We start from the raw sequence: 144179 nt of genomic DNA, 5'->3' as shown, positions 1-144179 counted from the left end.
TCCAAGATCACATTCTCTTTTGTAAAATGTTTTCATGGCTTAAAATAGAAGGCCACGAAGACCAATAAATAAAGGGTGAGCAGATCAGCACACTACCCGCAGTGTTTTTTACATGAACCTCTCAGTTCTCAGAGCCCTGGGACAGTGACAGCCTTTGAGCCTGATGAACACTGTGAACTCAGTCCAGAAAGGCTGTGGTTGTTAAGCTTTGTGATTTTTTCCAAGTTCAGCAACATTTTTGGAGTGTTCTACTTCTTGCTTGTTTCCAGCAATAGTCAACATCTTTTATTTCCCTTTCTATATAAAGGAGTAGAGAAATGGTAGAAGTAAATGTCTTCAATGCACTGTAGACCTATCTGGAGATTTATTGCTACATTAGCTGGAAGAGTAAAGCAGTGCTGAGCCAGTACCTTACCCACAAGGCCTGGGAAGCTACAAGCTACTGTTCTTCTGAAATAGTCTTCAAAGCCACATTAGTATCTATTCTTTTATTCAATATTAAACAAATATTCCTGAGTGCCTATCACATACTGAAGAGCATGTTAAACATAATAGAACATGAAAACAAATTTGATAAGGTCTTTGCACTAAGAGTTTCACCTCTGGGGTGTCAGTAATTACAACGTAATAGTTGTTTAGAGGCATTTGAACCTGCTCATCTATTGAAATTCTGAGAATCCCAGTAGATGGAGGCACCTAGTGGCTTGTTGAACTACTTGGTCTTTCTCCATCTACTCTGTCTTCTGCTTCTGTGGTTTTTCCAAGCAGAAACTTTCAAGATTTTAGAACAGAAGTTGATGTATATGGTTATTTCTTGTTGTGTTATTGGGAACTTTCTCATGTTTAGGTAAACTGACCATACATAGAGAAGGATATGAGAGTTGAACTTGACTGCCAAATATAGGTTGACAAAGGTTGTGAAGGGCAGGTTGGGCAAAAAACAAGTCAACTCAGATCTCAGGACATCTCTATGCATAGTGTGTTTTTGCAAGCTTCCAGTATGGGAGTGTCTTTGCTAGACTAGTATTATCAGTTTGAATGTTGGTCTATATCGCTCAAGTTATTCAATGTGCAGAAATATCTTTTTTAATTTCTGTGTTTTTCAGTAACTTGGCACCTGGTAGATATAGTAAATGCCTGAGAATAAAGAAATATACATATCAAGGTATATATGATGAGTAGGAAGTGAGGTAGATTAACAAATACAAAGATGAGGCCTGATGCCAGAATGCTAGATTATGACAGGTTATAAAACTTATGTGCTAAGGAGTTACATAGACTTGGGGGCATTTCATTACAAAACTGGAGGTTCTGGAACAAGAGTGCAGATCAAAATGTCATTAGGAAGATAAATGTGGTAGCAATGAGCAGTAAAGATGAGTGGGTGGAAAGGTATTCAGGGCTATGGGGTCCAGCAGTAGGGGTATGAAATAGCATACATGCGGTCAAAAGAACATTCAAACATGTTAACAGCTAAGTATTCTAAACAACTTGCTTGAACCTGCTCCACCCCCTCCCCAGAATTATCAATATTCTTATTTCTTAGGAACCAAATAACCTTTCATAAGTCACCTACACCAAATAAATTTCTTTCCAAATGTAACTATTGTGAAGATTGATGAGAGAGTGGGGAGAGAGAGAGAGAGAGAGAGAGAGAGAGAGAGAGAGAGAGAGAGAGAGAGAGAGCGAGAAAGAGAGAATTGTGTTTGGCATGGCTCCCAGGGAGTGGAAAACATTCTATGCATGATAATAATTATAAGCATGATTCCTGTTAGTAACTCTGGAAGACTGCTAGTAACAGTTTGCTGCTAGAGAATGGAATGAAGCCTCTGTCTCTCAATCTTTTCAGTACTCTACCTTAAGCAGTGAGACCCCGATTCATTTAATCGACCTGACTGGAATGCTCTTTCACTTATAAAAAAGGACAAACTTTGAAGCTAGTATCCTGTATAAAAAAAACCATAACTGGTAGGGTACCATGATCAAGGTCATTCCAAATGTGTCACAAAAGAGTGGTATGACCTTAGGGAAGTCACGTCCTCAGTCTGAATCTTCATTTCCTCAGCAATAAAGTGGCAGGATTAAATTCTCTTTAGATTCCCTCCCCACCAGATATTATGTGATTTTTCATGTCCCTCATTACATTTCCAAGCTCCATCAAACAGTTCAGAATGGAGCTTGCCTGCTCATTTGATGTCTCTGTGTGTTCTTCACCCACTTCTCCCTCTAGCCTCCCATTGGGTCCATTTTCCAGAGTACTGCAGTGTTTTGCACATGTTTCTGGGGATATAGCTCTCTGTGTGTGAAGGGAGGAGGGGTGAGGGAGAGGGAGTCATTTTAGCTTGGCCTAGGGCTCAGACTTTGTTGGTGGAGATAATTACTTTAATAGTTTTCTTAAATATCTATTAACTCTTGTAGCTTGGATGCCACAGGGTAATGTGGCACCACTCTTGCTTGACTTTGATTGTGTCTGCTGATTTACATGGAAAGAAGAGTTACATAGATAAAGGAGACAAGAACTGACTCTGCTTTATCTAAGTTTCAAAACTATAGAGATAAAACCGAGGATGAGATCGGCCTTGAGGAAGGAAATAACAGTGAAATGATTAAAAAAGAAGGTTCCAGAAATCTGAGACACTTTTCTATCATTAGGATACTTTCTTTTTTTTCTTTTTCTTTTTCAATTCTAAGTGAATGTGTCAAGAGCAGGTGAAGTTCTGAGTATATGTGTACTATTGACATGGGCACGACCATGTCAAGGACCAATGCACCATGGGAAATTGCTAAATCATGCCCAGTATGGGTAAAGCTTGGAATTGACTCAGTTTTTCTCTGTTTGGAGTGTGAATATTGTCAGTGTGTGCAAACACTAGCAGCCCAGCTTCCTCTCTCTGGACATTTACAGCCTGAGACAGCTCATCTACAGAGACCTCATATGACACTAGCTAACTCCTCCCCCAGAGCTTCACATATTAAAGTGCTGAGGTTTCTGGTTGTTGTTTGGTACTTGCTGCCACTTTATTGTAGTGTATACACGTTTCCTGACCCCAGATTTTCTGTACACGTTTCTGTTCTTCATTTCCTCCCTATCCAAGTCATATTTTCAGATGCATACATCTGTAGTGATTGACTCTCTGTAACAATTATGTCAGTAGTACACCAACACCTTGTATTTATCTTTCACAAAAATCATGTGTTTGAATTTAAAGAACTTCTACATGAAGCATAGGGATACTGAGGCTTGTGGGACTGCTGAGTATAGCTGAAAGCTAACATCAGTGCTCCTTTTCCACATATCCCAATACCACCACCCCAGCCCGCAGAGCTATCTTTAGCTATGGTACCCTTGGGAAAAGATAGAAAGTAGCTAGCTGAGTTGGGGATGGAACCACAACTCCATCACTGACCACTCAGTCACAAGGATATTACTAGAAAGCAAATATTTGGGGGACTATCAAGCATAAAGGTTAACTTAGTTGGTTAAAAACTTCAACCTTAAGGGCCTTGTCCCCATCTGGTGGGAAGAAGAAGATAACTTGTGTCTTTTGGTGATGATCACTTTGCAGTTTTTAAAATGTATTTGGAGAAAATGTATGGAATTGGAATTGTTGGTCTAGAGTGTATGCAAGACTATAATAATTGTGAATTATTAATGTAAATATAAGTATATTTGAATGCAAACTCATTAGGTTAGTACAGGTGCACCTAAGTATGAAGAAAGTAAATCTCTCTGAGACTCAGTTACATTTTAATATTTATGTTAAATAGTGTTGAAGCATTTTGGTTTTATAAAGAAGTCTCATAACTCAGTTAACATGAACTACTCCTGGCAGATAAATCTTCTCTTAGTGTACTGATGGCTCACGTTTTTCCAGTCCATTCTACAAAACAGAGGACAATGCATAGCAGATTTGCCTGAGTGGCTGGCTCATTTCATTCATCAGATGGCATGTAGCTACTTTCAGCACCTTTAATTTTGTCAGAGCCAATATTCATCTAAAAACCTCCATGAATGGAAGAATAAGTAAGGCTTTTAATAGAATTGAACAATGGACTTAAAGCACCAATCATTTTCCAAAATCACATTGGAACTGGTAGTAGAAGATGAATCAGAAAATCACTTTCTGATGCCAAGTATCATGTTCTTTGATATGTTTTCTGTGGTTAGGATAACCTGAAGTCCAGAGATAGAGGAAGAAGTAGAAAAGTTAGATTTTCTGTTCATTGAAAGGAGGAAATAATTCTAGATAGATTGTTAAAGCTAGAAATACCCTTTAAGAAGTCCTTTCTTTATAAAATATCCATCTAAAGTTTAGCTTTCCCTATAACGCCATGTGTTTGTTTGTGTGTGTGTGTGTGTGTGTGTGTGTGTGTGTGTGTGTGTGTGAGAGAGAGAGAGAGAGAGAGAGAGAGAGAGAGAGAGAGAGAGAGAGAGCACACAGACAATGGATTCTGGGATTATTTCTGTAGTTTGATTAGTTTGATTAACTATATTTTGCAAATAGCTATGATAAATATAGTAAGACAATAATTTGTCCCACATTAATTCAAGAAACAAAAGAGAATTTTATGGTTGGAGTTACTATGTTCCCCTCTGAAGCTTGTACATTTAATTATCCTGTCTTTCTTTTTGTTATATTTCAAGTGGCATCTATTAATTTTCTTGTGTATTTATAATGTTTTTCTCTTTCTAATTTTTTTGTGTCACATACAAGCTATCAGACAGAAACCAAGTAACTCTGATTTTGGATCATCTACAGCATATCTGACAAAAAATTGAAACGGTATCAGAAAATATAAAATATAGAATAATTATATATGTATAAATATGAAATTTGACTTCTTAAAGCTTATTTATTTAAAGCAGTGGTTTTCAATAATTCTGTGATCCCTTAACACAGTTCCTCATGTTTTGGTGATCCAAACAATGAAATTATTTTCATTGCTGGTCCTTAACTGTAATTTTGCTACTGTTATGAATCAGAATGTAAACATCTGATATGCAGCTGGTCTTAGTTACCTCTGTAAAAGGATTGTTCAACCCCCAGAGGCACAGTAACCCACAGGTTGAGAACCACTTATTTAGAGAGATATCTTTTAGTTTTTTTAAATATAAATCTTTGAGAATTTCATGACTTGATTTTGATCATATTAGCAACCATCCCCCATCTCTTCCCAGATATACCACCATTCCATACTCACCCAATTTTGCATTCTCACTTTTGCTTAAGACTTTAAAACATCGAATACTGTTAGTGTTGCTTATATCCTCTTTGGCATGTTGCCAACCACAAGGAGTATGTTAGACTTACCTAGGGCCATACTCTTAAATAAAGTGAACTCTTCCAGAAGCTACAGATTGCCATTAGTTTCTCAGCTAGAAGTGGGACTTTGTGCTCATTTTCCTTCTCCATGCTCAGATTAGTCTGGCTGAAGCTTGTTCATGTAGGTCCTCTGCATGCATTCACAACACTGTGAGTTCATGTGTGCAACAATTCTATTGTGTCAGGAAAGCACTCTTACCATGTAGTCATCCTGCTTCAAGCTCTTACAGTCTTTCTGCTCTCTCTTCCATTATGATATTTGAGACTTGGGAGGAGGTGGTGTTATACAGATGTAGTGTTCAGGGCTGAGCATTCTGAAGTCTTTTATTCTGTGTATGTTGGCCAATTGTGGATCTTTGTTTTAATTGCCATGTACTGCAAAAAGATGTTTTTCTGATGAGGTATTAGAGATGCACTAATCTACAGGTATTGAAAGATGTCATTAGGAGTTACTTTAATACTATAGTATATTAGCAGAGTAGTAGTAGGTTCTTCACTAGGGCCTTTGACCTTTCTAGTCACATGTTCTTGGCACTGATAACTGTGCCAAATATGGGTTTAATCTTGTGGAGTAGTCCTTAAATCTAATCATAAAGTGGCTGGTTATTCACATGATATTCATTGGATAATGGCAACAGTGGGCAAATCTTGCCAGGCTAATTATTATTGTAGCTTGATGAATTTGTAGCTGGTGATTGGTGATTATTCTTGTCTCCTCTGGTAACATTCACAGAACCCTTCAGCACCATGAAAGCTAGTTATGAGGGATGAAGCTTCCAGATCAATACTAGCTTAACTTCCCCATGTTCTGTGACTCAAATCTGTGAGATCTTCAGCAATAGGGTATTACTGCTAAGTTCTCAAGGGTAACAAAGAGCAAGAGCAATAGCCTATAATATTTCCAGTGTATGGGACCTCATTGGCCAACAACTTTAACAGAGATAACCTGTTCTAGGTATTGATATTGGGCATTTATTGGTGCCCTGTAAAGTCAAGTAAGGGCATTGACACTTGTTTATAGGCTACCTTCATTTAAGGTATTTTTATATATGCATGTTTATATCTTAGGAAGGTTCTAAAATAGGAATTTTTCATATGATATTTTTCAAAAGGTCTTTATTGTTAGTTACCCCTCCATATTTTCCTTCTTTTTCTTCACCCTCCCATCCTACATATAAGGTAACCATTATTTTTACATTATTTCCATATTCTCCTTTGCATCACTGACCAGAGAAGTATTTTGTAGGTAGCATTCCTACTGAAGTTAACTTTAAATGCTTTTGAGATGGAAACCACACATATTTTCTGCCAGTCTCTATGTGTTCTTGGAAGTGACTTTGGCCCTTTGAAAGAGTGGAATATTCCCTTAACCCATGAGCTATCTTTTCAGCTGTGGAACTTGAGTTTTGAATCACTTAGAGGAGATTTTTGGAATCTCTGAGGGAATTAAACATTTAAAAAGCACATTTATCCCAATGCTAAATATCATGGACTTAAGAGTTCATGCTAGGGTACAATACCTGAGTTTGAATGATGATGACTCACTATAAGGTGAACATATAACATTAAACATTACAATTAATTACAAGATTCCAATTTTTTTCCTGTAAAATGATTCTGATGGTACATCTTTATTCAATTTTAATAGGGTTTTCTAGGGTTAAAGCAATACCTACATTATAAAAAACTCATTTGGGTTTCTTTGAAAATGAGTACAAAAAACATGGTAACCATAGCTTCTGGAACTAACCCAATTGGCAGTCATGTCAGGAGATCTTCACTGGGACAGATAGGACAAGGTCAATTACCCTTTTTGAGATCTTGCAATCAAGATTGTGAATTCTTAGAATGAGAGTGAGATCTGATGAAGCATGGGCCTTTTACTTGGGCTAGCTAGAGTAGGGCACCTGGGTTTTCCTTCAAGACTACCAACCTGAAGAAGAGGAGGTGACTTTAGGAAGAAAAGGAATGGAGACCATCTCCAAACAACAACAGCCACAAAACAAAACCATATTCATTGATGGCCCAAAAATTGAATAAATGTCACAAGAGGAGTCTGGGGTAGTGTGGAGAAGAGGAGGTGACCTTAGGAAGAAAAGGAATGGAGACCATCTCCAAACAACAACAGCCACAAAACAAAACCATATTCATTGATGGCCCAAAAATTGAATAAATGTCACAAGAGGAGTCTGGAGTAGTGTGGAGAAGAGAGTGGTGACGAATATGGAGGTGGGGGAGTATTCAAAAGGTAAATTCTGACAACTTTACAGAACTTTTGGTGTCTACATAGATGCCATACAAAGTTTCAAGATAAATAGATATTATCAGTCATAGTTTTTTGAGTTTGTTGGCCTAGTTCTTTCAAAGCAGGGCTTCCAGGGTATCTTTCTTACAACTTAGGATCACAGTAAAATATGCCTGAGGGGACTCAGATGACAGATTTGGAATGAAGGGGTCCCTGATTGCAGATATGGATTCTTTAAATTGAGGGTTTTTATATGAATTACAAAGGTTGAAAAAATTACTCCTAAAAATAGCACTAGCATATCATCCTGAGCGCAATGAAAACACACAGAAAGTTTTTTTAAATAGCATATTTAGGCTCTTCAAATTACACCAGTCTCTATCAACAACTGGGCAGCTGGGTACACATGCACAAAATTGCTTTATTGTTTGATTCTTATCAATATTATCTCAGCATGGTTCAAACAATTCAGTTTTCAATTGCCAGAAAAAGCCTCAGTCTGCAAAAAAATGTTTACTTGCCAAGATGGTTTGTTGAAACAATATTGAATTGAATTTGATCTCCTTGGTACACAGGGGAATGAATAGGCTCAGGCAAATGGGACTTCTTTGCTGCAAAATATCTCCTCCTTCAGTGAGGGTTCTGTGAATCCAGTGCAGTGACTTTCTGCCTGAATTCTACTTAACAGAAGAAAAGTCTCTTGGCTAATGTGTTACCCCATCAACAATTTCATGCACTTCATAGAGAAAGTGAAACTATATTTGGTCAAGTGCATTGTGGTTTTAGAGAAGGTTTTGGAGGGAGGATGGGAGTCTTTGGAAAGCACATCATTTTAGCTTCACTCCAAGCAAAATAAACTACATTCCCATTTTTGAGACTGTGCAAAATAATCTGACAAACAGTTTAATGCAAGGTGAATCCTGTGGTTGAAAAAATAATAGCACACATACACACCAGTGTAGTGGCATTTAAACCCGCCTTCACACCAGCCCATCATATGGCCTTCAGGAATCTTTCATACTTCAATGTCATCCTTATTCTGATGAAGCTGTATCTTCATTCAGAGTGAAGGAAGTAATATCTGTATCTACATTGTTATTGCTTTTTTCAGAATGGACTATTAACCTATTTGAGTCTACATATTTTTCCTTCCTAAAATCCTTTGTAAGACAAATAAACAAATATATGTAACCATATATTTGTGTTATTTGTGTATGAGTGTGTGTGTGTGTGTGTGTGTGTGTGTGCGCGCGCGCACACGTGTGTATGTGGCTGTCACTAGTATGATGCAAGAGAGGTTTGTGTGTGAATATTTATACCTACTTGATAGATGTTGTCTGAGGAAGGAGAAAACAAACAAATTATTTAATATATTTTAGTGAAAAGAGTGGATATGTATTGTTTAAATCTGTTTTTGTCGTAGCAGACCCCCACTGTTAAACACTGAACTGAACTCTGGAATCCAGTTGCAGAGAGGGAGCAATAATGAATTTCCAGGAAGGTCCCACAATTTCCATTTCTATTTTGTGGTCCACTTTACACTCTTATTTACACTTTATAAGGCTCTCAATAGGAAGTCAAATCCCATTGTGCCAGGTAATTGATATTCATCATCACATAATTTATTATTCTTATTGAAACTATGAATTTAATAATCAGAAAGTTATCCTTTTTTATATTCTCTAGTGGTTAGAGGTAATATTTTCTATGTTTGTTGGCTGTAGGATTTATTTTTGTGATTATCCATTTATCTTTATATATGTTTTCTATTTATTGAATTATTTATTCCTAGCTTTGTATTTTCATTTGAATTTGCATATTTTATATTTTTCATGCATAAATTACTAACAATTTTAACACATAGTTAAGTGGTTTTTGTAGCATGAATAATGAAAACACAGAGACAGATATTGGGGTTCAAGCTGAAGATCAGAAAAGTAAAGCATCCAGTCAGAAGCTCTTACATCTACCAAGGCTGAAATGGAGATCCTGTCTTACCTGTGTTTGGAAACTAATTCTCATTCAAGACCCTTTATTTCTTCCATATATACCTCTATTGCTGGGAACCAAGGCATGAGCTCTGTTTCTCTTTTAGATTGATCCACTCTCATGTAGCCCAGAGTAGTCTTGAACTCACAGAGATCCATCTTCCTCTGTTCCATGAGTCCTGAGATTAAAGGTGTATGCTACCACTGCCCAGCTTCTATAGCTAATTAGTGTGGCTGGCTTTGCATTCTGATCTTCAGTGGCTTTATTAGATCATAAACAATTTATCACCATAGGTTTCTTTTTTTTTTAGCAGTTATGTCCTTTGTTAAATGTGTACTTCCTTTGGTTTATTGTATTTTTAGTGTTTTAGAGTGTCAACAGTTTTAACATATACCTATCTGGTACATTTAATTTCTGCTTTTAGTTTTATGCTTATAAAACTTTCCATTATTTCAAAATCAGATAATTGCTTACACTTTTCTCTAGTGTTTTTCTTGTTTTATGTTTAATCCTTTGCTGCTCTGGAACTAATTTTGGCATATGGTTTAATATAGGGATTTACTTAGCTATTTTTCCTTGAATTCCATGTCTTGGGCCTTAGGGTTCGCCAGGACCAGTTTTTAGTTTGTTTGTTTGTTTGTTTTGTTTTTAACCTATTTGTTTACTCTTTGCTGCTCTTGTTTCCCCAGTTAGTCTCTGCCATTGCTTTATACTTTATGTTAATTTTCTAAATGAAGATTTAACATCTGTTTTCCAATCGTTGAAAGATGCTATTCCTCAACATGCTCATCTATAGTGAAGAAGGCCTTCCCTGATGCTTCAGAGACTGCTAGCTAAAGACAGATCTCTTATTACAGAGATCTCTTGCTTTTCTAATAGTTTCCTTAAAAATTATCAGTTTCCAAAAGACTTTTCCATTTCTAGCATGCTTTCATCCTTAACATCAGAGCCTGTCTTCAGTGCAAAATATGAGCCTCATTTCCCTACTTAAATCTCGACATCAAAAATTGGTCTTTGGGCCATTGTGATGGGTCAGAAGATGAAAGTACTTCCTGTGCAAACCTAGTGACCTGAGTTAGATTCCTGGATTCCACTGTGTAAACAAAAAAACTAGAGAACAGACTCCTGAAAGTTTTCCACTGACCACCACATGTGTACACCGTATGTAAACACGTATGCTAACACTCATCATGTTCTCTCTCTCTTTCTCATTCTCTGTAATAAGCGTGGTAATAATAGTAATAGATAAAATAATATTATTTTTAAATTGATCTGCATTGTAGTATTGCTCAATTAATATGTTACTGGGCAAATGGATGAATTTTCATGATAAAAGTAATGATATTAGTCAGTAAATTTTTATATATGTTTGCTCTGTAACAGCCTGTCTACTTTGCAATTGTTTTGGAGGCATTATTTCTTATAATTCACCAAATAAAACCAGTTTATTGTGGTCACAATAGACTTTACTAATTTAAATACTTTGAGAACATTGGTGCTATTATGTCCCTCAAATTCAAGGAAGTATGCAGACACATTCAATGTTCCCCTAAATGGCTAAGGTCAAATAACTAGGCAAGGAGTATAGATTTCTCTGCTTAATTCCCCAGGGAAATATTTTAAATTCATTTTAATTAGTTTATCCTGATAGGTGAACTCATGGATATTTTTTTTGCTCCTTTCTAAATAGTTTCGTTGGAGTTTTGATTAGAAATGCATTAAACTTCTTCATTAATTTGGAAAGAGCTTAATCTTTTCAAGTTAAAGTCATTCTGCTCCAGGAAGAAGGCATTTATCTCTATCATTTTAAAAAGATTTATTTTTTACTATTTTGAATTACCTATATGCATGTCTATATGTGTGTATATGCATGAGAGTGAGGACGCCTGAGAGGGCCGCAGTGTTGGATGTTAATTCCCTAAAGCCTGAATTACAGGCAGTTGTGAGCTGTTCAGTTGTGGGTGCTTGGGACTAGACTCTGGTTCACTGCAAGAGCAGTAGATTCTCTTAAATGTTGAGCTATCTCTTTAGACCCTCTAGTACATTTGAACCCTGAAAAAATTTGTAGATTTTATAGGTCTGAAATATTTTCTTAAAATGAAGATGATAGTTTTTATAGTTTTGCTTGATGTTATAATTTTGTTTTTGAATCATTTGCTAGAAGCTCTTGTCCTCAAATGCTGGGGAGATGGCCCAGTGGGTAAAGTTTATGCAATGCAGGCATGAGGACCAGAATTTGTATTCTAAAAATGCATGTAAATGCTTGCAGGGTTTAGTGACCCACTACCACACAGCAGTGTGTTATGAGATCAAGACAGGGGATCCCCGGGATAAGTTCACTTGCTAGGCTCGCCAATCAGTGAGCTCAAGTGAGAGAACTGCGTCAATATATAAGGTGGAGAAGTGATTAAGGCACACTCCTGGTGCATTAATACTGGGCCTCCACATACAAAACCACACCCACAAGCATATATGCTCCAGTGCACATGGGAACACACACACACCAGGTGATGAATGAATGAATGTATAAATAAAATATAAAAAGCAATTCTTATCCTTCAATGGTGTCCAAAATGAATGAATGAACCTACAAATAAAATATAAAAACCAATTCTTACCCTTCAATGGTGTCTGAAGCCATATTTTAAAGGGTAGATGTTTGTTTGGAGTTATTGTATGTAATTTTAACTAACATCTTCATGAAAGTACTCTCTACCCCAGGAAAGAGGTAAAAGAAACTATTAAAATTAGAAAGCTATCAAGTGAATGGTTGGAGTGTGATTTTGTGGGATTACAGGAACTTCAATAGAAAGACATAGCTGAGTGTAAACAGTGCCAGAGTCATTTCACTGCCTTGGGCTCAGAGGTCAAATGGGATCTTGGGTCTCAATTGCATTTCCATCTTCTTCACATTTACTGATGGACAACATGCTATGTTGACGGGTTCTTCCCCAGTACATGTTCCTTTTGTCACACAGCCATATCCTAGAGATAGATTAGGTGATAAGACTGGAATATTCATGACAATGAGCCCTGAAAAGCACTGAAATGAGCTCCAGTGACTCTAGAGAAAAGAAAGTCATCAGTCTGGTTTTATGTCCCAGCACATAGTATGGAGTCACACAGCTCTGGGCATGAGCTTTTGCTCTAGTACTTACAACCTCTATTATACTAAGGGTTTTTTAAACTTTCTGAGTCTTGATTTCTGTATCTGTATTTGGAAGACAACAAATTCAACAGTGTGTGTGTGTGTGTGTGTGTGTGTGTGTGTGTGTGTGTGTGTGTGTGTGTGTGTGTGATAGTCAATTAGTAAGACCATGTATGCTATATGATAGAACAGTACCTAACGTGTATTGACAACAGTACTGTTATGACTACTACAATTCAAGTCAGCTGAGGAAAAGGGCCTGTCTCTGATAAGGCATAGTTTGGTTAGTTTAAAACTGACCCCAAAGTCAGTGTGTGAAGAAAGCAAGGTGACCTTCAGCCTTCCTGTTATCTGTTAGCTTTGCTTATGGAAGGTGGGTGGTAAATATTTTCCATTTTCTGTTGACATTTGATGGTTTTTTAATCATTTTCCATTTCTTCAATGTGTTAAATTCATTAAACCATAGCTATTTTGTTGGTCCATGGCAGGCCTATCTGTGATGTTGAGTAATTGCTTGGCACACAGAAAAGATTGCCTTCTATATTTAAACATGTTTATCAATCATGCCTTCCAGACACCATCTGCCCAAGAAGGGCCACAAATGGAGGTCCAGGGAAGGGTGACTTTGGAAGGAAGCTGATCCCAGGAGCATACAGCAGAACTAGTCTGGCTCCAATGGTTCTTCAAGGTGGATGAAGGGAGGTGGGGAACATCCAGAGATGAAACCATCACCTCCTTATTAATGGAACAAAGCAGGTACAATCCTCCTGAGTGCTGCTGTAGGCTTCAGAATGTACCATTTGCTCTGCTACTAAGTCATTCAGCCCTGAAGATATACCCAGCTTTCTTAGCAGCAAGAAACAAAGGAAAAATTCAATTAATATGAAGCATAAAGTTAACTTCAAAGAAATCTAGCCCCTTCTTCTCCAAAAAGTGAAGGGTTGAAAGTGGAGATAGCAAAAGAAGAGAATGACAAAGTAGGACGTAGGTCCCACTCAGTTCTGGAATTAAGTTACGAGCATTTTTGTTCCACTTGGTTCAAACACAGTGTGGCATTCAAGGTCACTTACATGTCCACATTCCATATCTGGGACCAGGCCTCTGAAGCTTGGTCCCACTCATGCCTAGGCCTCTTGAGAGAGTGTAGGGTTACTTGCTACTTCCCTTTAACATTTGCATTGATATTCTTATCTGTTTAACATATAATATAATATCACATGTATAGATATTCTCTTTTCTTTTTATTAGCCGAGTCTCAAAGAAAGTTTGGAGAACATGGCCAAGGAATACAGGTATCAAAATTGAATTCGACTTATATCATAACTATTAACTCCTTAAGGTTAAGATTTACTATTTATAGAGGATTTATAGTTACATTCTTATTATTAAAATTCATGTTAATATATGTGCTATGAAGAAAGTTTGAAAAAACAGAAGTCAAATAAAATAAACATGTTTTAATGAAGTATGTCATTTGGAAGCTTACATAATGGCTAAGAGTATGTCAACTTACTGATACTAAATGTTTTAGTGTTATGTGATAAACTTTGTCACCTTTCTGACTCTTAGATATCTCATCTTGGGAAATAATGTTCTTCGTAAATTTCCAGTTCTTTATTTATGAAATGAAAACACCACCATTTGTTTCATAAGTACTTTCTGAGAATTAACCCCTAGTCCCACGAAAAGCACTGGGCTTATCTGATTAGTTAGTGTTAAAAATGGCCACCATGACTATTGTGATGGTTGTAATTGTTTATAAGAATAATTTACTCTGTCAATATTTACTCTACATTTGCAGCTCTCAAGCCTTTGCTCATTAGTAGCATATAGAAGAACTTTTGAAATTCAGCATCTGGTGGAAATAGAAGCAGACACCCACAACTAATCACTGAACTGAACTGGAATCCAGATGCAGAAAAGGACGAGTGAAGAGCAAAGTGGTCCAGACCAGGCTGGTGAAACCCACAGAAACAGCTGACCTGAACACTGGGGAACTCTTGCTCCCCAGACTGATAGCTGGGATACCAGCATGGGACTGATCCAGACCCCAGGAACATGGGTTTCAGTGAGGAAACCTCACAAATCTACGGGACCTCCTAGTAGTTCAGTACTTATCCCTAGCATAGTTGTAGACTTTGGGAGCCCATTCCACATAGAGGAATACTCCCTGAGCCAAGACACACAGGGTTGGGCCTAGGCTCTGTCTCAAAGGATACAATAGACTCTGATGACACCCAATGGAATGCCTCACCATCCAGGTGGGGCAGAAAGGATATGTGATTGGTAGGGTTTTAGTTGCAGGGGAGGTAAAGGAGGACAGGAGGGATAAGGGAACTGGGATTTTCATGTAAAACAATCTTGTTTCTAATTCAAATAAAAAATCTGCAAAAAAAAGGACTTTTGAAGATAGTTTTTTTAAATTGTTCCCCATGTAAAAATGTAACATTATTAACATAATACATTTTTCTTTATGAGCTGTAGGTTTGTTTGGGATATTCATCCAGAAAGAGTGAAATGTTTGAATCCGTTTATATCATGAATATTGCACCCTATTTTGAATGGATATTTGAAAACATAATTTATAACAATATATTCTATAATGGAGATAAATTTTAATTTAGATGATGATAACTATTATTGATTGTTTGGGTTTTGAAACTAGTTTCATTATTTTAGTCTTATTGTTATTTAACAAATTTATACGAATCTTTGAACATACAAAAACAGGCTATCTTGATAAAAGGCTGTTTACTGAATTCATTTATTTTGTTAGAGAATATTAAATATTTTGATTCCAAATTGTCCTGTTATTAGCAGTATCTGAATGTGTCTGCTTCACTAAATCTTCTCTGAAGCACTATCAAAGTGTGTCATTTTAAAGTAAATCCTAGTAGTCTGAAGGAGGGCTTATGCTTACACCAGATGAAACTGTGTGTTAGCTGACACAGATATAACCCCACAAGGCTCAGCGACCTTCAGGATTTGGTTCCTGGCTGTCATAGCTCCCATGGTGTCCTCACAGCCCTCTGCTACCTCAGCATAGCAAATCCAGCCCAGCCCCCCACTAATCAACATTTTTCTTTCATGTTCCTGGTTCTTCTGATGATAGGCTGTCAAGGGTTTCACATCAAGAATCTCAACTGATTTATGACGTCAACAATATTTTTAGTGAGTGGTTTTGTCAGCTTTGGTTGGACTCCAGTAGAGAAGTGCTTGTTCTGAATATAGTGTGTGAAAGATATAACCCTTTGCATTGGCAGAGCCCTGGAACAAGACCCACTGGCATGCTACAAGGGAGGGTACTGAGAGAGAGAGAGAGAGAGAGAGAGAGAGAGAGAGAGTTTCTGTTGTGTTTAAGGTCCTTTGAAAGAGGTTTTGCATGTTTAAACATCAGGTATTTGTTGAGTACCTACTATGTTCAACATAGTTTCTGGTTTCTGCAGTTATAACAATGGACAAAACAAATGCTGTTGTGGTCATGAAGTTTAAATAAAAATATGTATTATTAATCCCAAAATAAGAAACATGAGATTAGGCTGGCAAATAAAAGAAACAGTGTGGATCATCACAGAAAAGAAATGAAAACAGCATTAAGGGCTGTCAGTAGTTCCTTAGATGGGAATGAAGTTAATTTTATTATTAGACTCATTAGGTGCTGCCTTCTGCCTAATTCAGCTCTCAAGTGAAATGTAGGTCAATCTCATTCTACTGCAGAATCAGCTGCTCTTAATAAGACCTGTGGACTCTGTAAATCTCTGAATTAAGTGACTTTTTTTTTAAAGAAAGACTTTTATCATATAGCTCAGACTGACTTTGAATTTACCAGGTAGCTCAGGCTGGCCTTGAACTCACTGTCTCCTCCTGAGCCTTTTGAGTGTTTAGAACAGACTTTTTATGAATTTTTATACTTAGCTATTGCATTTAGGAAGACTGCCTTACCTCTGAGAGTTAAGTTTCTGATCCTTGATGAGCCAGGTCAGGTACCTGTGGCTTTACAGACTGTATTTCAAGCTGTGTCTTATGTGTTTTAAGTTCTAGTTCTTTTGTCTTCATGTCCTACCTGAGCTCACTTGAACCATTACTGTTCTTTTTTTTTTAATCCTTTGGGATAGGGCCTGGGCCCACTCCCTTGTGTCTAGGCTCACGGAATATCCCTCCATGTGGGATGGGCTCCCAATGTCCATTCCTATGCTAGGGATAGTACTGATCTACTACAAGAGGCCCATTTCTGAGGTCTCCTTACTGACACGCACATTCATGGGGTCTGAAACAGTCCCATGCTGGTTTCCCAGATATCAGTATGGGGACCAAGTGCTCCCCCTTGTTCAAGTCATCTGTTTCTGTGGTTTTCACCAGCCTGGTCATGACCCCTTTGCTCATCACTCTTCTTTCTCTGCAACTGGATTCCAGTAGTTCAGTGTTTAGCTGTGGGTGTTGGCTCCTACTTCTACCAGCTGCTGGATGAAGGCTATAGGATAGCATATAAATTAGTCACCAATCTCATTATCAGGGGAGGGCATTTAAAGCAGCTTCTCCTCTGTTGCTTAGATTGTTAGTTGGTGTCATCTTTGTAGATCTCCAGACATTTCCCTAGTGCCTGATTTCTCTTTAAACCTATAATGGCTCCCTCTATTATGGTGTCTCTTATCTTGCTCTCCTCTGTTCTTCCCCCAACTCAACCTTCCTGCTCTCTCATGTCCTCCTCACCCCTCCTCTTCTCCCCTTCTCATTCTCCTAGCTACTTCCCTCCTCCCTGCATGCTCCCAATTTGCTCAGGAGATCTTGTCCCTTTCCCTTTCTCCAGAAGACCATGTATGTCTCTCTTAGAGTCCTCCTTGTTTCCTAGCTTCTCTGGTGGTGTAGATTATAGGCTGGCAATCCTTTGCTCTTTGTGTAAAATCCATATATGAGTGAGTACATACCATGTTTGTCTTTTTGTGAGTGGGTTACCTTGCTCAGAATGGTTTCTTCCAGTTCTATCCATTTGCCTGTGAATTTCAAGATTCCATTGTTTCCCATACCTTGCTACTTACTTATTTCTCCTCCCAGACTGAAGCTTAGGTAAAACTTGAGAATGCACCTGTCCTAACACTCAGTTTCCATGTGTAGCACAAATAACAAAAACTCAGAGACAGACAAACTGAAGATAAAAAAAAGCAAAGCACCCAGTCAGTAGCTCTTACATATACTAAGCTTGAAATGGAGATCCTGTCTTCCCTGTGTCTAATTTTCACATGAGACCATTTATTTCTTCCTTATATATCTCTCTAGTGCTGGGATTAAAAGAGTGAGCTCTGTTTTTTTTTTTTTTTTACACTGATTCACTCTTGTGTAGCCCTGGGTGGCCTTGCACTCACAGAGATCTATCTTCCTCTGTCTCCTGACTCCTGGGATTAAAGATGTGTGCCACCACTGCTTGGCCTCTATGACTAGCTACTATGGTTAGCTTTGCATTCTGATTTCCCAGGCAAGCTTTATTAAGTCATAAACTATATCATCACATCCATCGAATAGCAACTAGTCTTATTCTACCTCCAGATTGTGAGCTTCCCCATCTCCCAAGGTATCAACTCTATTTTTATTTATTTTTCACATGTAATGATTGATCAGTGTAGTTGTTTAGGAAAGAAGGGGAATGAGATAAGGGGTATGTCTGCTCTCTACTCAGGACCATCCTGGGGACATCCTCCTGGCCCCTGAATGAGTCAGCCCAAATGGCAGCACTGGAGACATCTTTCCCCCTTTTTTCTCAGCAGGATTTCCCTGTCCTCATCAGATTCCTTCTTTCTAATACCATAGATGTGAGGGTCATATATTTCAAGGCCTGTGTTCTACACAAAGCTTCTGTATTTTCTTTCATAGCCAGATTCCTTTGTGGATAGATTGATTTTTCTCCTGTACTTTTTAATGGAAATTCTGCAGGAAAATGTAATAGAATATATTTAGCTTGCCCTTGGTTGGTACCCAGTATCATTTTATCATTTATAAGAATGGTGAATTGACCTAATCTTTCTATTTACCCCAGAAGCTACTTTGGGTTTATAGCTCCTCCATGTCGGAACCTCACTCAATAAAGAAACACAATTCTAAAATATACTTTGACAGAGCCTCTGCTCAAACTCTATTTTTACATGCAGCTCTTTGTAGCCAGAGCTCATGCTCAGATCCGAATCTCTCACTACAACTTACACCGGGTCCTTCAATAGCAGCTGGTTATGTTTCCTTTTTAAACAATTTGTAATGATGATTTATTTAAAATGATACAGCAGCTAGACAAAAGTCAAATTTCTGTTTTGCAGTAGGTGGGGTCAAGTTTCCCCACCGTGAAATGACTGGTGCTTCTGGAACCATTCACATTTTCCTGAATTTGATGTTCTCTATGCTGTTTGTAGACTGTACTATGTGTTTGGAATGTGGAAGGGAAAATAATTGAAAATTAAGATCACTTAGCATCATGACAAGCACTGCATTTATTTTCCTTCAGTAGACAAAGGTGAAAGGTTTATGGAATCTGGCATTAGGTTTGTCGGCAAACATGGTAAGAAGCTTTTATGTTGCTGCCAGTGCAAGTCTTTGTGCTGGATACCGAGCCCAGAGCTATGTGCACCCTGCACATGTGCTATACCACTGAGCTACATAGCCAGGTCTCTCCATGGAAGTCTTGCTGGCTCCTTTCCTTGCAGGATACCTCTGGTCACAGGAAATGGTGATTATTAGGTTTATTATTATTATTTTCAATTTGACACAAACTAGAGTAACTTGGGAAGAAGGCACCTCAGTTAAAGAATTGCCTTCATCATATTGGTCTGTGGGCATATTTATGGGGAATTGTCTTGACTGCTAATGTATGTAGGAGGGCTGAACCTACTGTGGGTGGTACTACCCCTAGGCAGGTGGGCCTGGCTGTATAAAAAAAAATCTAGCTCAGCAGTAATCAGCTTTCCTCTCTTGAGTCCTTCCTCTGACTTCCCTTAACAATGGGTGATGGGTATAACCTAGAAGAGCAGACTAAAAAATAACCCTTTCCTCCTGCAAGTTGCTTTGGGTCATGGTGTTTATCACAGCATCAGAAAACAAACCAGAACAGAGGGATTATAAGATAGTGGTTAACAAGCTCAAAGCCCCAGCACAGAGTCAAGTAAACTGTTAAATCAGTTCACAAAAGTACATTCCCAGAGTCGTGGGAATACATCTCAGATAAGTAAGGTCTAGGGAGAGCCAAGTTTGGCACATTATCTTCTGCTAATCTGTAAATGCCAAAATCCCCAAGTATACCAGAGGGAATATTTCTGCCTGTCAATCACTTTCTGGGCTTGAGTGTATATGGCATAGAGTCAAATGATTAGGGCTGAATCCCTGTTCTTTCAAATGACCTATGGAACACTATCTTGGTGATTGTTTTAAGGCTCATTTTTTTTTAAGCATCTCTTTTATTGGTAGAAATGTGTGGCTCTTCTGTGCTGCTTGTGTCCTGCAACAGGCAAGTTTAGAGGCTTTCTTCTCTTTCTTTTTTTCTTTCTGTCTCTGTCTCTTTCTGTATATCTCTTCCCCCTCCCTCCCCTCTTCCTTCCTCCCTCTCCTGCTCCTTCTCATTTGGGACAGGGTTTCCCCTATGCAGCCCTCTCTAGTCTGAAACTATCTTTGTAAACCAGGCTGGGCTCAAATCTACTTCTGTCTTCTCCAGGCTGGGATTAGAAGTGCATATCTTCAAAATGCCAGTTCAAGAATTAAGGACAAATCCTGGTCCCACTGCTGGTGGCCCCACAGACTGCCCAAGCCACACAACTGTCACTCACATTCAGAGGGCCTAGTTTAGTCCTATGCAGGTTTCCTCATTGTCACTTCAGAGTTAGTGAGCTCCCACTAGCTCAGGTCATCTGTTTCTGTGGGTATCCCCAAAATGGTCTTGCCCCTTTTGCTCCTCCCTCTCTTTGACTGAACTCTGGAAACTCTGCCCAGTGCTTAGCTGTAGATCTCTGCATCTGCTTCCATCAGTTCCTGGATGAAGGTTCTATGATGATAATTCAGACAGTCATCAATTTGATTACAGGAAAGGCCAGTTCAGGCACCCTCTCCACTAATACTTGGGGTCTTAGCTGGGGTCATCCTTGTGGATTCCTGGAAATTTCCTTATGGCTAGGTTTTTCACTAGTCCCATAATGACTCCCTCATTCTATTTGGAGGGATACCTTGCTCATACTAGATATAGAGGGCAGGGCTTTGGTCCTGCCTCAAAATGTACCAGAATTCATTGACTCCCCATGGGAAGGTTTACCCTCTCTGATGAGTGGATGGGGGGTGAAGTGGGAGACGGTGGGGAGAACAGGAGGAGGGTAGTGAGTGGGAACTGGAATTAGTATGTAAAATGAGAAAAGATTGTTTTAAAATTAAAAAGAGACAAAAATGAAATAAAAAAGAAGTGTGTATCTTTTTGAAGTTTCAATTTCAGCTATGACTATAGAATAGTCATGGGCATTAGGAATTCCACCATCTAAAGCAATACACAACCCAGTTCACAAGCAATAACTTTGGAACAGCATAGAAAATACATATTGAAAATTAACTGTAGGCCATGAACTTTGTAACTTGAACTTGAACCACAAAATGCTCCCAAGGGGAGGACGATAGTATTGCTATTGGACAGGGAATAAATTGAGGTTTTATTTGTTCTTACAACAAAGGACTGTAACATTGTTTATGATCTAGATGAATGTAGAAGGGAAAGCAGAACAAATGGAGAATTTCCTCTATTGAAGAGCCACATGTCATTAAAGGGTGAGCTTCTGAAATGTTAACTTGGAGGACATCTGACTCCTTGTAAGATGTTTGCTTTTTTCACATGTAGAAATGTCACCACCCTCGGTAATCTGTGAAATACACAGTTTTCTTTGATATAAGTTCTCTCACTACATAGCCCAGGGTGCACTAAAACTTGCTATGTAAACCTCACAGAGATCTGCCCACCTTGCCTGCACCATTCTAGGATTCAAATTAATTTGAGAAAAAAAAATCTTATTGTAGACCAAGGAACAAAATTGAACTTCTTTGACTGAGGTTGCCTCGATTAATTGGAAGACAATGTAACTATTTTCTGTGCTTATCTAGAGGGTCTGCATTAGGCAGTGCTCTATTCCAAATTATGCCATGTAGCACACAAGTTTCATTTACTCATACATGTTGCTGTGATGAGAAACAAAGAACATACATAGAGTTTGGCAAAAGTCAACTGCCTTTGCTCAGTATCCACCGTTAATGTGAGGTGAGACACACTGAGGGGGTAAAGATGGGAGGCGGACTCATATTTGTCTTCATGAAATTTATAGTTACAGCAATGAAGGGACTTAAATGCCATGCAGCTGATCTGTAGTAGGCAGAAGACTTCCATGTTCTAAAGTCCAGAGTCTGGGAATGTGTTAATTACATGGTAAGAGTGACTCTGTAGATTTAACTAAGCTAATGAACTTGTATCTGGAATATTGAGAGGTGCTCAAAGTGATGCCAGGGCCTTGCTAGTGAAATAGGGAGACAGAAGTGTCACACAAGGAGATAGGACCAGTAAAGGCTGGATTAATATGGGGCCTAATCTAGCCAATGTACTCAAGTACAGAGAAACAGACCAAGACTGAAGTAACATGGGACCTACTCAAGCCAAGGTACTCAGGTGCAAGGAAGCAGACTGAGGTTAGAATAAAATGGTGGCTACTCAAGCCAAGGTACTCAGGCAGTTACCAGACAGGGAAGCAGACTATTTTCTAGAGTGTCCAGAATTAGAAAACTAAGGTTTTCTAAGTCCCTAGACCCAAGGTAATTCACTACAGCTGCACCAGCCAAGGAATGTGCTGTTACATTATACCATTTTATTCCTGTTAACTCCACTAAAATGATATTGGTCTTCCTCTGAGGAAATCAAACTGTGCTCATGCATGGCTATACAGTTTTTCAAGTCACCCACTTGGAAGACAGTAAAATAAAAGGATGGAAACATTATACTCCAGTTAGGGTACTTCCAAACTGTATCAAAATGGAGATCAGTTATTGGAATGTATCTTCATGTGCTGAGTTACTACACAGAAGTCAAAATGCTACTGTCTCATCAGGAAACCTCTCTTTCTTTTTTTTTTCTGAAAAATTGCACTACTAAAAGACTTTAACTTTTTCAGAGCCTCATCATCATTGGGAGAGTGGGATTCCAACTTGGCCTGGCTCTACAATTGACATATGAATCTCTAATATCTTTTCATTCTGTAATTATATAAAAAACCCTTTTAATGGTCTTTCTTTCTCTTAAGTATCCCAGAATTAACAGGATTCCTAAAGTTGCATGGTAGTTATTCATGTGGGACATTCTTATCATGTATTCATACTACTCAAGTAAAAAAATACAAAGCAACATGTTATGTATTTCTTTCTTAAGGGTTACATAGGCATCAATTAAAACTGGATTTATTTGAAACTGATCAATATAATTCCTGAAGGAGATTGAGTGGCAATGCAATCTTTCTACAAGAAATAATTTTAAAGGATTGTCTTCTACACGGTATATTTGCCTAGTATTTATCCCCAAATTGTTTACATGGTAAAAGAAATATAAATTAAAAGTGCAGGTGAATAAAACCCAAAAAGGAAGCAGACTTTGAATTAGTTGCCACAGGATCAGTGGAGCACCAATGCATGCTGTTACATACGGTGGCACCTGCTCTCATGAGATACGATTTCAAATACTCCTACAATCTTTCTGCAATGACAGTAAGATGGCAGGCGTCACACCTGGATAATATGTGTGCTAATGCTTAGTGAAAAAAGTGACATGCCCTCCCACCCTTCTGAATTTTGAGGAGTCAGCTGTGGAAAACGTTCCTACAAAGCAAAGTTTCTCATCTGCAAATCCTAATCCTGAGAGCTGGTTCTTCCTGACAGGGTCATCTCTTCTTCTGATACCTTAGGAAAATAGAGGATGAAACTGTGAAAATCCACAGAGGTGGATTTTCAAAACAGCTGTTACATGGGCCTGATTCAGAAACTTAAGAGAAAATTTGGTCTCGTTTGCAAATTAGCATCCCATTTCATCTTCTTTCTTTCTTTCTTTCTTTCTTTCTTTCTTTCTTTCTTTCTTTCTTTCTTTCTTTCTTTCTTTCTTTTGTTTTTTGAGACAGGGTTTCTCTGCATAGCTTTGGAGTCTATCCTGGCACTTGCTCTGGAGACCAGGCTGGCCTCGAACTCACAGAGATCTGCCTGCCTCTGCCTCCCGAGTGCTGGAATTAAAGGCGTGGGCCACCAAGGCCCGGCTCATGTCACTTTCTTTTCTTCTTACATTTTTAAAATTTCTTTTAGAACTCTTATTTACATATTAGTCCCCCCATTCCTCACCCTCCCATCTGCCCATGCTCCCCACCGACCCCCAACCCACGCCCCCACAACCCATGCCCCCACCCACTCCCCAGAGATAGTGAGGCCCTCCACAGGGGATCATCAAAGTCCTTCACATTATTTGGGGAAGGGCTCAGGCCCTCCTTTCCATACCTAGGCTGCAACAGTATCCCTCCATAGGGAATGGGCTCCCAAAGTCCATTTGTGCTCTAGGGATAAACACTGGCTCCACTGTTAGAAGCCCCATAGACTGCCCTGGTCTCCTAGCTGGCACCCACACTCAGAGGGCTTGGTTGGATCCAATGCTGGTTCTCTAGCTTTAAGACTAGGGTCTCTGTGCTCTCACTAGATCAAGTCAACTGTTTGTGCAGGTTTCTCCAGCACCGTCTTGGCTCCTTTGCTCATCCCTCATCCCTATCCACAACTGAATTCCAGGAGTATGGCTCAGTGCTTAGCTGTGGGTGCCTGTTTCTGCTTGAATTAGCTACCGGCTGGAGGCTCTAGGAATGGTAGCCAAAGTAGTCATCAATCTCATTATAGGGGAAGGGCATCAAAGGCAGCCTCTTCACCACTGCCTAGATTCTTAGTTGGGGGCATCCCTGTGGATCTTCTAACATTCTCCCTGTGCCAGACCTCTCTCCAAACCTGTACTGTCTCCCTCTATCAAGGCATCTCCTTTCTTGCCCTCCTCTATTCCTCCCCTGTCTCAGTCCTCCTGTTCTCCTCCGCTCCCCCTTCACCCCTTTCCTCCCCTCCCCTCGCTCCACCCCTGGGCTCCCAATTTGCTTAGGAGTTCTTGTCCCCTCCCCTTCTTTTGGGGACCATGTGTTCTTTTCTTGGGGTCCTCCTCATTTCCTAGCTTCTCTGACAGTGTGGATTATAGGCTGGTAATCCTTTGCTTTATGCCTAAAATCCATATATGGGTGAGTACATGCTGTGTTTGTCTTTTTGTGACTGGGTTACTTCACTCAGGATGGTTTCTTCTAGTTCCATCCATTTGTCTGTGGATTTCAGGATTTCATAATTTTTTTTTCTGCTGAGTAGTAGTCCATTGTGTAAATGCACACAATGCCCTTCAGTTGAGGGGCATCTAGGTTGCTTCCATGTTCTGGCTATTACAAACAATGCTGCTATGAACATAGTTGAACATATGTCCTTATTGTATGAATGTGCATTCTTTGGGTGTATACCCAAGAGAAGGACTGCTGAATCTTGAGGTAGGCTGATTCCCATTTTCCTGAGAAACCATACTGATTTCCAAAGTGGTTGTACAAGTTTTCATTCCCACCAGCAATGGAGGAGTGTTCCTCTTTCTCCATATCCTCTCCAGTATAGACTGCCATTGGTGTTTTTGATTTTAGCCATTTTGGCCAGTGTAAGATGGTATCTCAGAGTTGTTTTGAGTTGCATTTCCCTGATGGCTAAGGATATTAAGCACTTTCTTAAATGTCTTTCAGCCATTTTAGATTCCTCTATTGAGAATTCTCTATTTAGTTCTGTATCCCACTTTGTAATTGGATTATTTGGTGTTTTGGTGGCTAGCTTCTCGAGTTCATTGTATATTTTGGAAATCAGCCCTCTGTCAGATGTGGGATTGGTGAATATCTTCCCATTCTGTGGGCTTCCATTTTGTTTTGTTGACTGTGTCCTTTGCCTTACAGAAGCTTCTTAGTCACTTTCTTAGAAAAATAATTCTGAGAGACTTAGGTTTTGTAAATCATTTGTTTATTTATAATTCATTAATTTTGTGCATGTGTGGAGATCAGAGGACAGCTTGTAGGAGTTGGTTATCTCCTTCCACCATATGGGTTCCAGGGACTGAATGATAGCTGTCAGGTTTTGGGGCAAGCACTGTTACTCACTAAGCTACTTTAACAATCCAGATTTTACAGTTTTGAATTTTATTTTCTTCATTGTTTTTCAATATGCAGGAAATTAGATTCCCTTAGCATGTCCCATGTAATGTTAATGGTTCAACAACTAATAAAGTCTACAGATTAACTTCAGCGTGGGTGACCTCATTGTTCCCAAGAATTGTTATGCATTAGTATGAGCTGCTATTGAAATATTTGCCAAATGCTACACATTTTCTGTATGGTATGAGTTCAGTGTTTCTTATTTTCTCTGAATTAATTTGTAGTAAGATATTTTGTTTGAGTGTGTATGCCTAAAATTATCATTTTAAGCCTTTCTGTAAAAACACAAGTTTATGATTTGATTCTCAATATGACCATGTTTCTCTTCCATTTTGATTTTGTGCTCAGAGGCATTTACCATTTATTATATTTTACTTGGCCATATTTCTAACCTCCTGGTGATTAAATTGTCTGAAAGCTTAAGCACATTTACATCAGAATTATCTACTTCCCTATGGGTCGTGTTAAGTATCTCCACATTAAAAATGAAATATATTCCCCCATTATCTTGCTTAATTTTACTCTCTCACAACAGTGAATCTTTCTTGAATATTTTGTATATCTCAGTATTATAAAACATATTGTGAATATTATCTCATAAAGTAATGCATATAGATAAGGGATTTTATTTGTTATTACTGTCATTATCACAGTGTAGAAATTACATATGGCATTGTATTAGGTACCAGTTCTCCTTCTCTCAGAGTAAAATGTTCTCATACATCAGCATGGTGACCAAAGGATGCATCTCTGTGACCTTTGTGGAAATTCAGACAGTATGCAGTATTTAGAGCGCCATCCCTGTGATGGTGATGAATTTACTTCTCACTGTGTCTTGGGATTTTTCCAAATTATGGCCATCATTTCAATGCCTTTAACTGAGTTTTGAGATTGCTTATTCCTCTAATTTTACAATGAAAAAATGAAGTAACATACTCAAGTGTCACACAAACTGACATGATTTGAAGTGATGTCTCTTAACTTTCTTGAGTGATATTAAGAATGATGATAAATTTCTTCTGCCCCCAAATGTCCTGTGGGAACTGAGGAGCATAAGATAACTGGTTAGGATAAACTCACATACTTGGTCTTAGGACTTGGATTTACAAGATGATTATAAGGACAATTTGAATAGTCTATCAAATTGTACTGTCAACAAGATACTTTAGTGATACCGTGGAGCATTATGGTTGGAGGTTTTGAGAGGAACTTCATGTAATATCTTTCCTATTTTGTCTGTGATCTATCTCCTATGGGACCATGCCCATTTCCGTAAAAGGAAGTGGTAAACTACCAATTGTAATACCAGGTACCTAAGACCCTAAAAGATTCACTTTATTTGGGATCTCTTTTTATTTTTATGTTTTCTTGTGAAACAGGGTCTCACTAAGTTGCCAAGGTTAGGCTTACAATTAACTATAATCCAAACAGGCTTTAAATTTGTGGCCATTCTGTCTCAGCTTCTTGAATAGCTGGTATTATAGGCCTGAATCTCCAGACTGGCTTCCAGTTGGTATTGCATGTGAATCGTAATATGGAGGAAATCCCCATATTTATCAGGAAGAGGGATTTATTGCCATGAGATTCATGACTTTAATATCAGCTATGATAGGAGTCTTGAGCATGAGAATGAAGAAGAGCAAGAAGAGAATGTTATCTTGTAGGCTTGACATGGTCCAAAGTTTTACCAAGACCTAGATATGCACAGAAAAAAGACATGGAGTCAGCCTGAAGGTGGGTTGGAAAGAGTACTAATGTGCAAAGGTTTACTTGACAACTTCTTACTGAAGCCTAACATATGAAACCTAGGTATTGGAAGAATTTGGATACTAATAGTCAAGCTTATGAGTCAAGCAGAAACTGCTTTTAGATTTCTTATATCTGGATTATAATTACATACCGCCAGTATTCTTATGACTCCCCTGGCATACAGCTCTCATATCTCCTTTTTATGTTTGATATGCCTTATTCATCTTAATTCAATAGTTAAAACTTTTCTTCACTTTGATAGTTGATAGGTTGCCATTTGGTGGGTGGAATGCATTAATTTCTCCCATATCACTCCAAATTTTGCTTTTCAATTAACCAGGCTTATTCTGGAACAAAATAACCCAGAAATATTTGTTCTTTGTCTTTCTCTAATGCCCAGTGGACTGTCTTGTGACTGTTACTTGTTTATGACTGGAGTGTGAAGGCTCCTGTGTGGGCACTATCTCAGTATAGAAACTTTCATTGCATTTTTATCTGTCTTTATCAAATTATGTGTTCTGAAGTTGAGTGACTTGGGAACATGCTTCTGTTATGTTAAATTTTCCATTCTTTTATTTTTTTATAGACTTCAATCAACAGGAATCATGTTGTAGGTTTCCAGAAGACACTTACTGCTTTTGTCATTGCTTTTCTTAGTCCTTATATCCACTATTTGTGTATAAAATGGTGTTGTGAATAATTGTAAATGTTCAAATATCATTTTATTAATAATCTAGTAAACATTGTGTATGGAATTGTGAGTCCCTCTAATGGTAAAATCAAGTGTTTGAGATATGATTCTTCTGGTGTTTAGGTTTCAGTGATTTTCTTTTTGGATAAATGTTTCTTTAAGAAATAACCCAGGAAGGAAATGTCTGTGTTTGATTTCTGTAGTCCCATGGGACTGGCTTAAAAGAGATATTTCTAAACATGAGTGTGTCTGATTACATAAGGGGTAAATTCAGAGAGGAGAATTATCTTCATGATTTCAGCTGTTAGCATTTCAAAACTACACAACTTGGCTTAGTCAGATCAGGTACAAGAACAAAATACCATAGCAAGGGCAACTTATAAAACAGAAATTCAAATATTTTCAAGGGCTCTAATGGCTTAAGTTCAAGATCAGTATGTCCATATGGATGACTCTCTTTTCCTGTCTAATAGACATCTCACTTTGTCTTTACATGGTGGAGAAGAGGAGGCTTTCTAGTTTCATTTCTTGGAAACTCACTAGAGCATCAACAGAGCTCCCTTTTAGACTCTGGTCAACACAGTTATCTTTTGGGGGCTTCATCTTCAAATGCCATAAACTTTTCTGCCTGATTTCAATATATGAATTTGATACCAACACATTCCGTTCCTATCATTTCCCTGTATTTGTCATGGCTAAATACTCACAGAGTTACTAAATACTCACAGAGGGAGCTCTGTGAGTCCAGAACTATTCTGAGTACTTGTGGGTTATAAAGAATACAGATCTGGTTTTTGATTTATTCAGGATAATTAGTTCTCCTAGTAGTGAAAACAGACATGCAGAGATGAAAATTCCAAATGTAGGATTCTCAAGTTGCAGAAAAATTTTGAGTGTGGCCATTGAGAATAGAAAGTTTGAGTTTCAGGTGAATGGGAAGAACATGCCACTTATGTTACAATGGCTTGGAATTAACCCAACACAAACCAGGTTATATAGGTCTGCCAGGACTGCTTGTTCTCCATTGTCCTTACAGTATTTTCATACTAATTTTATTTTATACTGAATTAGAGTGTCTGTAACTGAAACTTATGTGTTCATGTTCAGCTAATCTAGTATCATTTTGTTATCAGAAACAAAATAAAGTTGCTCAAGTAAAAGAGTACATAAACAGAAGGGGAGAGTATTAGTCATTGGATATCTGCACTGTGGATGGCAATTTTACACATTATACTCCACTAAATTCCTATAGCCACTCCTACACAGTGCCTATGTTTATACCTGTTTTACACTCAAAGATGTTGAAGCTTGTGGAAATTAAATGCCTTATTTTAATCCATTTTTGAAAGAGCGTCCTCTGTTCATAAGTGATTCGACAACTTAATGTCTATCAAAGTCTGTGTGCCTTTTTAAAAATCCTAATTTGCATCTTCATAGCACTTGCTTTGTCTTTATTGTTTCTTACTCTCCAATAGTCAACAGCAGATATTCAAGTCAATTGCAAGGGGCAAACATAGCATCCCTCTATTGTTCTGCTTAATGACCTAATATAATTCCATGCAAATGGCAGAGAAAACTACTTGCTGTAATGCTGTGTTTGGAAAATTATACTTTGAAAGAGAGAAAGAAAGAGAGGTAACAGGAATTCTTTGGAGTTAAAGTCCTACAGACACAGATTTAGGGCACCCAGATTTAAGCATACTTATGCAGCTTATAGATTATTTTTGTATTTTTTAAAATGCTAATATGCAGTGTAAATTTCCAAGAGATTAAAACAACCTTCTGTGTTTCCTTAAATTATTTCACCATACTATCCTATCGTTACTGAACAACTGTTAACATCTTATGGAACCTGGAAGTCTCTGGAGTGTGGTTTGAAGCATTGGCTTCTGGTAATGGATGGCACCTGTTTCATCAGAGGGTTTTTTCCCCAGATCAATATGAAAATACATTTATCTTGTGAGTTAAAGCTTAGGACTCCAGAATGCATCCGTGGGTGAGCTAGTTCTTTAATTTTGATTGGTAAAGCAGTTTGGGGAAACTGGTAAACAAACCTCACAAATATGTGCCCACAATTCCATTTGCCAGTGCTGTTTAGAGCAAGGTGATTTAAGATTTAATTACTTTGATGGCATGTGAGCTCGGGTAGGGTGGGGGTGTAGGTGGGTGGTATTCATTTTAGGCCATCATTATGAAAGTAGAACTCGATTTTACTATTAGCACAATATGTGCTTTTGTAAACAGGACACAATCTGGAACCTGGTTCCTGTGTTAAACATACTTTTCTATGGTTCATTTTTAGAATTTTTAGCTTAACTTTCCCAGGCTTAATTTGCACCTACAGAAGGCAGTTCTCTTGGAATCCAAGGGCATTATGGGAAAGTAATACATGAACTGGCGTTGCTGGGGAGAGAGAAAACTGATTGCCACAGATCATTCTCTCGAGCTTCCAGCCATCTGGAGGATGCCATATGGAAGAGGGAGGAGTTCAGAAAGGACCAGAGCTGAATTCACCAGAAGCCATTTTAGTCTCCATTGGTCTAGATTTGACTGTGAAGAGCTGACTATAGTCTTCACTCTGGCCTTTGGGGTAACACTAGACTGAATTAAAATAACATGTCCACTCTTTACTAGCTGCATGGTTATTTTCAACTTATGTAACTTCCCTGAAGCTTGAATTATTCACCAATGAAATGAAAATAATGTTCACTTCACAGAACATTTGTGATTATTAGTCGGAACACTATAGTTAAAATACCTACACTCTGTTTAACCCCCAGCTGTGAGTGAGTGATGCTTTCTTTTTTGATCTCTAGGTTGACAGTAGGTTTGAGAGGACTTTGATAAGAATAGGGCAGGAAATTCACTAGCTAGTGCCTTCTGATATCTAGTTCTACTTTTATATTGAGGGGATTCCTTTACCTGTGAGATATAGACAGAAGATGCATTCATTTCTCAGGGTTTTCTCCATTTTTATTCTCCCTTTCCCTCCGTAGCCATACACAAAGCAAGTAGTTTCTACTACAGTTTCTTCCCTTGGATTCCACAATGCCTAATCACCTTAGACTATTGGACTGCATTACTTCCTCTAATATTTGAAAAGTCTGTATTCTGGTTATCCACTTCTGTGAAACAAAGCACCTCTAAACTTCGTAGCTTGAAACAATTACAGTCATTGAATTTTTTTTTTTTTTAATCCTTTGTGGTTTTGGAGGTTGCCTGGCTTTACAGGGTGGTTTCCATTTAATTGATCCTGCAGCCACAAGTAGGAAGGCTGCTGGTTGGGAGGAGATAGGGTGTCATCTGAGTGTTTATTTGCCCACATTAATATCCTGGGAAGAAGGTGGAAATGTGAGTGATTTAGAACTATGGAAGCTGAAGCAACTTTTTCTGACTGTATCCAGTTCCTTCATTGTCATTTTAGTGCATCAGCTAGATGATAGTCATGCTTCTTAGGTGATGACACAAGGCTTCAAAGGTGCATTTTTAGGCAAGGGGTGGGTTCAACCAATTTGTTGTCTAATAAGGCACTAGACTCATGCTCCAAGACCTAGAATTGTAGATAAGTGAGTGAAGTTCTGAAGAGGTTAGTCTTCTAAGTCTGTTTTCTTGAGCTTATTTCTCTAAGTAATCATTTCTTCTCTAAGGCGTTTTGATAAACTGACTTGTTTGCCTGACTTCCAGAGTTAGCAATACAATGAATGGTTTAGTCAGGTAAAGAAAAACCATGCTGGGTGTTCCCAATTGGAAAGAGGAAATTGGTCTGGGGGATGGTGGTGCACTGCACGCCTTTAGTCCCAGTACTGGAAGGCCAACCTGGGATACAGAGTGAATTTCAGGATAGTCAGAGCTACACAGAGAAACCCTGTCTCTAAAAACTGGAAAAACAAACAGAAAGAAAGAAAGAAAGAAAGAAAGAAAGAAAGAAAGAAAAGAGAAGAAAAAAAAGAAAAGGAAAGAGGAAATAGAAATTAGAAGTCCAGAAGGCATTTCTTGCAACAACTCTGAAAACACAAAAACCAAAATGAAACAAAATAAAACAAACCAGCTGAATACATGCCCTTGACTCCTTGATTCAGGTTCAGTTAACCTATTTGAGAGTGATCTTCTCACAAGATTCCGACCACCGTTCTACATAATGTTGCCTAAGAGTGCCTCTCAGTAATTTCACCTATTCCTGTTTGTAAACACTCACCAGCCCAAAGCCCCATTTACCCAACTGAGAAGTTACTTTCACATTTTTGAGCATTTGTTTATTTTTAATGTGTATGGGTATTTCCCCTGCTTGGATTCTGTACCATATGCACTGCTGGTGCCTACCAAGGTCAGAAGAGGGCATGGGATACACTGGGACTGGGGTGATAGTTGGTTGTGAATCCCCTGGCAGAAAAGCCAGTGGTCTTAATCACAGAGGCATCTCTCCAGCTCTGTGATTTTGTTTTTAACATGTCAATTTATAACACACACTATTCAACAAAAGCCAAAGCCACAGATTTCTTCAGGGCCATCTGTCCTTGTGCTGCTTTGGACTTGGTGTGTGATTGCTGTGCCACATGGAATTCAGGTTTCTTTCACCTCTGTGTGTAATAGAAAGGATCATGGTGGACACCTAAACTTTCTCAGGCAGCCTTTTGTGTGACTGAAGTATCATCTTCTTAATGGAAATGTCAAAGAACTGTCAAATGTTTGACTTTATTATACGCTGTATTCTTCTGATTATGTGCTAGATTCTTTCTTTATCCTGAAGTCATTTCTTAAGTTTAGGATCAGGAACATGTTTCTCTTTTTCAGAGCAGTTCATAAATTGAAAGTGAAAAATGCATATTTACCCAGAAATTCAGGATCCTTTAATATTTAACAATTTTCTCTTTGTATTTCTCTCTTCTTTTGTGCTTTACTGTAGACATCTAGAAGGAGATAGGCAAATTCAATATTATGCCTGGGAATCTATTTATGTAGATCATCTAGTACATCCAGTACATTTCCTGTTTTCCACATTATAGCTGCCAATGGTGCTTTGCTTTAGGCTAGCTAGACTGAGGTATATGAAGATACTGGTATCTCAAGAAGTAACTTATTCTTGGAAGCATCCAGCCTTATTCATTTTATTTAGTTATTTTTCCATTGGTGTGTATTGATTGAGCAAAACATTGGACTTCACTGTGAGGTTCATACATGTATATTATATACTTTTGGGTGATTTCACAAGTCCATTGAGATTAAAGAAGATAAATACACTACCTCTTAGGGAAGTGGTAAAAATCTAGGAATGCAAACTGCTTAAATGAAATTAAACAAAACAAACAAAACAAATCTAACCCATTCTGAATGTTAGTCATTCCAATGGTACTTCTTTATTCTCATCTAACTTTTCCAAAATTGTCCCTTGGAGATTTAATGTGATATCATGTGTACAAGACTCTCCAACATCTTTGTCATCACAGTCAACATCATTACTAAATAGCTAAGGCATTGTTAACACATACAGTCATCTTTACATTGTGACAAAAGTCTTATATGACATATCTCATAGAGTCCTATAAGTGCATCTGTGGTATTATTTTCTTTCCACAGAGATGGTTTAGAAGGTTACCATAACCACACAACCATTATATAGAATTGGTTTGGATTTCAGATATTTTATATAAAAAGTCTATACCCCCTTAATCAGTAACAGTTAATTTTACAATCACAATGTAGAAATATCTTAAAAATCATTCATTTGTAATTGGTGTTATTGATTTTAGCCATTCTGATAGGAGTAAGATGGTAACTCAGAGTGGTTTTGAGCTGCATTTCCCTGATGGCTAAGGATGTTGAGCACTTTCTCAAGTGTCTTTCAGCCATTTTAGATTCCTCTGTTGAGAATTGTCTATTTAGTTCTGCACTCCACTTTTTAATTGCATTGCTTGCTGTTTTGGTAGCTAGCTTCTTGAGTTCATTGTATATTTTGGTGATCAGTCCTTTGTTAGATGTGGGGTTGGTGAATATCTTTTCTTATTCTGTGGGCTGGCGTTGTCTTGCTGACCATGTCCTTTGCCTTTCAGAAGCTTCTTATTTTCAGGAGGTCCCATTTATTAATTGTTGCTCTCAACGTTTGTGCTACTGGTGTTATGTTCAGAAAGTGGTCTATGCTGGAGAAGATGTGGAGAAAGAGGAACACTCCTCCATTGCTGGTGGGAGTGCCAACTTTTACAACCACTTTGGAAATCAGTATGATGGTTGTCTCAGGAAACTGGGAATCAGCCTACCTCAAGATCCAGCAATTCCTCTCTTGGGTATATACCCAAAGAATGCACATTCATACAATAAGGACATATGTTCAACTATGTTCATAGCAGCATTATTTGTAATAGCCAGAACATGGAAGCAACCTAGATGCCCCTCAACTGAAGAATGGATACAGAAAATGTGGTACATTTACACAATGGACTACTACTCAGCAGAAAAAAATCAATAGAATCTTGAAATTCTTAGGCAAATGGATGGAACTAGAATAATCAAGTGGGTTATCTGAGTGAGGTAACCCAGTCACAAAAAGATAAACATGGTATGTACTCACTCATATATGGATTTTAGACATAGAGCAAAGGATTATCAGTCTACAACCCACACTTCCAGAGGAGCTAGGAAACAAGGAGGATCCCAAGAGAAGATTGCGTAGTCCCTCGAAGGAGGGGAGGGGGACAAGAACCCCTGAAAAAAGTGGGAACACAGGGTATGGGTGGAGAGGAAGAAGATGGGAAGGGAAGAAGGGGGGACAAGAACCCCTGAATAAAGTGGGAACACAGGGAATGGGTGGGGAGGAAGAAGGTGGGAAGGGAAGAAGGGGAGGAGGAAGGAGAACAAGAAGACTGAGACAGGGGAGGAATAGAGGAGGGCAAGAAAGGAGATGCTTTGATAGAGGGAGACAGTACAGGTATGGAGAGAGGTCTGGCACAGGGAGAATATTAGGGGATCCACAAGGATGACCCCAAGTAAGATTACAAGAAGTGGTGGAGAAAATGTCATTGATGCCCTTCCCCTATAGTGAGATTGGTGTCTACCTTGGTTACCATTCCTAGAGTCTTCATCCAGTAGCTGTTTGAAGCAGAAGCAGGCACCCACAGCTAAGCACTGAGTCATACTCCTGGAATCCAGTTGTGGAGAGCGAGTTAGGATGAGCAAAGGAGCCAAGATGGGGCTGGAGAGAACTGCAGAAACAGTGGACCTGACCTTGTGAGAGCATGGAGACCCTACTCATAAAGCTGTGGAAACAGCATTGGACCAAACAAAACCCTCTGAGTGTGGGTGCCAGCTAGGAGGCCAGGGAAGTCTATGGGACCTCTGATAGTGGAGCCAGTCTTCAACCCTAGAGCATAAATGGACTTTGGGAGCCGATTCCCTATGGAGGGATACTGTTGCAGCCCAGATATAGCAAGGAATTGCCTGGGCCCTCCCCCAAATGATATGACAGACTTTGAAGATTCCTGGTGGAGGGCCTCACTGTCCCTGGAGAGGAGTTGAAGGATGGGTTAGGGGTTAGTGGGGAACATGGGAGGATGGGAGGGTGAGGGAATGGGGGGATAGATATGTAAATAAGAGTGGTAATTAAAGAATTTAAATAAAAATCATTCATTTGAAAACAATTTAGATACTTTATTTTTCTATCACTTTATTGTGAACTGACAGGTGTCTTATAACTATATTTTTAGTGACCGGGGTTGCCTTAGAAGAGTCTGAATGAGGGAAGTGAGGGTTCCATGCTGTTTGAAGTATACACAACTTCTGCTAGAATCGTTACAGAACCATCACTGGGTCACTCTTTTGGTGTCATTGATGGGGGGGGGTCACAAAATCCAATGCAGGTCTTGGTGGTGAACTTCAAGGCATCACCAGGGCTGCACTTCATTGTCAGTGCTCTAGAGGGCACTGTCCTTACTTGTTCTGCTTATGGAGACTTGCTACCTTGCTTGGCTTGTGCTCTCTGCCATCTTCAATACAGCAGTGTTGGATTGACTTCTTCTCAAGTCTTTTCCAATTATTCAATTTAATGATTTATTGGTCTCATTGAATTAATTCAGAATTCGCTCTCTCTCTCTCTCTCTCTCTCTCTCTCTCTCTCTCTCTCTCTATATATATATATATATATATATATATATTGTGTGTGTGTGTGTGTGTGTGTGTGTAATTGTGGTCCGGGGCTATGTGTGGTATATGCTCATGTATACCAGGAAAAGGGTGTACAGATACTCCTGAATGATGCATGTGGACATCAAAGGATGAAGTTGAGAGATCTGATTTATCATTCTCTGCCTTTCTTTGAGACAGATCTATCTTGTCTTTTCATGTGGGTGCTTGGGATTTGAACTTGGGTCTTCATGCTTGTGCAATAGGAACTCTCTTACCCTCTGAACCATCACTCCCTGGCTCTACACGTGGGACCTCTAAAGGATGTATTCCATCCTGTTTCCACAGTGCCATTCCTCTTGGACTAGATAATATATCACCCACTGGTAATTTTTCTTTTCTTATTCTCTTCCTGGCTTTTCATGTGATATTAGCACCAATAAACCATTTCCTGTGGAATTTTTGTTTCAGGATATATTTCTGAGGAAACTCAAACATCCTCCTGTTCTGATTTATCATGAGGTGATTATTACTGAATGAGTGGATGGAACATAAACAAAAGTGAGTGAAGAATTAGGGAAAGGAGCAATGTGACAGAACTTCTCACAGAGTATAGGAAAGCAGCCCTGGCTTAGAGTCCTTCCAAGCTTTTCCAGTTGTTTCATACTCCTCAGCCAATATATGTCCTGCTCAGCATCTCCAGGGTTCTGTAACTTCCTTGGTCCTCATCTTGGGATCCCATCTTATTCCTGCATCCATATACACAATGATCGGCATAGGAGATTCACTGGGATGATAGAGCTGAGTAAATCACCTCCATGGTATATTAGTAAAAAGCCTTCAGAAGTTCATCTCACTGAAGAAATAAATGGAAAATAAAGAATCTGGCAGGGATCAGGGAGAATTTAGACTTCGAGTTGTAAGGGCTTATAAACCATAAAAGGTTGGTAAGTATAGAAGAGGCATTATAAAAGTGCTATTTAAGGAAGAAAATGCTGTGAAGCTGCTCTTAAAATAGATCAGATCAAGTGAGCTAACAGCCATCCAACAAGAGACCTCTCTGGTGATCAGGTATGAAGAGGTGGCGTGGTGGGAGGAGAAAGCCTATGCGTTGGAAAATAAATGGAGTGTTGGTAAAGAGGGAAATGGTAAGAAATTCCAGTAGGAACTGTGCCTGCTTGTGGGTTAAAATTAACAGATTAGATCAGCGTTGTTTTCTATTTTTTTCCTGTAGTAATTGACTCCAAAATTTGGCATTATTGGGTAGATCCTATTTTTTTGTCTGTTTGTTTTTATGGTACTGGGAATCAAATCCCAGACCCTAAGCAATCTAGCAAGTGTTCTACCAGTGACCTTATCCTACAGTCTTACAACTGCTATTAGTAAGACAAAGGTAGTGCTGTGAAGAGTGCAAATATCTTTCTTTGTTTTGTTTTTCGAGACAGAGTTTCTCTGTGTAGCCTTGGCTGTCCTGGAACTTGCTCTGTAGGTCAGGCTGGCCTTGGACTCACGGAGATCCACCTTGCCTCTGCCTCCTGAATGCTGGGATTAAAAGCATGTACCTGGCTAAGAGAGAAATTTTTTTTCTGGAGGAGGTTAGTGAGCTCAGCTCAGTTCCTTGGAGGAAACCCCAAATTCTAATATCGTGCTTAGTTCATAAGGCTTCAAGAGGCTTTGCAAGATTCACAAACTGTTGTTTGGAAAACATAGCAGTGTCGGCTAACCTTTACTGTAGAAAATTAAATATAAATGACTGCATTAAATATTTCTTGTAACTTTTTATACTATTCAATAAAAATTCAACAATATGAGCTTAACTAGAAGCTAAACTTTTGCATAAGATATTAGATTTTTACAACACATGGGAGGTAATTAAAATGATAGAAAGTCACTATGGGGCAGTATCAATTTTTACATATTAAAAAGATGGACATGTTTGAGACGTTCATGTCCCTTTACTGTGTTTTGAACATTCAGTGGGTATATCATACTTGAGAGGATATGGGATGAATAACGTAGCAATATTTCTCTTAACAGACTTAGGAACTTAAATAGTTTTGTCCGTACCAAGTCAGAAGAGTTTAAAATCAGCATGCCCGTGTTTTCTCAGCATTCTTATTCAGTGCTGGAATGACCCTTAGAATGACTCCTGGGTAAAGAGTGGGAGACTCTGGGAAGAGAGTCCTCAGCACTGATCAGGGTCATCAGGGAAAGTTTTGCTGAAGAGGAGACTTGAACTTGTGCTGGCAACAGGTGACTAGAGCATCAGGAGTGCAGGCAAAGGTGAGTGGTGACATAGGGATCAATGAGATTAAGTCCTCAGGTGTCCTCTAGATGAGGTATAGATATTTGAGTATGAAGTTATGAAGTCACTTGGCAACATCAGGGCTTGGAGGCTGTGGCACCTTGGTGACTCAGACCTGAGAGCTTTACAGCCCCTCCATGCACAGGCTTGTTATGTTTCAGAGCATCATCTGAGTCATCCCTGGGAACAGTTGGCCATGTTACCAGCACTCTCCAAAGTGATTACAGAATATTTATGCCTGTTGACAGAAGGGGATCAGATGAGGGTGCTCAAGGGTTCAGATCTGTGGAAGCAAGTGTGCCTGAAGTCTGATTTCCCCTGAGCCTCTATCACAAGGCAGGTAGGAAACTTTGAAGATAAGAATTGATTTAAGAATATTAATAGATCATTACTGTTTCCTTTTATAGGCATTCCTTTGCCTGCTCAAATCACAAAAGCACATTGGATACATCAATTCACTGTAGCAAGCCTATTCAACTACTTTGCTGTCAGTAGCCCTAGTTTACAGACCTGAGAACTAAGATTTAGGAAGCCGAATCTTGACACAGTCATACTGCTTCATCCTGAAGGTGTAATTTAATCCCAACTGATTCTGACTCAAAATTTTATTCTATTTTGATGTTATTGCCCTTATACATTGCCAAGTGTCAAAACTATTCTAGCTGATGGGCCATGGAAAAACCACTCATCCTGGCTCAGCAATTTGGAGGCTTTGATATGCCATATTTTTATAATTCATATCAACTGAAGTGCTTCTGTTGTCATTTGTACTTCATAATAACTCTGTAAAGTGCGTGCATGTGTGTGTGTGTGTGTGTGTGTGTGTGTGTGTGTGTGTGTGTATGTGTGCAAGAGAGAGAGAGAGAGAGACATAAACAGAGAAACAGAGGAGAAAGAGAGAGAGCTCAGTGAATCATGCTGAATTATTTAGGCTAGAATCTTTAAGCCTGTTAAATGCTTGAGCACAGGTAACATTCAGTGAGCAGTTATATGCTAGACACCATTGTAGGCCCTGTGCATGAAGTGCTAATTCATCAGAGAGTCCATGACTGTCCCTTTTTTTATGGATGAGATTACTAACACCAAGGGGCTCTTTCTAGCTTGGGAAGTGAAGGACCTGAGATGAGCCTCTAGAACCATAAATTTCTTTGGCAATAATAAAACAATCAAAATACCATGGGGCCGGAAAAACGTCTCAGTATGTGAGGACAGTTGTGGCACAAGCCTGGTGATCTGATTTCAATCCCAGAACTGGTATAAAGGTGAAGAGAACCTACACCACAAAATTGACCTCTTCCCTACACATGCCTTCCACAGCATGTACTCTTCCCAACACACACACACACACACACACACACACACACACACACACACACACACACACACACACTTGTTGAAAGGATAACTAAAATAGTGATTAACACTGTTTTGTTAGGAAAGAGAATGAATGCTTGCTCCCGATACAACACCCGGGTTGGTTCAACCACAACTGTGAACCTAAACCCCAAGGTTTAAATAACAAAATCAAAGGCAAGCTTCAAAGAACAAAGAACACAGCCCAAGTGCTTAAGGCCAGGCTCAGGTGAGATAGGAAAAGAAAAGCAAGTGTAGCTTAAGTCAAAGCAGATGGGTCTTGTTTAGATGCCAAACTCCAGATAAACTGACACCATTCACTACCCTTTTCTTTTCCAGACTGCTGTCTTCAGGGCTGTGAATGGAACCAGCTGTACAGCCCTGGGACCGATTCTGAGTGGGGGTGTATGGACTCCGGGAAGCTAATTACCTAGCGATGTTAAAGATGAGACAGGAACACCAGATCATCTCAGGAGAGCTCCCAGTGGATATTGAGAACCCACGGTTTATTGACGTATACCCTTAAGTAGTTTTCTAAAAGTGGGGGTAATAACAGAAGACATCTATTATCATGTATAAAGGGCTGACTAGGAAACACTTCCTTTAATCCTAGGAATGTTCCCAGGACACACACACAGAAGCAGTTCCTAGGTGCATCCTACCAGCTCCCATGATGGGTGTGAGTCCACCCAGGGGCCTAGGTCTATTGTTCCACAAACTAGAAGCCATTCTCCACTGTGGCCAAGCCATCCCGAGGTAACCAGCTGACATCTAAAAGACAATGGGAGATTTGAGCTCCTGAAATGGAGCTAAGGCCTGTACCTGAAATATCATAATTGATATTTGGGCCCTGACACTTCCCTTGGTAATGGTCAGCATTAGGTTTTGTGAGGTAACATTTCACATACAGGACATATAATAGTGTCTGATACATAGTAGCTGCTAATTAAATGCTGTATGTGCACATGCATTCAACAGGCTTAGAGGTTCTAGCCTGAGCCAATCAGTGTAACTAATTATAAGCACATGTATATACTCTCTCTCTCTATCCCTTCCTTTCCCTTCCCCCACCCTCTTTCCTCTTAATTTGAAACTCCACTAGTGATGATCATTATATTGAGAATGGATAAATCTCAACCTTTAGTTATTCAAGAATAGTCATGGTGTTATCAGAGATATGCTTTAGGGCATACTTTAGAATAGAAGAGAAACACTGGGATCTTGAACAGTGTTTGAAACTTTAGAGACAAAAATGTTTGAAAAACAGGATAACAGAAGTAGTGAGGACCCCATTTTGTGGGGGCATGATAGGCCTTCTGTGGAAATAGGGTCAAAAGGTGGAGCTAAGTGAAGAAAGGGTATATTTACTTAATACCTCTAATGCGTCAGTACACACATGCACATACATTTTCTTTAATTGCTGTAAGTATCTTACGAAATACTTATGTCCCCAGTAAGATTTGTTTTGTGGCTGTTTCATCTGTGTTGTACATGGTCACTGTTGCCTTAACTCAAAGCAGCCATGATCAGCTTCCTGAGGCCCTCCCAGGTTTGGGCCTATTGGGATAGAGAAAGCTCAAGGGGCCCTGAGCCTATATAAACTGTAAGCAGCCAGGGTGTGGTGGCACAAGCCTTTAATCCCAGCACTCAGGAGGCACTCAGGAAGCAGAGGCAGGCAAATTTCTGTGAGTTCAAGGCCAGCCCAGTCTACAGAGTGAGTTCCAGAACAGGCTCCAAAAGGTACACAGAGAACCCTGACTTGAATCCCCACCCCAAAACAACAACAAGAACAACAACAACAATAAAACCTCAACCAAACCAAACCAAACAAAACAAAACAAAAAAATAACAAAAAAAAACCTGTAAACAATTATTTGGAGGAGACTCTCTCAGTAGCAAAGAGTGTTATTTGCCCAGAGGACTCCAATAATTTAGCCTTTCTGAATAGCTACCCATGCTGGCTCAGAAAACATCACACAGCACATATCATAAGGTCCAACGAGCTCCAAGTTGTATGTTCTTTCCATGGCAACCTTTCATGTGTGTTAGAACTGACCAAAAAGTTGTAGGTTGCCTGGAAGTTTTGAGGAGCACACGGAACACGGTGAGTGTGTTTCTTACTGCGTTTGTAGTCTTAAGTCTAAGACACAAGGGAATTTTCAGTTCCAATTTTCTTTGAAGTTGTCTGACTTCTATATTGATTTCTTTGCTTCTTCTCCCCCCACCCCCTTCTAATTTAAAGACTTCACTTCCAGAAAATCTATTTTTTTCTTAGTAGAAATCCTTTAGGTCCACCAGAACTGAAAATAAAGAGTGAAAAAGCAAATCAGGTTAAATCATGTTTTTCAGATAGCCCCTGTTTAATTTGCTCGTATTACTGTGGTGATTTGGATAAGAATGGCCCTTATAGGCTCATATACTTGAATTCTTAGTCATCAGGGAATGCCAATACTTAGAAGGCTTAGGGGTTGTGGACTTGTTGGGGTAGGTGTGGCCTTCTTGGAGGAAATGTGTCAGTGGAGATGGGTTTTGAGGTTTCAGAAGCCCAAGGCAGGTCCAGTGGCCCTCTCTTCCTGCTGCCTGTCCATTTGGATGTAGAACTGTCAGCTTCTTTTGCACCACTCTAGTGCTGCTATGCTCCCTGCCATAATGAAAATGGACTAAATATCTACAACTGTAAGCAAGTCCGAATTAAATGCTTTATTTTATGAGTTGCCATAGTCGCTGTATCTCTTCACAGCAATAGAACATTTGCTAAGACAATTGCTTACTTGTAGAGAGAAATTTCTATCCCACCTGGTCCTGCAGCTGTTTTGTTCCAAATAAACACACTGAGGCTTATATTAATTATAAACTGCTTGACAGATGGCTCAGGCTTCTTATTGGATAGCTCTCTCTTAATTATTAACCCATTTCTTTTAAACTATGTATTGCCATGAGGCTGTGCCTTACCCATAATGCTCTAGCATGTTCCTCCTTCGGTGGCTACATAGCATCTCCCTGGTGGCTCCTCTCTGCCTCTCTCTTCCCAGCATTCTCCTAGTCTGGTCACCCCACCTATATTTCCTGCCTGGCTACTGGACAATCAGCATTTACTCATCAACCAATAAGAGAAACATATTCACAGCATACAGAAGGACCTCCCCTATCACTTACTTGAATGTATGCTTTGTCTGAACAAGAAGTACTTTTTCTTTTACATAGACTTTCAGTTTTCTCATCTACATAGTGAAGTTAACTAGTTTTAATGTTATTCTCCTGTTGATACTTTGCAATCTGAGGATTCAACCAAATTGTGCCCACCCCTTCCTTTCTTCAGTTGCTGGTACCTCTCTTCTTTTCTCTTCTTTTCTCTTCTTTTCTCTTCTTTTCTCTTCTTTTCTCTTCTCTTCTCTTCTCTTCTCTTCTCTTCTCTTCTCTTCTCTTCTCTTCTCTTCTCTTCTCTTCTCTTCTCTTCATTTTTCTTCTCTCCTCTCTCTCTCTCTCTCTCTCTCTTTCTGTCTTTCTATTTTATTTCCTTAATTCATTGGCATGGTAACCTTCTTGATAAATGAGATCTTAAATTCACAAACCCTGATTATTTAAAAAGATGACCTTGAAGTGTATTGTTTCTAAAAGAAGCCAGCACTCTACAAAGAAAAGGGATGATTCTCACTCAGCAAAGCAGCAACATTACAGATTGCAGCTATCATCACTAATTAGCTACCCCAGATGGAGAACTGCCCCACCCCAAACAGACGGCTGGCCAGATTCCTACAGATAAGTGAGACATAAATAACTCAATCCACTCTTTCCACAACAATATGCCATCCTGCCTAACTTGTAAGAGGCTGGTTCACTTTTGAATTGGGCCTCAGAGATATTTCAAAATTACATTTAATATAATTTTCTAGCTGTAACAATTATGAATGCTATTGTAGAATGTTTAGCTACTATAAAATAGGAACAAAGAAATATTCATAGCTTCATCATATACCTACAACTAGTTAACATACTAGTATAAATCTACATTTCTATTTTGATATATGTATATATCACATAAGTTAATTATCTCATGTTTTTGAGCTTTTTTACTTCATGTTATCACAGATATTTTTCTTTAAAGCATTTTGAGACATTAGCATATAAAAAGTTGCATGTACATGATATCTACAGCTTGTTGAGTTTGTAAAAAAATAACTGACATAAACACCATTCTTGCAATAGTTACTTTTCTGCTGCTGTGATAAAACATGATGACAAAGGCAACTTACAGAAGAAAGGATTTACTTGAGCTTATAGTTCTAAAGGTATAGGAGTCCATCATGCTGGGGAAACTTGGCAGCGGGCATCAGGCAGCTAGCATAATGGCAGGAATAGAATCTGAGATATCACATCTTTAACTGGAAGGACGAAACAGAGAGTAAACTAGAAGTAGGTAAGAACTTTTTCTCTTCAAGTTTCCTACAACGGCCAAGCTCTTAAGCCTTTCCTTATAGTACCCCAAACTGGAGACCATATAATTAAATACCTGAGACTATGGGGGCCATTTCATTCAAACCACCACTGTCTTCAATGCTATAAACGTATCTATCACATCAGAAAGTTTTCCTTATCTTCTTATTTACTACTAATTTTTATGACAAGAGTATTCAGTGTAATTAATGTCAGTATAGTTGTGCTTGTTTTGTCATCATTATGACCAAAATACCCAACATAAACTTGAGTGATTTATTTTAGTTCATGGTTTCAGAGGTCTCAACACATAGCCATTGGTTCCCTGGACTGAGAACTTGTTGATGGGTAAGAATGTCATGGTAGCAAGAGTGTGTGGTGGATAAGCCTGGTCCAGTCAAGGCATGCAGGAAGCAGAGAGCAAAGAAGGGACTTGAGACAGACATGATCTCCAAAGACATGCTGCCAGTGAATCACTTCCTTCAATGAGTCCTCACCTCTTAAGTGTTTACACTCTTCCTAAATAGCACCGCCCACAGAGGAAGCATGTGTTTTATCTCTCATGAATACTATTTTGTGCCCTTTGACTAATAGTTCTTGGTTTCTTAACCCCAAGTCCTTGGAATCTCCCAGTCCCTCTGCATCTAAGAATTTGACTACTTTAAATTTGTTACTGTAAGTGGCTCTTGTAATATTTGTCTTTTCTTATCTATACTGTTTCACTTAATATAAGGCCCCTGAGTCTACTCATAAGTTCTTATCACCAATACCAGTATTTCTTCTTTGCGGGCTTAAATTCTGTACATGTGCACACTACATACATTTCATCATCCACAGAGCTATTGCGCTGACTTTTGTTTGCTGAGTTTTATCCTTTCATGTGTTGAATAATATTGTGATGAACTTCAGTCATCATGGGCATCTAGTTATCTCTTAGAAATTGTGACTTAATTGTTTTAACAGACATATAGACGTGAAATTGTTGACTTATACAGTGATTTGAGTTTTGAATTTCCGAGGTACTACCATCCTGCTAATTTCTTTCCCACCAAATTACACAAGGATTTCCCTCTGTTCCACATTCACATAAACATCTGAAGCTTGACTTGTATTTTGATAACAAATATGAGATGATATTTCTTTCTTTTTTTTTTTTTTTGGTTTTTTGAGACAGGCTTTCTCTGTGTAGCTTTGGACCCTATCCTGGCACTCACTCTGGAGACCAGGCTGGCCTCAAACTCACAGAGATCCACCTGCCTCTGCCTCCCGAGTGCTGGGATTAAAGGTGTGTGCCACCAACGCCCGGCGAGATGATATTTCACTGTAGTTTGATTTACATTTCCCAGACAATTAATAATCTGGGGCACTTTTCACATGACAGTTGGTTTAGAGTCCTTTTTCTTTTCCATTTATAGTGTTTTCTTGCAGAAATAAATGTCTATTCTGTTCCTTTTCTTATATTTAAATTGGGCTGTTTGGGAGTATTATTCTTTATTTGTGTGGTTTGCTAACGAACTTTGCTAGGAATTCCTTTTCTGGTTTGGATATCAGCCTCATATCTTGGTGATGATGTGCTAATATTTTCTTCCATTCATAGGTCTACACTGGTGATTATGTTCTGTGATCAGAGGAAGCTCTTTAGCTTGATGTAGGTCCTATTTATGCCTTCTTCTCTGTGCTTGTTATCATATCCAAGAAATCCTTACCAAGACTCTTGTCAAGAAGTTTTTCATGATGTTTTCCTCCAGGCATTTTAGTTTCTAGTCTTATATTTTAGTTTTTCATTCACTTTCAGAATGTGTGTGACTTATTTAAATAAAAATTTAAAAATGGGAATTGTTCAGGGGGTCTGGATCTGTCCTATGCTGGCCTCTCAGCTATTGTTCTGGGGTCCATGAGCTTCCCCTTGTTCAGGTCAGCTGTTTTGGTGGGTTTCACCAGCCTGGTCTTGACCCCCTTGCTCATCACTCCTCCCTCTCTGCAACTGAGCTGGATCCAGGACATCAGCTCAGTGTATAGCTGTGGGTGTCTGCCTCTGCTTCCATCAGCCACTGGATAAAGGCTCTAGGATGGCATATAAGGTAGTCATCAATCTCATTATCGGAGAAGGGCATTTAAGGTAGCCTCTCCACTATTGCTTAGATTTCCAGTTGGTGCCATCCTTGTTGGCAATCTATGGGGTCTTGGGTAGTGGATTAGCATTTGTCCCTGGAGTACAAATGGACTGTGGGAGATCATTCCACGTGGAGGGATGCTCTCTCAGCCTGGACACACAGGTGAAGGCCTAGGCCCTGTCCCTGATGATATGACAGAATTTGGAGATTCCCCCATGGAGGGCCTCACCCTTCCTGGGGAGTGAAGGGAGGATGGAATGGGGGGCTGGGAGTGGTGGAGGGTGGGGGAGGAGAGGAGGGAGAGGGACCTGGGGTTGACATGTGAAGCAGGCTTGTTTCTAATTTAAATAAAAAATTTAAAAAATAAAAAATAGAGGAGACTTGTAAATTAAAATAAATTGAATCATTCCTTACTTGGGAATATTATTTTTCCAATTATAAACATAACTCACATTCCTTCACCACTTCAGTTATTAGCAATAATCAGCATCTAATTGGTTGAACAATTTTGACTTAGCTACCTTCAACTTTTGACAGTTGTCCATTTGTTATCATTTTTAAGTAGCACTATGGATCATCCCTATGTCAATCTTAGTGCACATCCCCAGATATTTCCCTGGGATAATACTCTCAGTTCTTAAGGTTCTTAGTTAAAGGACAGGCCACTTCTAAAAGTAAAACTATTTTAAAACTGAGGAATACTCTGCATTATCTTGGTCTGCTTATGTGAAAGTTTTATTTACCTCTTGGTCAATGCTATATATTTTTCCTTAAATTAATAGGGCTATTAGATGATTCAGTGGGTAAAGGTGTTTACCACATAATTCTAGAGCCCTGAATTTGAGTCCTAGAGCCTACCTAAATGTAGGAGAGATCAAAGTCTATAACTCTTCATCTGACCTCCATATATGTAATATAACATGCCACTCACTTACTGACATTCATCACTTACAAAATCATAGTACATGGTTTTTAACTTCCTAATAAACACCAGCCTTTGTACTCATCAGGTAGAACTTTATAATACACAAATTAGCTTTTATAGTCACACCATAGAATTTCTATCAGTTACTTAAAATGTGTCTATTATTATTATTTTGCCAGACAGTGTCTCATTATGTAGCTCTTTATGTAGCCTAGAATTCACTGTGTAAATCAGACTAGCCTCAAATTGCTAGAGATCCTCTTGTCTCTGCCTCAAAAGTGCAGGAATTAAGATATGCTCTACCATACCTCATACTTTCTGTTTTTCTCTATAAGAATGATGACTATGTTTTATGTATTTGAAATACTGGTTTATGGTTTATTACTGATTATTTAACTATTCTATATTTGTACATTATTTAAAAGGAAAATTTCTATAATGGGAGTGCCTGGGAACAACTATGGATTTTGAGTGATGGAATAACTTCATATTTTAATTCACTTGTACATGAAATTGTAGTTGTAAAATTATGTACTTCACATAATTTTAAGGACTAAGTGGGATGACACCTGAACATCATTTAACACAACTTCTAAACATCATGAGTACTCTGGGATGGGAATATGGTGTGGGGAGTCAGAGGATGGGAGGGAGAGGGAACTGGAATGGATATGTAAAATGAGATTGTTTTTAATTAAAATAAAACAGATCAGATAATCTGATTTTATAGTTAATCTATGCAGAACTAGATAGGCAAAAGTAGCAAGAAAAATTCTGGGAATAAAGGAAACAAGAGCCATGCTATAAGCTATGAATAAGAAACAGAAGAAGGGAAGTGACCCCAGCAGACTTAAAATACCCTACACCTCACTGTGAAAAACTGCATTCTACATGGGCAGTACTCACAGATTTCTCACAGTACAACTCATGCAGACTCATAAACATATGAAATAATATTTGATCTCATTTACTGGTTTGGAAATTAAAGTATAAAATATTTCCATTATATTATTTAAACATCCAAATATCCCAAGGATCTTCCCAAGAGAGATATAGGAAGACTTTCAAAGTGATTCAGAGCCAGGCCTGGTGGTACAACATTGTAATCCCAGCTACTCAAAAAGCTGAGGCAGGAGGATCACAATTTCAAGACCAGCCAGACCTACACAGCGAGGGCCTGTCTGAAAACAAAATGTAACAAGAGGGTTAGGTATTGCTCAGTGGTAGAATACTTGCCCAGCGTGGATGAGGATCTGGGTGATTTGTGATGTACTAAAGATGTGATCTTGGAAACAGGTAATAAGAGGAGGAGAAAGAGCGGTGGAAAGTCATTAAGGACTTAGCTCAGCTAAGGCTGATTGCGGCATGAACCCATAGACATCCCCAGAACCCAAAGCATGTATATCATGGATCTGGTCCCATTCCGGGTAAAGAGGTGGTCCTTCATGTTCCTATGTCAGTGGTGTCCTGTCCCTGTGCCCAGGGTAAGGAGAGAAGATGAAATCTCCTACAATCTCTTTCACTTTGAAGGACCAGCCCTAGAATAGGAGCTGATAGAAGCTACAAAGGCTGAAGATTGAAACCCAACTGACCCTTGAGATGTGATTGGATTAACTATATCCACTGCATGAATTACAGGTTTTTCTCATGGCATTATATGTAAAATTAATTTCAAGAACAAACAATGAAGAATTGTCTCACCAGAAAACAGGCAGACACTTAGTCACTCGTGGACCATTTGGATGGTCATTGTAATCAGGGATATAGAAGCACTGGAACATGGACAACTGTCTAATTTAAGCCTAATTTTCTTTGTTTGCAAAATAGATGAAAGCATATTTTAAAAGACCTATGTTATAGTAGGAAATGCTGAGAGCTCACATCTTGAACCATAAGTAGAAAGTAGAGAGAGATTATGATGGAGATAGTGCATGGCTTTTGAAACATTGAAACCCACCTCAAGGATTGTAATCCTTCCAACAAGTCTACACCTCCTAAGCCTCCTCAAACAGCACCACCAGTTGGGGACCAGACTTTCAAATGCCCCCCAAAATGTGAGAGATACATCATTCAAACCACCACACGCATTAAACCTACAAACCATCATTTCCCAACATCTACAGCTAGGACAAGGTAAAAGAGAATTTAGAAGTGTTTCTTCTTACTAAAGCTTCAAAGTGTATCAATGAACGTATATACTAATATTTCTTCTCAAATACAAAGCAGTAATATATAGCCAGCATTTCACAAAGTCAAGGTTCTCAAAAGAAAAAGAAAAAGAAAAAGGGAGCCTATCATGTGTATATGACCTTAATAGCATTGCTTTTGACTATCTTTCTGGACGTTATGTTCATAAGTATTAATCACTTGAGTTGTTTTAGTATGTACGTGTGTGTGTGTGTGTGTGTGTGTGTGTGTGTGTGTGTGTGTGCAAAAAAGATCGTGAGTGCTCAATAATCATGTGACGAGAAAAGATACACATATATACATATCTATATATCTATATTTATGTGTATATCTATATCTATATGTAGGTTCAACATCACGCTTCTATATGGCAGTGGTTCTCAGCTTCTCAACTTTCCTAATGCTGTACCCTTTGATTCAGATATTTATGCTGTGGTCACCCCCAACCATAAAATTATTCTATTGCTACTTTATTACTTTAATAATATTAATAAAATTACTTTATTAGTAATTTTGCTACTGTTAAGAATTGTATTATAAATATTTGATATGGAGGGGCTCTGATATGCAACCTCCAAAGGGTCGTGACCCACAGGTTGGTAACTACTGCTATATGGGCTACAGAAAATTCTTTACCTTCCAATGTTCTAAATGTTGAAAGTTCCTGTTCGGAGAGAAGTGGGGTGTGTAACTCTTTCATTATAATTTATAAAGCAGTGCCAAAGATAAAGTAAGTGTCTAATGAGACAAAAGGCCCTCTTGGAGAAGAGGGCAGATGGGCAGTGTAGCAAGGAGAAATATACAGTTCCTTAGACTTCCCTGGGCTATCATTCATTGAGGCTTAATCATTTAGCATGTTTTATTATGGAATATGTTGGCCCAGAGTGGAAAGGCAACCAGCCAAGATTTGGAAATTATTGTGACATTAAAAAGGAAAATTGATTAGAAATAATATAAAAAATAGTCTAAACATCAGGTCTGGCCAATCAGAGTCATTGATGCAGAGATACCCAGTCAACAGCAGGCCAATTCTGTAAATGAGGGAATTAGCCCAGCTCAGAACATGTTACCCAGAATGACATTTGTGTTTCATAAGCCTTTCAAATTACCCAGAGATGATAATGATGCATCAGTAGAAATGCTTTTAAAAAACCATAAAGTCTGAATTGCCTTAATCGGGGTCAGAAATGAGATCACAGAAATGGTCAGAACAGACAACTTGTTAGAAAGAATAAAGGCTAATTTATTCATGAGAATGCCTGTTGGTACTCGAAATTTGATTTAATAATACTGGCTCATTATATTTAGATAGCATCTGAATCTATGAAGCTCATAATATGGGTTTGTAGTCCTATTCCATAGGAGGAGATATATAAGGTAATGTTTCCTGGTTAAAGTGGTGAGACTATACAGAGGTGAGAAAGTTAGGGTCACTGAGATGTTAGAAGCATGATAATTCATGACAGTATTGCTTCTTAACTGCTGGACAGTTCAGCATTCAGCATAAATGCCAACTACCACACTAACTATCAATACAACCAACTAATTTAGCATTTCCGTTGACAACTCCATCTATTAGTAATGGTTTGTCAATAAAGACATTGATAGTTCCTCCATCATACAAGACACAGACATTGAAGAAATGTTGTTTTCCCAGTTGGTTAAGAGGTAAATACTATGTTAGGGCAAATGATCAACTCACTAATTTTACAATGTAAGAGATCCTCTTTTTTTTTGTTTTGGTTGTACAATACTTTAATTTCAATGTTCTATAGAAAAAAAAAACTGGCCAAAGTCTACATGATCTAGGCCAAAAGTTCCTACATAGAGTTCCAAGTCATCCAATGTCATATACTGAGACACTGTCATGGATTATTTTGTGAATGGAGAGAAGCCAAAAGGGTAAAGGGCAGACTGGTCTTTCTGAGGTCACAAGGCACAGCACCCATGCCATATGTCTTACAACCACTTATGTGTAACTTAAGATCCAGAGAGGTCCTAAGAAATCCAACTGCTCTGTCTGAGCACTTTCGTTTCTTTTTCTTTCTTTTTTTATTAGCAAGAAAATTATTTTACATGTCAATCCCAGGTCCCTCTGCCTCCCCTCCTCCCTGAGCACTTTCATTTCTTTTTTGGGAACCCAGTTAAAAAATAGCATGGCACAATATCTTTTCTCAGCTTGAGCCATTGCGTGAAGAAACTATTGTAGTCCTTGAGAGTGTGGAACATGAGGGGTATATTCATCTAGCGCCTTCAATGTCTGCTTCTTTCCTTCTGTTGTGTGATCTTTCTTTAATGGTTTCTTCTTCTGTTGAATGAAACCATTCTGTGTTCTAACACATCTTTCCCAGAAGCCACTCTCGATGTGGTAAAGATTGAGCACTCATAGTCTGCACCACCTGGGCCAAACAATCTGGATTATCAGCCAATCATTTCCATCCAGCACAGCCTTGAAGTTATCCACATGGACATATTGTATCCGGAACCCAAGAGGAAGGCAGGGTAAGGGCCAAGATATTACCATGGCCTTCACTACCTTTGTTTGTCCATTAATGAAGGCATGCTTGAACAGTGGTTTGAAGAATAAGGTGTAAAAGCTCTCCAGAGCAGAGATGGTTAAGTCTTCATCTCTCAACCGCCCTTGAATGGCCAGCTGCTGGAGAGTGGGTACAGCCTGGAAGCTCATCCTAGGGGATTCAGTTGAAGGGATCCAGATGCAGGTACTGGTGACAGGTCTTCTAGTCCCAGGAGGCTCAGGAGGTGACTCCAAGATCCCAAGTTGTAAGAGATCCTTAATGCCCTTAATATTAAAAGTCATCAGCTGAATGAAAACAAGAGTTATGCAATTTATAGACTGTGAGGGCTGCAGAGATGTCTCGGTGGTTCAGAGTACATATGTCTCTTCCAAAGGACCCAAGTTTTGTACCCATCACTCATGCTATGTAACTTACAATTGCTTGTAACTTCAGCACCAAAGAGATCTAATGCTCTATTCTGGACTATGTGGGCACCAGAACTCATGTGCACATACGCACCTACAGAAACAAACATATAACTAAAATTCAAATCTTAACATACAGGCCAGTAATGCAGTCAGAGAAGTCATACAAGAGAAAATATAAATGATAATTGTCACCTTAAAAATTAAATCATCTCATTATTAGCAAAACAAATTTAGTTAAATAAATTTTATTTTGCTGCCTTTACAAACATGAAATGCCTGTCTTTTGGCAAGATTATGTTAAAGTGTGTACATGATAGAACATAAAATATTTGAAGATGGGCGACAAATATCTAAATATGACAATGAGACTGGGAAGATGGATCAGTGTATAAAAGGACTTTTTGTGGAAGTATGGAGACTGAAGCTAGCCTCCCAGAATCCTATGTAAAGTCAGTCCAGTGCTCCTACAGAGAGATGGGAGATAGAGACAAGAGAATAGCCTGGCAAAACAGTAAGAGCATGTGTATCAAAGTAGAAGGCAAGAACAGATGTCCAAGGTTGTATTCTAGCCTTCACAGGCATGCTGTGGCATAACATCAGTGCACCAGTGCATGAACACACGGTTGTAAGCATTCATGCACACATCAATTATCACCTGTGTACACCTATAAGTTCAAAATGTATTGCCTTTCAAACCAAGAAGTTTCATTTCTGGGTAGTTTTATCCTGTCTAATATGGGCTCACCCAGATATGTTTTCAGAGATAAAAATTCAGATGCAATTAATTTATTTGTGAGATAGAACAGCAGGAGAGAGATGAAGATGTGTCACAGGAATACAAGCTTAATAAAGTGCAATTAGACACTGGTATAGTGGGTTGCTGTGCCTTGATCCCAAGGGAAACCCTTGGAGCTGGTGTAAGTAGGTACCTCAGAATTACCTCATCTATAGGAGAAGGAATAGAATATTCTTATGTCATTCTTAAGAGTTACTAATTGACAGCTGCTAGAGAGTGTAAAATATACTTGAACTTCCCCCGCCCTGCTGGGAGTTTGGGCTCAATGTGTTCCCTAATTGTAGAAAAAAAAACTGTGCTATAGGGAATGCAAATAGTGACAGAAATAAATACTTAAGTTGACAGACAATATGGTTTTTTAAAAAATAATAAACCAAACTACAACTCTCCCTCTCTCTCTCTCTGTCTCTCTGTGTCTCTCTGTCTCTCTCCCTCCCTCCCTTCCTCCCTCCCCCCCCTCTCTCTCTCTCTAATCATCATCTATCCAAATCCAAACATTATGGCATGTTATGTGTTAGAAACAGTAGATGTCAATGTTTTAAGACATCATAAATACCATAATTTTAATGGCAATATGTAATTTCTAAATAATATTGGTTATGAAAATATTGCTGACATGTCTATGCTTATTCAGGGAGATAATCAGATTATAAACTGGTAACTTAGAGTATGATCACAATTTACTTAAAAAAAGTGAGACTTTCCTTGAGAAAAATTACTAGAACACAGAAAGTGTTGCCAGTAACTCCATTTGGGTGGTGTGGTGATTAATGACCTTTTCTCTTTCTCATCCTCCTGTCTGCCTCACCTTACTTCCTTTCCCCCTCTGCCTCTTTTTGGTGCCCCTTTCCCAACCTTTTTTCCTTCTCTTTATTCTTCTAGTCACTCATTCTCTTTTTACTAAGTCTTTCTACTATAAACATGTTTTGCTTCTGCAACAGGAAGTTAGTGCTTTGTAAATGGCAACATGTGTCACAAGCAAGTTAAAGTTAAATAACTTCAAAACCTTCATTGAGTTGAGAAAATTAATTTTAAGTGAAGTTAATTACTGTTTACTTCTTTGAACTCAGTCCAGGCTATTTTTGTGAACATAATATGTTTTGTCCTCTTGCAATTCAAATGGTCATGCTTGTCACTTAACGGGGGTGATATGTAAAAATAGGCTGGCTTTCAGCAGGTGGTCTTCGTAAATCACTTTCATTTATTATATTGGCAATACATAAATTGAATTCTAATTATGAATGTTCAAGCCAAGCATAGAGAATGTATTTTTAAAAATAACTATCCAATATAACATGGAGCTTCTGAAACAAAATAACACTGAAAATTAAAAATGCCTTAATGTATCCAAAAGAGATATGCTGGAATATAAAATTCTCCCCTGAAAGGCTTAGAAATGTACAGTTTGAAATGTGAATGAGATTTATTTAGAACAATTATTAGCAAAGAAAACAATTTTAATAGCTGGTTATGCTCATGTAAGCTGATATAAGTAGTACCAAATGTTTGTAAATATATTGATTTCCTAGGCAAGTGCTTTATACACAGTAGGTCTACAAAGATAGTTATCCAATAAGTTAGCAGAGGCCTTGTGAAAAGGAAAGCCATAAATGTGATTATCTGACAAGAGAGATGGCTCCCGTGAGTTAAATTGTCGATTCTTTTCTGCATGCAGATTTTTCTCTTGGAAAGAGAGTGGGAGATCATTGTTCTCATCTCTTTTTAAAAGCTCATCAATAATGCACTAGATCAAAATTTAGAACAGGCTGCGTGTAACGATTGACATATGGGGGTGAGGAAAATTAATTTGGTAGAAGAGAACAACCAGACATCATCTCTTCAGTATTCTTCCTACTTCTGTGTAAGGGATGGTTTAGGAGACGGTGGTGAGGGGTGAGATGTATTATTTTCTTAACACCCCGCCAGTGTTCTATCTTACTGTCTCTAGCTCTGTCACCTTGCTCAAACCCATCACTCTTCCTCATTTTTGACTTCCTTTCTCAAGCAGGTTTCTATGACCTCTTTGTGGTCTCTTTTACTGGGCTCTACTTTTTCTGTTCCCCTATTGAAATCCATTTGTAGTAGCATCAGGTTGTTAGCCTTCAGAGCACAGTTCTCGTCATTATTCTGTAGCTGTGTTACATTTCTATACTTCATTCTGTTTTGAGATTGTGTGCATGCTCTGTGGTCCCTTTTCACAGACCAAGGCTGACTCTTAGCACACTAGCTCCACACAGGCTGGAGGCAGGATGCTGGAACTGTTAAAGCCCATGCTATACAAAATTTCAATACTCAATGATCACATAAGAGGTACATGAATTGAGGCCTCTAATGGAACACTCCCCTGTGTCGCAGACTTTCTGTACATGAAATTAAGCTTTGTTATATGACCTGATATCTGAGAGGATCTTTGTTACTAATAACACCTTGGGTATAAGAAGCTTTGATTTTATTACAAATCCACTTTCAATAACCACAAAAGTTGGGACAGTGAAGAGACTGATTCATTAATTCTACAAATATCTACTGCTCTTTTTTTTTTGTACTCCTCTTAGTAATTAACAGGCTGTTAGCCAAGGTTAAGCTGATTAAATTTTTAAAGCTTCTTTGTTCACATCCTTACTTTTAAAAATTGGAACTATTAAGTGGAGTGGTCAAGGTCATGTGAAAAAAACCTAAAATAACTTCTGTTTACTGAGAACATATGAAGTTCTTTTAGTGCCCTGACACTAGAGTATTAATACACATGTTCTTAAGTCCGCTGCAAAATCACCCTTCACTTTTTAACTTCTGTCCAACTCAAAGATATTGTTGAAATATAATTTTTACAGGGAAATATTCTCTTATTCTCTAATAAGTTTTAGTCATCACATTATGAATTTTATAGTACCTCACTGACCCTTTATAGCATGTATTAGAATGCTTAATTATATAACTGATTTATAATTCCACAGCTTAACTTGCAGTAAACCTGTTAGTTTATTCAATGCCTCATGCCTTGCCTAGAGTACGGATTTTTTTCCTGGATATTTGTAGATGATTGAATTATTTAGATACATATTATCTATAATAATATGTATTATCATAATAATATTACAACACATAACATTATATATTATTGCTAATTTCATTACTATGTTGTATCACAGAGCACCATTAATGATCCCTTCCATATCAATGATACAGGGCATCCTCTGACTACTTTTATCACCATCCATTCTTGCAGTCCTGATTATCTTACTGTGGTTTCCATCCTCTTTGTGTTTTATGGCATAAACTCAGGGACTCGTGATACTTTATGTCATGTGGGGGTGCCTTGTGAATATATGTTGAATAGAAGGAGGAAAGGAAAACAGAATATTCAATAAAAAAGGAAACGGGCCTTGCAAGGAAAGGCCTAGGGCAACATGAAATGGGTAGTCCTTTGAAGGAATTGTAGCTGAAGCTGAAGGAGATGGAGGAAAATACATGTCAGAGAAGTTGTCACAGGCAAAGCACATAAGACCTCATAGTATGCAGTAGTGACCAATTGAGGATATAGTTAAATTCATACAAATAACAAATAAACAAATTTTTATTCATTTTTGGTTCCAGTGAATATTAACATGAAGGATACAAATGATGACATTTTAGTTACTTTTCTCATTACTGTGATCAAATGCCTGTCAAAAGCAAATTAATTATGGTTCATTGTTCATAAAGAAATACAATACATCATGATGGGAAGACATGAGCCAGATGTTCACGTTGTATCTGCAGTCAAGAAGCATCTATGAATGTGGTGCTCAGCTGGCTTCCTCAATACTTTTCCCTCTTATCCAGAACCCCAAATCATGAGATGCTGCCACTCATATTCCTTCCGTTAAACCTCCAGGAAACACCTTAGCAGGTATTCCCAGAGTTTTGTATACCAGGTAATTCAAAATCCAATCAAATTAACAGTAAAGATTAGCCATCAAGGACTGCTCTGTGTTTTTATTTTATCTTAATTTTATTGGAAATAGATTTATCTTATATAATATATCCCCAACATTTTCCCTTTCTCCACTCTGTCCAGTTTGCACCAACTTCTCCTTTCCCCAAGACCCACTCCCCATGTTTCCCTTCAGAAGAGAGCACATATTCAAGAGACAATGACCAAACATAACAAAATAAAATACAGTAAGACAAGGCAAAAGCCCTCATTTCAAAGCAGGGCAAGACAACCCAGTAACAGGAAAAGAGTTCCAAGAGCAGAAAAAAGAGTCAGAGACACATTTGTTCCCACAGTTAGTCTTACCACAAACCCACCAAGCTAACAGCCATAGCATACACAAAGGACCCAGTTCAAACTCATGCAGGATCCTTGCTTGCCTCTTCTGTCTCTGTGAGCCCTGCTTAGCTGATTTGGTGAGCTACAGTTTTTCAGTGTTCTTCATTCCCTTTGACTCCTAAAATCTTTCCTTATTCTCTTTAATGGGGGTTTCTGACCTCTAAGGGGAGGGACCTGGTGGAGACCTCCAACTTAGACACTTTCTCTGCATAATTTTTGGTTGTGGAGTGCTACACCAGTTCCCATCTGCTGCTGGAGGAAGCCTCTCAGATGACAACTGGACCAGGCACCAATCTTTGAATATAGCAGAATATCATTAGGAATCATTTTATTGATTTGGTAGGAGCAGTCATGTTTTGTTCTATTTTAGGTCTATGGGCTATTCAATCTCTGGTTCCCAGCCATCTAGACAGTGTAGGACAAGGGCTCCTTCTTGTGGTGTGCCCTCAAGTTAAACCAAGCATTTGCTGGTCATTCCTACAAGTTCTGTACCAGAACTGTCCCAGCATATCTTGTAGGCAGGACAGTGTGCTTATGTTTTGGCTTTTCTCTGAGAAAGGATTTGTAAGGAATCCACCATCCCTTTGGTAACATATATGAGGTGCTCAAAGTCTACTTCCCTCAAAGTGTCTTATTACTGGCCTATTTTGAAAATACTTTTTAAATTTAATTTAGAAACAATCTTATTTTTACATATCAATACCAGTTCCCTCTTCCTCCCATCCTCCCATGCCCCCCACTGGCCCCCATCCCACTCCCATCCACTCCCCAGGGAGGGTGAGGCCTTCTATGGGGGATCATCAAAATCTGTCCCATAGACTGCCCAGGCCTTCTAACTGACACTCACATTAAGAAGTCTTGGTTCAGTCCAATGCTGATTCCCCAGTTTTATGGCTGGAGTCCATGAGCTCCCATTTTGTCAGGTCAGCTGATTCTGTGGGTTTCTCTGGCATGGTCTTGACCCCTTTATTCACAACTCTTCCCTCTCTACAACTGGATTCCAGAGTATGGCTCAGTCCTTAGCTGTGGGTGTCTGCTTCTGCTTCCATCAGCTACTGGATGAAGGCTCTAGGATGGCATATAAGGTAGCCATCAGTCTCATTATAGGGGAAGTGCATTTGAGGTAGCCTCTCTACTATTGTTTAGATTCTTAGTTGCGGTCATCCTTATGGATCTCTGGACATTTTCCTAGTGCCAGATTTCTCTTTAAACCTATAATGGTTCCCTCTATTAAAGTGTCTCTCTTTTGAAAATACTTTTTATTGATAGACATTTTATATACTTATAGTTCAGTATATTCTTGCATTGTCAAATAGCTAAAGGGATCTATTTGACATATATACTTCCCTGTATACTTTTTTGTGATGATAATAAGTAAAATTTAGTCAGTTGCCCTTTTGAAATGTACAACATATTGTTATTGTCTGTAATCCATGCTGGCAAATTGGTATTCTGATCATATCCCTCACATCTAATTAAAATGTTCCCTTTAACCAACATCTTTCAGTCTACTTACACCTTAACCTATGAAAACTACAATTTTTCTATGAGATAAATGTTGTTGTTTGTTTTTTGTTTTTGTTTATTTTGAGAGAGGGTTTCTCTATGTAGGTTTGTAGACTGTCCTGGAACTAGCTCTTGTAGATCAGGCTGGTCTCAAACTCAGAGAGATCCACCTGTGTCTGCCTCCCAAGTGCTGGGGTTAAAGGAGTGCGCCACCACCATCTGGTGAGCTCAAATGTTTTTTATCTTCCACATATTAGTGTGATCATGCTGTATTTGCCTTTCTGTGGAAGGCTTGTTCTACTTAATGTTTTTTAAGTTCATCTATTCAATACAAGGCAGAATTTAATTCTTCTAAAAGTAAGAATAGATCCTGTTCTCTTGGTCCATAAATAGATATCTAGTTGAGTCTACATTATAGTTTTGTGGCCAATGCTGTAAAGAATATGGGAATGCACAGTGACTCATCTTTGAAAAGTTTGTTAGTGATTTTAGTCAATTGTCCACTATTTTATAGATGCTAGTCCAAAGTTAGACAATAACACATCATCTTCCTACTACCTGTTATTCATCAGAGTTGGTGACATTTTCTTCTGAAGGAAAATAGAATAGATGTACTTTGAAGAGTTGTGTTCTCAGTGAAGGTAGAATAAGAAAGCCTAAATATGTGAATGCAAGGGAAAAATGAACATTTATTCTTCAAAGAATTTTCAAAGTGTAATTTTTAAAGTAGTTGTCATGTATTCTTCCATTGAAATGTTAAAAAAGAAACCTCATGCAACAACAAAGAAACTGAGAAGCAAGAAATAGAGAAAATGGGTTTAAGATCTTAAAACTTTCCTATAGAGTAATTAAATTAGAAAAAGTTTCCAGATTTAAGACTTTATCTTATTGCTCAGTCTTCTATTAAAATTACTACAAATTGGGAAACTTGAATTGTAAACCCCTGTGTTTCATGGAAGGAGAGGCTGGGAATTCCTAGATCCATCATCTCTCAGTTCATTACCTGACCAGCAAGCACTTCCTGTTTTACAAATGACCCTCTTTATCATTTCTCACAGGGTGAGGGAGGAACAGAAGCTAAAAGAGGCCACATCTCTTCCTACCAGTCATTAATACTATATAATACTGTATGCGTACTATATATACATTAATACTATATTAATAATACTATATCAATACTATATTATATAGTACTCTAGCTGAATAATCTAGTTCCTTCCCATGCCACTACAATCATGCTTAGGCAGAAGAGGTTATCAACATGTACTTTTGAAGGAAATACTATTGATTCTTAGACTTAGTAAATTCAAGTATTTTTCCTATACTATTAACCTGTGTTCTTACTATAAAGGTGCCAACTACAGTAATTGTCAAAGTACTGGATGAATCATCTGCAATTTTAGGTCTAGGTTCAATGTCTTAAATTATGTATCTGGATGTTTTAGTTAAAGCTTAGAAAGCTTTGTTCACATCTGACACACAGACGTGCATGCGTGCATGCTTCCACCCCACCCACCCACACCTATGGAGGAAGTTCTTTTTAACTTCTTTATTGAATCTTTGGGGAGTTTCACATAATGTAACCCAATTCTATTTATCTCCCATTTCTCCCATGTCCCCCCATTCCTGTTGCATTCTTCCCCCCACCCTTGTAGGAAAGCAAAACAAAGTAAACAAGCAAGCAAGCAAGCAAAAGCAAGGCAAAAAAGAATCCCAAAAAACCAAAACAGAACAAAACACACACACACAAAACAGAAAAATCTGCTTGCTTCCTTCTCTCCTACCTCTCCAACACCTCTTCATCTGTCCTGATGGCATTGGAGGCTTCGGTGTGTCATTTAGTATACCACTTTGTCCCATCAGCTTGAATGACAATGGTTCATTCCAATGCATTGTTGACCTGGTTCAAGGCTTCTGGATATTTGTACACCATCTTCACTGGATCTTTATCAGAGCTCTTCTGGGGTATCCTGTGTCTGGGTACCATTCCACAGGACTAGTCTTTTCATGAGCTTCAGCGGTACCTAGATGGGTAGATGCAAGGGTTGGTAAACCCAAAGCCCAGGTGTGGGCCTGGATGTTAGCCAGTCAGGTCAAACTGAGTCACTGGGGCCACATGCCTAGGTGTGGTGGCAGAGGTGGAGTCAGCTCTGCTACATGCTTGCCCTCACAGTAGGTTCATGCTAGCCTGTGGTGAAGCAATGGAGACCTCTCTCCCGAGTTCAGAGGTGAGCTCTCTTGCTGTAGTGGGCATTTCGAGTTAAGGTCAGAGTTTGCAGGGCAATGAAGGGCATGACTCATTCAGTACAGCCCTCTGATTTCATCTTGTATGATTCCTACGGCTTCCTGAGGCACCTCTGGTCACAGACATCAACACAGACCCCAGCTGTGGCTGGACCATGGACCCAGACATGGCCCTTGGCAGCAGCTTATGCCCAGAAGACATCCTGGCTCTGCGTGGAAGGAATGGCCACTCAGGTGGAAATGGTTCTGGCAGCCTCTGGTTGCCAGATACCACCAAGGCCTCAGGTTGCAGCCCCAACTCTGTGACCTTTGGTGGCAGTGCAGGACCCTGACTTATGAAAGAGAATCAAATGAGCTTTCTCTTCCCCAGACCTCCAGCAAGTCAGTTCATACTAATGTGAACTTGTTATGCTGCTTGTAAAGTGAACATCTCAAGGGCAAATTTGTGTGTTTGGAGTTTGGGTACTATTGTATCTGCTCATAAAAGTTAGTATTTAAATTATTTTATAGGATTTCAATTATGGACTACAGAAATTAGGCAAGAGCCTACATATTAAGTGGACATGGGCATTTGCTATTAAATAGCAATATTGGTTATTATTTTAAGATATTCCACTCAAGATGGAGATAAAAAGTAATGAGTTTAAGAAAGCTTTTTTTTAAGAGCCTGGTTCCTAAATGAGGACAGGCAAAGGTTATTCTATTTAATTTTTCTGTCATTTTCTATTAGTTCATTGAGAATTTTGAACAAGGAATTTTTTTTTTTTACATTTATGTCCCTCATACAGCTCCTCCCAGACCCATCATCATTTTTCCTAATTATGTGATTTTGTGTCATTTTTGAAACCTTGTCAAATCCAGTTTTTGTTGCATGTATTCTCTTGGATATGTGTCCTTACACTTAATCATGGTTGACTACCAGGGACCACACTTTTAACAAGACTGCTTCATTCTCCTTCCCTCGGCAGCTGTTAATTAGCAATAGCTTCTTAGTTAGTGGTAGAATATTTTGTGTCTACCTCTCGTTTCCATGCTTGGGTTTGCCTGGCTTGGAGGCTCACAGGTTTTATGCATGTTGTCACAACTGCTGTTTTGGTTGACATGAGCCACTGACCTACCTGCTGTGTCCTGAAAACAATATTTCTTTATAGTCCTTCATCACCTCTTTCTCTTAAAATCTTTCTACATCTTCTTCCACAACGATCCATGAGCCTAGTAAGGAGAGGGGGTATGATATAGATGTCCCATTTAGGGCTGAAAGTTGCTCAGTCTCTTATTCTCTTCCCATTAACCAGTTGTGGGACTGTATGTTAAACAACATATATTACAAATAGAAGCTTCTCTGATAATGGCTGAGAACTAATTTATGAGTGTAATGGTAAGTCTTTGGGAATTGGTTTAATACTATGTCCATTTTAGTAGAATAATAGTAATGGATACTTTCCTATGTCCCATGATATGCCTAGCTATGAATTCATTTTGTAAAACAGACCTTACATCCAATCAGAAGGTAGCTGGTTATTCCCATACCTTTCATGGTACTATTGCACCAGTGGGTATGTCATACCAAGCAGGTTGTTATTATAGCTCAGGGGGTTCACAGCTGGGTAAGCTGGGTATTCATGTTTCTCCTTTACTAGCACTATGAAAGGTATCCAGTAGGGATGAAGCTTCCAGCTTCATCTCTCCATGTTCTGTGACTTGAGTATGTGATATTTTTAGAAACAGGGTTTATCATAAAATTCTGGTAAGTTTTCAAGCACATTGTTAATAACCTGTAATCTTTGGGGGTTTGGAGGACCTCATTGGCCAACAACTCCAAAAGAGCTATCCTATTTCTGGTACTAGGGATTTTTACTTATTGGCCGGTGGTATGGAAAAGGCATTGTCACCCTTTTCTGGGGAATTCCATTTAAACTCTTTTCATATACCTGTATGAATTTATTTTAGGAAGTTTTACAGCAGTAGATTTCAGTATTACTTTTCATGAAGGTCTTTTGTGTTAGTTATCCCTCATTATATAACCTCTTCTACACTGTCCTTCTATCCTCTACGCCAATTTAACTCTTTCTGTCAATTATTTCCCTTTAACTCTTTACATTACTGTGTTCTCTCCCTGGTTTGAAATCCCTCCTCGTGACCCATCTGTCTAGTTTACCTCACCCAGAATGGCGGTTTTCAGTTGTATCCATTTACCTGTGACTTTAGCAATTTCATTTTTCTTAACATTTGAATAATCTGTTGTGTCAATATGCATTATTTTCATTATTCATTCATTTTTTTGGCAGATATCTAGGTTGTTTCTATCTCATGACTTTTCTGAATATAGCAGCAATGAACATGGATGGACAGGTATCTCTACAGTAGGATAGAGGATCTTTTCCGTACAAGCCTAAGAGTTGTATAGCTGGATAACTTGGAAGATTTAGTTTTAGATATTTGCATTATTTTAATTTTTTCATGTATATCATAATCTTTCATGTGTTTGCTAAATATATTTTAAATTTGTTTTACATACAATGCATTTTGATCATATTCTTTCTCTCCTCTAATTTCTTCCAGATCCTTCCCACTTCCCTACCCACTTAACTTCATCTTCTCTTTCTCTTTCAAAAATACCCCCCATAAAACCACAACAAAAGATAAAGGTCAAAACAAAGAACAGAAAACCAATAAGACAAAAATAGCAAAACAAAATAAAAAGTACTCTCCCCCTCTCTCTCTCCATGGACTTCATTTGTGTTAGTCAACTGCTCCTGGATAAGTGGCCTGCTTTTGAGTATGGTGGAAGTACAGTGGTACTTAATTGGAGAAAAATTGATTTTCTCTTTTCTAGCAGTTGCCAGTTGCAGACAGATTCTTAATTACTTGTGGGGTTTTTATGCACTTCCCCTTCACAATGCTGGGATTTTGTCTGGTATGAACTTATGTAGGTCTTGTGCTTATTGTCAAAGACTCTAAATTTATATATGTGTCATTGCTTTTGTGTCTGGAAGATGCTGTTTCCTTGGAGTCATCTAATACCTGTACCCCTTATGATATTTCTGTCTTCTCTTCTGCATAGCTAAGAGGGTGGGGGAATCTTTGATGAATACATCCCATTTAGGACTAAGTGGTTCAAAGTCTTTCACTCTCTGTACACTGTCCAGTGAGAGTCTCTGTGTTAATTCCCATATACTTCAGGAAGGATCTTCTCAGATAAGGGTTTAGTTGTATTCTGATCTATGTGTCATTAGGAGTCATTTTATTGTCATGTTCCTTTAGCAGAATAATAATAGTAATAATAATAGTATAGCCCATGTAGTCTTGATTTCTTGGTCTCCTTAGCAGTGTCAGGTATAGGTTTCAAGCCATGGAGTGGGCCTTAAATCAAATAGAAAAGTTCACACGATATATAAGGATCATCCTCTATCTCCTTCCCCAAATCTTCCCAGGTCCTCCTCACCTCTCTACTTAACTTTACATTCTCTTTCACTTTTTTTGTGGTAAGAAAGCTATTATTTAGTTTTTTACATATTAATTCAAATCTCCCCTCTCTCCCCTCCTTCTACTCCTCCCACTTTCTCCTCACCTCATACCCACCCCATTTTGCTCCTCAGGGAGGGTAAGGCCTCCAATGGGGAGTCAATGAAGTCTGTCCTATTACCACATTGAGGCAGGACCAAGACCCTGCCCCCTGTGTCTAGGCTGATCAAGGTATCTGTCCATAGGAAGTGGACTCTAAAAAGGCAGCTCATACACTAGGGATAAATCATGGTCCCATTGACAGTGGTCTCAAAAACTGCCCAAACCACCCACTGTCACCTGTATTCAGGCTACCTAGTTTGGTCCTATTCAGGTTCCCCAACTGTCAGTCCAGAGTCAGTGAGCTCCCATTATCTCCGGTCAGCTGTTTCTGTAGGTTTCCCCATCCTGATCTTGACCCCTTTGCTTGCATTATTGCTCCTGCCTTGCTTGGACTGGACTGGTTCTATGTCGACAATTATGGTAGTCCTCAATCTGACTACAGGGGAAAGCTAATTCAGGCACCCTCTCCACTATTGCTTAGAGTTTTACCTGGGGTCATCCTTGTGTATTCCTGAGAATTTCCCTAGTGCCATGTTTCTCAATAATCCCATAATGACTCCCTCTATCAAGACAATTCTTTCTTGCTCTCCCTCTTGAACTTCCCCCAACTTGGCCTTCCAGTCCCTCTTGTTTACCTCCCCACCTCCTTCATCCCAAACCTCTCCCCTATTACCATCCCCCTCCCTCTCATGTTCCTGATTTACTTAGGAAATCTTGTTCATTTCCCCTTCCTAGGTTGATCCATGTCTGTCTGTCTTAGGGTTTTCTTTGTTACCTAACTTATCTGAGGTTGTGAACTGTAGGCTGGTTATCCTTTGCTTTATGTGTAATATCCAGTTATGAGTGAGTACACACCGTATTTGTCTTTCTGGGTCTGGGTTATCTCACTCAGGTTTTTTTTTTTCTAGTTCTGTTCATTTGCCTGCAAATTTCAAACTGTCATTTTTTTTTTCACAATGAGTAGTACTTCACGGTGAAAATGTATCACATTTTCTTTATCCATTCTTTGGTTAAGGAGCATCTAGGTTGTTTCTAGGTTCTGGCTATTATGAATAATGCTGTTATGAACATAAACAACCAAATAAAAGATTCAAGAACATAAGACAAAACTCAAAAAGTAAAAAGCACTAAACTGTAACAAAAAAATGCACACAAAATTGTGGAATCTGTTTTGTATTAGCCAAGCAGTTCTGAGCATGAGGCTGGCCCTGAGTCATGGTTGTCACTTTGTTGGAGAAAACTGAATTTTATTTCCAATGCTTTGAGGAACCCCCACATTAAAAATCAAGAAGGATCCTTTTCTTCCTCAGATGTCCTGTGCAAGTCTTAGGATCAATTTACAATGGCATTTTGTTCTTTTTCTGTAAAGCAAGCAAACAAACAAACAAAACCTCAAACAACTCTCTTGTCTATTAGATTACATGAAGACTGTGTGCATTGACTCTTTGCAACTGAAATGTTCTCATTCACACATTCTTCTAACATATGACAGTATCATTTAAAATAAACACCAATCCAATTTTAGATATACCTCCTTGTGCCAACTGTTTGACAACGCCATTGTCTTGCCCTGGTGAGATGAGCAGTATACCTTTCATGCATGAGAGTGTATTGCCCCTCAGCACTGCCAAAATTAATGCATCCTTTGACATACTTGCCTTTGTTTTTGTATATTTTTAATTCCCTATTTGAGCAGACATGCACTTTAAGTTATTTTTAGCCATAGTATTTGAATTTACAATTCAGTAGACTTACTTTCTACTAATACAGTTGACAATCTCTGTTATATTTACAGCAAGCAGAGGGTGAATGCTCTATTTTTAGTTCCATTTGTTCATCAAAAAAAAAATTCAATCATTGGCTTAAGAACCCACCAGTGAAGCAAACAGTCTGGGAAAACATACTCCAAGGGAACACAAGCTGCCTTTATAAGAATCACCACAAATCATCACTTGCAATATCCCAGCTAGGTAAACCTACACATCATTGTCCAATCTTGGAGAGAGGGTGAAATAACTCCTTAGAAAACAAGGCTGTTATCAGGCTAATTTCTATTTCTGTGTATGATAAAGTCAACTGTTCATGTGAATGCCATCCTAAGTACTTGTCAGCTAGGTTTAGACAGTAGCAGGCTGTGGTTAAAGACTGTCACTCTGAAGGATATTTCTTAGTACTTCATTTATATAATTCTAGTTTATAAAAGAATAAGAAAATGGCTTGTCAGAGCAAATAGTCCCCACAGCCGGTTGCTCCAATTCAACATTAAACTCCAAAGATTCCACACATTTGTAGAACCAGGCATATCTGAAAGTCTTAGGAACCTGGAGATCATCATAGGCTAATATGTTTAAGTGGGTATACCATCACTGTGACACTGGCGGTAAATGTATTGACCACAGATCTCAATACATATGGAGCAAAAAGCAAAAGTTGAAGAATGTAAGTGTGATGGCAGAAGGAGCCCCTAGCACATACTTTCTCATCCATCTTCCATAACTGGTCGAGAATCATGTTTTAAAATGATCATTCATTCACTAAATATTTGCACAAATGGAAGAGCAGGTGAAACCACACTATGGTATACTTTGCTTGGCACAATCCCCAAGCTCAGCGTAGTGAAGGATTCAACGTGGCATTTTTACCATCAACCAGGTTTTCAAGTAAGAAAGGTTACATGTTGGGGAGGGCTGTCTGAAAAGACCAGTAATCACTTTATTCTCTCTGCTATTCAAGGACAGCAAACTAGCCCTGTCCTTAACTCTAGTGTGGCACAGTTACATTTTCTTAAGTGAAGACACAGGCCATAAAGATGACAAATTCCTTCTTAAAGGAGCATACATTATTTAAAACAAAAATTGAAAAAAATTATGCTGAGAGTCCACCAATCTCAGGAAAATAGTATCAAAGTCATCAAAGCTAGATGCTAGTGGTGGGAGATTGTAACGATAACTCTTTCTGCCAGCCACCTGAACTCTGCCCGCCACGTTAGGGCCCAAAAACAATACCCAGAGTCTTATATTAATTACAATACTTCTGGCCAATGACTAGGATTTCTCATTTGCTAGCTCAGTCTTAATTATCAACCATAATTAATCTATATATTTTATAAAGACTTATTGAGGATGCCGGTGGAATTCATCTTCTTCCTGGGATCACGTGGCAACTCTGACGTCACTACAACTTCCTCCTTGACTCCTTGTCCTGCCTATCTTGCTTCCCTATTGATCAACAGTGTTTTATTCATTAACCAAAAAGAGAGACATATACACAGAAGGACATCCCCATAATCTCTTCTTTTCTGTCTAAATAAAAAGAAGGGTTTTAACATTGACATAGTAAGATATATAACAAAACAGTTATCAAGTAAGAACCATAGTTATAATATTTAGTTCATTAATATTTAGCAAGATTTTAAAAATATTCTATCATCTATCCTATCTTTGTGAGTCTAAGGTCTTATATGTAGTTTATGATCTTATATGTAGTTTATCTCTTATAATAACTAAAGAAAACTATAACCATACTGTCTTCAACTACATCAAAGACCACAGAAGGAAAATATATAAACTCTATATCTGACAGAGACATCTCCCTGCCTGGATAGTCACCCAAAGTTCCTCTGTAACATTGGGGCATCGATCTTCAGCCTATAGGACACAGTGTGTCTGGCAGACTTCTTCATGCAGCAGGAACCCTTCAGGACTGTCTTGTTTTGCAAGTTCAGCAGTCACTTTCCTGTGGATCCTGCATGTCCAGTTTATCAAACAAATGGCTAATCTTGTCATGTTGAAGGAAAACTCCATATTGAGTTTCTTCCATGCCCAGACATAATTGGCAGGAACAGTTGTGTCTCACTGTCATGAAAAACCCTAAACCATTTAAATGCCATATATTCTGTAGGTCTTTGAAAGGTTTGAAGAATGTCTATCCATCTCAAATACATCTCTGTATATCGAGAAAACCTAACAAATCTAACTGTAAGTTTTGACTATTATATCTGACTATATACAATCTGCATTTAATTATGCCTTATATTTTAAAAGATCTGTATAAACACAATATCTAAGCAAGAGGAGAAATATACATATCACAAAATTGACCCTAAAGTTGTATCAATACATGAAAATCCATACCAATGCAAAGTATTCATTTCTATATCCTATTCCCCCTTTTTTCCTTTAAAAAGAGATTGGCTGTGATCATTAGCATTTATAACCAACCCCATTTAAATGAAAACATTTATATATAATATTTGGGAATTTTGGGCTTCGTTCATTCCAAACTGCTTCCTGCTGGTTGGGTGTGATACCCATACCATGGGGATCATGATAAAACACAGAAACCTGGCCAAGTCCTTGTTTTTGTAGTCTGTAAGGCTGTATCCTCCCAGCTGTTTTAGATGTTGGATCACCTGGGATACTGTTTCAGGGGGTATTGCTTCATCAAACCATATTAGTCTGGAAGGAATCCATTCCATTTTCTGTGGAAACACAAGCAAAATCTCTTTTCCCAAGTAACCTGTACTTATATTTAAATTTAGAAGTCAAAGCATTTTTAAAATACATAAGTTGGATTAATTTAGCAGCACTTATAATCAAATGTCTTTTAGTAGCTATTGCTCCTTCCCCAGCAATTAAACAATTCAAATACCACCCAATAGCATACAGTATCTGGACTCTGTGTATTTTCCATTTTTACGTGGCTTTTTTATTACTCTATTTCTTTTACTTTTATTTTTCCTTTTATGAGACAGGATTTCTCTGTGTAACATTGGCTTCCCTTGAACTCATTCTGCACACCAGGCTGGCCTTGAAGTCACAGAGATCTGTCTGCCTCTGCCTCCCGAGTGCTGGGATTAAAGGCGTGTGCCACCACACCCAGCTTCTCTATTCTGTCTATCTCTTCTTGTTCTTGTTCTTCTTGTTCTTCTTCTTGTTCTTCTTGTTCTTCTTCTTGTTCTTCTTGTTCTTCTTGTTCTTCTTCTTCTTCTTCCTTCTTCTTCTTCTTCTTCTTCTTCTTCTTCTTCTTCTTCTTCTTCTTCTTCTTCTTCTTCTTCTTCTTCTTCTTCTTCTTCTTCTCTCCTCCTCCTCCCCCTCCTCCTCTTCCTCCTCCTTTAAACACTATCCTGTTTCTTCTCTCACAAGCCTACGTATATTTTTAAACATACTGTAAACCTTTAGAGGTTTTTCTTCATCTGAATCTGTCTTTATTATAAATCTTTACCTTTTTCTGGCCATGCAGTCTTTTATCTGCTAAACAACACTGCTAAAATTAAAGTAGTGGATGTTTTAGCCACTGTCTTTCCAAGATAGCAGGGGTACTTTTACCACTAGGACTGAGAGCTGTGCTCACTACCTAGGTCTATGCTGCCATCAAGACGTGGGCTGCCAGCTTGGAGATGTGGTCACTGGCACTGCCAGTTGCTTGTAGACACCATTCAATTGAAAGCAGGGCCTTTTAAAGAGCCCTGTGTTTTTTTCTGCCTATGCAGATCCAGGAAATTCCCTTTAAGGGAGATGCTCGAGTCTCTGCTTGTCTCTAGCAGAACAGAGACCACCTGAAAAAATGCTGCTACCAAGAAGTCGTGCTTGTCTCTGTTCTTTTGCTTCTAAAATCCCCTTTTAAGCTTTTGTTAAGTTTTTATGTGGAAGTTCGTATTAGAATGGATATTTCTGCCACATAAACAGAAAAAAGGTAAAGACGCACATAGAGATTTCTGATTTGATTCTAAAGGGCAAATTAAGACTTCTTCAATTGACTGGAAAAGATCCAGAAGAAATTATAGTACCTTTAACTAATAAAGAACTTTCCTCCTTATGGAAGGACAATGAATACTGGCAGATAGCTCTTACTGACTTTTTGGGAACAATTAGCAACAATTATCCCAAAACTGACAGAATTAAATTCATAAAAAAGACAATCTGGATCCTTCCACATATTGTAAAATGAACTCCTATTTCTGGAGTTCTTTACTTCTATACTGATGCAAACAAATCAGGTAAGGCAGGATATAATTCAGGAGAGGTAAGTAAAGTAATTCAAAGTCCATATACCTTTGTACAGAAGACAGAATTATACACGATTCTTATGGTATTTATGGATTTTACAGGGCCTCTTAATATAGCTATCCATTCTCAATATGCAGAGAGAGTCGTTTTACACATTGAGACTGCAGAATTCATTCCTGACAATACAGAATGAACTCCACTTTTATACAATTACAGGACAGAATCAGGAACAGACATAATCCCATGTATATAACATATTATCAGATCCCATATGTGTCTGCCAGGCCCACTAGCACAAGGCAATGATGAGATTGATCATTTATTAATAGGAAGTATGCTAGAAGCCTCAGAATTTCATAACAAACACCATGTAAATAGCAAAGGCTTGAAAAAGGACTTCTCCATCACTTGGCAAAAAGCCAAGGAGATAGTGAGAAACTGTCCTACCTGTTCCTTTTATAATCAAGCTCCATTACCAGCAGGCTGTAATCCCAAGGGCACTCAAAGAAATGAGGTTTGGCAGATGGATATCTTTCACTTTGAAGAATTTGGAAATTTAAAATATGTGCATCATACTATCGACACATTTTTGTTATTACATATCTGTTAGAGGTGATGGTCGTTATGGGCATACCTGAAAAAATAAAAGCTGACAATGCTCCAATATATGTCTCTATTAAATTGGAACTGTTTTTCAAATATTATAACATAAAGCATGTAACCAGTATACTACACAATCCTACAGGACAGCGGTGGTAGAGAGATCTATTAGAACACTCAAAGAAATGCTCCATTTACAGGCTGAGGGAACAAAAATCCCCAAACATAGGTTGCACAGTGCTTTATTAACACTAAACTTTCTTAATGCAAACGAGAAAGGACAAACAGCTGCAGAAAGACACTGGACTATCAAAGAAACTGCTGAATTGAATCAGCCAGTGTACTTAAAAGATGTATTGACCTCTGTATGGAAACCAGGACACGTGTTACATTGGGGAAGGGGTTTTGCATTTGTTTCCATAGGAAAAGAAAACCTTTGGATACCATCAAAGTTAATCAAGATTTGAGTCGATAAAGAAAAACCTCTCAATGAGGAGAAATGACAGGTAATCTACAAAGGTATATCTCATGAAATGTATAGAAACCTCACAAAGGAAAGGGAAGTGTTTTGTTTTTATTTTCACAGGAAAATTCATCTTCAGAAGGCAAAAGACACTGCATGGGTATAAGAGAAGGTAGCTATAACCATCAAATGGTAAACTCCATAGAAGCATCTAAATCTATTTCTCTTTATTTCCTAGTCCCTATTCAATTATACCAATGCTGGCTTTAGAGTTGGATTTGGCTTTCCTCCCCTAAATCCAAGCATGTTATTAAAATGAAATTCAGAGTTTCTGTATTATATCAAGAAGCCAATTGATATAATACAGAATAAGAGAAATACTGTGGACTGTCATTTGTCTTTTCTTGGCACTTTCTCTCAAGGTATATATTCTCTCCTAATTGTTATTTTTCCCATTGTTGCCTTTCTTGGTATGCATACATATACAAGTAAAAATTTCTCTGCTAACATTTGTGTTTGAGTTCCACACAGCCAATGAAGAACTGCCTGACAGCAATCCTTGAACTCCAGAAAAAAAATGGGCCACACATTGTTGAGTCCACTAGATCGAACTTGCTTCATTTCAAGTGACACTCTGGCCAGAACTTTGGGTACTGACTCCAATTAACACAATAACTTCAATCAAGATAAGGAATTCAACCTAGACCTTCAAGCAAGCATCTCCCACCAAACTTGGACTGGATATAATCCACTTAAGACTGTCACTACTCTAACATTTTCTTCCCACAGGACACTACGAGGCTATCATCCCATTTCAGCAGGCAGTAGCTTGGAGAATACTATGCCCCTTTTCCCCACTGTTGATGCCTAGTTAAGGATAGTTTCCTATTGTTTATTGTTGAGTTTGGAAGGAGGTGTTCAAGTTTGGAATCTCTTTCAGATGACTTCAAGGTTTAGTTGGACTAGACAAAGTTATGATATTAGTAGATTATTATAATTTCTTGTAATTCACCTTTATGATCGTTAGTTATATATAATTTACACTGTTAAATTTTAATCCTCTTTTAGATTAAAAGGGGAATTGTAGGGGGAAATGGCTGGACACAGGCACCACTTACCATGCCAGCTTGGATAGGGTCATAGTGATGTAGCAAGGTTTTAAATATCAGAGAGGCATGCATGCAGGTCTCTTTTCCCTCTCGCACCTGGCTAAAGGGACAAGCAGGCATCCAGTGTAAACCTGGTCACTGGCTCCATAGAATGAGTACTTTCTTAATAAACTATCTGTGATCAATCTAGTTCTGACTCCACATTGTGTTCAGCTTTAGGAGATGGCTTAGCAAAGAGGTCAGGTGGAAGCCGGGGAAAGCAAACTCCTGTGAGACTACTGCTGCCCCAAGAACACTATGCTCATGCTCAAAACTGTGTTTTATTATGACCAGTAGCAATATTCAGGCTATGAACTTACAGAACTGAAATCTCACCAAAATAGTCCAAGAAAGTTCCCAAATAAATGAATAGGCAATGAACTGAAGTACTACATGACTGGGTGTGGAGTCAACCTTCAGGATTTTAGTGATTACCAAAAATGTACAAATTTTAATAAAAAGATTATAGCTATGAATGAACAGCAGAGTACAAGCCATATATAAACCAGAGGACAGAAAGAACTGAAAAGAGGAACCAGATGTTAGATTTAAAAGCAACTTCAAAATGACCATTGTAAGTATCTTCAAAAGTTAAAGTGGGCAATTATTAATACATATAAGGAGAAGATGATGTCACCAGACTTTCTTTTCCTTTTTTAAACTAAATATATCCTCCCAGTCCCTCTTCCCATCCCACTCTGTTTCCACCCCAAAAATCCACTCCTCCATTTCTGTTCATGAAAGGCCTCCCATGGATATCAACAAAACATTGGATATCGAGTTGCATGCAGTAAGACTGACATAGCCCATGCCTGTACTCCCAGCTCCTAGTGAGGTTGAGACAGGAGGATTGCTTGAGTCCAGGAATTCTGGGCTGTAGTGTACTGTGCCTATCAGGTATCCACACTAAGTTTGCTGTTAATATGATGACCTTCTGGTAGCACAGGGGGAGGAGGGGGGTTCCACCAGGTTGCCTAAGGAGTGGTGAACTTGCCAAGGTCAGAAACAGAGCAAGTCAAGGACCAGCTTTTTAATCACAAAACATCAATGAGGATATAAAAATCATGAAAAACTGAAAAATTTTGAGCAGAAGCAAGGTATAAAACTGAAGTGAAAGAGCTGGGCGTTGGTGGCGCATGCCTTTAATCCCAGCACTCGGGAGGCAGAGGCAAGCAGATTTCTGTGAGTTCGAGGCCAACCTGGTCTCTAGAGCGACTGCCAGAATAGGCTCCAAAGCTACACAGAGAAACCCTGTCTCGGAAAAAAAAAAAAAAAAAAAAAAAAACCTGAAGTGAAAAATACCACTTGAAGTACTCAAGAGGCTTCGCTCTACTCTGAGACAGGAAGTTAAGGATCCTATCACAGTCTTGTGGTATCAGGTGAGCACTATTGAGCTACAACCATAACCACAGTAACTACAGGGAGTATATGAGTTGGAACAGAGATGTACTGTGGAAATGAAATAAAATGAGATGATAATTCAAATCCACGGAAGGGAAGAGAACCAGAAACTCTATAGATGGTGATTTAAACAATACCCCTTTTAGGCTGGGCGTTGGTGGCACACGCCTTTAATCCCAGAACTCAGGAGGCAGAGGCAGGCAGATCTCTGTGAATTCGAGGCCAGCCTGGTCTCCAGAGCGAGTGCCAGGATAGGCTCCAAAGCTACACAGAGAAACCCTGTCTCGAAGAACAAACAAACAAACAAACAAACTGAAAAACAATACCCCTTTTAAACATACATTTTGTCGTCTCTGGAAATGGCTGTATAGACAAGACTGGACCATTGGCAATATTGGCATTTAAATGTAAAAGGGGAAACTTTTACAAGGTGCCAAACTCTGGCAAATTATATAATACATGTATGTATATTTTTATATAATGTAACTTACATGTATACTTATATGCATACATATAATGCATTCAACTACAATATTTAAAGTAAAAAAGGCTATCTATTTGAGAGTTGGAGAGGGACATGTGAGGGGTTTGGAGGGAATAGACAAAGCAAAGAAAAGCAAGGTGTTGAATTTCAGAACTTCAAGTCAACCACTATAAATATGTACAAGGAATTAAGAAGGATCAGAATTAATACGGTCAGTGAAAATAGGATGGATCAGCTAATAGTTTTCTACTATGGTCAACTGAAGTTTTACTGTGTTGCCAAGATTTGTCAACACATGTTCCTGGGGAATTTGGACATCCACATGCTGAAGAATAGAGCTGTATTCTCTCCTTACACTACACTACAGATGGATGTGAGAGTGCTGTCTACTAAAACTGAATACATTTGTGCTAATAGAAAATTAGCAGTTAGATAAAACATACTTGATTATAAAAGCCCTGATCTAGTTACTTTGGGGCCATACCCACTTTAAACTTGGCTTTAACATCATCAGCTGACACTTCCCATCCCTCTGGGGATGCAGACAGATGCACTGTCATGCTTTCTTCTTAGTCATGCTAATGTGGTGCAAATTATTTCACATTGGTAATATAGAAGTGGTCCATTCTTCATGTTAACACTTTTGACATGGAAGATTGAATGCATTGAGAACTGTGTTGGAGTCAAATAAAAAATGTAACACTTAAGGCAATGAAAGTGAAATAGGAAATAGGGTATCAATTATTTTGTGGAACACTTAGAACTTGGTAAAAGAATTAATTCAATTTGGTGACTAGACTTAGAATGACTATCTCTGAATGGGGCTTTAGACATATCAAGAAAATTAATTTTTAATTTTATTGTAAATTAACTGTAAGTATATACTATGGGGGTACAAAGTGATATTGTGATTTATGAATACAATTTGGGGCAATTATATCAAGTTAATTAACATATCCATCACCTCATTGCATACTAGTATACCTCAAATGCATGCCATTTTCATGATGAGAACATTTGAAATTCATTCGCAAGAAAATTGAAATACTATTTCTGAGTATACTTACTATCCTATGCAGGAGATCTCAGAAAAAGAAAGAACCTTCTTTTCATCCTATGTAAGAGAGGCTTAGTATACTGTGAGCTTCACCTCCTCATTCTCCCCACACACCAGTTTCTGGGCCTCCCATTCTGTTCTCTTACAAGGAAAGAGTTTTATATACACTTATATTATTAAAGTAAATGCTATGTGTAATAACAGCTCAGTTATTGCTTTTTCAATTAAAGTTTTGTTTGGCTACAAAAAATGGTTTTCATTGTGACATTTGGATACATATGTATCACTCGGCTTTGTTCTTATCTATCCCTTCATCCACTGCCCTCCCATAGTTTCCTTTCTGCTCCCATGACACTTATATTCCATTACTCTACCCTTTGTAGGGAGAAAGCCTGATTAAAGGTACCAAATGGGCGTGGTCAGAGTTACATAACAAGTGTTTAAGAAGGAGGGAGGCTTGCACTCTCTTTTGCCTGGCTGATCTGACTGGAAAACATTTCTGGGTCTGTCCTGCTCAGGTGCAAACCTGGTCACTGGCTACCTTGGGTGAGTACTTTTCGCCAATAAACTACTGGTTATCAATCTATTTCTGACTCCACTTTGTAATCATCTATAATCCTTAAATGGCCCCTCCTCTCCTTATTTAGTATTTTTTCTGCCCTCTCCTTGCATGTGCTATAAATATTCAGAAGTCCCATGATATAGAATTGTACTAGGTATTTCCATTGAAAGTTCCAATAATAGAACATCTTCAAATTCAGAATGGTGAGATCTGTAGAACCATCTATGCCACAATGTACAAAACACTTAGAGCTATGTCTATATTTTCTGGTAATTCACCTCTGAAATTAACCCTTCTGTTATTTGATTGGTGGGTATTACCTTTCCAAATTCTTTCCAAAGCACAGAAGGTATTATAATCAACTTTTCTATCAGCAATTACCTATTAATATATAATTTTATCATGAATCCATTCAATAGCATTCTTTAGCATTAGTTTAGCAAATTTTTTTTGTTTGGTTTTTGGGGACAGGGTTTCTCTATGGCTTTGTAGGCTGTCCTGGAGCTAGCTAGCTCTTGTAGACCAGGCTTGTCTTGAACTCACAGAGATCTGCCTGCCTCTGCCTCCCAAGTGCTGGGATTAAAGGTGTGCACCACCACCACCTGGCTAGGTTTAGCAACTTCTAAAACAAGAAAAGAATAGTTGCTTTTTCTTGTTATAAATATTTGAGATCCTCAAAATGAAATGTAATTAATACTTTTTGTGAAGTTTGTTGGAATAAACTTAAGATAATTCCCATATATACACAAATCTCTATAAACATGGAACCTAAATTTTTTCTGTAATTAAGAAGAAAAACACTTACAGAAGACAGAATCTCAGAACAGAGAGGGGGCATGGATAGAGGCCCGACCTGTAACTAAGGAGTTATTTGCAAATGATACCCACTGGCAAAGAGAAAATCATTTTTCTCTAATGGAATCACATTATCTATATTAACTACACTTCAAGGCAGGCCAAAAAGTAATTGGCAACACAAAATGGACTCCATGTTTTTTTTTGTTTGTTTGTTTGTTTTTTGAGACAGGGTTTCTCTGTGCAGCTTTGGGGTCTATCCTGGCACTCGCTCTGAAGATCAGGCTGGCCCCGAACTCACAGAGATCCGCCTGCCTCTGCCTCCCGAGTGCTAGGATTAAAGGCAAGCACCACCAATGTCTGACCAGACTCCATGTTTTTCTTTCCTTTGTTTTGTTTATGGTTATTTTTGTTTGGCTGGGTTTTTTTGTTTGTTTGTTTGTGTGTATATACACATTTTACTTTATTTTGGTACTGTTGATGCTATTTGGGTGTTTTAGTTAATTTGTTTTGATTTTTTTCTTGATTTTTTTTGTTTATTTGAAAGAAATGACAAAGAGCGAGACAGAGAATGAAATAAAATATGAAGTTGGGTGGGTAGAGAGGTGAAGAGGATCTGAGAGGATTTGGGGGAGGGGAAAGAATATGATCAAAATACATTGTATGAAAAACTATTGAAATAAAAAGCAGGTTAATTTAATAAAAAAAAAAAGATGTAATCTGGTCACAGAACAATTATTTGAGGAAAAAGACTGTGAGTCAAATGCATGTATTTACCAGTAACAGTATTAAATAATAATGTGTGTGATTCATCTGAAAAATCATGTGTTTTGTTAAAAATAATAGTAATTTAGCAAAACGTCAAGCTGGAACTAAAAGATTAGACAAGAGTACTATGTTTGAGATAGGAAACTGCCGTGTGGAGGTGCCTGTTTCTTCTTACTTGACTATTCATTGCTTAATTAATTCAAGGTTATTGATTGTCCTACAATCATGATATATAGTTATTTTGGGAACTTGTAACAGTGCTGAAGAAAAGTTTATATTTTACTAGACAATAAACAGAGTTAAAATGTAGTGTGGAGAGCATTCTTATCAGTTCTGAGTCCTGAGACAGGGGAGTAGTGACCGTGGCTACAAAGCAATCTCAACAGAGTGGTAAGGAGACATCGCCCGAAGGATATGATACTTGAACAAACATTAAAAACAGTAGAAGAGCAAAGCCTTTGGATACTTAGAAGCAGATCCTTCCAGCAAAAGGAGGTCAACATGAAGGCCCAAAGGCGAGAGAGAAGCTAGGCAGGTGTGCTTGAAAATACAAATGAATCCCCTGTGGCTGGAATTGAAGGGCAGTATCAGATAAGACAGAGTAGCTAGCAAGTACAGGGCTTGGTGACACTGAGAAGGAAAGACTGATGGATTCTGAGTCAGACCTCTCCTATACTTTAAAGAGATCACCATGCTGTCACAGAGAAACACCATGGTACCACATAATTTACAAGACAACCCTAGATATGAGAATAGGATAAAAAGATGGTGGGAAGATCTTGATTTCTCACCTGAGGAAAGAAATGAGTTAACACCGAGATGGGACACACAATTGGCAGATTGTGTGTGCACTTTGTAGGCATTAATATCTGTAGTATTATGCACGTGTGTGTGTGTGTGTGTGTGTGTGTGTGTGTGTGTGTGTGTGTGTGTGTCCGTCCATATTTCTGTGTGTAAAGTGAACATCAACTGAAAAGAAAAAGATTGGGAAGATGCCTGCTTGGGGCTTCCTGCCCTGAACAGGGAGGAATGAACATGAATGCAACCCACTCCTTGTGGGAGGTCAGGTGTCATTACGGCAAGCAAATATATGGTAAGGTATGGGGGACAGAGACAGAGGCAGAACGGCTCATGTCTTGTGGAAAGAGGCAGATCTGGAGAGGTGAAGGCAGTGAAGAGGGGGCTGAGGTGGGTAGCCTGCTTGCCACCTGGGGCCATGGTGTTTTCGGGCCTGAGCTGTTGTCAAGGGCCATGTATGGATCAAAGGCCCTGCAGTAGCCACAGTCTGTGTTGATGTCTGTGGCTCCTGTAACTACCTAGGTCCAGAGGATAGGGTTCCAGAGAGTTGGCTCCACCTCTCACTGGCGGCAACACTAGGGAAAACTGGCCCTACCCTTCTCTAGCTGTAGCGCTAGGGAGAGTGAGTCCTGCACCTTGCCTGGGCAACACAGTGTATCTAACCTTGTTGACAGCGGCAGGGGTGAGCTGGCACTGAGGATGTGAGTGGGAGGGACCCGGTACCACCCCTCATCTCCACGTATGTCATAAGGTGGTGTGGATGAGGGAGAGATGCCCTCTTGCTACCACACCTCCTGCTGTCTTTGGTGGGTCATGGGAGCAGGAGAGCTGGTTTTTCCCCTCATTGGCTGAAGCACTTGGGAGAGCAAGCTCTGCACTTTGCCTGGGCAACACGTAGAGCTGAACCTGGTAGGAGCGTTGCAGGTGAGCCAGCCCTGAGAATGTGAACATGGGAGAGCTACTTCTCTCTCATGTGGTGGCATGGGTGAGGAAGAGATGACCTCCTGTCCCTCACCCTTCATCACCAGTGGCAGGTGTGAAAACTGGCCCCAAGGCCATAAGAGTGGAAGAACTGGTCCTGCCCCTAACTCTACACTTGGGAGAGCAGGCTCTGCACTTCATATGGTCAACATAACAGAGCTGGCTCTGGTGGTACAGGTGTTGGTAACAAAGCCACACCCCTTGCTGACAGCTGCATTGGGTGAGCTAGCCAGGGCAGTACTGGAGAGCTCATCCTGGTGATGAAGATGAGGGAGGGCTGGTGGGCTGACAAACCCAGCTACCATCCAGGCCCAGAACCAGGGCTATGAGTTGGCCCACCCCATCATCCATACCACCTATGTTTTGCTGGAGCACATGAAGGGTCTGGTCCTGTAGATACAAAGCTGCAGAATCTCAATGACATAGGGTAAAAACAGGATACCAAAGAGGAGTCCCAGTGAGGGCCCAGCAGAAGACAGAGGCCTCACACCAGACCAATGACTCATTGAAAGGGACATTTGCAAGTAACTGTGTACTGAGTAAAAGGTACACTGTGTAACTCACTGTGCCACATTGTAGCTTCCAAGATGAATTTTTTTTCTTTTCATTTAAGCTTTATTTTGGTGGTGGAGGTTTCAAGGACAAATGCTGATACTAAAGGATGGGGAGATGAATAGGATCAGGATGCATGATATAAAATCCACAAAGAATCAGTAAAAGTAAAAAAAAATAGGGGCTTAGTTTGAGATAACTGGAGTGAGGGATCAATTCTGTGCTGGATATCCACAAGGGTACAGTTTTAATGGATCAAATCAGTTTGATTTGTGGTGTGTGTGTGTGTGTGTGTGTGTGTGTGTGTGTGTGTGTGTGTACATTTATGTATATACACAAATCATATCTAGCTGGATATTAATTTGTCAAGATGTTTTATTAAATTTGAATGAAGATGACACAGAAAGAGGGGGAAATGGAAAGGTAAGAACGGAAGTCAGGACAGTGGAAGGGTGAGATGGAGCCTGTAGCTGTACTGTCCCTTTCTTCTCTTTGAGGGAGCAGCATGAATGCGTGCTCTCCCTTCCTCCTAAATGAGAGCATTAGAGTCTAGTATCTCCAAATATTTGTGCTTTCTCCTTCAACTCAGGACACAGTAGCTGTTTTCTACTATTCTCATTTCGGCATTTTTGCATGTTCTCTTCTAACACCTATGCAATCAATCCCTTACATTAGATTCTATTTTTAAAATGTCCAGCCTTGTTTATGTGCTCTATCTATTACACTGCACACCTAATATGCAAACCCATCACAAAGCAAAAGATGCTATATATTTCTCTTCATTGAAAAACTCACACAGCTTTCAATTTACTGCCTTGGGAACTCATGAACATGAATCCTGTGTGCAGGGCATATTGCATTCTGTAACAATTGTGCAATAGTTTTCTGAAACATTTGGGGTCATAATAAAGTAAGTTGAAAAAATAGCTAGAAACAAACTGAGCTCTTAAACTTCCTTTGCAACTGCTAGCATATAAATTGCTTTAGCACAGTACAGACTTTATGTTTTCCTAAAGACATAGTATTTTTGCATAGCTCTCAGGGGTTGACATTCTAGATGGCTTTACATTTAAATGTAGCTTTTTTGAGGGGGAAGACAGCTCTTCCTGCTGTGCGACTGAGTGGTTGTTTTATTTCTTTGAAGATGATTTAAACTTCCTTTTATTTAACTAAATTTGATTTTCTTTTTTCTATGCAAGTTTGAAATAAAAAGTTCTTAAACTTCCCATAAATTTGTATTTGCCTTTCATATTCCACATTAAGTTATGATAAGAAGGAAGCATTTCTACTAAAGACATAAAGACATTACTCTCTGTATAGAAAGGATATAATCAACCTACACAAATTGCTGTTTGGTATCTTTGCATAAAGACTGCATTAAACAAGCAAACATCTCACAAGCAAAGGGCTGTGGATGAACCTGTCTGGTTGGCTTCTTTGCTAGTATGCTCAAGGCCCAGGTTTGATCCCTAGAACAACAGAGGTCATCATCATGATTTGGGTTGTATAAAATAAAGAACTGTTCCTCATATCCTTTCTTCTTCCCTCTTCCTTTATTTCCCTCTCCCTTCCATACTCCTCACTCAACTCATGTGTGTTGCCTTTTCCCTAATAAGCAACCTTCTGCTTTAGACACTTCCTACATATAGGAAAGAACATAAATAGAGGAGACAATGCCCCAGCTAGAGGTCCTATGCCACCAAGTGAAACCCACAGTGACAAGAATGGGTTACATCTTGTTGAGTCATTGGCTGAATTGTTTCCATAGACCACACCAAACATAGAGGTCTATTGATGAAGCCACAATCATTAAAGTGGAGAACTCAAGCTGGTGACCTATTAAAAGCTGCATGCCTACTGGCTAAGCTTTACGACGCTGGAAGGGACTTTGCATGATGCTGGAGGAGAAAAGCGATCATCAATATCAACCTGTAATCTACAACAACAACCTGCCTGCAATATCTACTGATTCAAGAGTGACAAATATCATGGGAATAGCCAACCACTCTTTGATTGTGTTTAAGGCCTACTCTATGAGATGTAATGGGTAATTTCCATTGGTAAGAGGGCCAAGAACCTGCCACTAAATAGATCATAAGCTTATTCTGCAATAGCAACAACAACAAAAGAAACCAAAACCAAACAAACATAACAATAGAATGAGCCCTAATGACATATATTGCTATACCCATAGGTCAGAACATCAGTCAGCCCCCATCAGACAAGCTTCTTATTAAAGCAGATGTTAATTAATATAGAGACTCACAACTGGACAATGTGACGAGAATGAGAAACTTTGGCACACTCAACCCTAAATTACATGTCTTTATCAGACCCATCCCCTCAAGTCTCAGGGATCTATGTGGAAAAGGAGGTGGAAAGACCGTTAAGATCAAGAGGTGATGAATTCAAGGAAGCAATGGCAACAGACACAATAGGACTGATGCGTATGAACTTGTAGAAGCTGTGAAAACAGGCAGAAGACTTGTACACATTCAAACTAGATGAATTATCAGCAGGAAAAATACAGTTTTTTTTTTAAATTTTGTTTTCACTCTTAGGGGGCCCTCCACCAAATACACAGAGACTTATTCTTACTTATGAATGCCCAGACCTAGCCTGGTTTACTTCTATCCAACATTTCTTAACTTAAACTATCCTGTCTTTTGCCTCTGGGCTTTTACCTTTCTCTATTCTGTATATCTTCTTTCCTTCTTACTCTGTGGCTAGTTGTGTCGCTGGCCGCTGGTGTCCACCTTTCCTTCTCTTTTCTTTCTCCTCCATTCTCCCTCTTCTCTCTTCTTCTTTTTCTTATTTATCTTCTTTGCCTGACAGCTCTGCCTATTTCTCTCTCCTACCTAGCTATTGGTCATTCAGCTCTTTATTAGATGTTGTAGACAGATAAAGTAACACAGCTTTACAAAATTAAACAAATGTAACATAAAAGAAATAAGCATGGGCTAGAGAGATGGCTCAGCCATTAAAGGGTAGGCTCACAACCAAAAATATAAGAATGGAAAATATCTTTGCATCATTAAACAAATATTCTACAGGATAAAAGAATGTAACATATCTTAAAATAATATTCCACAACAGGAAGAAGGGGAAGTGGATATAGGATCCCACCCTTAACCAGGAAGGTTTTTACAATGACTCCTGCTGGGAAAGGAAAAACCAGTTTTTTTTTTCCAATGGAGTGAGACTGTAGTGGTATGCCAACCACACTCTAGGACATGCTCCATGGATAGGAGTAGTTGCCAACACAAGGCAGACTCCATTTTTGGGTGAGCTCTTTTTTGTTTACCTCACAGATATCTGCCTGCCACTGCCTCCCAAGTGCTGGGATTAAAGGTGTGTGCCACCAATGCCCAGCTAAAAACACCCCAGTTTTAAATATATGTAAGGACTCTCATACATTCTGCGTCATGGCCAGAGAACTGTGATTCTCTGTTACTCAGTCTACAAGGCCATAGTCATCTTCAACACACGACCAAATTACCACCTTCGCCATCCTTACCCATTATCCTCAAGTACTCAATCCCCCAGATCTGTAGGCAGTTAAAGCTAGTGTTCTGGTGTTACTAGTTACCTATCTCAAATTACTCCCAGCCCTTTCCTTGTTAAAACTCAATGTTTGTATCTAGAGTGGCCTCCAGGGATATAAGTTCTAGGCATAAAATCATTCTACAAGGAAGAAAGGGGTAGATACAACAATCCTAAACTTGTAGATGTTGCAGGGTCCTTTGGGCCTTGATGGTATGACAGGACCACAGCAAAATCCCTGGAACTTTCAGATTTCTAAACACATGACATAAGTAATGTTTTAATGAGTAAATAGATTCTCTTTGGGTATTCTATGTTATAACACACACACACACACACACACACACACACACACACACACACACATATATATATTCTATTATTACTTGTATCACGCATTATAATTAAAGTCTTTCTACCTGTGGATCACAGGGCCAAACTTAAGGCCAGAGTTGTTCATATTTTTCATGTTTTTCACATGAAACACCCACACCCTACACACACACACACACACACACACACACACACACACACACACACACACGCCCCTTCTCAATAGAGAACATCCTATCGTAACTTGCTACACTAAATGGATAAAGATCTGGGATGTGCTTCTCCCTTCCTTCTGTTTAGCGAACTAACTTGATACTCACTACATGCCCTTACATGATTTGATATGATCTTTCCTCTTAAAGTACAAATAACAAACTCTACTTTCAGTTGACCTCTTCTTGTCATTACTGTCACCTTTACAAAGGCCTTGGCCAGTGTTGAGACAATTTGCATAGCAAGCCAAATGAGTGAAAGGAAGAACTGGAGGAATATTGTGTTCTCATTCCTATAAAAATAATCCAAAGGATTTTTCTCATCTCATTTTACATAGACTATTTTCCAGTCAGTATGCTTATGAACTGTTAAACCTTGATGTGTCTAATTGTTCTAACAGTCTCCTCCTTAAAACAGATTTGTGGGGCTGGAGAGATGGTTCAGTGGTTAAGACCACTGACTCCTCTTCCAGAAGACCAGGGTTCAATTCCTAGCATACCAGGTTTCAGGGCATACCTGTCTGTAACTCCAGTTCTTCAGAATATGATGTCCTCTTCTGGCAATTTTGGGTACTGCATGCAAGTAGTGCACAGGCACACACACAGACCGAAAACCCATGTACATAAAAAAAAAAAAAACTAATAAAAAATAAAGCTATTTTTATAAAGCAAATATTTAAAAGATAAATAAGAGACTCCTATTTCTTTCCGCTGTATAGATGCTAGCCACTTAAGACTAGTTGGGACAAACTTGCAAGAGGAGCTGCTGCTCATGCAGAAGCCACGCAGGGCCATCAGGAATTTGCTCAGCAGTAAAGATGTCATGCATGTGGAAAGTAAACCTCATAATCATGAAGTATATTGAAAAAATAAATTACAGCAAGAAGATAAGGTATATTATATGGTGATAAATGCTGTTTTCAACTGAGATTTGGAGAAGGGGGAAATAGCTAAATTCATCAAAATAAGTATAGGTTGTATCAGGGAGGAGCATTCCAGGTAGGGGGAGAAATATATGAAGGACCAGAGGGTGTGGATCTGGCTGCATCCTTGTGAGAAAGGAACAAATGAGAGACGGGATCCAGGAATGTGACTAACTAGAATACTAACCATAAGTATGCAATTCAGAATGTAAAATCTTATTATTTTAACTCATGGAATAGCTTTTGCTTCTCTCTCTCTCATTTTTTGTGACATTATTTCTTCCATCTTGGATTCAACCTTCTGGAACTTTTCCTTCTGTTAACCATATCATGATGCACTAACACTCAGCTAATAGATGAGTTTCATCTCATCGAGGGATTTATTATAATCTTTAAATAAACCAATAGGCCTTGGAATTCTGAAGAATTTTGTAAGGGTTTTACATGTTCATGGACCAGAGAGGCATATCTGTTGATACCCTTAGCCTTATCTATATTATGAATAAAGTTGAAATATGGAAAATATCCATGGCATTCCAAGTAGAAGAGCAGGTTGCCCAGCCATATGTAGAATGCTCCCCTTTCCCCCAAAAACAAATAGTATGTGTTTATGTGTGCATGACGTTATGCTAAAGTGGTCTTGGCTAAAGGTTTCAAAGTTGAGCTCTGAGTGAATAGGAGAACAGATTTCAAACTGTTGCACACCTTCATATCTATAGTAAGGCCACCACTGGAGAAGATGGGGATGGCAAAAATAGCTGTCAATTAGCCACTTACCCACATGAAGGCCAAGCTGTTATTTAGAGACATGCAGAAAGCAAAGAGTTCTTGAGAGCAGTTACAGGGGTTGAGTGATTCATGCATCCTGTTGAGAGGGAGCAGAGTTTGTTCCTTGGGAACTTAAAGTCAGATTCAGAGAGTCATTCATGGAGTCATTGGCCTGTTTGCTCTGGGATATTTAAAATATAAAGCTTAGTGTGTGAATTCTCCCCTTAGGCTAGGCAAGCCTTAGAGGCCTGCATTTCCAGACCTTGGTAACCAATGGATTGTACTGCAGAAGGCACATGGAAGGTCTTTTCCAAAAGCAGGCCCCTGCAAGATCATCTGAATGGCCAAAGAAGATCCACAGATACAAGGACCCAACAAATTTTTCCCTTTTATTTTTAATTAGAAAGAAAATTATTTTACATGTCAATCCCAGGTCACTCTCCCTCCCCTCCTTCCCTGACCCCCCCCCAACTAATGCCCTACCCATCCCACACCCTTTCTGCTCCCCAGGGAGGGTGAGGCCTTCTATAGGGGGGTCTTCAAAGTCTGTCATATTCTTTGGGATAGGGCCTAGGCCCACCCCCTTGTGTCTAGGCTCAGGGAGTATCCCTCCATGTGGGATGGGCTCCTAAACTCCATTCCTATGCTAGGGATAAGTACTGATCCACTACAAGAGGCCCCATAGATTTCTGAGGTCTCCTCACTGCCACCCAATTTAAGACAATGAAGGGCAATGTCACATGATGGAAGTTGCAGTCAGAAACTTTGAGGAAAATGGTTTAAATATATATAATGAGACATGCATTTGGTCATCAACAAGGACCCAGTGAAGCTCCATCAACCAAGCAAGATCCTTTCTAACTAAAGCTTTATTTCCTGTTGTAGTCTTGGTGCTGAAGGGTAAGAAGAGAGGAACAAAATAGGCTAATGGTATTGTCCCTTTACCTAACCAAGAGAGGAGAGTGTTGATCTGGGCTGGAACTTACAACATTGTGTTAAAGCATGCTTTTAGGAAGACTAAATGAACATCTTCATATAGACACAAGATAATATTATATCTAAGATTGTATTTGATATAGTAGCATAACATAAACCTGAAAAATAGGAAGGTTTAAATTTAACAGTACAAATAATGCTTCCAGGTGATTCTGAAGCCTTTTTCATGTACTTGCATGCACAATGAGGGTCAGAAAGGTGCTTAGGATGATAAATTAGTACAAACCACAGCAAGAGAACACTGCCTGAAGGGAACTCAGGTTAGAGTCCCAATTGGGCAGATACATCTTATGAATTAAGGATGGGTTTAAGACAAGTCCATCGAAGACAGAGACTAATTCACAGCAAAATTGTTAGTACCAAGACCTGCAGATCTATTTTCCTGAAAACAAGAATTAGTTGACCACATCAAGCAGGAGATGTTAGGAGTCACATTATCCAATGTTAAAAATGTGGGTGAGAATGAGGACCCCTCAGCTTCTTATTCCTAGCCCCTGGGCAGTCTGCCTGGTATTATATGCAATTAACATATATATCCTCATGAATATTCATTTGCAAAATTCTGAAGCTTAAAAGGTCATCAAAATTTTGGACCAGCAGAATATGTAGGGTAAGTTAGACATAGCATCAGCATAGCTGTATGAGACATTGCTGTAATAAAGATAAAGTATAAACTGTTTAGAACGCAAAATGAGGGTGGGTACTTGAGAAAGAAATATAAAAAATAGAAGATTACATGAATTTTGCTACTATGACAGGATTTGTGGGCAGCTGCAGTAGCTATTATTATTCTAGTGCTGGGCTAAGATACCATGACCAAGTCTACTTATATAAGAAAAAAATTGAACTTACAGGTTCAGAGGGTTAGAGTGCATGGTTGTCACAGTGAGGTGTTGTGGGATATTTGTACACTGTGGGAAGATATATTTGATTGGTGTAATAAAAAGTCAAATGGCCAGTAGCTAGGCAGAAAGTATAGACAGTATTTCCAGGGAGATAAAGGAAGACAAGGAGAATCTAGATTCAGAGGAGAAGCCAGGAGATACAGAGAGAAAGAGAAGGTGCAAGATGGAAGAGAGGTAATGCCAAAGGATAGAACATAGATAAATATAAATGGGTTAATTTAAATTATAAGAGCTAGCTAGGAACAAGCCTAAGCTATAACCCAGGCTTTCATAATTAATCAGAAGTCTCCATGTCATTATTTGAGAGCTGTCTGGCAGGACAGAATTTGTAGTGGGGAGCATATCAGGCAGGCAGCCATGGCACATGTTCAGTAGCTAAGAGCTTATGTGTTGAAAACAATTATGAGAGAGACACAGAGAGAGAGAAAGACAGAGAGAGAGAGAGAGAGAGAGAGAGAGAGAGAGAGAGAGAGAGAGAGAGAGCACTGACTAGGTATGGAATATGGAATAGCTTGGGCTTTTGAAATCTCAAAGCCAATTCCCAGAGACTCGCCTCCTTCAACAAGAACACACTTCCTAATCCTTCCCAAACAAACCTATTGACTAGAGGTTAGGCATTCAAATACTGTGAACACATGTGGGCCATTCTTGTTCAAATCATCAAAGCAACATTTGTACATACATAGAAAAGTCTTGGGAACAGATAAGAAATATCCTACTGGCAAGCACCATACTTCTATGTTATATACGAGAATAGTGTTCTTGACTTCCCAGTGTTTGGACTTGGTTGATGTAACTTTGGGTTGATAGACATGAAAATAAAACTCATTAGTTCATCTCAAAGCTAACTTTAAATTTTTGTCTGGTTTCCTCTCTTTGTACACTACAATTGCTAGTTTATTCCACTTACAAATTGGAAGTGTGTCTTTTGAGGATTTATTTTAAAACACAGAGCAAGGGATCAAAACTTCTTTGATCGCTATGAAGGAAAGCAGCAGATAGCTAAGGAAGGTAAAATAGCAACATAGGCTGGAAGGCTCACCTAAGGATGCATTAGCCACTTGCTCTTCTCTTTTTAAACTAGATAACTAGCTTGGAATTGCTGGATGCTTGGGACATTTAGAATGCAACTAAGAGTTGTCAGAGAGATAGAGGAAGGAGACTCTTATCTTCAGGTTGATGAGGAATAGTACTATTGTATAGTCATCTCATTAAAAAAGCATGTCCGTTGGGAGAGCTGAGAAGTTTTCTGAAGAAAACAGGGGAGCCATAAGTTTAGAAAAGTTTTGAGATGGAAAGAGGGAATTGTTAACACTGTTGAGGGGCATACAGTCAGATTTCACAAAGGGCACAAGGACCCTGGATGCCCTGGCAACAACAGATGGAGTGGAAAGGTATTCTGCCCCTGGAGTTGTGCTGTGCATCAAACTGAACTCATCACAAAGCCTTCCGTAAAGTGGTCTTTGGTTGTATTTTAGTAGCACATTGTGTTCTGTGGACACCACTCAGCAGTCGAATCTTAATCATCCCAATGTTTGTCCCATGGGTGGTACAATTCTACAAGGTATGCACTAGGGGCTCCACCTGCAAAAGTGCCTTCTACTAGTGTCTGTTAACCATGCTTTGGGATGACAAACCAATTTCCTCATGGAACAATCATTTGAATCAGACACTTTCCACATTGAAAGGATGAAATTTTATTTCACTGGGATAATTGCATACTCCTGGTATGAATTATTTCTTGCCAACATGCCTGTCACCATGATCACCATATGTGGAACTGTACAACATCATGGTATTCAATAAACCTTTGGTAGATTCCAAAAATATGGATGGTTCTGTCTGGGATGTAATGGTTTATGATGTATTATCTCAGTGCTAAGAGTAAGGTGCAACTTAAAGGGCTTCAACAGCATGCTTGCTGACATAGGGGCTCATAGCCCAGGGAACAGGTGAAAATAATCCTAGGTGCTAAGTATACCCAGGCTAATTATGTAGCAGGGACCTGGAGAAATTTTCAAGTAGGCAGGTCTATCCACTATAAGCTTGGGTTTCATTTGGTAATTGCCTTTGTAAAACACTTAATCTAACCTAAGTTCATAGCCACAGTTTTGGTCTCAGCTATTAAATGCTAATAAACCTTGTAATAGACTATGTATCCATCAAAATTGGAATATTTTATGTATTGTATCACTGAAAAACATAGTTTTTCTGATGAGGACCTTTCCTTAGTTGCCTCTGAGGGAAAAAGCTAGACCTTGGTTGTATGTGCTTAAAATGACTGTAGAGTTTCTTCTCTGGGGAGAAAGGTCTCTTCCACAGTAAGTGAGCTCTGAGATAGGGATTGACAGATATAGGATGGTGGTCTTCATTATAGCCATTGATCTCAGCTATCTACCTCTCAGTAGTTGATTTTGTCTGGTTGTACACAGTATTTAACTTCCTAATGTTTTAATCCAAGGAATAGTTTCATATATAATATCTCTGTTCTCATGGATCTTCTGTTTATGTATATGTTGGAATTGATGTTTGGTTGTGTTGAAATTGTCAGTTTCCATTTTTAAGAAAACATGACATCATTGTAGCTTTTGTTACTTAACTGCTTTTATTCCATCCAGCAACCCATGTTATCTAATAAGCTAATGTCTCATTGTATACTTGCACTTCTCAGAATTCATGTGGATGAAAATTAACAGCAATGGATACTTATCATTGTCTAACAGACATGCTTAGTCCAATAAATGGAGGCTGAGTCTGCCTTCCACAGCTATTTCTTATACCAGTTGCCTTCCCTCAGGTTGTGACAAAAAAGAAAAGAGCACCAGATTAAGGATTTTGTATGATCTATTTTAGAAAGTAATGTCAAAGAATAGGAGGTACTCTAAAAAATTAACTAAGAACAAATCCAGTCCAGGTGTATTCACAATCTTTTCATACTCATAGACAGTTGGAACTCAATACTATAATCCTCCACAAAGGCCCCAGGGATGGAATAAAAAGACAAAAATAACTGATTTGATCGTGTCTGGCAATCTGTCCCAAGCACTTAATTTTCACAGATCAACAAATTCCCATAGATTTCTAATGCAATAGAACTTTCAGAATAACTAAGTTGATTCTCATAGCCACCCTAAATAGCACTACTCCTCAAGTCCTAGGACAGAAAAGTGACAGATAAGGACTGCAGTGAAGTTATGTCTAGGATCAGCTGAATGTCACAGTTGTAGATGAGGTCAACAGTTCACCAAAGGTGATGTGAGATACGGCATAAAGTGTTTTATAGAAAATTGTATTGATCACTGATACTTGAACTATCTTTCAAAATCATTTGCATACATAGGATAAACCTTAATGCCTTCCACTTATGAAGCCACACACTTCCTAAATTTGTATCTTATTGTGATAAAAATATTTATATTGCTAGACTCATGTTAAAATGTTATTTGGTATAGAAAGGTTTAGTTTAAACAGCTCACTAAATTGTGGGCTTTGATCACTTAGAACATCTTACTTATAAATATAAATATTTGGAGAAATTTCCAGACATTATGAGGCTCAAAAAACCTGAATTTAGAAATGTATAGACCTCACTTTATATAGACTGAGACAGAGTCTGAGGGGAACCAAGGATCAGTGGCTTCATAGGCCCTGTAGAAGATTCTCATGTATGTAAAACTTGATATTTGTCCTTGGATCTTATTTCTGAACATCCTCCTAAGGATGTGTCATATTGAAAGGCAATAAAAATCCTTTGGTGACACAGGCACTTTTAGGATCCAGCAAGGATTCTCCAGAGATTCAGGCTAGAATATACTTAATTATTTTTCATGCTGATGACTACATGTTTATTTTTCTCATGCAGTATCTAAGCCGAAGTCCTTAATGCATCTGTCATCAAATGGAATGAACAGCAACTGTACTCAAAGCTCTCTTCAGTTGAGAGGCAAAATAAGAAGAAAAGTACTACATCTACATCCTAGTCAAATCTCAATGAGTCATTGTTTTCTGTAGCCTCCTCCTCTTGACAACTGGTGGAATCTTGTTTCCAGCTAATGCAACATGGAAGAGAGGGACAGGCACCTCTTTGCTAGTCTATGATACATGACAAAATTAATCAGACATTGCTCTGATGATGGCTTTTGAGTTAGACTATTTTAGCAGGCTTGCTATTCTATAAGTATTCTGCTATGTGATAAATCCCTGGATAGGGTTAAATGACAGAAGCTTATAGCCAAATCCTAGGGACTAAGTTATTCAGCCATAAAGCTCTGCCAACAACCCTCTGAGTTTTGAATTAAAAAAACCCTGACCAGCATCAGATGAGAACAGCACCAGTCTACATTTTGTTTCCAGGCTATGTGACCATGAAAAGAAGATAGAGCTAATCCATGCCAAGATTGTTGATTCAGGGATCAATAATATAGGAAATATAGGTTAACATAGGAAATATAGGTTAACAAAGCCAATATTTAGATGATGTGTTGTATACCCATAATAAACTACTATGACAGTACATAGTCATTCCTGTCACATCTGTTTTGTAAAGACTGGATTTCAATGTGAGGGTCTATGTCTGACATGCTTAAACAGCTTGACTACTGGGTTGTTATAATCATGCAGACCTAAGAACTAAATTTTAATATCTTCAGGGGGATTTCACTTTACTGGAGTGTGGGAGGAGGGGGTTAAACCTTAGTTGCAAAGCTGATTTTATAGAGCTGTTGCTCTATCTTCAGGTAACAGTTAAGGCACAGGGACTGTGTGCCAGTCTCAGATCCAGATGCTGGCAATTGGTGAACAGGTAAATAGAAAATCCTTGTGGGGATTTTCTATTGACATTCCTGGTGCTCAGCAATCACTACCCGTGGTTGAAACATGTTAATGTGATGATTATGAGGTTATAAAAATAAGTGTTGTAACTGCTTTTACAAGTTCAAATAGAGTTCTGTGGACTTAGATTTTTTTAACATTTTTAAAAATTTATTAGTTCAAATTAGAAACAAGCCTGCTTCACATGTCATTCCCTGCTCCCTCTCCCTCCCCTCCTCCCTGGACTCTCACAACCCTCCACCCCATCCCCCCTCTGCTCCCAAGGGGGGGGTAAGGACCTCCATGGGGGATCCCAAAAGTTTGTCACATCATCCACAGCAGGGCCTAGGCTCTCCCTCATGTGTCCAGTCTGAGGGTGCATCCCTCCATGTGAGATGGGCTTCCAAATTCCTTTCAGATGCCAGGGATAAATATTGATCTACTACCAGAGGGTCCATAGAGTGCCAGGGCCATCCACATTCAGGGGCCATGTTGGCCTCCCAGCCATCAGTCTGGGGTTCATGCACTCCCCCTTGTTCAGGTCAGCTGTTTCTGTGGGTTTTTTATTTTTTAATTTTAATTTGAAGGAAGATTATTTTACATGTCAAAACTAGGTCCCTTTTCCCCCTCCTCCCCTGCGCCCCCAACTAACACCCTACCTATTCCATACCCTTTCTGCTCCCCAGGGAGGGTGAGACCTTCCATAGGGGGTCTTTAGAGTCTGTCTTATCCTTTAGGATAGGGCCTAGGCTCACCCCCTGTGTCTAGGAGCAGAGAGTGTCCCTCCATGTGGAATACTGGCACCCACATTCCTCTGTGGGCTTCACCACAGTTTTGACCTCTTTGCTCATCACTCCTCTCTCTCTGCAACTGGGTCACAGAGTTCAGTTCAGTGTTTAGCTGTGGGTGTCTGCCTCTGCTGTGGACTAAGGTTTAAAGATAGAAAATTCTTACTGGTGGTGAAATTACTTGACATTAATCCTTTTTAGTCCCCTTTCATGTTTACATTTTAAACATTCACCATTTATTTGTATAGTGTGCATACATTATATGCATATGTAGGATGCTTGACTTGGAAAACATGTGGAGGTCAGAAGACAAGTGTGTAAAGTTAGTTCTCTCCTTCCATTGTTGCATGGGTTTAAAGGATTGAACTCACATTGCTATGCTTGCACATAATGTGTCTTTACCTTTTGAGACATCTTGCCAGCACTCATATTTATATTTCTTTCAGAAATAAAATCCCTAGGCTATAGTACTTGGTTTGTACAAGTATTGAAAATTGTACGAAAATCTACATTATTATGAAATATATGTAGCATTATGCTGTTCAAAGGCAAACATACATTTTTAAATTATATCACTGGGTTTGAAGGCGTTGATTGTAGGATGCTGAAGATTTTACAATTTGAGAGTAACATTTGCTTGGTTTTAACATCTCAGGTTAGAAAATTTTTAGTGTAATATAGGAAAGAAAATTAGAGTTGTACTATACAACCATAAGCATCCACACAGTGTTATCCAAAGCAGTACTAAATATGTATGTGACCACACAACAGTAGTTCCTGACTGGGAAAATGAAACAAAATTAACTTAGAAACTCAAAATTAATACATGCAAAATAGTTAACATTTCAACCCAGGAGGCTCTTATTCTCTGTAGATTTGAAATAGGACATCTCTATTGTTTTCATTTCTGTTGTTTTGATGTAAGATTTATAAACTGTGTAAAACTGAGAGAAAAGCACATTTTGATTCTATGTGATGGAAGATCTATTTAACAGCTATTATTGTCTGGAGTGAGCAAAAGTGAGATATGATGTTCTAATGGAAGGAATGGTCAGTAACAGTCAGAAATATACAAACATACGTATTACCACTGGCTGACATAAACCATTTTAAATTGTTGCTTTCTGTTTTTAGTATAGGCCAGATGTTGATTTGTGTAATCAACTTAAGCTTCCATGTATTTTTTTGAGCAACTCTGTATTCAAGCTCTGTAGACAAAGGCAATAGTGTGAATTCAAATTAGTTGTAATTCCCATCTCTATCTCTCTGTGTTTCTCAATAATTAAACTTTAATTGACATGTAATAATTTTACACATTCATAGGACACATTGTGACATTTCAAGACATGCATTCAATGTAAAATGAGCAAGTAGAATTATCTGGCATCTCCCTCACCCCTAACATGGATTTTTTTGGATCATTTCTTATAGGTAATTGTTGTCAACCACAGTTATTCTGATGTGCAATAGCATATTGAAAATTATTTCTCCGAATTATGGCATTTGTAGGAAAAATAAATGGAACTAGAAATCATATTAAATGAAGCGACTCAGACTCAGAATCAAAAGCACTTAATATATGTGATGTTAGTCCTTACATTTTTTACATGTATGGGATTTTCTTTCTATTTTGTTTTTTTTTTTTACTTTTGAGATTATAATATAGTTACATATAGTCCTTTCCTTTCCTCTCTCTACAGTTTAGAGTCTAGACCCTCTCACAACTCTCTCCATGTTCTCTTTCAAATTCATGGCCTCTTTTTTCATTGTTATTACATGTCTACATGCATATTTATTCCTAAATATAACCTGTTCCATCTATATAACATTACTTGCATATATTTTTTCATAGCTGACCATTTGTGTATATATGTGAGTGTGGTGGGAACAGAACATAAAACTAGAAAGGTGACCAAAAGAGGAGGAAATATCATAAGAGAAACGGGAGAGGAAAGAAGAAACCATGGGGGTATGGGAGCTTTGGGGAGAGGAAAGGGACCTGCAGGAGAGCATAGGGAGCAGCAGAAAGAACAAAGGAATAGGAATTACAGATCCAATGTATTAAAATGCCACAGTAAAATGCATTTCTTTATGTGCTAATTTACTAATTAATAACAATAACAATGAATCATTCCTATTATGCAACTGTGCCTGAATTTGTTAATCATTCTTTTTATATTTTCCCTTCTGTATCCCTTTGCAGGTAATGGTAAACAACTTTCTACTTTCTAATTTGTTGAGCCGGTAACTGAGAATTGTGCTATCTCTTCCCCTCTTCGTTTCTTCCTTCCTTCCTTCCTTCCTTCCTTCCTTCCTTCCTTCCTTCCTTCCTTTCTTTCTCTTTATTCATTCTTTCTTTCCTTTCCTCCCTTCCTCTTCTCCTCCCTCCCTCCCTCCTTCCCTCTTCCCCTCTCTCCTTCCTTCCTCCCTCTCTCTTTCTCTCTCTGTGTCATTTAATGTACTAGCCTCAAGTTTTATCAATGTTGCTGCAGATGACAGATTTTCTTTTTTGTGGCTGTATATATTGGCACGTGTGTGTGTGTGTGTGTGTGTGTGTGTGTGTGTGTGTGTGTATGTGTGGAGAGAGAGAGAGAGGTACCTGGGCCAGTTCCTTCTATTGCTTATTGTGACTATTATAGCAATAAATAGATAAGTGCGAATAGCTTTTTGAGAACCTGATTGAACTTTATGTAAATACCCTGTTTGCTATTTCACAATCACATAACAGTTCTGTTTCCAGATTTCTGAGTAGTTTTTTCCCATAATGGTTATGCTAATTGAAATTACACTCCCACCAACAATTGATAAGGGTGCCCTTTCTCTATTTCCTCACTAGCATTTGTTATTTTATTCTTTTCATAATAGCTACACTCCATCTCATTACAATTTTGACTTGCATTTCTCTGATGACTAGTGATATTCAGCAATTTTCCATGTAATTGTTGGATATTTTTATTAATTAAATTTATTCAGACAATTTTGCACATATTAAAAGCTCACTGTTACCCATAATACTGTCTTGTCTATTTACCTTCAGGAAATTTCTCTCTTACATTTGTTCATTTTGTTTTGTGACCCATGAAGATTAACTAGGGCCATCTGTGTGACCACAGGTTTTGAGCTATGTATTGGATCTGGATGAATCTTCCTATCTTCATTGAAAATGCCTTTTCAGGTCTTTTATCCATTTAATTATTTATTTCTTTAATCCAAATTTTTTCATATAATATATTTTGATCATGGATTTTCCTCTTCCTCAACTCCTCCCAGATCCTCCTCACATTTCTACCCAACTTCATTTGCTCTCTCTCTCTCTCTCTCTCTCTCTCTCTCTCTCTCTCTCTAATTTATCTGTATTTTATTTTTATGTGTATTGGTGTAATGATGTAATATGTGTCTATTTTGCTTGTTTGTGTTTCTGTTTGAGGGTATTAGATCCCCTGGAACAGGAGTTATAGACAGTTGTGAGCTGCAATGTGGGTGCTTGGAATTGTAGGTCCCTGGAAGAGCCACCAATACTTTTAACCACTGACCCCTGAGCCATCTCTCCAGGACCCCCCACCTCTTAAGACAGATAAACAATAACCAAAACAAATAAGATAACATTTCCCAAACAAAATAAAATGAAAGAACACACACACACACACACACACACACACACGCACACGCACACGCACACGCGCACACACACACGCACACACACACGCACACACACAGGCACACCATGAACTGTGTTGTCTTTTGGCCAACTCCTGAGCATGGAGTATAGCTGATATACCCAGTTTCACTCCTTTGGAGAAAACTGTGTTTTCCTATGACACCAGGGAGCAGTTGCAAATAGCTTCTTGGTTAGAGGCAGGTGGAACCCTTGTCTACTTCACCTTCTCAGTTCTGGGACCTCATCTACTTTGAACCCCTTCAGGTCTAATATGTTGCTACATTCTATACATGCATCAGTCCTGTTGTATCTGGAAGATACTGTTTCCTTGGAGTCATCTATCATCTCTGACTGGTTCTTACAATCCTAATACCTCTTCTTCTGCATAGATCCTTGAGTCTTGAGGAGAGAGATTTGATAAGGACAATTGCACAAAGTATTGAGTGCTCCAAAGTCTTTCACTTTCTGTACACTGTCCAGTTGTAGGTCTGTGATAATTTTCAACTAATGAAAGAAGAAGTTTCTCAGATGAAGGTAGAATGAGGTACTGATCTATGGGTATAGCAATATGGCATTAAGAGTCATTTTATTACTATGGTCCTTTAGCAGAAAAATAATAGTAGGTTTCCTTTTAGGTCCATGATCTGTCTAGTCTCAGGTTCTTAGTCACTTTAGGAGTGTCAGGTATGGGTACCATGTTATGGATTGGACCTAAAATCAATGTAGTGGTTGGTTACTCCCATAAAATTTGTGCCACTAGTACACTAGTATATCTTCCAGGTAGGTTGCTATTATAGGTCACAGAGTAAGGGATGTTTATACTAACTATTCTGAATAATGTGATGGATAGGAGAGTTCACATAGCTCTTTGAGATCTTGCTTCCTATTTCTTTGGATGTATTCCCAGAAATGGGATTTATGGGTCACCTGGTAGCTTTATATTTAATGTTTTTGAAGAACTGACTGTTTTTCCTAATAGCAATGGCAATTTGCATTCCCACCCACAGTGCTCAAGGATTTCTTCTGTTTTGCAATCTCAGCAACACATATTGGCTTTCTTCTTTTTTTTAACACCTAAAACAATAGGTGTCAGGTGAGAGCTTATTGTGGTTTTAGTTTGCATTTCTCTGATGATCAGCTTTTTAACTTGAATTCATATACCTATTATTTTACATATCTCTTCTCTTATGAAATGTCTCTTAGGTACTTTGATCATTTTTGTACAAAGCCATATACTGGCCCCTGAATTATCTACCTATTTCATTAACTTTGAATATTTAGCCCTTGTACTTTCACTAGGTTGTGATAAATAAAAGTCAATAATGCTTTATCTCTCTGTAAAATGATTTTTTAGTTTCACTAAGATTTCTTAGTTGTGTTTCCAGTCTTATTTTTTAAAATGTACTTCTGATTTATAATATTTAGTTCCTTTACTGATTTTGAGATATTTTCTTTTCTAGGTTATGGGCTAATGAAGTTAGGCTATTCATTTCACTGTTTTTTTTTTTAGTTTTTTATATTTTAATTATTTCCTTTTTGAGATTATAATATTTACATAATTCCCTCCTTCCTTTTCTTCTCTTCAAATCCTCCCATATACTTCTCTTCATTCTATTTCATATTCATGGCTTCTTTTTTCATTAATTGTTCTTATATACCTATATCCATATCCATATTCCAAATTACATAGATGCAACCTGTTCAGTCTGTATAATGTTACATGTGTGTATGTTTTCAGGGTTGACTTAATGGTATTGGACAAGCATTTGGTGTGCCCTTCACTGGGAAAGACTATTTCCCACACTGTACAATTCTTAATTGCCTTTAGTTCTTTGAGTAGGAGTTCTTTGAGGACTCTTCAGCTTGCATCCATCAGCAGTGGCATGTCTATTGCTGTTGTTCTTGTTCAGCTCATGATCATGTTGATGAGACTTTATAGGTGTAGCTATGCTATTCCAAGGAGACAAAACCTCAAACAATCTTTCTGACCTCTCTTGTGCAATAATCCCTGCTTTAGTTGCAAGAGTTGTATTGGGACTGGGATCCAAATTCTGCATTTGAATTTTTTGTGGTTTTCTGTGATGGGCTGTGTCTTTTTGAAAAGAGAAGCTTCCTCAATGAAGGATGATAAAGAACTATATTTAATTTTCTAGATAGTTTGATGTTAGTATATACATACTGCTAGTTTCTGAATGGTGATTTTTATAACATTCAATGTTACTGAATTTATCATTTTGACAAGTTTGTTCCTGCAGTTTATTGTGTTTCCAGGATCATATATCCTCAAAAGGAGGTGATTTACTCTTCTTGTTTTTAAAATGTGAGTGTTTGTTATATCTTATTTTCCCCTGATTCATCAGGTAGAACATCCAGTACAATATGGAATGCAAGTGGGAAGAATGGACATCATTGCTTATGAGACTTGATTTTTAGGTTTTGCAGCACTGAGTGTAATATTTCATTCATTATTATATAATGTACAGGTAACCTACAAAACAAAAATTATCTCATTAAGCAAAGAAATATGGAGACAAATAACCATTTGAAAGGAACCAGAAAGGTATTAAGTATGTCTGGATGGGGTCTGAGTGCTGAGAAGTGATACTGCAATTGTGGTGGTATGGGGAATTGGATAATTACGCAGAATTGGTTAAGCACCCCAGGAACCTAGGGTTGATCAGGCTATCTGGAGGATGAACTCCATTAATGACTCATGCTCTGGACTATTTTCTCTGTAAGCTTCAGTATCTTTACAGCAAGAGTCTCTTCCTCCAATGCAGTTGACCTTTGGTAAGCCTCAATATACTCACTAATGCATTGGAAGAATTACTGATAATGGGTCCAGATGATAGATTAACACACCACAATATACCACTCAGGGAATGCTTTTATACTACATTCCTCCAAAGGACCATCTAGGGAACAATATGTCTTCAAGATGATTTCATTTAATTACTGTCTGGAAAGTGCTATGATGTCATAGGTTGCTTTTAACCCTTCAGATACACAGAAATTTGAGGTAAGCCACCAGAAAACAGTCGAGACCTTAAGAAAAGACTAAATAGTAGTTTTTAAAAATTCGCATTTTAGTTAACAAATCACAAATATATAATGTGCAATAATAAATAACTAATTTGAATGTGTCATTGGCTTAGCAATGGAATATGGTTGTTCATCAGATTTGTTTTAATCAGTTATGATTTTCTATGACTTCTGGATAGGCAACCTCATATATCAGAGGAAGAAATAGTTTGTTTTGTTTGTTCAAAGGTATAATATTTCCTTGAATGGATATAGACCACATGACAAGTTTAGTAGTAACTTATAAGCATTTGATTTGCTTCTATTTGGGGCTATTCTAAATTAGTGATGCTATAAATATTTGCTTGCAAATTTTGTTTTAAATTAATTTTTGTTAAGTTTAACAATGTACCCATGTTTTCCTGTCAATTCTAGAATTTCTCTATGAATTAATCTCTCCCATTTTAAGAGAAAACGAATATCACATAAGATTGAGGGAGGTAAGGAATTGGTCAGGCTTTTCCAAAGAATAGGAAAACTGCCAAATATAGCACAAAGAAAAGTCCATGTTTAGAGCATGAAAGAGTACCCATAGAGATGCAAGGGCTGTGATTAGATAGACATTATTCCTTCATTTACAGATTGGTGCTGTGTCTTCCATTCCCTTCAACCTCCCCCTTGTGTCTTCTTCCATCTGAATATTATTGTCTAATATGCCAGTTAGTTGCAGATTGGTTATTATCTGGAGGAAATAGGCTCTGAGAACAAACATCCCTGTGCTATGCTTTGTCATTTTAGGATCAACTCTCAGTAGTGGTTTGACTCTTTTGTCACTGTACTGAGAAGATTTCAAAGGCCCAGGCTATTTATTAATGATACTAATCAAAATCATAACAACAATTGGTTGTTTCTTGCTGCCACCACATAGAGGAAGCCAGAGTAAGCTTGCAAATATTTATCAGGTCAAATTATTTCCAGGCTTTATATGCAATTAAAGTCTGGAGCCTTTACTGTGTCCTGTAAAACTTTGGCAGCATGCAGTCTATCTGTTGCTGCAGACTCTTGCTTGAATGTCAACCTAGGTATACCATGAGCTTCTGTTTAGTTCTTGCCTTCCCTCTAGTACCTGGTCTCATACTGATGGGTACTCAGGCCACAGCACAGGTATGTGGATGACTACCTTGTCAACCTGTCTCTGTAGTTAGGCTGCTTCTTTTCTTCTTTCTACACTTTCATCACAACACACTGGCTGATCCTTATCACTTTCTTGTCTTTGACAATTTTTTTTCTGTTTCCCTTTACCTCAGCTTTTTGCTTGTAGAAATATTGACACATTCTTCAAGGTCTGAGACCATGGGAAAAAGCAATTAGAGCACCAGTCTTCTTGCTTCATGCCTCTCTGTCCCATGTCTATGTTCTGTTTTGTCACATTCCCAGTTTGCAATATTTATTGGTAAATTTTATTATTTGAAACTTGTTTGATTTCTCATAAGTTTGTGAAATGGCATATCAAAATATTATGTGTCCCTTGGGATAGGGTAAGTCTAAAGTACAGAGGGTATCATGAACTTCATGTTTAAACTAAGTAAATGAAGAAATGATGTAACATTTGTTTGTTTTTCCTTTTTTAATTTAAATTAGAAACAAGCTTGTTTTACATGTCAATTTCAGTTCCCTCTCCCTCCCTTCCTCCCTTGCTCACCACCAACCCAGTATCCCATCCCCTTTCTGCTACCCAGGGAGAGTGAGGCCTTCCATGGGAAATCTTCAAACTCTGTTATATCACTTGGAGCAAATCTAAACCCCTGGAATCCAGTTGTAGAAAGGGTGGAGTGATGAGCAAAGGGGTCAAGACCAGGCTGGATAAACCCACAGAAAAAGCTGACCTGAACAAGGGGAAGCTCATGGACCCCAGACTGATAGCTGGAAAACCAGCATAGGACCAACCCAGGTCCCCTGAACATGGGTGTCATTTAGGAGGCCTGGGAAATATATGGGGCCTTTAGTAGTGGATCAGTATTTATTCTTAGCACATGAATGAACTTTGAGAGCCCATTGCAATAGAGGGATACTCTCTCAGCCTAAAAATTTGTTAAGTTTTGAAGTTCTATTTTTCTATAAATCAATTAGCTCATATAATATGACAATCCAACATTAGTGACCTGGATTCTTTTATCTGTGTGGGTTTGGCAGAAGGACTCAAATCTAGGGCCTAGGGAATGATAAGCAGGTGCTTTACCAATTATTGCTTTACCAATAGAGTGGGAAATTACCAATACAGAGTCAGGTAGAAATATAAGGGTATTTAATAGGGAAAAGCCTTACTTACAGAGCGACCTAGCCAGCCAGCATGGCAGCAGTCTGTACAGCAAGCCAAAAAAGTAAAACTGAAAGCAAAACACAGCCAACTGAAACTCTTACTCTACATCACCATGACCGTGCCCTCGAAGGCATGGCTGCAGGTTCCCCTACAATTCCCCTTTTAGTCTAAAAGAGGATTAAAACATAACAGTGTAAAGTATCCAAAATTAACAATCATAAAAGTGAAATATAAGAAGACACAACAATCTACAGGCTACTTAGAAATAAAAGTTTTGCTTGTATTTCCACAGAAAATGAAAAGCTGTGGATTCCTTCCAGACTAATATGGTTTGATCAAGCAAGACCCCCCTGAAGCTTAGATGATACAGCCTTACAGACTACAAAAACAAGGACTTGGTCAGGTTTCTTATGTTTTATCATGATCCCAATGGTATGAACATTGCCCCAAATCAGAAGGAAGCAGTTTAGAAAGAACGACGTCCATATTCCCAAATATTGTTTATAAATGTTTTCATTTAAATGGAGTAGGTTATAAATGATAATGAGCATAGTCAATTTTTTTAAAGAAAAAGGGGGAATAGGAAATAGGAATGAATACTTTGAATTGGTATAGATTTTCATTTATTGATACAACTTTAAGGTCAATTTTGTGATAGGTATATGTCTCCTCTTATTTAGGTATTGTGTTTATACAGATCTTTTATCTATAATAGTCAGAACTTACAATTAGGTTAGTTAGGTTTTCTAGATTTACAGAGATGTATTTGAGTTGGTTAGGTATTTTCAAACCTTTCAAAGACCTACATAAATATGGGATTTAAATGATTTAGGGTTTTTCTTGGCAGTGAGACACAACTGCTCCTGGCACACCAATTATGTCAGAAAGGAGGATGGGCATTGAAGAAACTCGTTATGGAGTTTGTTTTCAACATGGCAAGATTAGCCATTTGGGCAAGAAACTGCTCTTGCCTGGACTGTTTGTTGTTGTATAAACTGGACATGCAGGATCCACAAGAAAGTGTCTGCTGAACTTACAAAACAAGACAGCACTGAAGGGTTCCTGTTGAAATGGAGAAGTGTGTCAGACACACTGTGGCCTATAGGCTGAAGATGGATGCCCCAAAGTTACAGAGGAACTTTGGGTGACTGTCCAGGTATCGAGATGTCTCTGTCAATTCTAGAGTTTATACCTTCTGTGGTCTTTGATAGAGTTGAAGACAGATAGTTATGGTTGTAGTTTTCTTCAGTTATTATAAAAGATAAGTTATCCTTTTTATTTAGATAGAAAAGAGGAGATGATGGGGGAAGTACTTCTGTGTATGTTTATCTTATTGATTGTTAAATAAAATACTGTTTGGCCAATGAGACAGCAAGTTAGACAGGACTAGGAGTCAAAGAGGATTCTGGGAAATGTAGTAGAGAAGTGGTGATCCAGGCAGGAGGTGACATAGCAAGGAGACTCATATTTAAGAAAGGAGAAACAGGAAGCGTCCCTTTTCCCCTCCGCTCCTGCTCCAGTAGCACAATGTGATCCACCGGCAAGGAGGGACGCCAATAAGGCATCCTCTATAAGATAAGTCTTATAAAATACAGAGGATTATGATAGTTAAGACTGAGCTAACAGATGAAAATCCTAGTCATTGGCCAAGCAGCATTGTATCTAATACAAGTTTCTGTGTATTCATTTGGACCCTAACTCAGGCAGGCGGCTGGCATAAAGCTCACATATGGTGGTGGGGCTTAGGATGCTTTTGTCAGAAAGATTTATAGTAACATACCAATGACCTACATTCTACAAATACATGAGATTTCTGAGACAGGGTATTACTATGTAGATGAGACTGGCCTTACCTAACTAATTCAGACTGGCCTCCACCTAGTGCTCCTCCTGGACCCACCTGGCAAGTGCTGAGATTACCAATATTGGCCAACACAATTGGTCAAGCACTTACAATTTTATCTCAATCCCCATTTAAATAATCATATCCAGAAGAACAGAACAGTGTCAATGTCATGTGGCTTTTCTTCTGCATTAGTCAGATGGTAATTTATGTCAGCAAGGTGGTCAGAGATTATGTATTCTTGGACAGCATGAGATGTCATCCTTGTATTGTGAAAAGACACAACTTAAACCAAGAGATGTTCTGAAGTCTAAGTAGTTGTAAAGGTTCATAATGTCACACTGATGTGAATTAGAGTCTCTTGAGAAACAAACCGCTATGCACACCTCTAGGGGTTACAGAAAGTAGGTAAACCTCTGAGAACACAAAATAATCTTTCAGGTTGATGAAGGAAGATCCACCTTAGCTTTGGATAACACCATAGCATGGGCTAGGATCCTAGACTGAATCAAACAAAGAAAGCAATGTCAGCACAGCATTTTCCATCCCTTCCTACTTGAATCCAGATGCATTGTGACCAGCTAGTTGTCTGTTATTATTGGCATAACTTCCCTGTCACGATGGACTACATCATCTAAAGCTATAAGCACAAAGGAAACCCAGCTATTATTTCTTTAAATTGCTGTCAGGTATCTGATCTCAGAAGTGAGAAAATTTGCTAAGGTAGCTGGGAACAGCTGAAGTCTAAACAAAGAACCTAAACTTTAGAATTAGAACTAGATTTGGGCTTTAGCAAATCACTGTTTAGCAATGTGATCCTTGGCTACTAATAAAATTTCTCTCTACTCATGTGTCTTTATTTAAATTAAATGCATGAAGAGAAATGTGTACCATAAAAAACTTTCAGTATGATAAAACTTAGATCAAGGATAATGCCCCTACTGTACTGTATACACAATCAACTGTTGATGAATGATTTGAAGGTTGCAACTAAATTCCAGGAAAAGCAACCATAATATGAGGAGGTTCTGAGGTAGAGAGGTAATTCTCTATTGGAGATCTGAGAGTTGAGTAGGCTTGATCTAACACATAAAGTAAAAACGAGTGTATGTGGGGGGGAGCATGATACAGTAGAGGCAGGAAAGGTAAGTTTTTGAGGTCTTGCAACAGTGGGAAGCCAGAAATGAACCCAGTCAGGGAAACCACATGTCTCACATTGCATTTGCTTTTGACAGTAGCATACCTCATACCACATAAACTATGAACCACTCAGGTAGAATTTGAATTCAAATCTTGACTGAATTTACACTATTTTCCTGTGTCTCTCTCATTCCTTTATATTAGCTTATCTAAACAAACATTTGTCCTTTAACAAGGTATTTTTGTTAAATTTTATTTATTTTTGTCATCATGTTTTACCTAAGGTCATTTCATGCAAGTATATAACACACTTTGCATATTTACCTCATTCTCAATTATCTTCCCTTGTCATGCCTTTGTACCCTTCTAATTGTTGCTTTGTTCCCTTAGATATTTGCTTCTACTCTCGTGGCTCCTATACATCCTTAATTGTAATTTGATATGTAAGTATCTTTATGATATGTTGGTTTCTTTTATTCTTTAATCCAGTGATTTTGTGACTACAGATAAATTACTCAATCTTACTACACTCTGATTGTCATGCAAATTAAATAAAAAACAAATACTTGACATAATATATATATTCTATAACTGTTGGCTGTATTTCTATTATTTTAATTGGTTTATATACACAGTCAGGGTATATATAAAATACCCAAGCAAGCTGAAAAGGGACCCAATTGTATTTTGTGTGTTCCTTTCTGTGTATCTCATTGAATTCCACCATGAAAGTTATGGGGCAGGGCATTGAGATTTTATTTCCTAATCTTCTCTCTGCTGGAAATCCATTGTTTTTCTCTTGGGACCAATTACTAATCTGTAACTCCCAGTTTCCCTGTCTGTAATGAGGATTGAAGATTTGGGTACAAGTTTCTTTTGGGATGGTAAGAGGTCACAATGAGCAAAGAGGGCTTAGGGCCCTTGAAAAAAATGCTAATATGAATTTTAAAAAGCTACTGTCATTTTTGATGTCACGGTTGAAAGGTGATAGATATACACAATGAATTACTCTTAATAAATTGTTCTGTGGAAGCAGCACAAAATTGCCCTGAAGATGTCTAGACATAGTGAGTCTCCTTGGTATTAGAAAAACTGTAGAAATGTCAATTAAGATGAATGTCCAAAGGCAAAAGGGAAAAAAAGAAAGCCAACAGCTTTTGAGTCTAGGAAGAATCTAAATTTCTTCCTGTGGACTCTTAATAGTTGTACATAAATTTCTCTACTGCCTTCTCTGCCTAGGAAATAAGATGCATTGTTGTGGTTTTAACAAACTAGAGTCTGAAGCTTAGTGATTTCTCCAGGGTCAATCAGAAGCTATTGGAAGCTATTCGTTCCCAGCTCTAACTCCAGGACTTTCTCGTTAGATTTGCAAAGTCATTGGACCTTACATGAAGCCATGCAACAAATTGTTATGGCAGAAATAGTCTTAAATCTCTCACCTCCCATTCACAGCTGTTCACCTAGCCATCTTGCTCATTGCCAGTTATGATACTATTTTAATGATATGTAGAGAACTGCAGCAGAGAAAACCTGGCCTAAGAACGATGTGAAAGTAGCCTGGTCAGTTCCAAGTGTTTCTAGCTTTCATGGACTCCGTTGTCTTTGTACCATACCTTGGTTATTCCCCTATTCCTTATATAACAAAGCTTGTCCATCACATACTCTGCTTTTTGTGCCTACAAAAGATGAATTATTCTTAATATGATAGGGAAGGTAATAGCTGGCGAACTATCACAAAAATTTTCTGGGTCTCAGATTTTCTCTGATGGGGTCATTTTGCTCATATGATCATTTGCCTTTATGATTCTGTTGTAAAAATAGTTATCAAACCAACTGCATATATTAAGTAAAATTAATTTGCTTTCCAATTTTTAATTATCTGGGGATTTAAACAGATACCAGATATAACTCCTGATCAGCATGAGATACAAGGCCAGCTATGGCCACCTTGAGAAGATGTTTCCAGTTGGAAATGGAGATTTCCATCCTGCCATTTGAAGCAAAGAGCTTCAGTTAAGTGTTAAATAACAATCTGACCTTGAAAACAAAAGTAATTTTCCTCTGTTCATTAAAGTACTTCAGTGTGAGAGACTCTTAAGTTAGGAACTATTGATAACTCTTCAGTTTTCAAGTAAAAGTCTGAGGAACTTCCAGGGGCTGGCTGAATGACCTTTTAAAAATGACTGAAGTCATGACACTTTTGAATTACACTGGTAATAATTAGGATTAGTCCCACTTTAGTTAAATGTCCAAGGTGATTTTTTATTACAAGGTACAATATTTTCTATACCTGCTAACTGCCATGAATTCATGGGTTCAAGAGAAATGTTTTTATTTTTCCACAAGGTGTGGAGAGAGTATGCTAAGTACAGAATATTTGAAGTTTGTTTTCCAATTGCTGCCCCTAGGGAAAAAATGGAAGAAAATAATGAGGAAATTGCTGCAACTAGTTTGCATGTACAAATGCTTGTTCTTTATTTACTGAGAACAAAAACCATATAGAACCTCAACTGATGATTTTTTGGTGTGTATTTTAGGAAATGCTTAATTTTAATCTTGTCCAGAAATTGTATTGCTACAAGACTCTCTCTCTCTCTCTCTCTCTCTCTCTCTCTCTCTCTCTCTCTCTCTCTCTCTCTCTCTCTCTCTCTGTGTGTGTGTGTGTGTGTGTGTGTGTGTGTGTGTGTGTTAGCTCACTTCAATACATGGAGAATAAAGAGTATTTAATCCCACACAAATTGACTCCTTTAACTTCTGATGTTCCATACCTTTATCCAAACAAACTCTCACACTGCCTCTTTATATTACAGCATTCTTTTAGAGTTATCAGCCAAATTCTTCATGTTAATCTGCAAGTCACAAATATGCCTTGGGTAATCATGGCCTAGGATCTTCAGCAAGGGAAGAATACCTGGTGATTAAATCCAGCTTCAATGCTGTTAGCTTCTGGTTAGGTTTTCAGGAAAACATAAATGCTTCTTCCAACAAACCTTGCCCATGAGTGCTGCCTGATGAGGTAGGTATGAACATCTGAACCCACAGCATTTTGAATTTCTCTTATATATTGTCTTACAGTGTTTGTTTTCTCCCTTCTCCTACATGATAGACTCCCCCTAAGTCATTCAGGGACAGTTCTTTTTCAAGAGTAGATCTATCACAAGGTCAGAGATTAGAAAATTTTTGGTGAGGAAATCCAAGATTGTATGCAGTGACTGAATGAATGGATGCCTTCATTTTCTGTTTTGTTTTTGGAGTGGAGGAACTAGACCCTCCCCCCCCCCACTTCACTGTATTATTGGTGTGTGCCTTGGATTATACGATGTTTGGGAAAGTGGTCTCAGTCCACTGGAAATGTGCTAATGAGGGCATTTATATATTTTTGTTTTCTTTAATAATAAAAAAAACTTGCCAAAAACAGTGGGAAGGAGAGAGAAAAGTTGCCATGACAACCTCCAACGCTGTACCTCTGAAAATTCAGTTTATACATTTAAAAAAAAATGTGCCTTCGCTTTTCCCCATAGAGACTGAGATTTTGTTAACTGCAAAGAAGTTTTATGGAGGAGGTTTTAATGATACCTGTCAATTTTATAGAAGGTTAAAAACATATTATATATATAATAGTTTTAGCCCTGCATACTTTTTGTGTTTCCAAGTTAAATGTGTTTAGTGACTATTGATCTTGTGGTGAGGCTCATCTCTAGTCCAGAAACTATGCTCATCTCACACCTTGAATACCTTATCATACAGTTCCCAGAAAGAAGCTGAGCCTTTGTAATATCAATTTGAATGGATAATCAAAGTGGAATAAAGTAAAGACAGTCACTTATCAAAAGAAACAAGAGTGTATGAGGGTTATAGCTTCATGCCAAATTTTGTTAAAAGTATTGGTTATTCTGTCCTTTCCTAGCAACATGGAATGGAAGATGTTGGCTAATTTTTTATATGCCTGTGTTCAGTCATGTGCACAATAAGGCAGGACGTATTTCAAAGTGTGACAATCAAAAAAATCATCATAACTAAGACACATAAGAGCTCCCAGTGCCTGATGATGATAGTGATGATGATGAAGGTGATGATAATAGTCTTGGTGATAACAAATATAATGGGTGATTTGATGGTAATGACGTAGTCCTGAGATACTTTATTATTACTGTTTTATATGTGTAGAGTACTTAAAAACAAACAATTACAATACCATACTTACATGGGTAATATTCACTCCAGAAAACACATTGATAACATCAGGGTCCAAGCAAGTCTGTAAGGCATTTTCTTAATTAGTGTTTGATATGGGCTTCTGTTCCTGGTTTATATAAGAAAGCAGGCTGGGCATGATATAGGGAGGAAAGGTGTAAATATTATTCCTCTATAACCTCTGCATCAGCTCTTGCCTCCTGATTCCTGCCCTCCTTGAGCTCCTGCCTTGACTTCTTCCACGGTGAGCTGTGACATGGAAGTCTTAAGTAAAAGAAAAGTTTTGCTCTGTAGGTTGCTTTTTAACATTGCATTTCATCAAAATAATAATATCCCTAATTAAGACAATGACTGCTTTAAAAACCTCTTAGAAAATATTTGGGTTTAAGAACTTTGTCATGGAATATGGATTAATTAAATATTACAAGGTAAATAATAATAAATTCAGGCTCCTTAAGACAACATTAAGCCTCTGATTATGTCTCTTACTAGTTTTATGCTCATCCACGTTTACCATCCCAATATAAGCTGAACCAAAGCCCTATAATAATCATGTTCTATCCTCTGAGCCCACCAACTATGCCTGAGACTCTCATTGCTCTGGTATTTAGACACACCACAGCCCAATGGCATGCCTATTTTCTTAATTTTCTGCTTACTTCTGATCCACCTACCTCCTCCCTCCAAATCTCTTTTTGTGTCTAATGGCTAGGAATTTTTCCTGTTTTTTTACACTCTTTGATACTATAATATTATTACAATATTTCTCCCTTCCTTCTTTCTTCAAGCCTTCCCACAATGTACAACTCTTCACTCTCAAATTAATGGCCTCTTTTATTGCTATTGCATGCATATATGTAGATCTATATTTAGGAATATATTTATATAATATAACATATGTTTAGAAATACTATAACTATAACTTTTAAATCTGTATAATGTTGCTTGTATGTATGTTTTTAGGACTGGCCTCTTAGCGCTGAACAACCAATTGCTGTGCTATTCCCTGCCCTAGGGAAGACCACCTCTCCTTCCCATTAACACTTTCCTCAGTTGTCTATAGTTCTTTGTGTAGGGTTGAGGTCTCATGAATTTTCTTGCTCCTTTTGACATGTCCATTGATGTCATATTTGTTCAGGTCAGTCATGTTGGTGAGACTTCATGGAAGTGGCTTCTGACATTACTGGGAAACATCACTCACAGCCTGCAACGTGATCCTCTGGTTCTTTCATTTTTTCCTGCCCCTCTTTTTTAATGTTCCTTGAGCCTTCAGTGTGGGAGTGCTTTGTAGATGTATCCATTGGGACTGGGCTCCACAATTCTACATTTTGATTGGTTGTGGTTTTCTGCAGTGGTCTATCTTTTACAAAGAGAGGCTTCCTTGGTGAAGGGTCAAGGCTACACTTTTCTGTGAATATACAGATAAATGTTTATAGATTGCTGTTAGGGATTATGCTTGTTTAGTAAAATAGTGAGTATAGATTCTCATCCAATAACCATGACTTTACTAACAGTAAAAAGTTAGTTTTCCATTAACAGGCATGGTTCCTTCTTTTAGAAAGGGTCTTTAATCTGCTTAGAGAGATGTTGGTTTCCATCAAGATATGAGTGGCACTACGGCACCCCTTGGAATATCATGCCGTGCTGATAGTTAACAAGGAATATTAACAAGGCTAACCCATGTATAGTTGATATTGAAACGTGTGACTTTTGAACCATAACCACTTACCCTATCCCATGCACTAATTGCTGTCTTATAGTGCAAAAATTCATTTGGTCTTACTTCAGAAGTCCCCATTGTCTCCAATAGTTCTAAGAATTAAAAGCCCCAAACTTAAGTCTTTTCTGAGACCCAAGGCAATTTTTCAACTGTTAGCATTTATTCAAAAACAAAACCAAAAATTAGTTATATACTTCCAATATACACTGACATAGAATAAAACTTTCCATTCCATCAGGAAGAACTGGTTGCAAAGCAAGGAAAGATTAAAGTCAAGAACAAAAATCAGCAGAGCAAACATCAATGTTACAACTCATTTTTTGGGCATCTGGGACTCCTAATGATCTGGGCTCTGGGAGTCTTGCAACCCCTTTTCTCCAGCTGTCATGTGGCTCATATAGTCTCCCTCTCTCCCTCTCCCTCTCTCTCTCCCTCTCTCCCCCTCTCTCTTTTGGGCAAGGTGTACATGATTCATGTATCATTTCTCAGTATACATTCAATAAGTATGGTATTTCCAACATCCTACAGTCTTTATTGCAACTTAGTTTTACCTTTTCAGTTTTGTGCTGTGCCATTGAGAATTCTTTGTAGGGAATTCAGCCTTGCTACATATTGCCTAGTTTCTTCAACCTTTCTGAACCATGCACAAGCCTCCTTCATCCCCTCACCCTCGCATATATCAGTCTATAAAACTAGTACCAAACATAAGATGCTTCACAGGTTTTTCTGAAAACTCAAGATATAGTCTGTCTGCCTGGTATCATATATTTCCATCAGTCTTTGTATGCCTTCTAAGCTAACCTGGGGAAAATGCTTCTCTCTCTCTCTCTCTCTCTCTCTCTCTCTCTCTCTCTCTCTCTGTGTGTGTGTGTGTGTGTGTTTTTTAGAATAATGAGTCCATTCAGTGGCATTCTTAGTTTAGATTCCTTTTAAACGAGTTTAGATTTTCAGAATAGCATATTTAATGGGAGGGTCTTGCATGTTTCTTGTTGTCTTACTCCCAGCATAGAGCAAGATATTTCTATTTAGTAGAACTAATCTCTTTACCAATAAAAAATACAGCAACAAACATGCTTTCCTTGACAAAATTCACATTCATTTTTTTGTACTTTCTCTTTCTCTCTCCCTCTCTCCCTCCCTCCCTTCCTCCCCCTCCCTTCCTCCCCCTCTCTTGCTCTCTCTCTCACACACACTAGATGAGAGCTGTCATTTGAAACCATGTCACAAACTGAATATGTTCCTGGGTTATTGTTTTGAAATTTCTTCTATGAAACAAATTAGTCCATTGATTTTGGTGATAAGCTTCAATTAAGTTCTCAGGCACACATAAAATACAACTAGCTTCTTTGACAGATGTACCTTGAATGGCTTCTAGATCAGTTGCCAGTAGAATTGTTACTCCCTTCAGAAAGTTCATGAACTAGGTCTCACGTGTCCTTATTTCTTACAGCATTTTTGTCTTTCAAGTTCCCACAAAAATGGCCTGTGAAGTTCCACTTGCAATATTCTAGGGCTTTTGTCGCAAGGTTGAAGAACCACATGGACAGGTTTATTGTGGCAACAGCACAATTCCTTGATACCAATTTTCTGCCTGAGTCACTTGTTTCATTGCTGTGATGAAATACCTGACAAAAAAATACTTAGGGCTTCATTTTGGCTCACAGTTTGAGGGTATAGTTCATTATGGCAAGAGCTTGAGGGGCATGGTCACATTGCACCCACAGTTAACTCTCCTTTTCATTCAGTCTTGAATGACAGCTAATGAAGTGGTGCTACCTGCACTTAGGTTGCTTTTCCTACTTCTGTTAACTAGATCTCATGGCTTCCTCATAGGCAAGCTCTGAGGCTTATCCCTGGATGATACATATCCTGAGACATTGACAATAATAACACCAAAGACACCGAGCCAGAAATTCATTTTATTTACCTCAGGGATCTTTTTCAGTTACTCTTTTATTACTCATAGTAGACATGATTCCTTCTTTATATCTTTTTATCTCACACAAAAGCCAAGCATAATCCATGATATATAATAGATAATAAATATAGATAAAAGGAAGATATGGTAGTTAGTATGCAGATAGGGTATGTCCTGAAGATCCTGGTGAACTGAAAATGTTTATAAAGAATGTCTATTAGTTACAAAAGAGATGGAAGTTATCCAGACAAAAATGAACCTTACTTGGCAAATCTGTTTTATTTGAATTGTAAAACACTAACATGTTTCACACACACACACACACACACACACACACACAGGACACGCTAAATCTGTGTTGCTACATTTAGTTCTAAACACAACTTTGGAAAGTTGAGGGACATGTATCAAGGGTCACATTGATACGGGCATGCATTTGATTACATCTTAATTCTATTTGAAAGCCATTATATATTTTGTTTTAGGATAATGATTGTTTTTATAAGCAAATAGAAATTTTTGTTCCATTTGTGCAGATCATGGAGCAGTGAATATGGTTTAAAGTTGCACAGTAAGTGCATATAAGGATGGGACTTTTATCTTTTGGAGCATAGAAAGCAATAATAGGGCTTTGTCTAGAAAGAAATGTGTAAAGGACACTCTTACATATCTGAAATGTCACATGTGTCCCTCTGGAGAAAGTCTCTTTCTGAGACAATGGGTCTTATTGTCACTTATGTGATATTTACTACATTTTACTCATTTGTTTAAAATATTTCTTGAGCCCACAGATCATACAAAGTATTGTGCCCGACACTATGTAGGTAGGGCTAGATTAAATCTGCAAAAAATGGTAAAATATATACATCTGCTCCCTAGGGAACATCTTTGTACAAAATATATTCCCAGTTCCCTTTTACAATCCCCGAAACAGTTTTATACCAAGGAAGTGATCTGTCTCTCTCCCTCCCTCCCATACCAGATAGAAATTTTATTTTTCTCTTTCATTTTTTCTTTTTTAAATTTTCCCCCCAGGATATTGATTTATTGTGAAGACTTTAAGAGTGACCAAATTTGTTAAAATATTATTGCCAAAGGCTTGGTGATAAGATTCTTCAAGACTACCACGATGATAGATGTTTTTGTCCATATACAATTATTTCAGTGTTTAAAATTTCAAGCTCTGCTTTGCTAACACGACTTGGTCTTGATTCCCAGAAGATCTGAAAAAATTAAGGAAATGTCATGATTTCTTTGAATTTTCAACCTGATAAGACCTAGAGTTACCTGATAAGAGAGCATTGATGAGAAATTGTCTATATTTGGTTGGATTATGGCCATATGTGGGCGGGGGATTACCATAACAAAATCCCAGAAAAACAGCACAGTTCTGTTACTCTTGTGGTACCTGGCACCATTTTTTTAAAATTATCTTCTCAATCATCATCTGGAAGGAAACCATTCTGAGCAACATCATTAAAAACAGCTCTGATAAAGCATGGTCACTACTATGTTATCATAAAGCAGGTCCACATATGAGTGAATAAATATCATGTTTGTCTTTTTGTGATTGGGTACCTCACCCAGAATGGTTTCTTCAAGTTCCATCCATTTTCCTGCAAATTTCAAGATTCCATTGTTTTTTTTTTTTTTTTTTCTGCTGAGTAGTACTCCATTGTGTAAATGTACCACATTTTCTCTATCCATTCTTCAGTTGAGGGGCATCTAGGCTGCTTCCAGTTTCTGGCTATTACAAATAATGCTGCTATAAACATGGTTGAACATATGTCCTTGTTATATGAATGTGCTTCTTTTGGGTATATGTCTAGGAGTGGAATTGCTGGATCTTGTGGTAGACTCATTCCCATTTTCTTGAGGAGTCGCCATACTGATTTCCAAAGTGGTTGTACAAGTTGGCACTCCTACCAGTAGTGGAGAAATGTTCCTCTTGTCTGTATCCTTTCCAGCATAAACTGTCATTGGTATTTTTGATTTTAGCCATTCTGAAGATGGTATCTCAGAGTTGTTTTGATTTGCATTTCCCAGATGGCTAAGGATGTTGAACACTTTCTTATGTGTCTTTCAGCCATTTTAGATTCCTCTATTGAGAATTGTCCATTTAGTTATGTACCCCATTTTTTAATAAGATTGTTTGGTGTTTTTGAGAATAGCTTCTTGAGTTCTTTGTATAATTTGGAGATCAGCCCTCTGTTAGGGATGGTGATGCCTCCAGAAGTTCCTCTATTGTATAGGGTTGTTTTGGCTATCCTGGGTCTTTTGTTTCTCCATATAAAGTTGATAATTGTTCTTTCAAGGTCAGTGAAGAATTGTGTTGGGGTTTTGATGGGGATTGCATTGAATCTGTAGATTGCTTTTGGTAAGATTGCCACTTTTACTATATTGATCCTGCCTATCTACGAACATGGGAGATCTTTCCATTTTCGGTTATCTTCTTTAATTTCTTTCTTCAGAGATTCAAAATTCTTATGGTACAGGTCTTTCACTTTTTTGGTTAGTGTTACTCCAAGGTACTTTATGTTGTTTTGGGGCAATTGTGAAGGGTGATGCTTCTCTGATTTCTTTCACCACCAATGTGTCATCCGTATATAGTAGGGCTACAGAGTTTTTTGAGTTAATCTTGTATCCTGCCACTTTGCTGAAGGTGTTTATCTACTGTCGTAGTTCCCTGGTTGAGTTTTTCTCAGGTCACTTATGTAGACTATCATATCATCTGCAAATAGTGAGAGTTTGACTTCTTCCTTTCTGATTTGTCTTCCCTTGATCTTCTTTTGTCTTTTTGCTCTAGCTAGAACTTCAAGGGCAATATTGAAGAGGTATGGAGAGAGTGGACAGCCTTGTCTTGTTCCTGATTTGAGAGGAATTGCATTGAGTTTCTCTCCATTTAATTTCATGTTGGCTGTTGGCTTGCTGTATATTGCTTTTATTATGTTGAGGTATGTTCCTGTTATCCCTGATTTCTCCAGGACCTTTATCATGAAGGGGTGTTTGATTTTGTCAAAGGCTTTTTCAGCATCTAGTGAGATGATCATGTGATTTTTTTCCCTCAGTCTGGTTTATATGGTGGATTACATTGATGGATTTTCGTATGTTGAACCATCCTTGAATCCCTGGGATGAAGCCTACTTGATCATAGTGGATGATTTCTCTGATATGTTCTTGGATTCGATTTGCCAATATTTTATTGAGAATTTTTGCATTAATGTTCATGAGGGATATTGGTCTGTAGTTCTCTTTCTTAGTTGTGTCTTTGTGTGGCTTGGGTATCAAGGTTATTGTGGCCTCATAAAAAGAGTTTGGTAATGACCCTTCTGCTTCTATTGTGTGGAATACTTTGAGGAGAATTGGTATTAGCTGTACTTTGAATTTCTGGTAGAATTCTGCACTGAAGCCATCTGGCCCTGGGCTTTTTTTGGTAGGAGACTTCTAATGACTGCTTCAATTTCATTAGAGGTTATAGGTATATTTAAGTTGCTTATCTGTTCTTGATTTCATTTTGGTAAGTGAAATCTGTCCAGAAAATTGTCCAATTCCTTTATATTTTCACATTTTGAGGAATACAGGTTTTCAAAGTATGACCTGATGATTCTCTGGATTTCCTCTGTGTCTGTTGTTATGTCCCCCTTTTCATTCCTGATTTTATTAATTTTCATGTTCATTCTTTGTTGTTTGGAAAGTTTGGATAAAGGTTTGTCTGTCTTGTTGATTTTCTGGAAGAACCAACTTTTTGTTATATTGATTCTTTGTATTGTTCTCCTAGTTTCCATTTTATTGATTTCAGCCCTCAATTTGATTATTTCCTGGCATCTGCTCCTCCAGGGTTTATTGGCTTCTTTGTTTCTAAAGCTTTCAGTTGTGCTGTTAATTCTCTAGTGTGATTATTCTCCTGTTTCTTCATGTGGGCATTTAGCACTATGAACTTTCCTCTTAGCACTGCTTTCAAAGTATCCCATAGGTTTGGATATTTTGTGTCTGCATTCTCATTGAATTCTAGGAAATCTTTAATTTTTTTTTATTTATTTCTGGACCCATGAATTGTGCAATTGGGTGTTACTTAATTTCCATGAGTTTGTAGATTCTGTAGTTTGTGTTGTTGTTGAATTCTATTTTTAAAGCATGGTGGTCTGATAAGGCGCAGGGGGTTATTTCAATTTTTTTGTACTGATTGAGGTTTGCTTTGTTGCCAAGTATGTGGTTGATTTTAAAAAAGGTTCCATGTGGCGCTGAGAAGAAGGAAAATTGTTTTTTATTGGGCTGGAATGTTCTATAGATATCTGTTAAGGCCAATTGCGCCATAACTTCTATTAGATCTTTTGTTTCTTTGTTAAGTTTCTGTCTGGTGTTTCTGTCCAGCTGTGAGAGTGGGGTGTTGAAATCTCCCACTATAAGTGTGTGCGGTTTTATGTGTGATTTGAGTTTTAGTAATGTTTCTTTTACAAACGTGGATACCTTTGTATTTGGGGCATAAATGTTCAGAATTGAGACTTCATCCTGATGGATTTCTCCTGTGATGAGTAGGAAATGACCTTCTTCATCTCTTTTGACTCATTTTAGTTTAAAGTCCAATTTATTGAATATTCACATTGCTACTCCTGCTTGTTTCTTGGGTCTATTTGATTGGAAGATCTTTCCCCAAACTTTAATTCTTAAGTACTGTCTGTCTTTGAAGTTCAGGTAAGTTTCTTGTATGCAGCAGAAGGAAGGATTCTGTCTTCTTATTCATTCTGCTAATCTGTGTCTTTTTATAGAAGAGTTAAGACCATTAATGCTGATGGATATTAATGACCATTGATTATTGTTCATTCTTGTTTGTTTTTGATTTGGTGATGGTGGTGAGATTATGTGTGGGATTCTGTCCCTTTTTCCTTTTGGCTGTTGGTAAGTTGGATTATCTATTGCCTATGTTTTTTCTGGTTGTAGTTAACTTCCCTGGGTTGGAGTTTTCCTTCCAATACTTTCTGTAAGGCTGGACTGGTGGATATGTATTGTTTGAATCTGGTTTTGTCATGGAATATCTTGTTTTCTCCATCTATAATGATTGAAAGCTTTGCTGGGTATAGTAGTCTGGGCTGGCATACCTCTTAGTGTAGGTAGAATGTCTATCCCAGACCTTCTGGCTTTCAGAGTTTCCAAGGAAAAGTCAGGTGTGATTCTGATAGGTTTGCCTTTATAGGTTACTTGACCTTTTTCTTTTGCTGCTCTTAATATTTTCTCTTTGTTGTGTATGTTTGGTGTTTTGATTATTATGTGGCGAGGTGACCTTTGTTTTTGATTCAGTCTATTTGGTATTCTGTAGGCTTCTTGTATTTTCATTGGTATGTCTTTCTTTAGGTTGGGAAAGTTTTCTTCTATGATTTTGTTGAATATGTTTTCTGTGCCTTTGAGTTGGATTTCTTCACCTTCTTCTATACCTATTATTCTTAGGTTTGGTCTTTTCATGGTATCCTATATTTACTGGATATTTTGTGATAGGGATTTTTTGGATTTAAGATTTTCTTTGGTTGATGAATCTATTTCCACTAGTGTGTCTTCAACTCCTGAGATTCTCTCTTCCATCTCTTGTATTCTGTTGGTTATGCTTATATCTGTTCTTCCTGATCATTTACCCAGCTTTTCTATTTCCAGCATTCCCTCAGATTGTGATTTCTTCATTGTCTCTATTTCAGTTTTTAGTTCTTGAACTGTTTCCTCGAGAGATTTGTTGATATCTTGTATTTTTTGGTTAGTTTTTTCTTCCATTTCTTTAAGGGATTTTCTCATGTCCTCTTTGAGTTCCTCTTTGAGGTCCTCTATCATTTTCCTGAAGATGTTTTTAAGGTCATTCTCTTCTGGTCATCTGCATTGTGATGTTCAGGTCTTACTGGTATATGGTTCCTTGTCTCTGGTGGTGTCATATTGGGTTTTCTGTTGTTGGATTGCTTGTACCTTGTCCTCTTCTCATGCTTTCTTCTGGTGGGTGTAGCAAGAGTTTCTTGTTCTCCTGGTGGGTGTGGGACCAAAGTTCTCTTCTGGTAGATGCAAAGAAATCTCTGATGTTGGTCCTCTTCTCCTGGATGGAGGTGTCACTATTCCCCGGGTGTTGGCATGCTGGGTCCTGCTGGGCCGGCAGTTGGAGGCAGAACTGTCACTGGGCCTAGGTGTGTCAGATCCACCATCGAACTCCATCCGGCAAACAGGTCCCTTGTGTCAGATGACTCTGAGCAGCAACAATGAACTGGAGCGGGAAACACCTTCTGGCCTACATGGGCTGTCGGATGGAGGCCGGGCTTCCTCTGGGTGTTCAGTGTTCAGAACCCGATGCCGCCGAACTCGGTCCAGCAGGCAGATCGCTTGCGTCAGGTGACTCTTGCAAGCTTGCTTTCTTATGTAACACAGTACCACCAGTTCAGGGATACCACAACCCACAATTGCTGGGCCCTCCCCATGAATCACTAATTAAGAAAATGCTTTAAAATTGGATCGTATAGAGGCATTTTCACAATTGAGGTTCCCTACTTTCAGATAACTCTTGTTTGTGTGTCAAGTTGACACAAAACTAGCCAGCACATGTAGAAGTCCAAGAACTTAAGAGTAGCCTTATGACAGCTACCAATATTGTGGTTGTTTGAAAGAAAATGGCCCTCAAAGAAAGTAGCACTATTAGGATGTAGGCCTTGCTGAAGGAAATGTGTCACTGTGGGGTTGCCTTTGAGGTCTCTTTTAATCAAGTGTCTTTCAATGTCTCTGAGTCAAAATGTAAGGACTATCAGCTCTAGAACCACATCTGCCTTCATGCAATCAGGCTGCCTGCCATGATGATAATGGACTGAACCTCTTAAATTGTAAATGAAACTACCCCAATTAAATGCTTCCTGTATAAGAATTGCCATGGTCATGGTATCTCTTCATAGCCATGAAAACCATAATTAAGGCAAATACCCATGTAGGTTATTTCTGTTTCTAGTCTACATGACCCACACTCTGTAAATATGGAGCCTTGATCAACAAATCATGGATAGGAGGGTAATTGCCAACAGCATGTTCTTCATGATTCCATGAACTAAGGTGAGTTTTTATACTTATATTTCAAAGATTTTTTAAAAAAAGAGAAATCTAACACAGAGATTATTTGTAACATTAAAGAACCTAAAATGTTTACTTTCTGGTCCTTTTGGTAAATAATAATAACAAAATATAGCTGGTACTTTCTTCCTGGTTTGAAATTCCTTGGTCCCAGAGAGTACAGATACTTCTACAGGATATGTAAGGGTTTCACGGCACACTGCAGATGAAGTTACAACTGCAGACTTATTAAGGCAGATACTTTATGTTTGTAGGTCAGCTGAGTAAGACTGGGGCTATGATAGAAGTGACTGACTTAGGTCATCATAAAGAGATAGGTACAGATTGTTGCATGATTTCCTGTGGACACAAAATGATGTGTAGTCACCCCAGATAGACAACCAATGACAAACCAAAGAAACTAATCTACCCAAGAGGTTTTTTTTTTTTTTCCCAAGAGCATGGATGACTCAAAGGCAGCTGCATCACCAGAAAGCCTACCTCAGTGTGAGTGACGTCAGAAAAGTTGCATCCCAAGCTCTCACAGCCTATCCAGCAGTGGCCTCTTTCCCAGCCATTGATTACTGCTTTTATAACCTTAGGGAGTTAACCTGCCAACATTGTAACATTTTTAGCTCTCTGAACCTTCTAATTCCATAAGCTTCTCTCCTCCCTAGAAAGGGAATATCTCAGTGTGGAGAAAATGGATGCATAACAGCATATGTATTTTTACTGCTAACAGTCTCATGTAGTTTAAACTCTAATGCACAAGTGCAAAAACTGTTTTGATAAATCACAGCAGCCAGAGACTTAGATACCATATACATAAAGTGTGTCACTCTGCCAGGCAAGTCATTCATCCCTGGAAGTGCTGTATAGGATGGGAGGGCAATCTATAGCAGATGATGAGGATGAATCCAGTAAGCATCCATTATGGTCATGGGACCAGACCCTCAGCCAGCTATCCTCTCACAGACTTCTCTGAAATTGGGACTAACCATGATCCTGGGCTAACATTATCTGGACAGAGTGAAGCTTATGTGAGAGGCAAGTGGAGCTGAGCAGTAGAAGGTGTTGAAGGTCATAGCTGCTGTCAGGGATTCTCCAGCTGCATTTATCAGGAAAGCATGTCACACAATGTTGGCTGCTAATAGCTCATCTCCTGTGAATGGGCCTTGCCTACAGAGGAGCGGCCTCAGATGGAAAGTATTGAGGCTGCTTTTCTACTACTCTCCTGCAACAAAGGCTCCCCTATTCTTTTGAAGTATAACCAGCTCTGAGGGGCTGCTTGTTTTCACAACTCCCTGGAGCATCTGACTAAAGCTATCTTTAAGCTGAGCTCATATCCAGTATTAGCTAATGTCCCTTATCTCATACTACTTCCTCCTTATCGTTTTATTCAGTGGATACTGCTAGCCAAGTCACATTTGCCCAAATCTTTGTTTTAGATTTTGCTACTAGAAGAAATGACCTATGATGAAATCCTATGATTTAGCCTGTACTTGTCTTGTTTTTTGTTTGTTTAAATAAATAAATAAATAAATAAATAAATAAATAAATAAATAAATAAATAAATTTACAGCCTGGCCACAGCCTCCCCTCCCTCCTTTCTTCTGAGTCCCTCTCCCCACCCACTATGCTCCCATTCCCCAATCCACTGATCCTCTGTTTCTGTTTAGGAAAGGGCAGTTCTCCCATGAATATCAACAAAACATGGCATATTAAGTTTTTATAAGACTAAGCACCTCCCTGTGTGTTAAGGCTTGGCAAGGGGACCAAGTATGAGTAGTGCAGTCCCAAGAGCCATTAAAAAAGTCACAGATTGCTCCTGTTTCCACTGTTAGGAGTCCCACAAGAGGACCAAGCTATACAACTGTAACACATATGCAGAGTGCCTAGGTCAGTCCCATGCAGGCTTTCTGGTTGTAGGTTCCCTCTCTGTGAGTCCTTATGAGGCCAGGGTAGTTGAGTCTGTGAGTTTTCTTGTGTGATCTTTGACTCATCTGGCTCCTATAATCCTTTCTCCCCATCTTCTGCAGTATTCCCCAAACTCCACCCAGAGACAAGATGACCCATAGACATAGGATAGAACTAAACATGACTGCAGGCAAAAAAGTCAAAGTAATGATGCCTAGTGATGTTCTGCTATACACATAGATTGCTGCCTAGCCCAATTGTAATTAGAGAGGCTTCATCCAGCAACTGATAGAAACAGTTGCAGATTCACAGCCAAACATTAGTACTCATCTCATTAATCTCATTTACTATTATTTGTTTTCAGCAGCACTGGTCTCATTACTTTTTCTATATATGCTGATGTGTTACTTGCCAATCCCCAGGGCTCAAAACAAAATTCCTGGCTCCTTAATTTGCTATGTTGACTAATCTAGTCCATGAACACTATAATTCCAATAGAGCTAACATTCCTGTTATTTCATTCCTTACTTAAGGAAGTACCACTTTAACAAAGAGATTCCAAATGCCAGCAGATTAACAGAATAGAAGCTTATTTTGGCTCCCTTTCAACTCAGTCGAGTGAATTGGAGGAAGACGCCTTGGCATTCTATTCTAGACAGTCTTGCAGAGTCCAGGGCTAAATAAAGAAAGTGTGCCATCCTTAGTTCTTAGTTTCTAAGTTCTCTTGGGATGTCAATTGGCAAGAATAAGGAATGAAAGGATTGAAGAAAGATCACAGGATTTTTGATGTTTGCTTTAGTTAGCTGACTATGTGTGAAGGTAGTGCTCAGTACCTCAGTGCACTTGTGTCACACTAGCCAACTAGTTAGTCATGTTGTCCGGTTGTATCTGAAGCCAGGTGGGAAGTGTAGGGTTGGACCCTGTTTATTCCTTCCTGGCATTGACTCTACATACTGGAAAGAAGGAGAGATTTTTGATGAGAAATGAATCACAATCCATGACATTCTCCATCCTCTGTCACAGGAAATTCATGTTCATCAATCATTCCAAGACAGAATGCAAAATGCATCCTCCTTACCCATGAGAGAACACCTGGCATTTCATTTCGGCACTGCCTCTGGATCACCCTGGAAACAAAATCTCATGCTGTTACACTAACTTTGATCCAGATAATATAGATTCATTGGGGAACATTTAAGCCTCTGATTTTTGTGGAGATGCAAAGAGATATTTGTCATTGTCTTCATGCTACTAGTGATGAAATTCTTTTCTGTAATTTTTACATCTATAATAATGCTAGCAGTGTTTTTCTTCTCACAAGAACATATGCCACTAACATATTCATTGTCTTACCATGTGTGGCATTTGGAGAATGATTCTTCTAATTATCTAATTAACAGATAATTCTAATATCTGTTTAACATTTGCTGAACAAGTCATTGCTTAAAGTTTATTTAGATTTTCTATTTTGTTATCTCACCATATAGCTAATGGGAGAAATCTTACTCTTATAAATCAAAGAAGATAAAGATAATTCATTATTTTGTTTGAATATGGTCCCGAAAGTAACTTGGGGTAACAGCTATAGATTGATTGTATATTGAAGACCTCCGGAATGTTCCTATTGCTGGATGAGTTACCACTAAATCTAGCATTGAAGGGAACAACTGAAAATTTCTCTTTATCATCCTAAGAATGTATAGGTAGTAGATTTCCTTTAGCCTTGTTATTTGATAATGAACTATGAAAATGAACTCTTTTAAGCAACATTGTCTATTGTTTTGATCAATAGATCAAAGTTACTATCTCACTTTGGGGGGTGTAGTAGATCCCAAACACACAAACTGGTTTCTGGTCATTATTTTGGCCATTGCAATAGAGAATCCTATAAATGGTACCCAATTATAGATGTCTGCTGATGAACCTGTCCTCAAGTAGTTTCTCTTGAAGTGACTCTGGTTTAGTTTGATGACTGTCTTTCTCAGTGGGATACTAATGGTTCATTTAATTGGCCCACAGCTCTGTACTCAACCTACATTGTGAGACTTAATATTGAGCCAACCTTTAATATTTAATTATGACCATATTTTGAAGTCTGTGTTATTTCACTGAAGGAATAGTATACAGTTTTGTCAAAGTTCTCTGCTTGACAGCCTTAGCTAACGTAGTCAAGAACCTGAGGTGGTTGGACCATCTAGATTCCTGGACTTTGTCATGTGCTTACAGCTTCAAGAGGATTCTGGTAAATGTTGTTCGGAAAAAATACATCAAAGTACATATTTTTGAGCATACAAATTGTCGTAACTTTAAGCCTCTTGTTTTTTAATTTTATGTGGGAATATAACTGTTATAGCTACAAGATATTTTAAAAAGTAATCTCCAGGCAAATTTCAACTCTTCTATTGCAATACTCCTAAATCTCGTCATTGCCCTTTGTTACTGACTTCTCATAATACTGACTGGGAAATAAAGTAATTTGCTGCCAAAAGTCCTGGTTTTAAGTTCTTCACTTTCTTTAGTTTTCTAAGGAATCTCAAGCATCTTTTTTCATCCAACTTTTAATGTTCTCATTTTATAGTAGCTACCTTCAATCCTGTTGGTCTCAAAATTCTTCCAGTTATGTTGATAATTTAGATTTAGATAAAACAGTTGAGAAAGAGGAATAATTGACAAAACTATCCCAGCTATGCTTTTATATTGCTCAACTGGAAGAATGGGATATATTTTGGTTATTTCTAGGTATAAGGTACTCAGCCTTTAACTCATTTGATAATTTTATTTTCCTTTATGTCTCCATTTTGCTTTTTCTTGAAATTCATCTATATAGTGTGGGTTACATATGTTGAAATAACATAGGGTAGGTTTCACAACAACCAAGCACACTGTTGAGCTGTGGTTCTTAACAATTCTAAATTTGTGATTTCAAGGCCCTTTACTACTCCATCTGAGAGGCAAGTTCTTAATTCTAGCATTATATTTGCCTTTGCAGTTATTAGCAGGAAACATTAATGAAAATGTGCAGTTCCTTAGGCAGCTACTGTAAAGACAAGGTACAGTCTCAATGAATGGTAATGGCCACAATTATTACTATCAAGATTAATAATAATAATTTAAAAATAGTTATGCTCCAAGTGTCCAAGTATATTTTTCCAGCTATGTCAGAAGGTCATTGACCTATTCTTAAGCATTTGAAAAATTGATATGATTTATTTTCCCCATCTTTTATGGAAGTTTAGTGTCATTGTAAGATTAATGGTAAGAAGAGCAGTAATTATTGAGCAGTTTACATGACAGACACTATTACAAGTATTTTACCAAAATTAACATGTTAAATACTCACAAGAGCACTTCTAGAGAACACAGTGATGTTTGTCCCTTTTTTTCAATGGGGAAACTAGATTTACACTTTGAGTCACAAAAATGGCTAAGAGTATTCCAGCTGAAGGGACACTGTCATGAATTACCCAAGGGACACAAATTCAACTCAGCAGTGTTTTCCACTTCTGAATTCATTTGATGAATGAATATTTCTGATGTCAACACCAATTTTTTTATTTAAGTCAGTTTGATTTTTCAGCTGCATTAGGATTTGATTTGCCATGTATGTTATTTTATTATAATTTCAGTTCAACAAAGAATCACCTTTTCCTCCATATTAATAAATACATTATTTCCTACAAATTTGCTATTATTTTGACCAAAAGTATGATCTTATTTTGTGGATGCCATGTGGAGTTCATTCATGTCTCTGTCTCTTAAGTGTGGGAGAAAGAACCTGCAGTGAGATGTAGACATGGGCCTAGGATTGTAGAATCAAGAGCCATTGGTTTCCTCCTCTAATCCTTCAATTAGATGTACAGGTAAACAAAAGTTCAGAATTATTTTCTTCATGCTTATTATTTCATTCAGCCATTTACACATACTTTCATTTAACACTACTATAAGCATCCTACAACCAGTTTATAGTGTCCACTGGGATAAATCTGTTCCCAGGGAGTATCTGGGCACCTCAGTTGATGCCTCAGTAGCCAAGAACAATAGGAGATTTCTAGCTCAACACTAAGAGAGATAACAGATTATCATGACTTTGAAAATTCTGGCATGGCATTTTAAAGTGAAGTATAGTATGAAACCTTCTCCAGTCTTCTGGTTTTTCTTCTCTGAAATATTTAAAGCCCTTGAGTCACAAGTCACATTTTATTTTCAACCAAACTTTTTCCCTCTCTCTTTAAATCCTGGTTTGAAAAGGTTATGTCAACTGATATTACTCTAGGACAAAAGTAACACCACATGAGTTGGTCAATGTGTGCCAAGATTACATACTTCAAGTTGATTTTCAGAAGAAGTAGGAAATACACATTTTTAAATCATGATTTTTCTTATATATTTTTTATTTTCCTGAAAATAGATTCTTTTATTTTTTTTTATTTATTACAATATATCCTGATTATAGCTCCCCCTCCTTCTAGTCCTCTCAGTTCCTCTCCACCTCCCCTTCCCTCAGGATCAACTCCTTTTTTGCTCTATTTAGAAAATAACAGGCTTCTAGGAGCTAACAACCAAACACTACAAAATAAAATAAAATGAGATTAGGCAAACACTATTATACTGAAGCTGGACATGGCAACCCAACAGGAGGAAAACAATCCCAAGAACAGGCATAATAGCCAGAGACCCACTCATTCTCACAGTCCGAAATCCCATAAAAACTCTGTTTGCTGCTTCAGTCTCTGTGAGCTCATATGCACCTGGTTTAGTTGATTCAGAGGGCCTTTTTCTCCAAGTGTCCTTCATCCTCCCTGGCTCTTATAATCTCTCATCCTCCTCTTCCACAGGATTCCCTGAGCTCTGAGAGGAGAGATTTGATGGAGACTACCAATTTAGACTCTTTCTCTGTATAATGACCTATGTGTATAGCAGAATATCGTTAAGAATAATCTATTTGTTTGTTGGATTTGACCAGTAGTGCTTGGTTTTACACTAGATTACTACACTATCTAGTGTCTAGTTCTTGGTTTCCAAAGCAGAGTTTGGCATGGGTTCCTTCATGTGAAATGAGCCTTAGATCAAATCAGACATTGGTTGCTACTTTCATAGTTCTGTGCTAACATTGCCCTAGCATATTTTGCATGAAGGACAGACTGAAGATCAAAGGTTTTGTTGCTGGGTTGGTATCCATGTTACTCTTTCTGTAGCTTGCAGGGCACCTTCCCACACCAAAGAGACTAGAATATAGGGGTAGATAAGGACACCATGTGGGCACTAGCTTGACTTCTCCACGGCTAATGAATTATATGGATGCTGTTCTCAGAAATGGGACCCCACTGTCAGTTTGTGGAGAGCAGTGGTGTGACTTAGCAGCAGTCTGGGTTGTTTGGATATTTCTGTGAGACTCCCTGGGCCAACAATTCAATTGAATGCATCCTAGTTCCACCACTAGAAGCCTTGCCTGGATACAAGAGATGGCCAGTTGAGATTCTGTATCCTCCATTACTTGGAGTCCTCATTAGGATAATTTTCATAGATTCCCAGGAAGTCTCCATTGCACTAGGTTTCTGCATCACCCCCTAAATGCCCCCCACCAATTCCAGCTATCCCTTCCTCTACCTACATCCTGATATCCCTCCTTTTCCCATCCTTACCTGCCCCCAGTCCACCCATAAAACCTATTTTATTTCCCCTCCCAAGGAGAAACCTAAATCCTCCCTAGACACCCCCTTCTTTACTTAACCTCTCTGGGTCTACAGAATGTAGTTTGATTATCATTTATTTAATGACTAATATCCAATTATAAGTGTATACATACCATATTTATCTTTCTGGATATGGGTTAGCTCATTCGGGATATTTTTTCTAGTTCTATCCATTTGCCTGCAAATTTAATAATGTCATATTATTAAATGTAGTAACAGTAGTACTCCCCTGTGTAAATGGATATTTTCTCTATCCATTCTCCTGGTGAGGGGCATCTAGGTTGTTTCCAGTTTTAGCCTTTGTGAATAAATCCACAATGAACATGACTGTGCAAGTTTCCTTGTGGCAGGATGGAGCATGGTATATGGGTATATGCCCTTGAGTGGTATACGGGGGACCAGGGGTGTCTTGGGGTAGATCAATTCCAAACTTTATGAGGGACTCCCATATTTATTTCCATAGTGACTGTACAAGTTTGCAACCAGCATTGGAGTAGTGTCCCCCTTTCTCCACATCCTCAGGAGCATGAGTTGTCACTCATGATATTATTTTGCCATTCTAACAGATGTAAGATGGTATTTCAAAGTGGTTTTGATGGCTAAGAACAGTGAACATCTATTTAAGGTTTTTTCAGCCATTTAAGATTCCAATATTGAGAATTCTGTGTTTAGATCTGTACCAAATTTTACAACTGGATTTCTGATATAATTGGTTTTCTGATATCTAATTTTTTGAGTTATTTAAATGTTTTAGGTATTAGTCCATTTTTAGGTGTGGAGTTAGTAAAAATCTTTTTTCCATTCTGTAGGCTGTCGCAGTTTTTCCAATTAATTATGTCCATTGCCTCACAGAAGCTTTTCAGTTTCATAAGATCATATTCATTAATTGTTGATTTTAGTGCCTGTTTTATTGGTGTTCTGTTCAGAAAGTTGTCTCTTGTTCCAATGCATTCAAGGCTATTCCTCAATTTCCCTTCTATCAGGTTTATTGTGTATGGTTTTATGTCGAGGTCTTTGGTCCATTTGGACTTGAGTTTTGTAAAGGATGATAAATATGGATCTATTTGCATTCTTCTTCAAGCAGACATCCAGTTTTACTAACACCACTTATTCTTCAATGCTGTCTTCTTTTTCAGTATGTTTCTAGATCTTTCTTTTGATCAAAGAGCAGATGTTCATATGTGTATGAAATTATGTCTGGATCGTCAATTCCATTCCATTGATCAAGGTATCTGCTTTTATGCCAGTATCATGTGGCTTTTCTTACTGTAATTCTGAATAAAACTTAAACTCAGGAATGATGAGATATCTAGCAGTTCTGTTTTTGTTCAGGATTGTTTTAGCTTCCTGAGTTTTTAGTTTTTCCATATGGAATTGAAAATGTATCTTTTAAGGCTGATGAAGAATTGTTGGAATGTTGATGAGGATTACATTGAATCTGTAGATTTCTTTTGGTAGGATGGACATTTTTACTATGTTAATCATATTGATCCATGAGCATGGGAGTTCTTTACATCTTCTGTTATCTTCTTCAATTTCTTTCTTCAAAGACTTGAAGTTTTTAATCATACAAGTCTTTCACTTGCTTGTATAGAGTTATCTCTAAGATATATTATATATTATATTATTTTATTTATTTAAAATACTATATTATTTCAAACCAGAAAGTATTTGGTGATTTTGAAACTACTGTTCTTACAGAATGTTGATATAGTTTTGTTGTGTTATTATTAGAAACTTTTAATCTTTTATTGCACTTACATTTGTGTTAGGAATATAGTGGTGAACACAAAGTTTCTAGAACCTTCTGTTCTACATATCTCTTCATCTGGGCATGTTCTGTAAGGTCAGGGAAGGTGCCCAACATTTATTAAAAATAAAAGGCTTAGAAATTCTCCTAACTCAGAAAGTAAAAGTTTTCATGCCACAATTAATCCCTATAGCTCAGGTTTTTCAAATCTCTACATTATCCCACTTTTTCCTAATATTGGACTGTGACTTAACATGCTATCCAATTAAGGTAAACAAAACATGTATCACTGTTTTACCAGATAAGAACATAGAGTCTGTGATGACTGATGGCTATTCTTGGTGCCAACTTACTACATCTGTAATTAACTAAAGTACAAGCAACTGGGTACACTTGTGAGAGTTTTTTTTTTTTTTCTTAATTAAACCATTAAAAGTAGGAAAAACCTACAGTTTTTTATTCTTTTTTCAAATTTAAATTAGAAACAAGCTTGTTTTACATGTCAATCCCAGTTCCCTCTCCCTCTCCTTCTCCCCTGCTCCCCACTGACCCACTAATCCCATCCCCTTTCTGCTCCCCAGGGAGGGTGAGGACTTCCATGGGGGATATTCAAAGTCTGTCATATTATTTGGAGCAGGGCCTAGGCCCTCCCCCGTGTGCCTAAGCTGAGAGAGTGATGACAAAAGGGGTCAAGACCAGGATGGAGAAACCCACAGAAATAGCTGACCTGAACAAGAGGGAGCTCACAGACCCCAAACTGATAGCTGGGAAACCAGCATAGGACTGACCCAGGCCCCCTGAACATGGGTGGCACAATCTATGGGGCCCACGATAGTGGATCAGTTTTTATACCTAGTATACGAGTGGACTTTGGGAGCCCATTCCACATAGAGGGATACTCTCTCAGTCTAGAAAACCTACAGTTTTAATTAAGGTCTTTCAATATGGGAAGATCCACCTTTAATCTGGGCCATAACTTCAGGACCCAGAAGAACGGAAGAAGGGAGTTTTTGCTTCTTGCCTATTTGACCTCGATTTTGCTGGCAAGTCTATTTCTTCACTGATATTAGAACTGAATCCTTCAGGATTCTGGTGTGTACTGAAGACTAGCTGAGACATCCAGTCTCATGGAATGAACAGCTACTGGATACTTGGATTTCCCATTGGTGCACATCCATTATTGGAATGGCTGAACCACAGTCTGTAAACCACTCTAGCAACTCCCCTGTGTTTGTGTGTGTGTGTGTGTGTGCTCTATCAATTCTGTTCCTCTAGATAACCCTGACTAATAATACAATGTTCAATAAAATTTACAAAGAGCAATGACAATAAGATGTTAAGTAAAAAAATAGTGTTAGAGATTATTATTATTTTTTAAATCATTAGCTGGGGAAATGGTTGAATTGCTAAGAGAGCCAATGCTGTCTTAGAGAACATGATTCTGTTTCCAGGACCTTCACTGAACAATTCACAATTGTAACTCCAGCTCCAGGGGATCTGAAGCTGTCTTCTGGCTTTTGAGGGCACACACACACACACACACACACACACACACACACAAAAAAAAAAAATAATAATAATAATAATAAAAATAAAATAAAATAAAGCTTAGGAACAAACTAGCATGCCAGATAGTGGGTTCTATCACAGTATTAACATAGATTCTTTGTTCTTGTTCTCCTCTGACTCCTCCCATTTCCATCTGTCCTCTACTGTCCCCTTCTTTTCAATAATCCATATTCTGTTTCCATATTCCGTGTTTCCTGTTTCCCTCTCCATAACCTTGAATAATCTCCCTTCATGGTTTTCTTTTTAGTTCCATGGCAGGTACTTACCTACCTATACATGCACACACACACACACACACACACACACACACACACACACACACACACACACACATTAAAATCCCGGATCTAAGAAAATTCACTGTAAGAAAGCACAATTGTCAGAAAAGAAGTAAAATATGACAATATTCTGTTTTTTGAAACTGTAGAATATTCATTTGTGTGTTCCTGCCTAGTTTATCCCAACCTTGGTTCCAATGAATGGATTTCATTTCTTGTGATTGTAGCTAGAGATATCCTAACTCTCATTGCATGGTATTTGTTTGTCTCAGTGTGGCTTGTTTCCCTCTCTGATTTCTTAGCTATTGTGAATAATGCAACAATAAATGTGAATATGCAAATATCTCTTAATAGGCCCTAAAGTCATTTATGTGTGTACTCAGAAGTTCTGCTGGTGGTGGGCCTGTGACCATGTGACGGCAGTGATTCAAAGAAGTGAAATCCTTCTCACTGAGAGGGATTTCACTTTTGAATTCTACATTCTGCTAGAATTCCCTAGTCTAAGGTCCCTTGCCAGCCAATTACAATCTTGTCTGTGGCAGTTTGAGGAGTGATCTTTATGCACGAAGGGCTTTTTCTGACCAAAGCTCTGTGGAGCATCCTACCTACCTGTGTTTGCTTTTGTTCTATGAGGTTCCATTAGGAAACTGCATTGAGTTCCCAGTGTACCTCTGTGTTTCTCTATATCTCTGCCAAGCAGTGTTGGAGGAGATGCCACTCTTCTCTCCAGGGCAACCAAAGGGAACCTCAGATACAGGATCCTGGGCCACAGTTTTCTATTTGTCTCCACAGTTTGCTCTGCTCAGCTTGTTTCTCTATTCACACAGTATCTTAACCATGATTGTTCTCCAGAGCCCAAGACATTTTCTTCAGCCCATTCTTCTTCTGGGCTCCACATTCTGGTGAAGAGAACACCTCCATGGCAGGTAATTATTGATCCTAAGTTTGTTGCAAGCAATATGATGTGGCTAGAGCTGTTCTAGCCTCTTTTTTGCAGAGATAATCCTACCTAGACTTAATTATTTTTGATCTTAGGCTCTTACTTTTCTAGGCATAGGATTTAGTGTATTTTACCACCCCCCCACTGGGTATCACAGAAGTAAATTTCTAACCTATTATCTTACCAGGAAATTGAAAGTCAAAGATTCTAAAGTGACAATACTGGAAGCTATGCAGTGGAATTTTATAAATTTGCTTAAAATATAAAAAATATTTAAACTGATCAGATGGGCAGTCTATGTAAATACCAGAAAGAGAAAGAGAGTAAAGGTTCTGCTACAGTAGGAATTCTATATCTGTCCAATTGTTTCATTAAATCAAATTTTAAAAAAGGATTTTTCCTTAATCCAAGAAAATTCACTGTAAGAAAACACAATTGTCAGAAAAGAAGTAAAATATGACAATATTCTGTTTTTTGAAACTGTAGAATATTCATTTGTGTGTTCCTGCCTAGTTTATCCCAACCTTGGTTCCAATGAATGGATTTCATTTCTTGTGATTGTAGCTAGAGATATCCTAATTCTCATTGCATTTCTGTAGAAACAACCAGTTTCACAGTCATGTGAGCTCAGGACAAGACCAAATCCCAGCATGAAGTGGAAAGTCAGGCATGAAGCCCCTCCCACCCCCCACCACTAGTCAAAGGGCTATTGGCATTTAATAGTTGCTGGGAGAGGGAAAGTACATTTTCCTTAATAGTAGAGAGCCTGGTACATTGACCATGCTCCAGTGTGTGTGGGGGGGCCTGTCGCACATCCAAGAAAATATGGGCAGCACAAATTAGATTTCATTTGTTGATACAATTTAGAGGACATCGATTTGGATGGGTAGGAAATTTGGGGGATAGATCTGGGAGGAGTTCAGGCAGTGACTATAACCAAAAGACAATGGAAAAAGTCCTCAAAGAATGAAAAGAGTAAAGAAACAAACAGTCCCAAGTGGAAGGCAGTATACTTCTGTCACATATCTTACTCAAGGAGATAGTACAGGCTTAGGTTGTCAGTCCAGTGGGCACAAACGTCTTTATTTTACATCTAAACTGTAGACATTTTTAAGATATATCTGCTGTTAATGCCAATGGCCTTAGTATACAAAAATGATATCCATGCAAAACCTGGCATATAGTGAGAACAACACAGTACAAAATGAGATAGTCAAACAAATTCAGGCAGCCCTTTCAGCCAAATGAGTCTTTCCTGAATTCAGGTCTTTGTTTTCAATAGCTTGTCCACCAGAAAAGTCTGGGTGCTGAACTATGATCTTAGCACATGAGGCATAGTAAATTCTTTCTAGAGTCTGGTTCCAGAAAGATCTTTCATCACACACTGTACTGTAACCCTAGGTTATCTGAATTTCAATAGCCCGGATTCTTTCAAGCCAGGGTTTATGTCTTCTGACACTCTGCGATTAGTACTTGGTATATAATCAATGTTTAATAAAACTTGAGCTAATGAAAACCCACTCATTTTGTAGCTCATCTTCATAAAGTCCTGAATGAAAAAAAAATCTCTGGATATTACAGTAAAACATAAATGGGCTTTACCTGACAAAGTCATGGTTCCAACATCTAAGCCCACTAAAGTGGAATTTTATATATAAAGCATCTCTGAGAAGCATGCTTATTTATGATCTACTGTGGGTAACATTGACAGTCTAGGTAGGAGAGAAAATTCATTATGCATGCAAAGCTATAGGAAGGAATCCTCAAATGGTTAGACACAAAACACGAGACTTCATAAACAGCATGTGGATAGATATCAATATCTAGGAGATAACACACAAGTCAAACTCTAAAGTATAGATTGAGCATGGATGGTTATAAAATGAAAAGTGATAAAGCAGAAAATCAAACATCTCTTTGCTTGTTGCTTTTATTTGTGAACCAACAGCCTCTTCAGGGAGCCCAAGGGCACTTTCACAGCATGGATAGCCTCAGTCTCTGGAGCCAGTCTTTAACCCTAGAGCACAAATGGACTTTGGGAGCCCATTCCCTATGGAGCAATACTATTGTAGCCCAGAAACAGCAAGGAGGGCCTAGGCCCTCCCCCCAAACGATATGACAGACTTTGAAGGTCCTTGGTGGAGGGCCTCACTATCCCTGGGGAGAGGTTGGGGGATGGGTTGGGGGGATTAGTCAGGAACATGGGAGGATGGTAGGGAGATGGACATGTAAATATGAATAGTAATTAAATAATTTAAATAAAAAAGAACCAGAGACTCACTCATGCACATATTCAGAAGTCCATAAAAGTAATGAAAAAATGATAGTAAATATGCAAAGGACCTGGTGTGGATCCATGCAGGCCCTGTGATTTCCCCCACTTAGAGGAAGCAAAAACACACACCCCACTGTGCTTTGAACCCACATCATGGGCATTATTGTAATTCAGTAAGGATTATTATTGTAAGGGCTAATAAAACATTAGGAGTCATAGTATCATGATAGCTTGATACATGTAGACAGACACAAAACTAGCCAGTAATATGAGCTTTTGATCCATTTATCACAGTACTTTGAGATTCAAGTCAGAGACAAGAAAAAAAAAATCAGAGAAGGTTAATCCATATCTAGAATCCTTTAATAAATAAATCATTTCAAGTGGGATGTGAGAGACTTGTTTCCTCCTTGCTCTTCCTTTGTTTAGCAATTCACAGGAGACCATACCCTTTCAATCCATTTAATGAGTTCTGGGTTTATGTGCTTAATTAGTCCCTGATGTCATATTAGGTGTGGATTTGGGGGATTGTATTATTTGTTCAAATCACACAAAGAATGGAGAAAAATACCTTCCTTTGTCTGAAAATGAATCTCTGCTGCATGAAACCTTTATTTTTCACAAATCCTCTCTCCTTTTCTGTAGATGTTCTTTGCATGAGTCACTGTTGCTGTAAGAGAACCTTGAAAAAACAACTTAAAAGGGGAAGGATTTATTTGGACCCATGGCTTCAGGACATAGCAACCATCAGAGCCAGGATAGCAGGATGGTGCAGATCAGCATGCGACTGTAGGAGTTGGGTATGTTCACATTCTAACCAATCAGGAAACAGAGCCAGGTTGTAATGCTTAAGGCAAGCTTAGTGGCCATATCAGTCAAATAGGCCTTACTTCTCAAAAGTTCTACAATGTCTCTGGATGGCACCCCCTTCTGGGCATATAGTATTCAAACACATGAGCCGTTGTGAACCATTTTGCATAACCACACCAACTGTCTTAGCATTCTATTGCTGTGAAGAGACACAATGATCATGGCAACTCTTAATAAGAAAATAATAATGGGGCTGGCTTAGAGTTGCAGAGGCTTAGATCATTATTGTCATGACAGGAGGCATGGTGGCATGTAGTCAGACATGGTGCTGGAGAAGGAGCTGAGAGTTCCACATCTGTATCTGCAGACAGCAGGAAGAGATGGAACTACCAGGTCTGGTTTGGGCTTCTGAAAACTAGCCCATTCCCAGTGATACACTTCCTCCAACATGGCCACACCTCCCAATCTTTTTAAGTAGCCCCGCCCCCTGATGAGTAAGCATTCAAATATATGAGCATATGGAGGCCATTCTTTTTTTTTTCCTCTCTTTTTATTATTATTAATTCAAGTTAGGGAACAGGCTTGTTTCACATGTACTTCCCCTCTCCATCACCCTCTCCCTCCCCTTACCCCCATTCCTTCTCCCCCACCTCCAACCTACCCCCCACCCCATCCACCCACCACTCCCCAGGCAGGGTAGGGCCCCCAACCAGGGCTCCACCAAGTCCACCAAATCTTCCTGTGCTGGGCCTGGGTCCCTCCCCATGTGTTCAGAGACAGAGTGCATCCCTTCAAGTGGGATGGGCTCTCAAAGTCCCCCACATACACCAGGGCAAAAAGCCAGACCACCTCCGGAGGCTCCCAGGAGTGCAGGGGCCTCCCCGATGGCATCCATGATCAGGGGGCTGGATTAGTCCCGTACTGGCCTCCCAAAGAGCGTGTGGGGTCGATATGCTTTCCCTTTTTCAGATGGAGGCCATTCTTATTCAAACCTCCACTCCAACCATTGAATTCTTTGCTTAAATTGGGTTAATTTTATTTGCTTGGAGACATGGATATTAGACAACTATAGCAGAACACTCAGTGTCTTTTCAAAAATATTTAGTTACTCTTCAAAAACAGATTCAAAATTTCTTGTGATGAAATATAAAATGTCACTTAGTTTAAACAATACAAGATGATCTGTACAAATAAATATTTGTATGGTGTCTCAGACTTTGGGTTATTTTCAGAAAGATGTGTGTTTTATCTAGTCATTGGATCCAGACGCGTTTGAGAAGTTGAGAACATCCTATGGCTTCTCTATATCTAGTTTTCTATTATCAACACATGTAATAATATATACAAAAGTAATCTGAATATGAAAAGAAAGTAGTAGCTATTTCCAAGCAAGGTGATGTCATACAGGGTTCATATCTGTAGTGTTACCGGAATCATGTCTTTGTGTTCATTTGTTCATTTATGACCTGGTTTAAGAATCAATACCTTTGTTTCCTTTCAATTACATGTTACTTTTTTTTTTTCTTTGCATTATTGTAGCTGACTTTTTCTTTTGGGACACCAACCAGCTCTGGAATTATGATGCAGAGACTTGTTAATAGTTATGAATGCTTGGCCTTACTTAGGCTCATTTCCTGCTTTTATAATTTAACCTGTTTCTCTTCATCTACATTTTACCTCAGGGTTTTTTATCTTCCCTTCCTTCTGCATGTCCTACTTTCACTGCTGCTTGTGTCTGATCGGCTGGTGGCTGCCTGGCTTCTGGTCCCAGGTTTGTCCCTCTTATTCTCCCTCATTCTCTCCTCCTCTCAAGCCTAGATTTCTCCTCCTATTTACTTTCCCTGCCTGCCAGTCCCACCCATCCCTCTCCTGTCTAGCTATTGGTCATTTTTATTAAACCAATCAGGTTCCTTAGGTAGGCAAGGTGAAACAGCAATGCAACTTTTCATAATTAAAAAAATACAGCATAAGCAAATGTTTTGGTTGTGATCCCAGCCTTTAATGGCTGAGCCATCTCTCCAGCCCCAGCATAAACAAACTAACACATCTTTATGTCATTAACAAAGGCAGCAGAAACAAATGTAACACACCTTCACATAGTTAAAGTAACATTCAACAACACATTGTTTCATTTTTAATTTAAATTAGAAACAATCTTAATTTACATATCAAGCCTAGTTCCCTCTCCTGCCCATCCTCCTATCCTCCACAACCTCCACCATCACACCCCCCATTCACTCCCCAGGGAGAGTGAAGCCTTCCATGGGGGACCATCAACATCATCACATCATTTGGGACAGGTTTGTTTATGCTGAAGGTCCCAAGGACTACCCACTCCGCCTTTGTACAGACAAATTGAGGTGGATTGTAACACTAATGAGTTGGGGTTTTCTGTGAGGGAGAACTTTTGTCAGAAAAACACACTCATTACTGGAGTAAGCCTAATGTCTTATCTTAAATTCCCATTTTTGTCAATATGTTAAATTTTATAAAGAATAAATCATAAATTATTTAGTGCTTGGTAAAGGAGTTCACTGGCTTGAATGAGAATGGCCCCTAATAGGCTCATACGTTTGAACACTTGGTTCCCAGTTAGAGGAACTGTTTGGGAAGGAGTAGGAGGTGTGGTCTTATGGAAGGAGGTGTATCTCAGGGGTTGAGCATTGAGGTTTCAAACACTTACATCCTTACCAGTGCACATCTCTATTTCCTATTTGTAAATCAGGATATGAGGTCTCAGCTGTTCCTGCCAGCATGTCTTTGCTCCACCATCATGAATCCCAACCCTGTGAAGCCATAACCCCAATTAAAAGCTTTTTTTTTTTTTTTGTAAATTATGGTGTTTGTCACAGCAATCAAAAAGTTACTAATGAAAGAGGTAAGGTAGTTGGGTTATCTCAGTTACTGTTTTAATATATAATCACCAGGAAATTCATATTTATGAACAATGAAAAAATAAATTTCTTGAAAAGCCACTGTTAGCAGTCACATATGCTTATCTAGACCTGATACAGATATTACCTTCTGATAATTTTATGTGACTATATGCCATACATAAATGCCACATACATATCTGAATATATGTAGTATATAAATATGTTACATATTAAATTATGTAAGTATATAGCACATATATAAAACAAATATATTCTTGTAATATTATATTACCTGTTAGTATATATATTAACATGGATTCAGTACTATTGACCATTTATTTAATATTCTATTAGTAGCTTTATTCATAGATTTTCAAAGTTTATTTTATGAAAGTTAAACTGTAATAAAAATCCTCATTTCTAAATTTACAGACAACAATATTTGATTTAAATCACAACCCTTCTGGCTTTCCTCCTTTGTTGTTCTATTTCATGATGTCCTCTTTTAGTATCTGGAGACCTGGGCTTTATCAGCCATTCCTGATCCCCAAATCAGCCCTTGAACCTGGCAGCAAATCTGGCTCCCTCCCATTAGTTTTAAGCTTTGGCATGCACCTCTGGACAGAGTTTCCACTGACATCTGGCTTTATTCCCTCCTGACAATTTTGTGAAACAGTGAAACTCAGTGAAGCCTAAGCTTGGCTGGGTTGTTCAGTCTTGCTTGAATTTAAATACATGGCAGGAATAGAGCAATTATACAGAAGGTCATGTTCAGATTATTGAAGCCTATGGGACCAAAATAAAGAGTTTAGACCCCCTATTATAGACACTATGACCCAAGTTAATTTCTTTAAATCAGAATTTACTTTGGGTAGATTAACTTGGCTTTTGTGTATAAAATTAAACAGAGTAGGCAAAAGCCTAAATAATAGAGATTAAGAGAGTAGTGTGCAGGCATGGTGTGTTGTAAAATAAAAATAGTGAATGTTAACTTTCAAACCCAGGACAAAAGATTGAGGTTCCTATTTAGCATATCAAAGCAGAACCTGATTGACAGGTTCTCCCAGCATCCCTTAGTTCCTACCTATTACAGGGTATGGATCACAGCATACCCTGCCCTCTACCCTGAACTCTCCACCCCAGGTGTTGGCTGCTTTCCCTAGAGGCTCTTCCCTATATAATCCAGATATTTTGGTTACCCTTCCCCTCTTGTAACTTTGGTTCCTGACTGCTGCACCTGGTTCCTGTCTCTGTCTTCTTCCTTCCCTTCCCCATCCCTCCATATGGACCAGCTCAGCCTGGTCCTGTCCACTGTCCCAGGTGTCCCTGCTCCTGACCGTGCTCACCTGTTTATCTACAATAAACCTTCTCCTTCACCATACCTAGGAGAAGTCAAGTCCTTTCCTTTCCTTTTTATTTCTTTTTCTCATTCAGTGAGAAAGGCTGGAAAAAGGAAGAAGTTGATGTTAAAAAATAGATTTTGTTGGACTTGAGGAATCCCAAAGAATATATGTAGAATTTTCTATGTGCCATGAACCATATAACATATGACATGATCTCATTTAGTACTTTTCAAAATGGGGTATATGTATGTTTCTAATTCATAAAATAAAAAACAGGATTAAAAAGGTTATGTAAATTGCCTGATATCATACAGCTAAGTGGCCTGGGCTTTCTGTTTACTTTGAACTTCAGTGTTCATTCCCTTAATTGAGTTAATGCAGAAAGTAATAGCAAAGATTAAAAAAAAATACAACAGAAAAGCAGTAAGTTGTTGGTAATGACCATCTAGAGGAACTATTTCTTAGGGGAATTCAGTTTTTTAAACTGTAATTAAAAGTCCAATGGCTGCTTCTGATTTCCAGGAACTAGAGCTTTGTGCTCTACAATAAATTGGAATTACCAGTCTGCCCTCCCTTTCCTCTCTACACATCCTTCCCAGACCTTCCCAGTGCAGTTTACATGAAATTGAGCAGCTTGCATTGTTAGAGCTCTGTCTAAATTGTGATTGCAGAATTAGCCCCCTGCTGTTGTAACTCTGGGGCTGTGAAATGAAATCTCATGATAGACTCACAGCCACTCAGTTGATGCAGAATTTTTTCAGTAGCTGTTTTTTCCCAAACAAACAAAACTGCTGCCAAGAAATATTTATTAAGTCCTGGTATAAAGTATTGCTCTAGACTTTTATTGATGGCAGTAAGCTAAGGATTAAGGTGGAAACAACTTTGCCACTGAAGATATGGTCGTACAAAAGGGGATTGGCAGCACTTAAGTACAATGCCTACTTTAGACTCATAGATATACACAAAGGCTTTCATTTACCTGTCAAAATAGGGGTTTGGCCTTTAAAGCAGTGGTCACTCTTAAAAACCCAAATCCAAAGCCTGAAGAGAAAACTTGTCTTGAAAAAAACAAATCAATAGCAACAAAAATGTTTGCTGAATCCTACTCTTAACACACTTTAGGACATTTAGTTTTCTACATTTTTAATTCTTTCTCTTTCTTTCTTTTGACAGGGGCTTATAGATCTCAGTCTCTCCTCATTATATGATCAAGGATGACTTGGTAATTCTCCTGCCTCCACTTCCATAGTGCTGGCATTAAAGGTTTAAACTGTGTTGTACAGATCTGATAGTTCTGGGACGTGAAAGGGGGTTTGTACATTCTCATTAAGAACTCTACCAGTTGTACTATGTCACTAGTCACTATTTTGAATTTTTTTTTTTTAAATTTCATTTCCTGTAGCCTTTCTCAATTGTTTAGGATAATTTTAATAGTTTCAATTCTTGGCTTTTCCTTCTTCTTTGTCTCCTTTTCACTTTCTCACTCTTTTGTTCTCTCTCTAATTCTCAGGCATTAAGTGGGCTTAGAATTAAGTACGTAAAAGACTCACTTTCCTGTTACAATGTCATTTTAATACAGAGACTAAACCTACATATAAGTTCACATTTCTCCTCTATCGATTAAAGCTCTATTGTCAACTTTTCCAAGAACATTTCCCAGACTCACTGATAGAGTTACTAAATTAGTAAAGGTCACAAAAATCAGTTTCAAAAGTTACATTATCGGGGGATTTAAGTATTGTGTGATTTTTAAAGATCTATTTATTCATCATCTATCTAGGTAGCTATCATCTATCTATCTTTATCATCTATCTATCTGTATGTATCTATCCAATAATTAATTTATTTATGTAATATGCACTGGTGTTTTGCCTGTATATACACTGTGTAAGGATTTTGGATCCCTTAGAACTGGAGTTACAGACAGTTGTGAGTTACAGACATGTGGGTGCTGGGAACTGAACCCAGGTCCTCTTGAGAGAAACAGTGCTCTTATCTGCTGAGACATCTCTGCAGCCCCCTTGAATAATGTTTGTAATAACTTAGTTAGTATGACAAAATTGGTTCACAGATTCTTATTTTTGATCAAACAACTTGCTTGAATCACTTGTCTTTATGGAATTCATTCAAGCCTATTGCCATCAGAATGGAGCTAGGCATGCTCCTCAGCTTTTTCTTGACAAATCAGCCTGCCTCCAACTTAAGCTTAAAAATCATTTTATGGTAAAGACAAGCTAGGTTCATTACTGTTTATGATTAGACCTCTGCTTCTCAAGGACTGGGCTATGTTCCACCTGTAACATTAATTATAAATTGTTCTGTGCTGCCTGTTTCATGATTCACAACCCTGTCTTGGTTTGAAAAAGTTGTTTTTCAACCATTTTGTATCCCTACCAGTATTTCAGAAGGTTATATGTAGCATGATTAATAAAATACCCAGTGACAGATATTGGGTTTCAAGCTGAAGATCAGAAAAACAAAGCAGCTGGCCGCTCTTACCTCAACCTCAGATTGAAATGGGTGATCCTGTTTCCAAGAATCCTCAGGGTCCAACACATACTGCACTGCTCTCAACCAAGCCTCAGACTTCAATCCTCTCATTTCCTATCTCCTCCTGCTTTATATTACTCTCTCTGCCCATATATATCACGCTGTCTCCACCTCCCTAGTGCTGGGATTAAATGCATGTCATCCAAGTGCTGAGATCACCTTTATGTGAGCTGTTTACCTTTTAGACTAGTTCAATTTCGTGCAGTTCGGTGTGGCCTTGAACTAACAGAGAACTGTCTGCCTGTGTTTCCTGAGTCCTGGGATTAAAAGTATCTACCAACATCACCTAGCTTCTGTGGTTACCTAGTATGGCTTCTGGGATTAAAAACTGACTGGCTCTATGACCATGGCTAGCTTTTCATTTTGATCCCCATTGGCTTATTAGATCATAAAAATGTATCACCACAGTTATATGATCACCTATGACTATTTTGTTATGCCCACCTTGCAATAATGTCTTTGTTAGAGCAGGTTGTTATGATTAACTTGTTATGCTTATGTTCTGCCCCTGTAACCCTGCCAATTTTGCCTGTCAAATCCCCTATTTGGAACCCCCCTACCACGGAGTTATAAAATCCTTGTCTTCTTCACATCCAATGCTGACCTCGCAAATTTTGCATTAGGGGGAGGCAGTCCTATATACAAATACAAAGTCCTAAATACAAAAGCTTGCTTTAATTAATTCCTTGCCTTAGTTAATTTGGCCATGATGATCTGGGTTGGTGGTCTTTCTCCTCCCATCTTTGGGATTAACATTTTCCTACTCAAGCCTATCACCCTCAGTATGGAGCTAGTCATGTTCCTTCGGCCTCTTCTCTCACTTTTTCTCTCCAGCCTCAGTGAATTACACTCTCACTACTCAGCAGGAGATGAAAATTGGGCCTATTCTACATTTTTCTCATTGCCTACTTCCTATTCAACACTCGATCATATTGCTTCTACCTTTTTAACATATATCATTCTAGAATAATTCATGTATTATACACATGTGTATGCATCTGTCGATGTGTCTGTAATTTGTCCAGCAAGTTACTCAATCAATTATTCATGTATTAACTCCTTTTCTGTTGCTGTGATAAGACACCATGTCTTAGGTAAGTTATAGAAGAGAGAGCTTATTCTGGTATATAGTTCCAGAGGGATAAAAGTCCATCAAGGTGGTGAAGCATAGCAGGAAGCAGCT

This window comes from Cricetulus griseus, chromosome 6, assembly GCF_003668045.3.
Source record: "Cricetulus griseus strain 17A/GY chromosome 6, alternate assembly CriGri-PICRH-1.0, whole genome shotgun sequence".
Lineage (NCBI taxonomy): Eukaryota > Metazoa > Chordata > Mammalia > Rodentia > Cricetidae > Cricetulus > Cricetulus griseus.
Note: the sequence above shows the minus strand (reverse complement) of the source record.